Below are 144,179 nucleotides of genomic sequence, written 5' to 3'. Positions count from 1 at the left end.
TCTGGCGAATATGCTAAACTGAACATAATTTCTTTTTCTTTCAGATTCGCCCATAGCCAACATAACAAAATATGAAGAAGCTGGGAGTCACCGTAAAAAGTGGTCCGTATAGTACTGGAAGCCTAACCATAGAAAATGGGCATCATATGACAGTTTGGATACCCGAGGATAATCACGAGAACTCGATACGGATACAGAAGGAGTTGAGAGGAGGATGGAAGGTTGAACTGTCATACCCACGGCCAGGATTTGGCAAGCCTTACTTACTTAGCTTGACCAATCATGAAAAGGTATTTCAGCAGTTCTTTCCATTTGATCATTTGATCAGGTTGGAAAATCATTCATTTATTGTTAGCGATTTTCTAAACAGACAGGGTACCTTCTTGCAAATGTTACATCCCAATTCGAAAGAGCGAATTTCCCGGTACAAAATATGAAAAAGCTAGGAGTTACAACGCAATAACACTTACCTTGATAGCCTCCCGAGCAAGTAGTCCATGGTTCGATCCTCAAGATCTCCACTTTTGTTTTGACATTCCTCTAAGTCATGTAGCTTCAGCTTTAAATACTCTTAAAACAGAGCACTGATGGAGAGAGGGTTAAGGTGCGCACAATCGGTTTCGTCTTTTTCGACTTCTCTCTTATTCTTGTAGCTTCAGCTTTGAATACTCTTAAAATAGAGCACTGATGGAGAGAGGGGTAAAGTGCGCACCGTTGGTTTCGTCTTTTTCGACCTTTATCTTATTCGTGTAGTTTCAGGTTTAAATACTGTTAAAATAGAGCACTGATGGAGTGAGGGGGAAAAGTGCGCACCGTCGGTTTCGTCTTTTTCAACTTCTCTCTTATTCGTGTGGCTTCAGCTTTGAATACTCTTAAAACAGAGCACTGACGGAGAGAGGGGGAAAGTGCGCACCGTTTTTACCTTTTCCGTTTTACCTTCCCTTTTAAACGGATTTTCCTTACAAATGCCAAGAACTCCAGGTGCTTAGGTAAGCCCTGCTCGGCGCTCTCAGTATTAATTATAAATAATGGTAAGATTTGTTTCCTTCAGGACGACAAGATAAAGATATCGATTGAACCTCAACGGGACTTCATCAAGACCAGTCTGATGGAGTCTACTTTCAAGAGTCTAAAACACTTTACACTCACTGGACCAAACATCACAACTAACAAATCACAGTACGACAAAACTACAGGTGGGATGAAACTGGAGTTGGTATCCCATGGAACATCAAGGATATCATCACATCCTCTTGAGATCAGGGATGTTTCAGTGAGGGTCGTCCCTAAAGAAGGTAAGAAGTAATCAAAGATGGATAGATGGATGGATGGAGGGAGGGAGGGACGGAGGGAGGGAGGGAGAGGCGGAAGGAGGGAGGAAGGAAGAGAGGGAGGCAGGCAGGGAGGGTAGGAGGGGGGAGACTCGGAGAGAGAGAGGGAGGCAGGCAGGGAGGGAAAGAGGGATGGTATTCTATGGTACGTTTTGGAGTGCATGTTTTTATATGTTTTTGTTGAAACATGTTACCTGCTTAGTACACCATTTTTTACCTCGTACCCATACACCTTTTGTATTTTGTACTATGCACAGATCGTAGTGACATCTATGTTGACACCGGAGCTGTTTTAAGATGTACATCCTTCCGAACCAATACAGAAGATCAAGGTGATGTATTCATTAACGGTACAGTCACATGTGGACCATTTGATAAAGAAAAATGCCTGACTGTCAGGATAGGTACTGGGGATCTTCACGTCAATGTAGACGGGGTATTAGGCCAGGAGATCGATGCTGCAAGTACACCTACAAAGAATGCAAACCTGACAAAAAGACTAAATGTGGACATTGAGAATGGCAATTTAACAAACTTTGGTTCAATGTGTGCACAAGATTATCTCAAGTTAAAGTCCCAAAATCTAATGCTATGCTCAGATTCCAAACATGATACAGCGCAGAGGGGTTTCGACAGTTTCATCTCTTTACAGAAAGAGACGGGCAATCTAAACCATATTGAAGCACGACCAAAGAAAATCTCTTCTTTTAATGATTCACGAATGTTTCGAGCGGTTCAAAATCTGGAATGCGATGATTTCGTATCGATTGTAAACGAAGAAATAGATCCAGCCGTTAGAATTCATGGAAAAAGCATTCAAGAGGAATTCCGTGCAGTCTGTGGCAGAGGGGAGCACAAGCATGCCTATGCGGACAAAGAGCAACACAAGAAAGAAATCATACGAGGTTGCCTGGCCACGTTTGAGTGGAAGCATGGCGTCATTCGAGCAGCTTCTATCGAATGCATCGTGCATCATGATATATATGACTGCTCGCAGTTACAAGGAAACTACTTGCACTTTGACGTTGGAGGCTCAGTTAGTGTTGTTAAGCCTTGGACGTGGATCTCCGGAACTGTTAGTGGCCTCATCAGAGGAAATTTGCTGTTCTACGATAACGCAATGTTAAGAGGCTTTAAAGAACTTCAAGTTCGTGGAAACGTCCTAATCTCCAAAACATCCACTCTTGGGATCAAGGAAGGTGGACAACTGCACTGTGGTGAAGTCTGTGAAAACCAGAACTTTATTGTCAGCGAAGGCAATCTTGTCTTGGACGTTGGTGAGCTGAAGCAAGAAAGGGAAGGAGGGATCATCAGTAACGGTGATCTGTTGTTGGCCTTGCGCGATGGACAAGAAAATAGTTGGTTTGGTTATGTTCACGTGGACGAACATCTCTTCATTCAGCTAAAAAAGAAAGTTTCTTGTGACGCCATGTGTATTGCATCAGCATGTGATGTCGAGTTCTTTGGAAGCAGTGCTCAACTGGTTGTTAATCAAACACTGATCTTGGAAGAAGGGGACTTGAATCTAGAAGCCACAGAAACGAGCGAGATTTCCAATTTTGTTTTGTTTGGGGAGTTGCATGCCAAAGGTATCAATGGAATAACAGCGTCTGTTTGCACAATGCCTGGTTCAATCGCTGATCTTACTTGTGCTTGGAATGGAGAACTACAAGCACACACAGTGAATGTCATTTCGAGAACTTTGGAAATCAGTGCTGACTCGGTTATGACGTGCAGTGGTCCTCGAGACAAAGAAAATAACAACATCATCGATTCGCCTGTATCGGCAAGTGTTTCGTCTGAAGAGCAGATGTCAGTCTATGGAAAGTTGCAAGTGTTCGCAACAGATCTAGCTATCCAAGCCAAGTCGTTGAACAATAGCGGCAGGATAGAACTATTGCCTGCTGCCATGGACAAACCATCAACAGTGATAGAATCGTCAAACGGTCTTACTTTGGACCTTGCTGAGCTGAAGCAAGAGGAAGAAGGGAGAATCGTAAGCAACAGAGAGCTTTGCATCAACTGCAAAAAAACGGCCATGAACAGTGGAACCATCCGATGTGAAGGGGACCTGAAAATCAAATCAGAAATCCTGTCAAACGGGAAAGGAGTCATAAAATCTTCGCCAAATCTTCTCATAGATGTATCTGCGACTGACGAAACCATATTGTCTGGGCGAGTCTACGTTGACAAATATCTGTATATTCATTCCCAGTCACAAAGGGAATTTTCATTTTCAGCTCTCGGTGGAAAAGGTGAAATCAGCGAAACATTTGTTTCACCAGACAAGTTTGAAGTAACTTGCAAAAATGGTCACTTGTCGATTGACTCCGTCATTGTCAGTTCTGAAGGCGGCATCGAGCCTCAAGGCATTTTTAATGTCAGCAAACGCCTGAAGTTGAAAAAAGCATCCCATTTTGGAAAAGTCTTTGTTCAGTTCCACAAGAGTGAAGACACCAACAATGCAGGAAAAGCGTCAGCGTTTGAGGTCCAAGATTCCATTCATGCAAACCTTGTTGCGATTCGGAACGTCAGTGAAAATGTACCGAGTAAAGAAAACCTTGTTTTTGAAGGTCCAAGCAGGTTAATTGCCATTCAAGTTCTGCACATTGATCAGTCAATTGGAGAAGTTACATTCAACACTGGTGGTCTCTTCAAATGCTCTGAAGTATTTCTGTCATGCAAAATGGCCACCGTTGCATCTGAAATTGAGTGTGTGAGTCTCGAGGCAACTTCAATACATGTTCCAGGACGAATGAGGTGTGTCCAATCTCCTGGAGAAGAAAACCTATCTACCATCATTGTTGAAGACACATTTACCTTGAGTGGTGGTTTAGAATGTGTAGGCTGTGTGGAAGTCGATGTAGAAAGAGCGTTTGTGCAAAAGAAGACAGAAGCAGGAGGCATAGATGTTTTACAAAATGTGAAAATAACCGCTGGCGAGAACGGAATGGTTTCACTGGAAGGTTTGACCACAGGGAGGAAGAAGTCATCATTAGAAGCTGAAGCCAAGAACATAAAAGTGTCAGGAAGCATCGAGAATGTCTCAGATTTGAAATTAACCGCAGAAAAGGATTTGCATCTCACTGAAGAAGGCAGAATCTTATCATGCGAGGCAGTAGAAATCAAAGGAGAATGGATAACGATGGCGGGATCGATTGAAGAATTTCTAACTCTCCAAATAGAACCATGGGCACTACTCAACTCTGGAAAAATAGAATCAGCCCTGCAAGGGTCCAGTGTTTGCTTATCTTCCCATCTCGCTCTGGTCAACAGTGGCAGTTGCAAAGGCCAAGTAACTTCGTTGGAAGCACCATTTTTATTGAGTCTTCCTGGCAAAGAGATAACTGATGTCAATGATGTTACAAGCTGTGCACTGGCTGGAAGAGAAAGGATCAGATTAGAAAGCATCACGTGTTTCATTGGAGGGTCTACCCTCGAATCAAACAAGCTGGTTGAGAACAATACAGTCCTGCTCTTCAAGTTTCTAGCATATGTTTCCTGTACTCCTGACGCCAAGAGCCTTGAAGCCTGGTCCAAAGCTGCAGAATCACTGAAGCAAATTCAATCAGAATACACCGACAACAAAGCAAGAGATATGTCAAACTCATTGGAAGACTTGAAGAAAGGATGTATGGCAAGTGCTGAAATTGGGCTACGAATAGATCAGATGTACAGCATGGTCAACGTGTTTGTGGCAGATATTTTGAAGAACGGCATCGAATCATTTGACGTCCCAAGACTGGTCTTCATCATCACAAGTGAAAGTCAGAGATACACCCAAATCAACATATTGAAGGAAAAGCTGCTGGCAACACCACACAAGGCAAGGCAGCTACGTCAATGGATGAAGAAGAAAGGCATCAAGGGAGTTCAATCGATAATGAAAAGGTTTGGCTTCCCTGAATCGAAAAGAAAAAGCAACAAGACCGAAGGTATCCTGGAATCTGGATCATTCTGTTTTAGTGAGGGCGTTACCTTTACCGATTCAGAGTACGAAGCGTTGTTTGATGAGGTATTCTGTGACGAAGGTGTTCTATCTGCTGTAGGTGTTGCCGTTTCCTCCAAAGAAATTGCCATGACCAAAAGAGAGAAGAGAGCCATTGTAATGATGATGTTTGCAGATGAAGTGTGTCAAGCTGGTGACATTACCAGTGATACCTTGGTAGTACAATCTGAGGGAAAAACTAAACTCGTCGGAAAAATCGACTCAGATAAAACCACAATCGAAGGCAAATCTGGCGTTGACCTCGCTTATCATGACAAGTCAAAAGGAAGAATGACAGCCGATCACAGGTTCAAGGAACTGACATTAAGAAGCGACAAAATATATCAAGTTAACAACTTGCTAAAAGGCGAAGGAGTGTATCAAGATTTGCAGGTTGCTGATCAACTTGATTTAGCAGTGAAAGACCAGGACGTTGTTTTGTCAAGATGCAACATTGATAAGCCTTACAAGCTTAAGTTAGATGCAAAGTCTGTGAAAATTGACAATGCTCGAGTGCACTGTGAGAAGGGAGTGTCCCTAACTTCAAACCAATCTATGAATGTTAGTGGTTCCTCGATAAGTTCACGAGGTTCTACTTTTTTGCAGTCAACTGAAGGAAACGTCTCAATGGATTCGTCGAATGTTGAGGCTACCAATTTTGCAGCTGTACAATCTGACAAGGGGTCCATTTCGATGACTGCTGGCTCAGTTACTGGCGACCAAGGAGCGTTCTTGAAGGCTAAGAAGAATGTCACCATCGACCCAATTGAAACGCAGCACAGCAGTTCTTCTTCAGTTGGCGGGTTTTTCAGTTCGTCAAACGATTTATCTTCCTATTCCACTATTTCGAAAGCAAGTATCTCCTCTAAATGTGGTAGTGTTGGCATTGTTTCAGAAGAAGGAAGCGTTAAAGCGACCGCAACAGAAATCAGTGCAGCTGAAAACATTGCCATTTCAGCGAAAAAGGACGTGGTGATTCAAGATCAAGTCACCATTCGCACAGAAGAGCATGTGAAAAGAAATTGGTTTCGCAAGAAGAGGATAGTTAAGAGAACCGAGGAGCACCACTCCTCGACACTTGAGGCCGGTGGATCGCTAAGTATATCTTCTCAAATCTCAGATGTGTCCATTATTGGAACTGATTGTCAAGTTGGTGGTGACATGATGCTTCATGCCGCTGGTACTGTTCTATTCAAGGATCGGATATTGTCGAGCTCAGAACAAAGCCATTCTAGTGGAATTTCGCTTTCTTTGGACAAGGGCCTTTCTATTGAAGAAGAGAACAGGCAAAAAAATCAGCAGCGTTTAGCCGGGTGCAGAACTGATGTTGGTGGGAACTTTGTCGTATCGGCCCAAAATTTTGAAGTGAAAAATGCAATGGCTATGGATGTCGGAAACATGATCACTGATGTCAAAAATGTGAACTTTGAAGGGGCAGAGTTACATAACACAAGTTCCATGAAAAAATGGTCTGTAGATATTGGGATAAACCAACTGGGGATATCCGTGGAGGAATCCCGTTCAAGAGAAAAGAAGGTCGTCAATCAGAACTTGACAGTCCGAGGAAGGACTCATTTCACCAAATCAGAGAACGTCAATTTGACTGCATGTAATTTGGACACTGGTGCAATTTCTGGAAAAATTGACAAACTAAACGTTATTTCCAAGCAAAGCGAGATCGAAGCCTCCAACAGCTCGACAAGCATTGGATTTACCATGATGGAGGGATTTCCTGTGCCTAACAAGTTTGGAAGTAGTCAAAGTTCTGACATTGGCAAATTTGTTGAAAAGTCAAGTGGAATCCATTGCAGGGGACCAATAAACCAAGACGAGTTTCAAGTAGGTTCTCTGAAGCTAAAAGGATCTTCAGTAACAGCTGATGGCGATATTGGAGATTTTGCAAAGAATATGATCACAGAGAAAGTCCACAGTTATCGATCTCAGTCCTCGTTAGGATTCTCTATTTGTGTGGACAGGAAAGGGTTTGAACTAGGAAATCAGGCCAGCAACAAATATATGTCAATGGAACATCAAGCAACCATTGCATCGTCTTCAGGAGTAGTATCTGAGAACATAAAGAAATCTGTCAACACTGACTTCTCGAAACACTCTCGAATAACTGCTCAGCACAGCTCTGTCTTTGGCATGAGCCTCAAAGCAGCCAAAGATGGTATCGGGGCAGGAGTACAAGTAAATGATACAGGACTTGGATTTTCCGCATCAAAAGACAACGTCGGTGTTAATGCTCAGCATGGGGACAAAGGAATTTCACTGTCAGGTGGCAAGTCTGGATTTTCAGGATCATTGCAAGATGGTGAAAACAGCGTAGGCATTGGCCTTTCAAACAAAAACGTTAACCTATCTGTCAGAACAAAAGACACTGCAATTGGGACATCACTAGGAAAGGGAGGAGTTTCTGCATCAGTGGAACATAAAGACTTGTCGGTAGGTGTCTCGTCTTCAAAAGGAAGTAAGTCATTTCAAGCAAAGGCTGGAGAGCTTGAAGCTGGCCTATCGAGAGACAAAAACCGAGACACTGGAAAAAAATCAACATCAGGTTCCCTTAAGGTGGCAGACGTGGGTATTTCTGGATCAACATCCAAAGGTACGAAGGCGATTGATTTTCATGCAAAGGATTTTAAAACCGGAATCAGATCAGAAAGAGACTCTAAGACTGGCAAAAAGACATTTTCAGGCAACATGAGAGTAAACGATTTGGAACTTGAAGGCTCTAGATCCAAGCATTCTAAATCGGTACATTTTCAAAAAGGCGATTTTCAAACCAGTGTAAGCAGACAAAAAGAATCAAAAACTGGAAACAAGACAACATCAGCGCAGGTTAAAGCAGGAGAGTTTGAAGTTGGTGGCTCAACTTCAAAACGTTCCAAAGCTATAGACGTGAAAGCCGGCGATTTCCATACAGGATTGAAACAAGACAAGGACACCAGTACTGGAGAGAAGACAACATCAGGGCGGGTTAAAGCAGGAGAGTTTGAAGTTTGTGGCTCAACTTCAAAACATTCCAAAGCTATAGACGTGAAAGCTGGCGATTTCCATACAGGATTGAAACAAGACAGGGACGCCAGTACTGGAGAGAAGACAACATCAGGGCGGGTTAAAGCAGGAGAGTTTGAAGTTTGTGGCTCAACTTCAAAACATTCCAAAGCTATAGACGTGAAAGCCGGCGATTTCCATACAGGATTGAAACAAAACAAGGACGCCAATACTGGAGAGAAGACAACATCAGGGCGGGTTAAAGCAGGAGAGTTTGAAGTTTGTGGCTCAACTTCAAAACATTCCAAAGCTATAGACGTGAAAGCCGGCGATTTCCATACAGGATTGAAACAAGACAAGGACGCCAGCACTGGAGAGAAGACAACATCAGGGCGGGTTAAAGCAGGAGAGTTTGAAGTTTGTGGCTCAACTTCAAAACATTCCAAAGCTATAGACGTGAAAGCCGGCGATTTCCATACAGGATTGAAACAAGACAAGGACGCCAATACTGGAGAGAAGACAACATCAGGGCGGGTTAAAGCAGGAGAGTTTGAAGTTCGTGGCTCAACTTCAAAACATTCCAAAGCTATAGACGTGAAAGCCGGCGATTTCCAGACTAGAATCAGACAAGACAAGGACGCCAGTACTGGAGAGAAGACAACATCAGGGCGGGTTAAAGCAGGAGAGTTTGAAGTTTGTGGCTCAACTTCAAAACATTCCAAAGCTATAGACGTGAAAGCTGGCGATTTCCATACAGGATTGAAACAAGACGAGGACACCAGTACTGGAGAGAAGACAACATCAGGGCGGGTTAAAGCAGGAGAGTTTGAAGTTCGTGGCTCAACTTCAAAACATTCCAAAGCTATAGACATGACAGCTGGCGATTTCCATACAGGATTGACACAACACAAGGACGCCAGTACTGGAGAGAAGACAACATCAGGGCGGGTTAAAGCAGGAGAGTTTGAAGTTTGTGCCTCAACTTCAAAACATTCCAAAGCTATAGACGTTAAAGCTGGCGATTTCCGTACAGGATTGAAACAAGACAAGGACGCCAGTACTGGAGAGAAGACAACATCAGGGCGGGTTAAAGCAGGAGAGTTTGAAGTTTGTGGCTCAACTTCAAAACATTCCAAAGCTTTAGACGTGAAAGCTGGCGATTTCCATACAGGATTGAAACAAGACATGGACGCCAGTACTGGAGAGAAGACAACATCAGGGCGGGTTAAAGCAGGAGAGTTTGAAGTTCGGGGCTCAACTTCAAAACATTCCAAAGCTATAGACGTGAAAGCTGGCGATTTCCATACAGGATTGAAACAAGACAAGGACGCCAGTACTGGAGAGAAGACAACATCAGGGCGGGTTAAAGCAGGAGAGTTTGAAGTTCGTGGCTCAACTTCAAAACATTCCAAAGCTATAGACGTGAAAGCTGGCGATTTCCATACAGGATTGAAACAAGACATGGACGCCAGTACTGGAGAGAAGACAACATCAGGGCGGGTTAAAGCAGGAGAGTTTAAAGTTTGTGGCTCAACTTCAAAACATTCCAAAGCTATAGACGTGAAAGCCGGCGATTTCCATACAGGATTGAAACAAGACAGGGACGCCAGTACTGGAGAGAAGACAACATCAGGGCGGGTCAAAGCAGGAGAGTTTGAAGTTCGTGGCTCAACTTCAAAACATTCCAAAGCTATAGACGTGAAAGCCGGCGATTTCCATACAGGATTGAAACAAGACAAGGACGCCAGTACTGGAGAGAAGACAACATCAGGGCGGGTTAAAGCAGGAGAGTTTGAAGTTGGTGGCTCAACTTCAAAACATTCCAAAGCTATAGACGTGAAAGCTGGCGATTTCCATACAGGATTGAAACAAGACATGGACGCCAGTACTGGAGAGAAGACAACATCAGGGCGGGTTAAAGCAGGAGAGTTTGAAGTTCGGGGCTCAACTTCAAAACATTCCAAAGCTATAGACGTGAAAGCTGGCGATTTCCATACAGGATTGAAACAAGACAAGGACGCCAGTACTGGAGAGAAGACAACATCAGGGCGGGTTAAAGCAGGAGAGTTTAAAGTTTGTGGCTCAACTTCAAAACATTCCAAAGCTATAGACGTGAAAGCCGGCGATTTCCATACAGGATTGAAACAAGACAGGGACGCCAGTACTGGAGAGAAGACAACATCAGGGCGGGTCAAAGCAGGAGAGTTTGAAGTTCGTGGCTCAACTTCAAAACATTCCAAAGCTATAGACGTGAAAGCCGGCGATTTCCATACAGGATTGAAACAAGACAAGGACGCCAGCACTGGAGAGAAGACAACATCAGGGCGGGTTAAAGCAGGAGAGTTTGAAGTTGGTGGCTCAACTTCAAAACATTCCAATGCTATAGACGTGAAAGCTGGCGATTTCCATACAGGATTGAAACAAGACAAGGACACCAGTACTGGAGAGAAGACAACATCAGGGCGGGTTAAAGCAGGACAGTTTGAAGTTCGTGGCTCAACTTCAAAACATTCCAAAGCTATAGACGTGAAAGCTGGCGATTTCCATACAGGATTGAAACAAGACAAGGACGCCAGTACTGGAGAGAAGACAACATCAGGGCGGGTTAAAGCAGGAGAGTTTGAAGTTGGTGGCTCAACTTCAAAACATTCCAAAGCTATAGACGTGAAAGCTGGCGATTTCCATACAGGATTGAAACAAGACAAGGACGCCAGTACTGGAGAGAAGACAACATCAGGGCGGGTTAAAGCAGGAGAGTTTGAAGTTCGTGGCTCAACTTCAAAACATTCCAAAGCTATAGACGTGAAAGCTGGCGATTTCCATACAGGATTGAAACAAGACAAGGACGCCAGTACTGGAGAGAAGACAACATCGGGGCGGGTTAAAGCAGGAGAGTTTGAAGTTGGTGGCTCAACTTCAAAACATTCCAAAGCTATAGACGTGAAAGCTGGCGATTTCCATACAGGATTGAAACGAGACAAGGACGCCAGTACTGGAGAGAAGACAACATCAGGGCGGGTTAAAGCAGGAGAGTTTGAAGTTCGTGGCTCAACTTCAAAACATTCCAAAGCTATAGACGTGAAAGCTGGCGATTTCCATACAGGATTGAAACAAGACAGGGACGCCAGTACTGGAGAGAAGACAACATCAGGGCGGGTTAAAGCAGGAGAGTTTAAAGTTTGTGGCTCAACTTCAAAACATTCCAAAGCTATAGACGTGAAAGCCGGCGATTTCCATACAGGATTGAAACAAGACAGGGACGCCAGTACTGGAGAGAAGACAACATCAGGGCGGGTCAAAGCAGGAGAGTTTGAAGTTCGTGGCTCAACTTCAAAACATTCCAAAGCTATAGACGTGAAAGCCGGCGATTTCCATACAGGATTGAAACAAGACAAGGACGCCAGCACTGGAGAGAAGACAACATCAGGGCGGGTTAAAGCAGGAGAGTTTGAAGTTGGTGGCTCAACTTCAAAACATTCCAATGCTATAGACGTGAAAGCTGGCGATTTCCATACAGGATTGAAACAAGACAAGGACACCAGTACTGGAGAGAAGACAACATCAGGGCGGGTTAAAGCAGGACAGTTTGAAGTTCGTGGCTCAACTTCAAAACATTCCAAAGCTATAGACGTGAAAGCTGGCGATTTCCATACAGGATTGAAACAAGACAAGGACGCCAGTACTGGAGAGAAGACAACATCAGGGCGGGTTAAAGCAGGAGAGTTTGAAGTTGGTGGCTCAACTTCAAAACATTCCAAAGCTATAGACGTGAAAGCTGGCGATTTCCATACAGGATTGAAACAAGACAAGGACGCCAGTACTGGAGAGAAGACAACATCAGGGCGGGTTAAAGCAGGAGAGTTTGAAGTTCGTGGCTCAACTTCAAAACATTCCAAAGCTATAGACGTGAAAGCTGGCGATTTCCATACAGGATTGAAACAAGACAAGGACGCCAGTACTGGAGAGAAGACAACATCGGGGCGGGTTAAAGCAGGAGAGTTTGAAGTTGGTGGCTCAACTTCAAAACATTCCAAAGCTATAGACGTGAAAGCTGGCGATTTCCATACAGGATTGAAACAAGACAAGGACGCCAGTACTGGAGAGAAGACAACATCAGGGCGGGTTAAAGCAGGAGAGTTTGAAGTTCGTGGCTCAACTTCAAAACATTCCAAAGCTATAGACGTGAAAGCTGGCGATTTCCATACAGGATTGAAACAAGACATGGACGCCAGTACTGGAGAGAAGACAACATCGGGGCGGGTTAAAGCAGGAGAGTTTGAAATTCGTGGCTCAACTTCAAAACATTCCAAAGCTATAGACGTGAAAGCTGGCGATTTCCGTACAGGATTGAAACAAGACATGGACGCCAGTACTGGAGAGAAGACAACATCAGGGCGGGTTAAAGCAGGAGAGTTTGAAGTTAGTGGCTCAACTTCAAAACATTCCAAAGCTATAGACGTTAAAGCTGGCGATTTTCAGACTTGATTCAGACAAGACAAGGACGTACATACTGGAGAGAAGTCAACTATTGCAAGTGTAAAAGCAGGAGAGTTTGAAGTTGAGGGCTCATCATCCAAACATCCCAAAGCAATAAACATCAAAGCTGGTGATTTCCAGACTGGATTCAGATTTTATTCGAATCAGTCTGAGATAAAATGCGCGACATCTTCCAGTAGTATTAATTGGATATCTGCATTATCTTGACTTCCTTTTAATTTGAATATGATGTTCATAGTCAGGTGTTTAAATTTTTAGTTTTGTAGCTGTGGCAAAAAAAACCCCAAAATATGTAAAATTTACTGCAATCATCACGAAGAAGGAATCCTTTCCTCTTTAAATTAAGAATGAATGCAAGAGGTCTATCAAAATAGGACGTTTGCATGATTGCATCATTTGACTTCTAATACCAGAATATTTCAAGAATTTTCTTTCACGTTGAAATTTGTATTTTGTCATGAGAACAAGAAAGACAATATTTTAATAAACCAAACAAAGGAAAGTGCGGAAGGGATTCTGGTAGTGAAGGTTCATGACGCAATTATGCAAGTGTCCTATTTTGATTGTCTTTTATTTAGTTCATCACTTAAAATGGAAAGTTTGGCTTAGTTTGGCTTTTTTGTGCTCAGATTTAATCTGGAAGAAATTAACCAATATAGTCATTTAAAAAACTGATCTAACTAGGCGCGATTTTGTACGGTGATAAGGAGCTTTAACAAATGCAACATGTTTTGATATTGGACCACTTCAGCGTGTCCCGCAATACAGTTTTCGGCGAGTAAACGTAATATAAAGACAGAAATTCATAACATTTAAAACTGTTAAATTACGCAAAGTAAGTTAAGCCTAGGATTAGCTGAATCATCTTTAACTAAAAGACAGTCCTTAAGGGGAATTCTAATCCCATTTCTGAGCCCCAATTTTACCCAAATCTCAGTACAGCTTAAAAATCTCATTCCCGTTTGTCTATTGTTTATTATCATGAAACCCAGTCCCAGTGCATAAATTACCATTTCTCAGCCCCCCAGAAAGCGAGTCTCCGACGGACAAATGTAGGACCCTCTTTAAATTTTATATCGTAGCTGAAGATATAGAGAAGAACATTCCTAGGTGAATGCCTATTCTAATTAACGTTGACAATAGGAAATCTGAAATGGCCATATGAAACTGGTAGGGATTGTGGAAGGCGATGCTTACCTCAAAAATATTACAAATGTATATAGTGATAAATGCTAATAAACAGGTGTACATTTTTCTTTGCATAAGTTCGCCAAGAAATTACATTCACAATTTCTATTGGCCCACAGTTCAATCATGTCTGATTTCCCAATTTCAACCTTTCTTGAAGTATGGAATATATTGAAATATTTCTATATTTTTTGGTAACCATGCAGGCCTGCACGAAAAAAACCTCTAAACTTGTTAGTATTGAGCCCGTGCATATCTGCAATGCGGCGTTGTGCAAAAATATTAACTTACCACAGGGAAAACCCAAAGCTTGTATTTGGACGAAATGCGCTTGGCATAAGAATTTTTTAGAATGCTTTATCTAGTATAAATAGATAGTTTATATATGTTTTACTTTATCCCTTAAGTGCTTACTTAATATTATATTCACTGGGCAATGAGTAGAAATTCATGCTCGACTTTGCCGTATAATTATTCAAGTTTTAGTACTCGGTGGAAGACAAATAATACAAAGCACAGTAATTATTCCCTTCGATACCATCCCTTGGCCTTATTCATAAAAAAACTTTGACATTTACTTACTTTATCTTCGAAACGGAAAAGATATTTTTAAAGTGTTTCCACAGTCAAACATATTCGGCGAAAGCTAACCGAACTAGCCTGAATATTTAAAGTCCCGTCATTTCACTCTCTTATAAACTCAGAAGAGAGAAGTAGTCGCTGGTCAATAAACAACCTAAACTCATCCGAACAGCTTAAATTGCTTCATACCAAGAATCACCAGAAAATAAATTTAATAGTAATTGAATAAATAGCTTGGTTAGGGATCTGTTAATTTCCTCTGGAAAGCATTGGCAAAGTAATGAATATTTTGCAAACTATGAGACAAATTAGCTATACCTTTGTTGCATTTGTTATCACTGCTCCTTACTTTGGATATAGTGTGAGCTGCTGATTCACCATCCCAAATGCAATTGAAAATCGGATGATTAAGAATTATTTCTAAAAGCGCTCAAAGGGGCAATTTTCTTGCCTGGTGCTACTGAATTGGCCGAACACCGTTCAACATGACTTACTGAAATGGAAACCTTTATCTTCGTAAGAAGGGATTTCCCCGAGTAACTAGAACATGAGTGAGACGTGATTACTGGCTAGTAACAATTCCGAGAAACGCTATTTTTAGATACTTTGTATACCTCAGAAATTTTCAATTTTCCTAAGATATTTGCTGGAAATATAATTCAGTTCAATTCAATTCAATTTATTCACACACAAAATACTATAACCATGATCATTACAAAAGGAGTGGGGTGCATTATGATACAAATTACATATGGTTATAAATTCAAGTTAATAAAGAAAGGATTAAATATGTGTACATGGCTGTTGAAGTAGTTTAAACTATCGAGTCAACAGCCACTTGGTTACAGTACATGAGCTGGGCCGATAAGTTTTCTATTTGGCGATGGCTTTCAAGATAAAAGCATTGTGTTTAATCATTTAGTGTGGTATGGCTATCATCAGCGATTTCAGTCATTACACTATAGCGATAATTCGATAGATTAATGTATAATGAGCTATTACATAAATTATACGTGTAGATGTAATATTGTGTGTTTTAATTTTTGGATGTGTAAATATACGGGCTACATTAAAGTGAAAACAATAATCTTTTTTACAAGGAATTATAAGTAAAAGTAAAGCACGCAGGATGAGTTTATTAGGATATAAATGACATTGAGAATTACTGCTCGTCGACATGGAACAAACAAATCAATATCGAAGTATAGACAACGACAAGCAGAAAAGTAGTTTTGACAAGCTGCATTAAAGAAGTGTAATTAAAATGATAGTTAAAAATGCTGCTAACAAAAAATACTAAAAACCTACCAAAAACATTAAAATAAATTATATTGCAGCTCTTGAAGCAGCTATTAGTACTTTTTTCGTCGATATGAAAATGCAAAGCACATGTTAAGAATATGCACATGTTATTAATATGAATATGAATGTAATTGCCAGCGTCTTTAGTTTTGAACTAACCCGCGTTGTATTAAAGGCATGAGTTAATTCATTTAGGTATTAATGTATGTTTAAATGTATTAATGGAGTGTAAAACGACCTAATATCAATTTCTCTCGATAATTTTTTGGTTTTATGTGACACTTTTTAGTTTTGCGGCTTTGCCAAGGTTTCGCCCAGAATCTTTGGCAAAAGTGTCATTTTGACCAAGAATGCGTATTATTCAGATGGAATTCAGTATCGAAGTTTTTGAAACAGTCAGAAACGAGAGGCAATGTAGTCTGATGTCAAACTGCTTTAAAGTAATTTAATATTAAAATGATAGTTACAAAAAGGCTGTTTTATGAGCCGTTGTTTTGGGTGTTAAACTTTTCCCAAATGTTTATTTGAGTTAATGACTATAACTTTCAGGTATAGCCTATATTTAATGTAGAACGCGAAGACTCGTGCATGTTGATTCACAGGCTGAATTCATGTATATTAAATACATGTAGCTAGTTGTACAAGCTTGATAACAAATGGAGAGGGAAAACACATTTATATTTCGTTTTCCCCCTGAACATTAGTTATCACTCATTTAATAAGGCGTTTTGGAGTATGTCGTGACGTGTGGCAGTTTGATAAGCATCAAGAGTGTCTGTAGCACTGATTGTGTACAAAAACTAATTACCGAAAAAGGCCTAGATGTCGCCTATTAATATGAATAGAACAATAATTATAATGCATGAATGTAAAAGCAATAAGAAACAAATTCTTTACAATAATAGTACACTAGCAAGCGTTATCGCATTTAACTGAAGTAAAAAGGTGTGGGTGTCTATGTGTTGCAACACTACCGTTCCCGATTATTGCGAATAAGTGGTAAAATAGTTGTTGCTAAGTATGAACAGAACGGATGCAATTTGGTTTAACGTATCTAATAGCCTTTATGCATACTTCTCAAATTTCAATTTTGCTGTATAATGCATAGTATATAGATATTTAACGTTCAAGAAAAATATTGTGAAAGTAATTACTTGTATCACATAGTAGTTTAGTCCGCTGCTATATCAACTACGAACTTAAAATATATATGCCTTTTATCTTCATTCTTATGTTAGCATGCTTCATATATTAGCGTAAAAAAAAATTGAATACTGTAAACAAATATGAAATCATTTTGAAATATATTCAAAATGTGTTCAAATCTCATTTATACAATTGGTAGATTATACACAAGTTTGTTAATTCTGTTAATTTCAAAATCATTGTAAAGATAAAATGGGACTTCACAATGTACAAAGATTCGAATATAATTGAATGTTTTAAGTAATATAAAATAGAATGAAGTTGAAAAGATTGAGTGGAATATTGAGTAACGGCCAAACTAGAGGCACTGGTAGAGATAGCTTTACCTTAATTAAAAATGATGATTAAAAATGTAATTCTTGGTTTAATTCTTCAAATATCGTAGTCAAAGTAAAGCGGCTTCATTGTGAAAGCTGGTAATTAACATAATCAACTGTATCATAATCTGTTTCAGAGTACAATTTGGATATAAAATGTATTTAATTTTAACCCTAAAAGTGCCAATTTAAATAAACCTGAGAGCCGAAGGTGAGGGATATTGCGCACCTCGAATCTCAATTGATCAGTGCCGGTGTAGTGTGAGATTTGGGCTATCATACAAGCACTATTTGGATGCATTACGCATGCACTAGCTAAGATAATAAGGTCAGAAATACTACTTGTATGAGGTTACGTATGAGGTCAGTAACGTCGATCAACGACGATCAGAACGACGGTGCCTGGTAGCGCGTCTGACGTTGCACTCTTCCATGTAGGTTTGATGGGCAAGGCTGCTCCCCTGGTGTAATACACTACGCCAGCCCAACCTGTTGGCTGCAACGCTCTCCCAGTCAGTTAAGTATGAGGTCAATCATCTATATAATAATCTGTTTCAGAGTACAATTGGGATCTAACCGGTGTCTCATCCGACCCTAAAAGCGCCAATTTAAATTCACCTCAGAGCCGAAGGTGAGGGTTATTGCGCACCTCGAATCTCAATTGTTCAGTGCCGGTGTAGTGTGAGAATTTGGGCTCTATGATTTACGCACTGTTTGGATGAATTGCGCAATTAGGTCAGAGATAATAAGGTCACATTAGGTAAATGAGAGCAGATTTCATATGAGAGTCCGAATTTCATATAACACCGGATCGTTTTGAAATTTGGTGTGCATCCATATATACGCATTCATAACTAAAACATCCGCAAAGTTTTAATCAAATCAAACGAACAGTAATGTTTTTGTGTCTGAAAACATTTACAATTTACTCCACGTGCATGTAAAAAAACGTCACCAAACACGGTCAGCAGGTGTAAAAAGCAATCCAAATTTCGACACACTGCGTTCGACACTGAGAAATTTGACATTTCAGGCAAACGAAACATCTGATTTTCAGCATTTTGTTTAAATTTGCGTAAGACATGTCCGGCAGAAAACTCGTAAAACGCTCAACCTCGCCCCGTAATGCTCTGCGGTGAAATTGGAGAAATGTTCGCGGTGGTTGTTGGCTGTTTCTGTCCTGCACTTTTGGGGTCAAAATGGGATTTATGAATATTCAATGCCATTAAAATAAAGCTTGCGTGTTGCTTTACTTAAATGTATGCGCTTTGCTTTCGTGATCGTAGGCTTGTAGAGGAAGTAACTTCAATAAAATGATTTCGCAATCATTTTTTGGTGGTACTTTTTTTCTTCAGTTTAACATCGTCCAATAATCAAATATATGCATGCTATTCAAGTCAGTCTTACTAAAATGAAATATAAAAAATAGCACACAAAAATACACGATCACGTGGGAAGATTGCGGGCGGGTTTTAATGAGTTTCTTTGCATAGTACAGAAGTCTTACTACATTCTCTAAATAGGTGATTCCATTGAAGCGTACCATAACGGGATTAAGCAAATCATTATAAGCAATTAATAAACATACATGTCTTTCATAAAAAAATCGACCACCCATCCTAAAACTTAGTTAACAAGTCCTCAAATTTGAAAGAACCCCGTGTTTATGACATACATTCCAAAAGGAAATTGTACTTCTTTTCCTCCCAAAACTACGGAATTTTTTACATGTATTTTAATTTATGGATGAAAAAAAAGGAGTCCATATGTAATAAAAACTAATGACGCTTGATTTTAAAATAATGTGATTCAAGCTTAATATACTGTTGAAGTTATGCTGTATAATAGTGAAAAAAAACATTCTTACTCTGTTCCTAAAATAGGATTAAAAAAAATTAACCCCAAAGGGTCTTCCAACCATATAAAAGGTGACGCTTAATTCAGAGTTGCATTTTTAACATTCTACTGTCCCAGATGGAAACGTTGACCCATTTCAAGGAACTCTTCAAACTGCATCTTTTATGTAACAAACCAGATCAATGTTCGATCAAAACACACCAGCACCGTTTCAACAAAACTCTCCCCCAAAACAGCCCCTATTGAGATTTATCGAGTATTAAATTCTTGTCTTGCTTTAAGTTCCAGCGAGATGGTCTTTGAAGACCAGTCTCTAGGTACCTTTGCCACGACCTATAACAATGCCCATTAGAGTACCCTCTATAAACCGCGACATTTCAATTTCTCTTTAACTGAGGCTAGTTGCTCACTACTCAATTGTAAGTAATGTTTGGAAGAAACTAATTGTATCTTTAAGTAATTCCACAAGGATGACACAGAGTCGAGTTTAATAAGCCTCTGTACTAATGACGTCACACATTGTTTACGTGTGTGCTTTCCTATGATGCTCAGTGGACCGTGGGCCCCCACTGGCTCCATAGGAAAGTGCATAAGTAAACAAAGTGTGACGCATTAGTACAGAGGCTTATTGTGATCCTTGCCAAAGTCTGAGTTCATATTTACGCAAATTTAATATACAAAATAACGCCCTTTTTATTGAAAAAAAATGAACCAACCACTTGTTGCTGCAGTTGTATGTAATATCTTAAGCGGACACAATGGCGACAAGACCAATATCACAGCTACCATAAAATGATTTACTGTTTACAAAGTTTATATTTAATGATAGAAAGTGATCCTCAAATGAACAATTACTCTGAAAGAAGTGCAAGATTACATTTTGATTTAACTGTGAAAGAACAGGAACCGTTAACCTTTTTATTACAAATTTCTACTCGACATTGTAATGACTTTCTTCGAGTTTATGGTTCTTTTATTTACTTTGACATCTCTGGGGAAATTATCTAAATCCATCATAATTATGATCACTGAAATAAAAATTACATGTCAACTAAAATCAAATGGACATAACATTACAAAGACGGATTTAGTTTGAATGATGTACTTAAATGATCTTTCCCAACTTAGTGTGAAGAGAACTATGGCGATCATGCACACAGTTATACATAGTTATACATAGTTATACATAGTTATCCATATACATGGAAGAACAGTTTAGAGCACAACTACAAACTGGTTAATATAACCGCACTTACCATTTAATGTTCAAAAACAGCAAACAAAAATGTAATAATTTGTATACCGCCCCCCAACAAGGACAAAGTACATGTACAAACTTGTGACTTCAAATTGTTTTCAAAATCACTTTACAAAATATCACAATTCAGCCTTTGCATCCAACAACAAAATGCAATAAAAACTTCCGAGATTGTACATGTCTGAGTATTGACACTACGCAACTAGACATTAAAGTATTCGTTGTTCATTGACAGCTGCTAGGAACCAGACCTTGGTTTTCTGTTCAAAGTACAAACGATCATTCATACGAAGTTCTCAAGGCATACATATCAACCCAGCAACACATTATGTACTATTTTCAATGTTATATTTCAATCAAGTTTCTCTAATATTCTACGCAGCATCTATCAGACTACAACCAGCAAGCATTCAGCTACAGTTAGAGGATTACCCATAACCATATAAGGGTTGAATAAGGCACGTCTTTAATCCCGATTTTCACATTAATTAAACTTTTTTTAAAAACTTTATTTGGTATACTTACGATTCAATTACACATCTTCAATCCTTTACTTTGAGCTACACAACAAAATTATATTGAACAGTCACCATCATACGCAGTAAATAATAATCATTTTAGATTTCTTTGTTAATCTCGATTTTTTGACGCAAACAGAAATATATAACAAACTCATTACCAAAGCCAAACCATTGTAATTCGTCTTTTAACTTAAAAATCTAAACTAATCTTACACTACTTTCTATGGCTTGGTCTACCTATAATCCAGAGACACTACTTAACTAACCAGTTTCTCACGTCTTTTAACTAGGTTTATAAAAGCACTGTTTAAAGTGTTCAGGTTCTATGGACAGCTGTAAATGAAGCAACTTTGTCAATGTACAGCAAGAGCAAAGAAATAGCTGCCACAAAACTGCCATCCACAGCATCACAAAACATGCAAACATGGTCACTTAATAAAAGAAATCATGAGTGAAACATAACTTTTTCTGAAGTAATGGCACTATTTTTCAGTTATGTCAACACATGTGGATGTGTCTACCTACAGGATAACTCTTGGAGCTGCGATGAAACTACAAAACTTAATTGTGCTCTACACAGCGGTGACATCAATATGAAGGGTTCTCTGAGCTTTACATCTCTGAACACTTTACATTAAAAAAAAAAAGTTTATCTTTTGTGAGTATTACTTGAGTCTCATAATTTTGTCATAGGACCACTCCTCACACATTCTATTTATTCAATCTCTTTGATCTTCGGCATTGTTTGATTTCCTAAGTAATCACAAGCAAAACTAACAAAGAAAGCATAACCACGCATACAAACCTTTAACGGTAAAAATTACCACACAGTTTATGCTACGAGTTTACAATTTAAAAAAAATTGAGTACGTCTCAGGGCATATCTTGTTAATTACAACTTAATTACAGTCCTTGAAACAGTTCGCATTTGACTACAACTCAGACCAATCATTAGCATAAAAAAAGTAAGGTTTTAATAAAATATTTTACTCCTTGCACCATGTGAATGCCACGTTAAAAGAAGTCACTTAAAGAGGAAACAAAAAACATAAATATTTCTAAGACAGAAATAGTGATTGAATAAAAGTTCAGTGATTTTTTCATCCATCTGAGAAGACAAGATTCCAGGAGAAGACAGTCGCTGTACTAAGCACCAGCTCCATTCCTTGGTAGGATTTTTTGGTTCAGGAGAAAAAAAAACTCATAATGAATGCCCACCAGAAGAGAACAAAAAGAAAGAACCTAAAGGGAGGAAGGAATAAGCCTCGGCAATAGTTATATCAACGCATTTATGAAGATCACAGCAGGGAATTCACGCCACACCACCACCTCAGCTTGTATATATTTCAATATTTTTGTTTTGTTTTTTTAAGTTTTATCGGTTTCGCTTAAACTGTTCAACGAAAGGCTAAACCTACAATCACCTAGATTTAAGAACAGATTTGCTTGGTGCTATCATCAATGCATATATTCTGAATAAGAAAACCAATATACACTCTTTTGCTACAAGACTAGTTTTGTTGGTTACCAACTAAAAAGTACCATGAATTCACCTTTTTATCTCTCTGTTTTTAATGTTTTGTTTTTGTATGCTTAACAAATCTAAATAATCAACTGCTGGACTACATGATAGTTGGTATCCTGCTCACAGATCACTCTCGCCATACAAAGCTGTTGAGAAGGACAGGTAATCTAGGGCACCAGGGATAGCGTCGGGTCCTTGGTAGGGTGCCATTCTTGCAATGCAGTACTCAGCCTGGTCTGGAGGAAGCTCCCGCATCAAGTCTTCTTTCGTGATGTAGTTCTACGGGATGGAGAATGCAAACAAGATAATGTAACTCGTGGATTCATAAAGACAAGACATGCATAATCAAGCTGGACCAGCAAGTCTAAATACAACAGAATGGAAGTAAACTCTATAGGTCTTTGGACTGGTTACAGTAAGAAGGAACTTGCAACACCGAGAACTTGCGAGAAGTCACAAATAATGGAATTCAAAGCTGTGTTGAAAGGAACACAATTGCAGTACACAAAAATGAGGATCTAAAAGAGTGGTATAACTGAGTAACAAAATACTTGAATGTTGGTCAATATGTCATCACAGGCCAGGGGCGGCGGAACTGGGGGGGGGGGGGCATTTGGCCCCCTAGATTTTCCCAAGTGCCCCTTTAGCGGCCATAAATGTGCCCCTTCGAGCATTAAAGTGTCCCCTCGAGATAAATCAAAAATGCCCTTAAAGTATCTCACTATTTCTTAGAAGTAACCATTCCCCCCCCCCCCCCCCCCCCGGCACTATTTGATTTTACGGAGTCAAAGTGTCCGGTGAAAAAAAACGTGTCGACATTTCAGCACGGGTTTGCAAGTGCCCCTTTTGGTTTGCAAGTGCCCCTTTTGGTTTGCAAGTGCCCCTTTTGGGTGCTGCCCCCCCCCCCCCCCCCCCAGTTTCAAACCCGTTCCGCCGCCGCTGTCACAGGCTACTCAGGTCTTGCTCCTGCTGTGCATAACGTGCGCAGCTTCTGGTTACCAGCAATGCAACCAACCTAAATACACTGGTTCTGAAAAGTTTATTAGAATTGTCCAGCGATAACTGACTAGGATGAGTTTGAGTAAAGTTTTTGCAGAGCTTTTAAAAAGTAACTGACAAACTTATTGTTGAAAAGCTCACTTAGTACTGGCACTCAACACCCTGCAAAATCATTCTTTCTGGCATGCTGTCATTTTGAAGAAAACAATTTCCAAAGATGTGTCAAGTGACACATTTTTGCAATTTTTTGTTAGTAGTTGGGTTGTAAATCGGCGAATCTGTGAATGGGTGTACGTAAGCATTGACAGACGCACCAGCGTGAGCCGTCTCTATTATTAGTCAGTTCATTGTGTGACATTGTGAAGCTGCAATCGGCTGACTGAGAACATGTCCTGGACGCTGATTACGGGCATATTTCAAAACATAACTCTGCAACTTTAGAATTGAAACCAAGATCCTAAAATACTGTTTTCTCAGAAAATACAGCGTTCAGAGCTAAAAGTTCATCAAGTATAGTCTGTAATTGCGACATCATGATTGCAATCCAAATATGTTTTTGTTACACCCACCTTATTGCCAGCGAGCACTTTGAATGATCCCTTGACCTGCTCTGATGTGTCCGTGTCGGTAGCCTCACGTGACATGTAATCCAGGAAGGCCTCAAACGTGACGTGGCCGTCATGGTTGGGATCCACGCTCTGCATGATGCGATCAAACTCCGGGTTTCGTCCCGACTTGTCATCGGGCGGGGCCATACTGAGGGACACCAGGCAGGACTTGAACTCCATGGGATCCAGCTTGCCAGAGTGGTTCTGATAAAAGAGAAGATGTAAACCTCTCTAGCATAATCAAGGAGTAATAAAATAACACATAAAAGTCTGCGGGACCTCGCTGCATTGTGCCATCAAAACTTGTGCATCAACGGCCAATTCTCAAACAATGAAAGATAGTCCCATTGAACCCTCACTTTTATATCATGCGGCAGTTGGTGACCAGAGAAGTGTTTCTAGCTGAAATACCTAAGGTGTAAGGGTTGAGGTTTACAAGTGAAAGTAGCATCGTAAACCAGGTTGCGTTTTACATTCTAAAACCATCCCGTTTTCAAGACTACAATATGATGGGGAACATGGAATCAGGCTAATAATTCTAATCAATTTAAAATGCAATGCAGGTCAAGAAATAGTGTAACAACTTTGGGCAGTATATTTAGGTCCAATGGCTAGAATTATAAGAAAAGGACAAGGCTGACAATGAATTCCTTGCACAAGTACCGGGGTACCTCCTCAACCAGTATACATCTTGAGTGCTGTTGCCAGAGCAAGCCAAGTGTTATAGCGAAGATATTACAGAGTAGAATGCAAAATTAACAGGTGGTAACTTGAGGTTTTACTAGGTTTGACAGGGTAACTCAGGGTTCAACCTAAGGTAAACCACGTACTTAATAAGCCAGTTCAGTATTCCAACTACGCATGCACACAATGATATGGGTCTCAGGTCGTTCGAGATAATCCAACGTGCATCAAAGGCAAATGAATGCGCAGGGAGATGAGCGCACGACGCTTGCGTGTTAATTACGAGCAGAACGAGCGTTTGCGTAGAATCGCGTAACATCACGTCAGCGATTTTATTCCAAGTGACCTTTGATCTAGACTAATACCGATCTGGCTTATGCTGCATTCTTCCCTAACACTGGTTGTGCATAGCTTGCACCAGTGCACACATGCAGTGTGATCTGCACTTGGAGTTCCCACAAGTGGTCAAAGAGCATTGCAGTTTATGCAGGAACTTTTATTTTGGTTGCAAAAGTCCAACATAACCTTTTCGGGAAAAGAACCTATAGTGCAAAATTATATTGAAATTGGAGGATTCTGGACTGTTAGGGCTATAGGTAATTCGCAATATTTGCAAAATATTCAAAAACAAAACTGCCAAACTGTTATGAAATATCCTACTTTATTGTAAGCATATTTAACAATTGTTGACTGTTGTGATGTGGGATATGATGTTTTAAACACCAGAGGGGCGGATAGCACCTTCTGCTTTGCCTCGGATGCTATGCGCCCCTCGGGTGTTCAAAACGTCATATCCCACATCGTAACAGTCAACAATTGCTTTGTTACAACTCTGTCTTGGGTTCTTTTGATTTTGAAGTAAAAATCACGCAAAAACAAACAACAGTAAACACAACAATCATGACAATCGAACAGCAACCCACATGCATGCCGCGTGCTCAAAACAGCTGATCGTCTGCTAGTTCGCTGCTCCCTCTCATATATGTGAAAACATGGTGAAAATAGCGTGGGTACCAACGATACAAGCTTTTCACACCGTATGTACCGTACGTACAAAGTCATAGCACACTCCCTGTGGGATATCATGTACCCACAGGGAGTGTGCTATGACTTTTTATAAATTAACACGTGATCGGTGTATGCCAATGCAAATACAGTATTCAGAGGAATAACAACTTGTATTGTTCCTTGAATTGGCAACATTTCCATTGGTCAGATTTTGACAAACTACCATACCTTGTCAAATATATTGAAGGACTGCCTGAAAATCTCGAACTGCTCCTCTGTAATGCCCTTGGAATCCCTGGTCAAAATCTGGTTCTCCAACTCATTGATGAGACGTCTTGTTGTCGTCACCAGCTGCTCATAGCCAACGCGGATCGTCTGATTGGACAACAAAATAATGAATATTCATTACACAGGTGTTTGACAGTGAACATGATCAGTTCCTGCAGCCTGAGCAGTCAACACACAATACATATTCATTGATAATGAAACTGACTGGAGGCATCAGGTAATCATAGCCAACACGCACAATCTGGTTGAAAAAACAAACACTGAATATTCACTAATAAGGAGTCTGCCTTTTATTTGCTGCTCCTGGCCAAGGCCTATTACTGGAGAACAATGAATATTCAACATTAACTGCTCAAAACTTTGTCTGATTTGACAACACATCAATATCCAAATATATAACACATTCCGGTACATATATCGCCGTGTCCGTTCAACAAGGTCGTATCTTCTAAAATAGCGTGTGACGTCATGAACCTGAAACATGAGTTGTCAATGTTATACGGTCGTATCTCGCTTAAAGTCCGAGTCCATCATTTGCAGCTATCCGAAAAGTAACTGGCGTAATTATTGATGAAAAACATACTTGGTTGAAAGATAGTAAGGGGACTAAACTCCCTGTGAAATTATTCATTCTAGCAAGGTGTCTTTTTGAAGAAATCAACAAAAGAAGGCCTTTCCAACGCACTTAAGAAGCACCGTTGGAAATTTTCGTTAGTAGTTCGTTTTTTTATTTGGCGAAGCGCGCGCAAGCGTTGACATGACGCACACGCGCGCGCAGTTGCTATAATTCGTCGGATCGGTGCGCGACATTGCGTAGCTGCAATCGGCTCAGTGAGAACGTGTCTCGGACACTGAATTCAGGCCCAATTCAAAACATGATTCAGCAAATTTTGATTTGAAATTGAGATCCTAGAATGCTGTTTTTCTCGGAATATACAGTTGAAGCTGAGCTGAAACTTCATCAGGTTAGTTGTTCAGTACCCTTCTTTAGATTTTGAGCACTTGTGTTGCTTCAAACGAACAAAATGCACAAATTCCAAATGATGGACTATATCTTTAAAATAACCCAGATGTATGCACAAAGTCATTGGACGTAGCACGGAGCGTATTTGAGAGGGAGACAACTTTGTTGCAGAATCGAGTTACGACCTTGTCGCACTGACACAATGTATGTGTCATTCTATAAATCTGGGGTCCACTTTTCTCCTTTCCCTGTCACATCTGACATCTATGATTTCATACTTCTATGCAGTCATCCTCCAAGAGTGATTATGAATAGGAAACTGTACCTACCCAACAAATACAAAAAAATTGTTTGAACTTATACTTAATGATACAGGGATAGGAACAAATGTCACATTTGGACCCTCCATTTCTAGACTGACACGCATTTAAGTGCCTTTCGTCTGCTAACCTACGACCTGACACTCCTGACCTGCTGAACTCTGATCCTTACCTCCATAGTGTACTTGGTGTGTTCATTTTCAAAGATCATGGCTTCTTGAACCGATTGGTTGTACATCTCCAGCTCGTCCATGTGAGCCTTGTAATCCACAACCTGGGGAAGAGGATGACAACCCGTCAAAATCACTGCACAGAGGAGCATGTTTTATCAATAACCGAAACCTTACACGTACGTGATTGGGTGAAAGTGCAAATGAGCTGTAACCAAATGCCATCACAATGTTCAGGGTGACGAATCCCTGCTCAACTGTGCACTATGCTGTGGCTCTTGAAAACCCAGATGCAATATGAACCTCAGTCGCTCGTTTAGAATATTTGGCAGAACTAGTGAAACGACTGACCAGTGTGCATCTGATAAAATGTCATGAATGTACTTATACTGTGTTAATTATGCAAGCAACAGACATTGTTCTAGAATGTAATGTCAATGTTTTAAAAGGTAGTGCGTATAAAAAAATCTAACTTTAACTTGAGGGGCTGTTCTTCTAATACCAGAAGTTAAAATACATGCATTTCCCCTATTTTGTCAATTCAAGTTGACACTGAACGCCTGAGACTGACTACGATCTGTTTGAGCTCTGATACAAACGTCTGATACATCCTTGCATGCACATTTTATGTGACCCGCGCGCCAGCAAATTGGAGCCAACGTTTTGAAACTGGGACGCCATCGTAGACCACTGGTTTAATACAGGATAAGTATTATTGATCGGCTGCTTGAGCCTGCTAATGTCAAGGATAGTTCATCATGTTTACATCGCTTACATGTACATCTTCAGTTTACCGAAGGCACGATAATAGAAGCTCATTCAACAAGTCTGGAGATCATGAAGCAGTTGTCTTACGGATTTAATCACTCAATCTCCACAAATGACAGAGGCTCCCTGGGCGTGTGTATGTTTCAAAGAATAATCCTGTGCAAGTACATGTATGTCTTACAAATTTCACATTTTATTGAAGAAATTAAGTCTAAATATTTTGTTAACGACTTACATCCCTCTCGATCCTCTGGAGACTTGCAAGATGTTCTTCCAGTGCGCCGCGCTCCATGTGCAGATTGTTCACTTTCATGGTCTGCCCTTCGATCCATGGCCCGACCACGTTGGCCTTCTTGGCAAACTGGTAGCGTAGACGCTCGTTGGCTGTTTTAACAAGTGCTCAGGAAAAAATACAATAGCAGGAACGTTGTTTGAAATCTGTTGGTTTTCACCCTCATGCAAATTAATACTATGACAGTTATCACCGTTTGACTTCATCATCACATTGGTTATTCATTTCAATCAAATCTGAAGATACGGCAAAAGGGTTGCCTACAAGTCCTCAAATTCCAACTCAAAACTGCAAAAACTGACTAAAAAAAATTTCTTCTCAAAGATATACATCTGTGTCAACATCTTCAAAATGCAAGGTTATCCAAGATGTTCCATCCAAACGATAGTGGGTCAATTTATGGCAGAAATTGTGCCTTCTCCTACCACTAGAGGGCAACATTTCCTTTGAAGGGACATGTAATTCTTAGTTAAGGAGTCTTTCAAGGATACATTCCTGTTTCAGGAGTTCAGACTGCAGGGCCTGGTCTCTCTCTGGAACTAGTTTCAGTACTTCTTGCCATTTGGAGACAATATCCTGGAAAAAGGGGACAAACAAGAAATTATTACTTTTGGTAAAAAAAAGAAAGAAAAAAAATACAAGTATCCTGCTACTTCTACTCACAATAATATTTTTCTTTGTAAGTTAGAATTAAATATGAAACCCCCAAAAATCAAATTAGTATTTAGATAAAGTACAAATAATCTACGATTTACTGCAGCGTTCAATCTTGGTGGGTTCAATCAAGCTTTTTAGCAATAACGTAGGCAATATGAAACAGAAACATCAAGCCCCAGAGGTTGGAATTAATACGGTGTAATGCCAGACATTGAACGACCATTTGCCATATTTGACAGAAAAAACCTGAATGTTCTCAATCAAATTTTGCAATGTGATTACATTCTACATGTAAGTTTGCAAAAGAATTTTGTACTGTGTACTTAGACAAGTTGAAACTTATTGAGTAAGTTAATTTTGTCTGAGCAGTTTTGGGTATAGTTTCTCACCCTGAGCATAGAGTTGAAACATCCCAAAAGCAGAGAATCTCTTGCAAATTCAATATTTACGTATTTCTAAGTTAACCAAAACTAAATTCTCACAAAACCAAATTCCTTGCCACCGTGGGAGCTATACTAACCTGTACAGTGAGTGTAGTGTACGGGTTGGACTTGTCAATATCCAGGTTGTGTTCAGCAAACAGATTCTTGATCTTGTTGCCAATCTCCACAAGTTCATCAAAGGCACTCTGGGCATCGTTCAGCGTGGCCTTGAATTCTTCATGCGGTTGGATCAGACCCTGAGAGGAATGAAACAAAAGTTTTTTAAAAATCAAATAAAACCGATGGGCTTCCAAGCTACTGAAGTCATCAAGATATTGGTTGGTGGTTTATGCTGCAATGAAAATTTCACAATGTCACACAGTTTCATTGTTACATTTGCAGTTAACCTGATGTATCCTCTCATCATCAAAAGTCAGAATAAACTTGAGTAAGACAAAATCAAGTCAGCCTTAACCCTAAAGGGGCCGGGTTATTTTGACCATCTCTCAGCTGGGGGGGGGGGGGGGGGGGGGGGGGGGGGGGGGGGGGGGGGGGGGGGGGGGGGGATTCCCCCCCCCCCTAAGATCTCGGCCATCGAGCGACGAAAAATTTTGAAACTCGGCACATGCATAGAGCAACTCTTCCTAAACATACCCAAGAAATTTCATGACTATAGGTCAAAGGGTTTTGGAATTAAGGCTAATTAATTATTCATATGTACGAATGGCAATTCTGCTCTGTGTACATGACGTATATGCGAAAATTCAGTTTTCACGGCGCGTGTCTGGCTTGCAATAGTATGAGTATGAGGCAATCTCAATATCTTCTCTTAGATCATAATGACATGATATCTCCACAAGGCACCAAGACTTTGTGCACTACTTCTCTCCTAGACCCTTCAAAATCCACCAAAAGCGGGTGAAGGATTGAAAGAAAGGCGCAGGCCTGCCACTTCTACCGGTACAGAATTTACCAAAAGTACTGCACAGTGGCAGATTTGAAGGAGTCAGGAAACATCCCTGCGAATATGTCTAAAAATAGGAGAATAACTAAGGCACTATACATGTACTGTTTGTTCAAGAGGAGGAAACCCAAGTTCAAAGACGTGTTCCCCATGCTATTTTTTTGAGTTTCTTGTCAAAAAATTGATTTTGCAAACGGTTTTCCTAGCAGTATAAAGTTATTCACTCTTGAATGAGACATCAAACAAAACAAATCTATCAACATTTAAGTACTGACTTATTTCTTCCTAAAATTTGAATCATTGGCTGTCAGAGAGAAATTCTGCTCTCGTAGGGCGGGTTTATATTCGTGCGCAAAATGAAAGCCCTTTTTTAAAGGGTTGCAGAGGCTTAAAATCAGTTTAAAGTAGTTCTTTTTTGTTGAAACAAAAAAATACAAATGGAAAATTTGTTTGGGGGGGGGGGGGGATTTTTTTTGAAGAGCACAGGGGATGCAAGTTTAAAGCCCCCTTTGTTGGGATTTAAGCCCCCTCTGACGTTACAATGATAACTTACTCTGATCTCATCCACAGTATGCACACTGAAGACATCCACCAAGTCTTCGCTGGCTCCTTCCATCCAGTTGTTGAACGGCGCAGCTTTCTTGGCAAAGTCTAGGAACAGGCTGTCTACTCTCTGCAAAAGATCTTGTATAGTCTGGAGAAATAAAAGACAAAAAAAAAATGTTTGCATTTTCACTGACGTCCATCTGTAATTGATCTGTTGATGGGCCATGGACAAAAAGAAGAAAATTATGCATCAGATTGTTCAAAGTATTACCAAAGTATTAATCTGTATGAAATGATCAGAGGAAAATTACAGTCAAAATTTTGACAATTCTGTTTGACACATAACGGATTACAATTTTGAAAACAAAACAAAACTGAATCCCCTCCAAAAGACCCCCCCCCCCCCAAAAAAAACCAACATCCTTTCTTGGTCGATCCTCACTTTCAATCTCTGCCAGGAACCATACATGTAGCAAGATATGTGACAGAGGGTAACACCCCCCCCCCCCCTCCCCTTCTGTGTTGGTCAATGTGTTACCAGAATCTCAGGAATTCTTGTGAGATATCTAGGGGGATGTGTATTAGGTAACAATAGTCCAGGGCGTGTACAGGGTATAGGGAGATTTGAGGGGGGGGGGGGGTAACCCTCTGTCACATAGCGTGCTGATATACCCAGTTTTAACAGATCATATCACATAAACTGCACATCACACGCACAAAAGGTAAGACGCAAACAACAGCTTACTTCCAATGTCTGCCGGCGGGCTGAGGTGAGATTACCGAGTCGGTCCCACTGATCACAGATAGTCTGGCATCGTGAGTTGATGGGTCCTATGTCATGGTACTCCAGGAGACTGAGGATAAGCAATGATGAAAGTCAACTCAACTATGTACTTTATAAATACAGGCCTGTAAGTACCGCAGTTATTCTACAAATATACCATGACTTGTGGGTTGACAGTCGATACTAGCTCCACGAGGTATTGGAAGTTGACAAACTAGTTCCCGAAGCAAAGCCTTGAAATAAACGATGTTATCGTATCTAACCGAAATATTTACACCATATTACATGTTTCTTTGTTTCCACCTTATACATATTCACCATAATTTTGAGTTATGCATCAGTTATCCCGACTAAATGTTGCTGTACGTGTGCCACCATTTTTTTTCATGCAGCAAGGGAGGCGTTTGCACATGTGCACTACCACCTATGAAATAGTTCCAGGATTGCTTGAAAAAAAACAAGAAAAAAAACACATGTGTAGTATTAAAGACTATTGCCGGGGTAATCCATGCGATAGTCAATTCACATGCGTATTTAAAGGGAATATACATCATTTGCTTTTGCTGTAATTTTCAGAAATGGATGGAATTGGGGGGTTGGAAATATATAGCAAATATAGTTACACTGACTTTGTTGAGGTTTTGGGTTCGAAAATGCTATAAAAACCAAGAAAAACAATCATTTTCCTGTAGTCTGGTTCCCTGACTCCATATAAGAAGAAACAGAGCAGTTTACATACATTGGGGAATTGTAAGGTCAGGGAACCAGTCTAGCTGGCTTGTACCCGTTCAAAGGTGTGTAATCGATTGCAAACAAGTGCGATGGTCAATTGGGGCCAGTATTTGAAAAAAAGCCAGTTTTATCCAACGCTGATCGGCCGATCAGCGTTGGGAATTGACACAAAAATAGCACTTTTCTTGAAAATGACAGTATACCAGGTGCCATGATTTTAGAGGATGCTTTACACTGTCATTCACTAACAGTCCAGCAAGATATTTCAAAACGATTTGGTAGTTTTATTTTTTGATGTTTGCAAATGTTGTATTTTCCCTTTAACCTTTGCGTGATTCCTTGCATGTACGATAACAAAACTAGCAGTTGACACTGTATTTGATTTGATCAATTTTGCTATGTTCACAAGTGAAGAGGCTTACTTCATTTCTTGAGCAATAGCTGCGATCTGTTCCACACGATCTTGATGGGCTGCCAGGTCACTCTCAAATGCCTCATGTTTCTTCTTCAGGGCCTGTTCCAATTCATTCATGCAAACAGACAAGATAAGCAAATTGGCAAAGCTACAATATACAAATGAAATAAACGTTTTCAACAGATTCAGTGTCAGTTGCAACAATCAATTCTCTCTCCACTTACAATATAAATGCACCTCTGTGTAATAAAATCATCAATCTCAGCTGAACGCCACAGGAATTTTTGAGACAATATGCAGAGTCCTTATCACTGTTCTGCACATACTGAGCAAGCTGGCAATAGTTTGCAATTACCCGGTTACCAAGAAAAGTGAATGCCACTGCTTTCCCTCAAGTTGTTTATCTTAAAAAGTTTAGTAGGACATTGTAAAATATTAAGATGCCCTTATTATTTTCTACATTTTGTGACTGTGTTTGGTATTTAAATCGGTCCTTTATAAAAAAAAAAATCCCAACAAAAACCTGTTCTCAACTGACAGCAACTGAGTTCACCTGAACTCTGCTGAATTCCGAGTATGTTGAACAGATTGTATTTTTTGTTAGATGTCACAATTCTCAGGCGTGAAAAAAACACCTCTCTAGATGAATTTTTTTTATTCAGTAGACTTTCCAACATTAGTGTTGTTACACTGCTTGACTATGCAAGATATCAAGAATGAAGCGAGTCCCTCATCAACTCATTAGATTTCTCTCCTAGCAATTTGAAGGTTGTGTGGATTGGTCGTACCCAAGCAAGCCTTAACTCTTAAAACACAAAGACCTTTGAACAATAACATGTTGGTGAAGTGCAAATTGTTTATTCTAACGAGCCAGCCCAACTTACATAGATTTCGTTGAGCTTGATTCCAGAGTAGTCATTGTTCTCCAGATCAGGCTCCTTGCCTTCAGCCCATCCCTCGTGGATTTCACACTTATGACGGAACTTCCTGGCCAAGTGATCCAGACGCTCAAGTCTGAATTGAATCAAAATAAGATAAACACATTCAAAATAAGTTAATTACTTGTGTAATAACTGGGCCCCATTCCCTTACGAGTGAATATTGCTTTGCAAATTTATTGACCAAGTAACAGTAACAGGGTTTCACCTTCTCATTTCTGCTAGCAACCAGTCTTCAAAGCCACGCTCGGACTGCTCCAGACCCTTCCAAGCTTTGGCAATGTCCTGTTAAAAACGTAAGACACACAATATCAAGTTAGGACATACATGAGGATGACATCTACAAGGAGATATTTGACAACAAATGAGCATCAAACAATAAACAATACTATCCAACATGTTTTCATGGATGAGTAGACTTGTAAACTTGGAGAAAAAACTGAATATTGAAGTTCCGAAGACCCTTATGTGGCTGCTATCGTCCATACCGTATGTTGAATAATGAAGATTCTAAAAGCTATCCAATCTTGGTGCCTGTCATGGAATGAATGTTACACGCTATGAAGTTTTCGAATGAACATACATCTCTGAACTGATTCATGAACTTGCTCAAACGATAAATGTGATTCTGTTTACAAGTATTTGATTTCAGTAGTTTAAATTCATCACTGGGTTGCAGCTAATTCTAGTGACCGTTTTGCAAAATGCAACTGGACTGTTTTTTTAATAAGGGCTGAAAACTGGACTAATACTTCCAGCACATTTGTCAATAATCATAGCTTACATGAAGCTTGTAAGGGTCTCTGGTACACATGGAGGCGAATATTGGCACATTTTGTAAAGGTAGATTTTCCTTTCTTTTCTCATTTTCCTGACTCAATGATTCTTTTCAGAGATGTAACAAGCTTACTTTGTCACTGCCTGATCTATTATATCTTAATATCCACTGAACCTTATTTACTGTTTTATTTGACTGTGAATATATTGCGCCTAGTATGCCATCATTTTTGGAGAGAAAAAAAAACTACTGATACCTCGCGATGGTTAGGGCCCAACATCACCAGACAAAAAAAGGCATTTTGTTTCAAATACTACGGAAACCTTGTTTTGTATCGAGAAAAATGAAGATGCATCTTCATAGTTTTCTCAAAAAGTATATCTACTGAGCTGACATTTTGACAGGTAAGTTTATTAATACCCTGATTCAGATTTATTGTATTGATGCTTGAATCAGCAAAAAAACACACTACTTTTTTTTTGCGAATAGTGTCTATTACCTTTTAATGGGAATTTCTAACAATTTTCAAACTAGCATTTTTATCCTTTTTTTGTTTTCCAGTTTTGGCAAGACTGGCTGGCAACAACTCGTGGCAGATTATCTAGGTCATCCAGGGAGGGGGTTATCCTCCAGGGTTCAGCTTTACATGTGCAATAAAACTTAAGTTCTGTTAAGTGGACAACATCTGGCAATCAATCAGGAACTGAACTTCTCTTTATCAATTCAACAGTTCACTTCCTCATTAGAAACAATAAACATTACAAATGTAAACCAGGATATATTTCATGTTTTATGGGTGGAGTAAGCATCTTGCCGGAGTGATGTACAGACTAACCCTGTGTGTCTTATAAACAGCTTTACAAATAAAGCCATTCAAAAATGTTGCCAAATATTTTGTCTATATACAAATGAACCTTAACTCTCTAATCATTTCAGCTAAGAGATTTCCTGAAAAAACAATATGCAGGAATTAACCTAATGGAACTTTCTAGGGACATCAAATCTGAAGTAAACAGTGCCCGTGCTCTGCCTGTCTAAATCCAGAGAAATTCCACAAAAACCTCCTGGTGGCTGATGGAGGCTCTTTGATGATTTGGGTTAATTCTTTCACTTGACGTGATTTGCATTTTCATAACATCTGCATTATCAGAGAATGCCATAGTTTTGCCACATTGCCCACATGCCTCCATTAGGCTGATCCAGAGAGGCAGGGGCCAATAAAGGCAATACCCCTCAAAACACATTTTTTTTTTTTTTTTGTATTTTCAGGCTCCCTTGCAAGCCATCAGCAACACATACCTTTAATACCTCTTAGTACGTGTAGTAATATTACAATGTGGAAATAGCGCAAGATACTATACACCTAATCCCCTTACCCGTTTCGATTCTTTTTTTATATACAATGTATATTTGAGCCCTTGTGCCACCCCCCCCCCAATTTTGTTCTAGATCGCCGTTGCATGCCTTAAGTCTAAGAATGTGTGCAGCCCAAGTGAGTGTGGCAGTGTTGTAGGCGAAGCCCATCACACACCCAAAACATGTCCATGCCAAGCATGCCTAGTCATCCAGTCTCGAGCCACGTTACACCAGCTACACGTATTAAAATGAAATTTGACACAAGCAGTCTGTTGTAACTCTTCATTCACTGGTGCTTGTGATCACACTTGCTTATTAAGGACTTTCGATTTTAAGTTTGTGACTGGCCAAGTAATGCACTGAACTACAGTATTGGAGTGTGGTTCATGTGCAACCTGTCTTCTGACTCTATTTAGCAGATCAGTTTATGAAGAGCATTCCACAGAACCAAAATACCAGGTATAAAGTGATGTGTATTAACATACAGAGACAATACATGCATGTCTTCCTATTGGGGGTAGCTAGACAGGTCTGTTGTTCAAAAGCAGCTTGGTTTTGTAGTATCATTTGGCATGGTATAGTTTCTGCTTTTTACCAGAGCAAAGCATGACACCTACCGAGACCATTTTGCCTTCCTGTGGGATGTAGGCAGGTCTGTTGCTCAGACGCAGCTTGGTTTGCAGGGTGTTGTAGTTAGTCTCCAGTTGTCCTTTCTCCTCAGTTTTAGGAGGCTTCTCTTTGCCGCGATAATTACGGAACTCATCCAGTTTATCCTACATGAAGCAACATCAGAGTGGAAAATAAAAAAAAAAATTGACCTTTGAATGTTTGGGATACAAGTAGCATTTTCTCAGTAACTTTATTAAGTCAATACACAATTCTTCCTTTGTTTTCATCTGAATAAATAAAAAGAAAAGAAAGGAATGTCAGCAATGGAATGAAAAGTCGGGAATGAAACTTGGTCTTATATAAAGTGTTGGGTAATTCCCAAAAATAAAATTCTCATTCCCCCCCCAACTTTCTCTTTAGCAATATCTGAAAGCCCATCTTGTGTATTCTGTTAAAGGAAGTTTGCCTTGTAATGCAAACATACTGCAAGAAGCTTGCTCTAGTGTCTGCACAAAAACGTGGCAAATTTCCAGTATGCAGACTTCAAGTACAGCAGACATTGCATACAGTGAACATATTTGAACACAGTTTTTAGAAGCACCATCTCATTGAGTCTACACGTAGATGTCATACACCTCTTCATTAAAACAGGACAGAAATTAGAAGTGGACATGAAGTTGACTATACCTGTACAGCAGGCAGACTGTTTTCTGACAGAGTTCTATCCTCAAGCCATGGGCGCTTACGCTTGATCCACTCCAACAACTGAAGGAATTTATTAAAAAGGTACATGATTGTCAAATGAAAAACATTGAACCATTTGGATGCCAACTGCCAAGTACACAATGATTTCAAAAGTTAAGGGAATTAACCTTCATCATTTTGATTGGATAACTAGATTATGGGGTAATACATGTATGTCAACGAATTAAAAAAAATAAGTGACAACTTACGGTGTGAAATCAATTCTACCTTTAAAATCAGAAAAAAATTGTTGCAAGTTCTTTGTCTTTAAACTTTCACATAGTATCAAGTCCCACGTAAAGTAAAAAAACAAAAAAAAATCTTTAATCCTGTAAAATCCTCCCAATTCTCATGAGTTTTGAAGGATCTGGGAGGGCTAGTGTGGACAGTTATTTTAGGCTTCATGAGGAAAACGTCTAATTTAATTCCTTGAAAGCAATTTGAGGCCCTTATTGTAAAATACCAATTTACAGAAAACACCACTGGTTTTCTTAATCAGTAAAGACAGAATTGCGGTCCTCAAGTCTTCTACTCACATCACTGGCCAGTCGATCATACTCATCCATTAGTCGCTCATTGTCTTGGTTCATTCTCAGTACTTTGCACAGACGGTTGGCTGCATTCTCTGCCTGTAAAATTGAAAGAAAATCATCAAGGCATCAAAACGCACATGGGTTTGCAGGGCATCGCACCTTTAAACAATAAGGAGGGAATATGTCTAACAACTAGGGCCAGAGGTAACAGAGCATACTGTCCGAAATGTTGAGTTCCCTCCGGTTCTTTTCAGAACCACACATACTCACACAAGAGATTTACCACATGGTGCTACCGCAAACAACTTATCTTATTACCTTTTTACTTTGCAAACCTTCAAATCTCATCTAACAGCTATGTAGGATGTTGACTGAAAATTGTCCATCGGTGTTTTATGATTGGTAGTGCACTTTTTTGGCCCTATTGAACCAATTTGATTGGTCTTGCACACTGCTGAGTTTAATGTCACATCAACAAAGAATGCCGTGGTCTATTATGTGTGAACAGTTTCGCCTCTTGACCGCCTAAATTTTGACCAATCAGTGGGCGCTTTCTAAATCGGGTCTGCAGTCATTCACCTGTTGTGCGTCGATAGACAATGGATAAAAAAAAAATGTGTCACACACTCTGTATCATGTTACGCGATATCGCGCCCGGCTGTTTTAGTATTACAAAACACTGCATTCGAATTGACCAATCAAACCATTTAGTCCTAATTTGGGAATGTAATGACGTCACGATTCAGAAAAGTCGACTCCGATTGGCTGGCGTGCGGCTTGCATGTATATGCATGTCAAGACATATCAGACACTATACAGGAGATTGGCTCCGTGGATAACGAGTAATACTCAGACAACAAATTTCAAGGGTGCCCTATGCACAGACCCCGAGCGACGTACCTGTTGAGCTCCTGCAAATGCATGGTAGTAGCAGGAGACATAGGTCATGATGGAACGCTCATCAGGCTTAGCGGTGTTGATAATATCTGTCAAGTAGGACAAACAAGTATTCAAACAATCTGAAGCATCAAGATCTAGTCACTTGCACTGTGTAGAATTCACTAGACTCCTAACTGGTACCCACCATCATGACCAACCATCACTCAACAGATTCTTGTATGCTAACCAATATCCAAATCCAATTTCTTTTGTCTTGAGTGTTGAATTCTATATAACCCTCATGTGGTAACCGCCATCATGATCTGTTACCTAACCCAACAAGTTTGTGTTGCACTCTACATAACACTAACTGGTACCCCATCAAGATATGTTTTCTAAACCCTACATATGCGAGGAAATCAACTAACCTCAAACTGGTACCCACAATCAAGACATTTGTGAGTTAACTCAATAGAACCCTAACTGGTACCCACTATCAAGATATATTACATGTTTCTAACATGTCGAAATCAACCAACCCAAAACTGGTACCCACTGGTAGATCTGTTATCTAACCCTATGTTTGGATCTGATATCTGACCCTATTCATAGAACTCAACAGAACCCAAACTGGTACCCACCATCAGGATCTGATATCTGACCCTATTCATAAAACTCAACAGAACACAAACTGGTACCCACCCTCAGGATCTGATATCTGACCATATTCATAAAACTCAACAGAACCCAAACTGGTACCCACCATCAGGATATGATATTTGACCCTATTCATAGAACTCAACAGACCCCAAACTGGTACCCACCGTCAGGATCTGATATCTGACCCTATTCAAAGAACTCAACAGAACCCAAACTGGTACCCACCCTCAGGATCTGATATCTGACCCTATTCATAGAACTCAACAGAACCCAAACTGGTACCCACCCTCAGGATCCAACATTTTGGGAATGTCCAGGTACTTCTCTGCCACTTCAAAGGCAAGCTCCAGGTTCTTCTTGGGATCATCCTGAATGATTTAAAAACAAAAATATCAAACTTCAGATCTATTACATGTAGATCTTGGCATTTATGTATGTACAACGTACATGTACTGGTACATGTAAAGCCCCACTGTGATAAGGTACATGTATCTGTACATGTATGTATCTGCTGCTTGATCTAAACTTCACCATAAGGAAGGAAAGAGCCAGATAAATCTTGGTTTCCCCCTTTCAGTTTCACTTGAACAATAAATAAATAAATAATTGTTCTTTCACTTTGGGTATACATGTACATGTACCTTGTAACAAGCCTTTGGCTTCATATATTATTTTTCATAGACGTGTAAAATGTATGTTTTGTACGTTTTATGTTATTTTTTTAACATTATTCACAAATGAAGACAATTAACCCATGTTTATGTCTACTATTGCACGTGTATACACGTACCGGTATTCAGTGCCATTATGATTTTCCTCAAAAATCATTTCAGGTAGTGGCATCAATCTGACATGGTTACAAGCTTGCCATCACCAAGATGTTGTGTATTAACACGATTAATGTGTGTTTTTACAATGTAAGTGTACTAAAAGATATGTCAGTGGGAATCAAATTTCCATGTTGTTAATGTACACAATCAAATTAGGTTTTGCCCTTCACCGACGTTTAAACACTGTATACTCAGTGTGTTACCTCCCGAGTGAAAGTTGGAAAAAATCACTCGGGTGGGACTCGAACCCACGACCTCCTGCTTTCTAGTGCAGATGTCTTACAGTGTTATACCATGTATACTGTTTAAACATCGGTGAAGGGCAAAACCTAATTTGATTTATATCACCCCGACGCAAAATTGCATCTTATTAAATGTCCACACAAAAAAACCAAATTGAATTGAATTGAACTGAATATTACTCTGCTTTGTTTCTTTAATTTCACTGGATATGTTTTTTGTGTCTGTCAATCATTAGCCCGAGACTTAACGCTGTGTTTACCATGTTTACGTGAGCCCTTTGGAGCCACAACTTTGCTCAGTTTGGCTTCTCATAAGAAAATGAGACCGCACCGAGATTTCAGTTTCAATGATTTTCAAGAGGATTGAAATTTACGTTGTTAATGATTCTGCTATCATTGTTTAGTTGGAAAATTATTGAAAACAGTACTTGTGGTGCTTATTGTGTATCAAGACATGCATACAAAGCTTAGAAACAGCAGTTCAAGCATTACATGTACAATGTACGGTACCTTGCTGAGGCTGTTGTAATCAAGGAGGTCCGGGCGATGTCTGTGGATGAGGGCACAGAACGCCAGGCCGTCTTTCCAGCTGATGGAGGAAAACAATATGTAACACAATGAGTATGAACGATTCAAAATAGCAGAGGCGTGGTCAAATGCATCAAAAGTCAGATCACAAGTCGATCACAAGTAATTGAGAATGCTGTTGATTATAATTTGTAGCAACACATGTAACTGGACACTTGATTTGAGCCTTGCGACGGACTTGTGAAGACATGATTACTCCCGAAGCATTAACACTCAACATGGTGCAAAGGCCAAAATTCATCACAGTCAATGCTGTTATCATTGTGACATCACTATGCTCCTGCACAAAGAAAAACCCACCAAATTTCATGCGCATACTGAGATTGTGTCTAAAAATGTCATTTTTGCTGATGACAAGGCTTTTACCAAAAGTTTTTTAATAAAATTCCATCATCTATTGAATTTGAAACTCCATCACTTCTATACAATATTATGTACTTGATTAATTGCATTTGTTTGTACACATTTTTCATTTAACTCAATTACCAGTACATCTCGTATGCTTAACAAACCATGACCTGTAGTTAACCTTGCCTGCAGTTTTCATGTAAACTTACAATGTACGTACTGGTACGTGTACATGTACATGAATGTCAGGGGTACCATTTTCCTCTTCTAAGACAAGCAGGAAGTGCGAGTCTGAACTTTAGCAGCTTGAGGGTTTTTTGGCAGTATCGTTTCATAGGAAGAATTGGGTGAGGCCTACTAAAGATTCTGAACTCTCAGTATCTAAGTTTACCTCATACAAAAGTCACATGTTAACACCGCTACATGGGGTATGCCTTGTGCATTGATATTCAGAAAAGGGATAATATTGAAACTTTGAGACAATAAACAATTCACTACATGTACATGTAAATTAAAATTGAGATTTTACTCAAGGGAGAATATTTCACATCCGTCTAGAATTTTCAATGAAAGATGGAAGGCTGGTTTTTATTTTCCTTTAACATAATTTAGTAATCCATTAAGCAGGTTAGGTTAGAAAATGCAATTCATAAACCTACATGAATATTTGTAAGACAAACATTCTGGTATGGGTTGGTGAAGTGATGAAAGTTAAGAATGCAGTGAATGTTATCCCACAAGTTAGTGATAAGAATGATACAACAGCTTAGCTTTGTGTTGATATCTGAACCACGGGAAGTACTTGTGATCCCTTATAATTTGCCAACCTAAATGGTACAAGCATCATACAAATATAGAATGCACTAATTCCTTGTGGGAACCTAGGCCTGACTCTAATAATGGCTGAATTTCAAATTGAAACTTTTCAAAATTCACAAAAACTCTCTGTACGGTATCTTCCATTCCAACCTAGTGTTTTGACAGTACCAAGACCAGGGCCCAATTTCACGAAGCTGCCAGGCTTTAAATATTCCACAGCAATTTTAACTGCTAATCAAAAATGAACTGAGAGCCAGTCAAAGGCCGTATGGCATGTATGACAGTTTAGCTGGTAACCAGGATTGCTAAGCAAATGATATCTGTGCTTAGTAGCTCCCTGAAACTGGCCCCCTTGCCATCAAACAGTGTTGTAGTCAAGCACTTTGTCATTGTACGAGTACATTTTTGCACGTGAGTAAGGGTACGAGTTTGAAAGAAGGAAATTTGTTTCCATTTACAAGTACCAAAAAATGTACTCGAGTATGAGTACGAGTACAAATACTTTCCACAAGTTGGAGCACATTGTTTTGCCGTCAAACAATAAACGAATGTAAAAGTCCCAAAAACAGTAGAAAATGTGTTTCCGTACATTGTGACTGCATTTACCACTTAATTCTTTAAAAAAATTCTTGCGGGAGAATATTTGCAAAAGAACGAATATGAGTACTTTGTCATAAGTACAAGTACGAGTGTAGGTGATTTTTTTTCTTGCGAGTACGGGAGTACATTCTCACGAGTACGAGTACTACAACGCTCAATAAATATTACAACTGCATGAAACAAAATGCCAAGATCTGATAAAAATCCATGCAGAAACTTTACCTTTTAAGGCCTGCGTGGCAAGGGACAAGAAAATAGCCTTTGTTGTAATAAGAGTATCAGTTGGGTATTAGCATGCTTACTCAGTAAAAACATGTCAAATGGCTGAATAAACAGGCATGTTAATTTTCTTGTTACAACGGAAACACTGAAAAGTGGAGTACTGCAGAGCAGTTTGGGAGATGTTTCTTGTAAAAATCTCAACAGAGAGTGTTTCCACTGTCACCCACTCATTCTGTTTTCAGTTTCATGTATATCAGTTCCTCCACAACTATTTTAGCCCCAGGCAAAAGCAAGAGGCTGGAATATTATGCATACATGTAAAATGCCTTGTTGGTCTGCACTCTCAGTTTTGAACACAAAGAGAAAGAACAAAAAACCTCAAAATGCTTCCTTCCCAGATGTAGGATTTCCCAGGTTTCATTTTGAATATATCTGTATTTAATCTCCAGTTTCAGATATAATCTTTTCCCGTAAATTTTTTTTTTGGAAATGGTGTTTTGTCTCCAGTGAAGTGCTCAATGACATTTAGTGTACTGCTAAACCCATTAATGGTTTCTAGAAAAGAGTGCATTAATGAAAAGGAAGGGTGCAAGTTACAGATCTATCCAAAGGTCCCACATACATGGAAAGGTAGTCAGGTTGGTAGGAGAGGCCACCCTGGCCATAGGCTCAATGGAAGTGGGTGCAGGGTGGGAAGGTGAGGTGTGTACAATGTACAGGGTTGTGCATTCAATACTCTTCACAATTACCACTGGTACCACACAGACTCAGGAATACGGACGACCACGAGGTACATTGGATGGAAGGGTTGTTGGCTCGATGGCTCCCCTGAATTACATGCTACACTTACATGTATGTATAGTAGGAATGTTGCCTTGTTAAGCCATTAATCCCAGATGGCAGAGAGTTTGCGCGATAACATTCGTCATCATAATGTGTATTTGTTACTTTCCAGAAATTGTCCAGAGGTATTTAACTTTTCAGTCTGGGAAAAATAATCCTACATGTACATGAATGTATTATTAATCCTTTTTTTTTCGTATTTCCTTTTATCCTCCCCAGTCTTTATAATATCCAGGTACTTCTTTGTCACGATCTTGTCACAATTTCCTCTCAAATGTCTTTGTTGTGTTATAGGCACAATGAAGGAATCTGGGATCCCCTCAAGAATTGGAAATATTTCGCCTTCATAGTCTGCCATTCCCGACATGTACTGCATTCTTGTGGAAGGGATATAGCCCCTTGGCTTTAAACTGCTTGCTACGTGTACGTGTACATGTACGGTATGACAGCACAGTGTGGTATTATCATCAGTGATGTGCATTTATAACTCAGTCAAGGTACATCTACATGTACATGTACACAACCAATAGTCAGGAAAAAATACGAGGGTTCTGCCCATCCATGGAATATTAAATTCAAACCATGACTTCTACGCACACAGATTGCTCTTCCATTTCATTTGATCTTCAGAATTGTACAGGTCAATCAGATATAACCTTCAATGGACAGTGTTTAAATGTGAAGTTCAGAAAATGTCCATCTACACCAGCAGGATGTCTCCAAGTCTTGGAATTTGTGTCAGTCATTCGTTTATGATTAGTGATCAGATGCATCTTATGATATTTAAAGCCACATTTGTGACAGATTGAAGAATTAGAAAAGCAGGATGGTGGATGAATTTCTCCTCAATGGCAGAGTGTTTTTGACAGAGTGATGTCCAGTGCTGACAAGGTCAGTCAAGCTGCGGCTCGTTAATTGAGGTGAAAGGTGGGACTGAATATTCCATGGTGATATTAGTGGAATATGAACTGAAATAACTTGTGAGTTCATTCAAATGAGATGGTTATTAAATGTTATACTCAAAATGCATACATTGTACCAGTATGTATTAAAAATTGATGTTTCCATATTGGGAAATTAAAGGTGATTGCATCATATTCAGCAAATTGAAACTGTGACTTATTAACAGAGGCGTGGGAGGGTAGAAATATTTCATTTGTGAACTACATGTAACTAGAATACGAAGTGAAATAACCGAGTTGGTTATTAGATACATACATTGAAAACATACAATATGCATGTGTACATGTATGTATTAAAAAGGATGTTTCCACAAAGTACTCAGTGCATGTACATGTACACTTGTACATGTATGCTTTGCATCATATTTTGCAAAATAAAGAGCTATGATTTAACATTATGACTTTCCACATTTTTGTTCATACAAATTCATGTACGCACATATAGATGTGCATGTGCAAAAAAAATGTCAATATTTATTTTTAGTCTTTGAATCCTCAATTTAATAAAACCTACTTTGTTTGGAGAGATTTTTGTCAAATGTAAAATGAATCCAGGACATTCGATCTCAAAGACAACACATTGTTTTTTTTATAAATGAGTTCTCCAAAGTATGTGTATAATAATGAAAGTTGATGATTCAATATGTCTTCAATTAGTTCAGTGCGAGAAATGTCTCACTTAATTTAGGATGATGACAAACATGTTTCCAACAAAAATAAATTGCATGCATCCAAAATATTCCTCTGGCATTGGTTGAATACATTATTTAGGACCTAAGAAGTCAATGAGTTGGGCATGAAGTCGATTACATTAAATGTGACATAAGTCACAGGATAATGGATTACGTATGATTAATTGAGTTAATTTTGCAAAGATGCACACAGGATGTCATAACATAATTGATACACAATGCACATGTACAATGTATATATATTTGTAATACATTTTCGTTAGGTTGTGTTAGCTCATACAGAAAACATCAGCTATGTTTATGACCCGGAGCGATAATTGTTGAAGATGTTGAAAACAAATTGCATGCATCCAAAATATTCTTCTGACATTTGTTGAATATGCATATTGTAAATGAACATAGTGGTTAATTATAGTTAATTTATTCATGACCTCAGAAGTCAATGGGTTGAGGATGATGGCGATTACATTCAATGTGACATAAGTCACTGGTGAGCGTATGATGTTAAGTTTGCAAAGATGCACACCGGATGTTATATCATAATTCATACACAATGCACATGTATGTATGTAATAAATTTTCCTTAGGTTGTGTTAGCTCATACAGAAACATCAAATGCTATGTTTATGACCAGGTGTGATAATTGTTGAGGATGTTTATGTAAATGGCCCGCGTTTTCTTGGTAAAAGCAGGTGTATGAGTAAACATTACCGATGTGGTTATTATGAGTTGCTAGTTGGTCAGTTGAGTTAGTATGAAACTCTGTTACAAACCCAGGGGAGCCATAATGAATGAGCCAGGGTGAATAGAAAGACTGTCTTAAACTGACTGTTGGCCACATTTACCATTGAAAACTGTGACTTCTCCAGCTAATATGCAGCTATAAAACAGGAATCGATATGAAACTAATGTGTATTGTCCGTTTGCCAACGGTGAAACCTTCATGGGTATAGAGCTGTCTTTATATATCGAAAACTAGATTGCAGTATTGGAAATGAAAAAAAACATCCCCTCTTTTTCCTGGTTATCAGGAAGTCACTCGTTCAAGTTATTGCATTGATTTGCATTGAATGGTTTACATTCACAATGCAATCTTATCCATTTTCGTACAAATTGTCATCAATGAAAATTAAAGTAGCAGCACATTTGTACATTTCCTTCAAATTTCTTCTTTTGTAAAAAAATTGTTCTAACTTCTCCAAAACAAGAAGCTCTGCAGTTTATTTAAGTTGCTTGATCCATAAAGCAAGATTTTTATTTTTTTATTTTTTATTTATAGATAAAGCGACCCCAATACACTGTGACCCCAATAAAAAAGGAGGTTGTGTTACCTACAAATGTATGCTAGACTCTATACAGTTCTTGTAATTAAGTATGACTTACCACTACTGCTACTATCACATGCCATGCATGCTTGAACTGTGATACCTTCATGCATGTATCTTTAACTAACTGGCAGAAAAAAATGATACCGACCTAAATGCCCTCAGTGCCATTTATTTCCTTATGTACCCAATGAAAGCAAACTGTATTGGCCAATGTCATTTTAAGACAGTCTTGTTGGTAACACGGAAGTTAGAGAAGGATGGGATGGGGTTACGAGGATACTGTACGAATGTACAACTTGATATCACCTCGTGTGGAAGTTTTGGACTCGGACATTGTTGTAAGGGGCCGTCTTCCTCTGACACCACAAAAGTAAGCCTTCCTTAGCTGTAGACTCTGTGTTGGAGGAGATAACAAACCATAGCACATGCCAAGAGATTACATGCAGTCAACTACCAATCCCATGCGCGGCTCTTGGTTTGTATTGTACAGGTCTTTGGTTTTTGTGAATGACGCAGCATCGCTCAATGTTTTGATTGTATAAAATTGTGAAGGAATGTACTCCAGTACCAGGCCACCATCAATGGCATGTAATGGTGCATATCTGCATAGTAATAAGTGCACGTTTGACTGTGCGGGTATGGTCACAGTTACCGCCTGCAAGACATCATTCTTACCAAAGACCTGCACAGAACCAAGCCGTTGCTATCCCCTGACATATCCCACAATGCCAAGGGCTAATCCAAGCCTACGTGCGTACTGCCGTTTTGATCACGACAGACTGAGAGTTACCTTGTGTCAAAGTTGGACACCTTCACATTCTTGTACGGCTGTGTCTTGCGTTGACACCACAGCAAGAGACCTTCTTTAGCGGTCAATTCTGCAGATCAGATGCCGCACAACGTGACAGATGTAGGCAGGGGAGAAAATTCACTTCGTGCGTGAGTTAATGTCATGCAAGTAAGGTTCTAACCTAACAAAAGACTCTCATTAGAACAACAAATGAAGGCAAAACGGCTGTTTAGTTTTGTTACTCCCACGCTGGTTCCTACTGATGCTATTACATGTATTATATCGTCAGTCGGCACACTAGTAACACCATACAAACATTCTAGAAAGAAAACCAAACCAACAACATGAACAAATTATTTGATTAACGCAGAATGACAGGAAATCACACGGCCGGGTGCATGCTCTCTCACCGTTACCTAATGTGGAAGTTTGAGACGTTGACATTGCGATAGGGAGCAGTCTTGCGCTTGCACCACAAGAGAAGTCCGTCTTTGGCTGTGTGAGCTGAAATAAGCATGTTTAAATGTCATATAATGCAATGCATTATGTTGGCACAGCTGAAACAGAAGTGGTTAAACATCACAGTTTTTATGCCACGTTTGTACATTGAACTGTGTGTTAAACTGTTAAAAGGTTCAAGTGCATGCAAGAACATCACTCAGACAGTGTAGTTCATCTTCATCTAAAAAAGGAAAAAGATGTGTTTTACTACTTGTTAGAGGAGAGTATCGGTACAGTAACTGCACTTTTCAAGTACAGAACCCCTGTGACAAATAAAGAAAAGAAAACAAGACATCTTTCCTCAAAATCATGCACTACAATGTACATACATGTACCGGTAGGTGTATTCTTCAAAAGTGTTTATCCAATTGTTATGCAGAAAATAATGAACTGTTGCTACTAAACAAATGTTGCAGGAACTTTGTGTAGTGGTACACGATACAAGTATGCATTGTACTAGTTTTGACAAAACCACATCTGGTTGTGTTAGGAGGAGTCACAAGTGCTGGTGGAGAATTAAACACTTACATAACAGAAAGTTGTAAATGAAAAAGCCACAGAAAACACTGTGTTCATAGAAATGGAATAAACCCCATTTTTCCTGTCCTAACATGCACATTGTAAATAAAAGATAAAATGTATGTAATTCGTCAGTCGTACCACGAAGTGACGTACCGTGTGCGCAAAGTCCATAGACGATACATGTACCGGTACGTCACTTCGTGATTAGAATCACGATAAGATAGTTTTTTTGTTTTTTTTACAAACATGTTGTACTATAAGAAGGGAACAAAGTGAAAAGACCGATAGTAAGTTTGAGGAAAGTGAAATAGTTACTTTCAGGAAATCTACCAACTGGCAGTAAAGTTGGACTTCCTACTAAATTTTGGTTTCGTGATTAATAGTGCAGGTATACCGGTACGTGTACATTTTGCCCATTTCAAATTCAAAAGTCCCATTTTCATTGTACTCCTGCGAACGAACCACACCTGAAATATGATAGACATGACAGACAGACATTTAGACAAAATGTGTCAGCTGTATGATAAAGATGGGTACAAGTGAACATGATCCCAGAGGAATTGCTACAAGGAGTTCAACATCAAAACACATGAATATTGCAACTTCTACCCTGCTAAAAACAAAAACATACATGTAAGGTGACAGGGACATTTGGAAAACTGGAGCCATGCAAACCATGCATCGGGGAATAGTGTACCTGTGGGTAAATTATGAATGGTTAATGGTAAGTTCACATATAGACAAAACAAAACAAGATTAATTCTGAAGCCAAATCTTTATCAGATTCTTACACAGTTTAAACCTGTTCGTCAGGGAAATTCGCTTTGGTGACTTTTTTTCTTCTTTTTTTTAAATGTGACAACATTCTGTAATTAACACAAAAGGTTGAACGAAATCTTGTGATCCAAAAGAAATAATACATTTAAAAAAAAACACCTCATATGTATGTATAGGAACACATTCATAGTCCTGACATTATTGTTGTAAGTTGGAATCAATGCTTTGATATGCACATCAGATATGCACTGTACAGCTTTAAGAAAATAACCTAAAAATGAAAAATACATGACACTTGACTCAATTTACCTTCCACAGAAATATCCTGGATGGCAAATCGCAGAATGATAGTCCAGATCATACCCAGGGTCATCTTCAAGTTACAGTCCACGATTTCTGTCAATGAAACACAGAATCAGTTACATGTATCTCTCATTGTCTGATGGTTTCAGTTTCACAAGTTTCAACATGTTCAAAGATGAAACCACTTCATTGATTGCAGATTTGGAAGCCGTTCATCTTTGCAAGTGTTTGTTTTGGCATTGTTTTATGATCAGGTGCAGAGGAGAGAGAAGAATTTTTTGATAATCTGAATTATTTTGTTTCCTGAGCCAACTCTCATTTCACTGCACATACCTATAAGCCTTTGTACTAATGACGTCACTCTTTGTTTACATGTGCACTTTCCTATGGAGCCAGTGGGGTCCACGGTCCACTGAGCACCATAGGAAAGCACACACGTAAACAAAGTGTGATGTCATTAGTACAGAGGCTTATGCAAGCACTGCAGGTTAAGATTGATGCAAGCGATGCATGTGACTTTAGACAATTTGAACTTCTCCTGACTGATGTTGTCCACAACATCATTTTCTCAACAGACCCTCTGCAATCACTGCCAATCAGCAGCAGTCTTTGCGGAGTTTTTGGCTAGTTTAATTCAGTTACGGTAAATCCACAAGCCTGGTTTCCATTTTGAAAGTTTCCCAAAAATGGCATTCAAAACTTTGTCATTGTCTGAGAAGCTACTAAGTAATTTGTAAAGTTAATTACAGGTACCCGATCCCATAATCTGGAACCGGTTCCTGACATCAGTGGTCCGGTTCCCAAAAACACCCCTATGGATGCATGTGTGTGATCAAGTTGGGTTTGACAAGCCTAGCCAGACAAGCCTACCTTCCGCCCCAATGCTGACCAGCCTGACTCCTTTACTCATGATGTAATCCAGGGCCTTCTGCACGTTGGAGATCTTGTGCACCCTCATCTTGCCCTTTTCTGGCTTGGGCAGCCGCTCGCCCGAGATGACCTCCAGTAGATTGATCAGCTTCAGTCCGTTGCAGAAATCTTTGTCGATGTGCTCGATCTGCGTTCCTGACTTCCGAAGATGAGAGTTGCACCACGCTGTGAATGTCTAGAGAGAGAGAGAGAGAGACGACAGTGGGTTTGAAACATCAGGAATGAGAGGTTGTTCCATCTGATAGACCCTGAGCAGAAACAGTTCTACAGAATATTTGGAGTAAATGTATTTGAAAGGAGTACAACATGTACATGTACAACACATACATGTTTGCTACCGGCGTATCTTCAATTACAAAAAAAAATTAAAAATTACCTGTCAGTAACAACCTGAAATCCTGCAATTGCTGGAGGACATGTACATGTGTGTACATGTATGTGTCCACGTACATTGCACATGGTACATCCTTGAAAATGTCACCCAACTCATAAAAAGGACCTTTTACCAGAGATACTCGAACATACGTGTACACATGTACCGGTACATGTACATGTATAAACTTACACACAATGTACAATGTACCCTTTTGAATAATACGATTTGCCTAGGCCCCTTAACAAATTTTGTTTCATTACAAATTTGTTTAAATAAATTGACTCGCAGCCCATGCATGCCATGGTAACATCTACACAATTTACTGAAACAGCCGTTTTTATTTTAAACCACATACCGGTAGGCCTTACATTTGCAAATGTCAAACCATGGTCAAATTGAGGTAGAGCCAGCTCTACATGTACATGTAGGTCCTATACTGTACTGCATGCAGTATTTGTTCTAATACCATGAATACCGGTACATACATTTTTAAATGTCCTTGACATTAATTTTGTGGGATCCGGTCACAAATGTTGATCAAATTTGAATTAAATGTTCTTCTGTTTTAAGATTACTTAATGCTTCCGATACCACTTAAGTGGCAAATTTCACACATTTGGTACTCGATAGTATTACTTGCACAAATGTGTGCACCTTTACATTTACCTTACCATACCTTGTGTAATTACATAACTGGTAGTCAGTTGCACAGATTTAATGTTGCGCTCCTTGTCAAACAGATTTCGGCTATATCACTTGAATGGGTCAGAAAATCTATTATCAAAACGGATTAGTGCCAATTGTTTTCTTGTGTGCATTAAATTTAACTGGAAAGCAGGGTAGTCACATGCACACAGGTATATTACCAGTAGCTCATACATTAAATTACATGCAACCTGAACATTCAGAACATTCAAATTACATTGTACATGTATTTAAAAAAAAAATGTCTATGAAAATGAATATCAACATACATGTACATGTATATGTCCAAGGCATGCATAATGTAGAATGTCACGCTTCATTGCAATTAAGGTGAGGAATTCTTTACTGATTGTATTACTCATCATTCTGTTGTGCTGTTCAGTTTGGGGCTTGTGTGCAGGGCTTTTGGACATCATATTCCCACATGTACACATGTACGTATCGTACATGTACGGTACATGTACATTGTAATGCACATGCACGTGTACAACTTTATCAATATTCTGTATTTCAACACTTGTACTTGTAGTATGTGTTTACGCGGTGCACATGCATGTAATTTTTTTTTCACATACTTGTAAATTGCACTTTTCTGACTCGCATGCAAATCCTAATTATTGTTTGTATACCAACTCTTTCACAGGATGTGCCAGTGTCAAATAAAAAGTCATAGGCCCTAGATCCCAACAGCTTAATAAGATTGTTTTTTTTTTTTAGCTTTGGATATGCCACATGATTATAATTACACTGTCATACACATGTAAAATGCAAAAGTTTAAGCCTTAAACTAAAGTCTTAGGCAACTAAGATTTGTGCTAATTTTCAATTTGTTTTTAAAGCAACCCAATTTGCAAGAACATTTCAAAACAGAAACATCTCTGCTGATGCCACGAAATGATCTAAGCCATGGATTGCACATATCGGTTGATACTCAAGCAGAAGTGCATGTGGGTATATTTCAAATGGACAGATGACATTGATGACTAAGCATTAGTATCCATTTAATATTGGATTACATGTACATGTAAATGTATAGTGTACATGTGTACCATACATTGCATGCTGGATAAATAAATGTCAGAAGACAATGTGTAAACTAGAAATAACTTATTGAACACTGATGACAAACAGTTATTTCTTCAAATACATGTACATGTATGTACTGTACATGTACGGTATCTCCAAACAAATCTCTGTGGCAAAAATGTTGTTTGCTTTGAAACAAATCTGTCACTGTGAAAATGTCTTTTGAAATTTTAGAAATAAAGTGATCTTTACTTCTAAATTAAATTTTGTAAAACAAATGTTGCAAAGGTACATTCGAGTATCGGTACAATTCACATGTTGCACTTAATTACCGCATGTACATATCACACACACAATGTATCAATTATATGATCATACAAACATGTACGGAACTCATTTCTTAAACATGCAAAATTGATGCGTCACACAAGTAAACACAACAATTGATACATTTCAGCCCAAAATGTTCATGACATATTCCCATGTACCGTTATGCACTACATCTTGATCATACTAGGGAGGAAGGAAATAAGACACTAGTATGAGATGGATTACAATATACTACATACAGTTACCGTACATGGCATATATACATGTATTATACAAATATTGAATGCTTCGAGTGGTGTAGTAAAACTAGCCTCCCGAGGTGATCCATGGACATTCTATTTTCCTGAGGCGAAGCCGAGGGAAAATAGAATGCTCCATGGATCACCGAGGGAGGCTAGTTTTACTTCACCACAAGATAAAGCATTCAATATTTGTTTTCTATAACACTTCACCCACAGATTCTGCTTGGTGATAATATTTAAATTATTTAAATCTGAACACAGTTGAAATAAACTTCAATTTCAATACGAAAATGGAGGAAAATGTATTTCTCTCTTCCAAACTACCACAAAATGTTTGAACCCAACTCTCCGGCGCGCTCTCTTTGGAACAAAACGCGCTGCGTGCAACGCGCACACCAGCATGCATTTGCACACAAATACCGCGCCGTGGAAATGGTACCTTGGTTGCCAATGGTATAATACTTTGGTTGCTACGGGTATAGTACTTTTGGCCGTGCACAGAAAGATAGCAAAAATAGAAAGTATCATGTGACTCACTCTCGGCCAATCAAGACAAAGAATCTGTGGGTGAGGTAAATGTACCTATAGAGCCATGAAAGTGAATGTGAAAAGAAACACAACCAGAGATTTGTGTATACATGTGTATATATACTGGTACGTACCGTATATGTACAATGTACATTGTACATGTCTATCCTGAGTGAAACTAAAATTATTATTTGTATGAATATCTCAAAGCATACTGACTAGTGACTTGCATTTTGTTTCACACATGGCATAAAATGAAAAAATACATGTTGCATAAACCACTGTACAGTTTCAGTTTTCTTACACTACATTTGCAAATGCACATGTACCTTAATTGCAATTTGTTGATCTACATGTACACAGAACTAGCACATGGGAACTACATGTACAATGTATGTCCATGGAGAAATAAAAAGTATACCATGTCAAAGTTTGGCCAAAATGAAAACTACAGATAAAGCATGTGTGTGTTATCAGATTAGGCGTGTCAAAGAATACAGATCCGTGTCAAAGTGCAGAAAGCGTTTAAGAATCCATGCAAGTGCCACTGTTTTTCAGCTCAAATTGGGGGGGAGTGTTCACTCAGCTTGTTTGTAGATTTCTGAGATGGTTTCATTATGAAAGTGTAATCTTGACTGTCATTGTCAGCACAATGGTGTTATTCCACCAGGAATGAGAGGATTTTCAGGTGGCCTTTCACAACCCAAGAGGCTTTTAAATAGAAAGAACTGAATTAAGGGGGGGGGGTGTTTCATGGGGTGAGGCATTGTGAGTAGTGGAGTACACACACAATGGGGTCACTCCCACAGCAAAACCCTGTCATGCCTGTGGTACATGTACAATGTTCACTCAATGGGAGCTCTTGTGTCCTTTGGACTCCAAATCAAACACACTCTGTACCACTATCAAAATGCATGGTTTACAAGTGCAGGCAAGAAAGGGAATGAGGAAAGAATGAAAAGAAAAGGAAGCAGATTGAAATTGTTATCGCATAAATCAAACTTGTCCTTGTTTGAGAGTGTTGTTTTTTTTTCTTTTTCAAAATGTTTCAATTGCAATGCATACTACATGTACATGATGGTTTGCATAGGAAAGTGATGCACATACATGTTGTACATTCATTCATTCATTCATTCATTCATATTTATTTCCACTTAATCATTTTGAAGGGAAACGGTTTAAACAATAATTTAGATAACAGGATAAGATTAAGCGGTGGGCTTCTCCAAAAAGCAAGCTTGTCAAGTGGAGAAGTCCATTATGTGTAGAAAAAAATATATATTAAATACATTTGTACCTTTAACTTAACTACACAATGAAGTTTAAGTTACACAAACACACATATACAAGGGACCAACACAAACAGGACAAGACAAAACAAATCAAGTACAATCAGAACCTACATAGGAAATTATTAGAAGAATATGTTCACAGCAAATAATAAGTAAAACTAAAATTAAGCATTAAGCATTATTGTAACTTTCCATGTAGGCCTATGCTTTCATTTTAGTGGTACCGGGTACATGTAGTTGTACACATGATCTTCAATACTTAACAAACTCATTGCTGTAAAGTGTAATAAATTGCAGGGAACATTTGTATAAAATAATTATAATACATGTAGTCAAAGGTTTGAACTGTTACACAATGTAAACACTACAAGTGCTGTCAGTGACTATTATGGGAGCATGCTAAAGCGTCATTACACCATCTGTGCATGTAAACGATTTTATTACATGTGTAAACCAAGAGTTCATAGTACATATTAAATGTACTACCAAGCAAACTTGACTGATTGAGAGCAATGAATTTTGCATTGTATCCAGCGAGCACCCTGGCCCCTACATACCCAGTATACTATCAAATACCAATAAAAAGATTAAGTTTACAACCACAGGGCTGTTAAATGGTAAATGAAACGTTTAGGGGTCACTGGGGAATAGACAGACGCACTTTACTGGTAATTGCAAACTAAATATACAGGCAGTGGGCAGGATATACATGTACATGTACATGTAGGACATAGTGACTGTATTGTACCTGTTATTTGTGTGTACTGTATTTACCCTGTTAATTTCTGGTCTATGTTTTAGCTAAAAAATAAAGACCTGGCTAGATACAATGTATATGATCAATTAAGCCTGGCCCCATGGATGTTATGTTATCACAGACAAATCACAGCCATGACTGCAAAACCAAACTTTCTGACAAAACTCTGGCATATGTGCACTTACAAATGAGGGGAGACACATTGTCGTTGCCCACTATGTGAAATGGGCGGGGCTAATATGGCAAAATCTTGTCAACGGTTCAAAGAGAGCTGTGGTATCTAACACTGTGGCCATGGGCCCATGCCAGGACATGTTCAAGGAGAAATCTCCCAAATATGAGGAAATGACAAATCCGGCTGGCCTTTCAATTGTCACTCAGCAGAATAGTGATTGTTCTCACAGAAACCACAATGTAGCACACAATGCACATCCTCAGTGTTCTATAAATAACATTGTAGTAATAGTAATACTATGCATTCAAATTATAAAAAAAAAGGAGACAATGAAAGAGGTTGCTGGACTGCATTAAATCCATTCATGATAAAATTTCAATAAATTTAACTTGCATACATACATGTACATGTACACACCTGAACTCCCTCCACGGTCTGACAGAATGTTGAAACTGAATATAGATAGCTAACCCACCACAAAAAACATGTATGTTTACATGTATTGTATCATGCGATCAACACTGGGCATTTTTGCAAGAAACTCCCTGAATTTGTTAAAAATCAAAAATTGTGCAAAGTAAACCAACTCACATTCTACGTACAGTACATACATACATGTACATGTACATCTTTCAAATAATTTATGTAAATTTGAAATCAAGGACCACTTACACATGTACATACCGGTACATCTACGTACATCATGCACATTGTTCTGTGCATACATGTATGTTTGAATGACTTGCACTTAATAATCCTGAATCCATAAAAATGATGTACAACCAAGTTAAATTGTACAGGTATTTTTATATTGCCTTTGGGGTTGAATGGTTAACGCATCATGCAGCCTGTACATGAAGAGTGTACAGTGCAGCATACATATTTGGTTCAAGGCAGAGATATTCTGCCCATCAGTTCTGAAGTGTCTTTTCATCGCATGAAGATTCTTTGAAGGTTCTCCACAGCAACACACAGAGAGCATTTTATCTCTCAAGCATTCTTTGCATGCTATGCTGGCTGCCCTAAAAATAAACCGGTCTGCACTATGACCCTGGCAAAGAATGCCAAGCCAAGTCTAAAGTTATCGGGTTTAGAGAGCATGACGGTTAAGGGAATGAGAAGTGGGTCGACGGCATTTTTACATGAATATTCAATGACAGATCTGCATCAGAAGGAAAATGAGGTCACAAACATAATTGCTTAACAAATTGACCTCACAATCAATTGTGTCAATATCTTCAAACAGTACACACGAGTTCAAGTGTCCAGAATAATAAAGATTTTTGAAATGCAGAAAAAAAGCACACACGCAAAGATGAGTAAGCGGTCGAAGTCTGACTTTTCTTTTCAAATACGTATCTAATACTTCATTTTTTGTGTGGATAGGATACAGAGTCTCACATTTTTTCAATTGTCCATCCTCACACAGAACGTGTGTACATGAGGGTGTCGTGAAATTATGATAGGATACCTTTTCCCCCCATAAATCATACATGTACATGTACGTGTACGTATACATGTTTACTTGTTCGAATAAAAAGCGATGTGCTCATTCAAATGTTGTACTACCTGTAGTTCATTTTGTTCCAGTCGTTTTGTGTGTGTCTAAATATTGCACTCTCTGCACTGTACCTTTTCTCTCACCTGTCAGCCATACATGAGCTGGCAAATACACATGTACAGTACATGTAGTGTATGTATGTATTATACTTGATACATGTAATGTAGGTCATGATTATTTGTTTCCCCAAAGGAATACAAACTGCAGGCTAAACACATATTTCCAGAAATGTATGTATATGTACGGTATGTACATTGTACCTGCACACAATATCCCAATGTTTTCCCAACCTGAACAAGATATGAGACTTGTAATTTTCTGAAACTAATATCACATCAAAAGCTCCCTTGGTTCTTGATTTTTAAACCGCATTACCAGACTGTGCCAGAAACAGTACAGTAGATATGGAAATAAACATTCTTGCAAAATTTAGACTAAACCCCAGAGGGGGGTTTTGGGGGATCGAAACACCCCATAGAAACACCCCATAGAAATTCAATAAAAATATTGTGAACCCCCCCCCCCCCCTCCTCTGACACACCCCAAAAATTATATTAATAATATACGGCTGTGCACAAACATGACAAAATACAGACAGAATCAGCCGGGTTACGGCCCTACGGGGGTGTTTGTACACTATTCTGTTATAGTGCTTATCACCGTCAGATTTAAACAGCACCCCCATTGAAATACAAGCCCCCCCCCCCCCTACACACCTATTGATTTTGCGGAGGCCAAGTGTCCAGAGAAAAAAACCTGTCTACATTTGAGCATTGATTGCTGATGAAACACCCCCCCCCCCTGCAAAAATTCCTGGATCCACCCCTGGCGAGCTTCGCTTCACCTGTTTCGCGGGACGCAGCTTTGCTGCCTGTCGCCCACTTTGTGGGCAAGTCACCCACTTTTGTGGGCGATCGTGGATGATCGCGTGCTTCATGCGCGATTAGCCTGTGAACATACACACACATACAACATTATCGCTTTGTAGTGTTGTATAATATTTAATGAGTGATTGAACCGTACTACTAGTATCAGATGTACGGTATACACATGTACATGTGGCATGCCTTTAATGCTCAACTAGAATTAGCAGCCCTGCCCCATGCCTCAAATCAGGAAGTGAACCCACTAGGTGTCCTTGGTGCAACAAGCTGTGACTACAGGGCATGGTCATCTGCAATGGTGGGTCAAAGTCACTCCATAAATAGCCACACATGTAAACCTTACCCCCAATAAACCCTAACGGTTGTACATGTAATTTAATAAGAATGGGATGTGGTTTCTCTATTATTTTATTTGCGGAAGTGATACAAAACAGCATGAACATTAAGCACCCTACAAGGTCCCTGTGTAAGTGAAATAATAAACCACATGTTGCATACAAGTTCCTCTTTTTTCATAATTTCCTTTATCATTCAAACTGTTCAATGTTGGGTGAACAGTGCAGAGTTTTGGCAGTTCTAGTATTTTCTTTTTCTATTTTCCCCCTCTTCTTTGCCTGCTTAATGAGTGTTATTACACGCACGTGCATGAATGTGAAAATGTGCAAAAGTACCAAAAATGATGAATTTTTTTTTTTTTAATTAATAGCATTACTCAGAGCAATCACATTTTTTTTGGGGGGGGGAGAGAGATTTGATAGGCGCATTATGATGAGATGATAACCTTCAAACGTATCAACTCTAGATCTCAAAAGTTTTCGAGAAAATCTCACAACATCATTCAACTACATGTATACAATGTACACTAAAAAAAAGCTGCAACAAGTAATTAGGGTTAGGATCCCAACAACAAGTGGTACATGTAGTGCAGTATAAATTTGTAGGTGTGTTTTGTACATCAGCATTGATGAGACTGATCGCTTGAATGCGGCCATAATGGTATGCATTCCAGTCAGACCACATCAGGACATTTGCTGTTCAACCCTTTTGTGCCATCATGGAAGCATTTGTCACTGGCATTTTGCTTGTTGCTTTTTGTGATTCTCCATGGTCTAAAAAGCAAGCACTTGTACACAGTGTGTACATACAGGTAACATGTACTGCATAGTGCACATGTATACATGTAATTAAGTTTAATTCAACTTCAATGTTACAGCAAATGTATTTCACATGCATTGGTGCAGTATTTCAGTAATTGTTGAAAATGTCCAAGTCGTAGCTTGTACAAGTGTACCGGTACACGTACATGTACAGTACAAACACTTTGTCAATGTTGAACCAAATAGGACACTGTACACGTTTAAGTGCCCACAGGGTTTATTTGTTTAACACCATTTCTAACATGCTGTAATTTCACTGGCCCAGACTAGAACTGTCAACAAGGTACCTGTAGTACATCTACTATGTAGACAACATGAATACCGCATGTCATTGTCAATACAATAAAATCCATATCAATTGATTGAGGCTCACTTGACACACATTTCTAGGCTTAGGCCTAATTGTTGCAGTTAATATGCATAATTTTACTTTTTTTATGTTGGGCACAAAATTGGGCTATTGAAGCCACTTTTTTGATTGTGTAAAACCCTACATGTAGTTTGTAACAAAATTGGAAATGTTTCTCAGTCCTAAATGCATATTTTATATAGAGACTGACAACACCCTCGAAACTAGCTCTAGTCTATGGCCTGCACTGGAGTAAACTCTGTGGCTCGGAGTTTACTCCAATGGGGGCCATAGACTAGGTCTCAAGACCAAAGCATGCACATGCAATTCAACAGGTATGTGAACCATGTGAACCTTGGAGGGCTCGTGCCATTTTGCACGCAAAGGATTCAGGAGACCGCGCGTGACCTTTCAGAAATTTTGGATAAACCAAAATTCTACACCTTCGTATTGGTTTGCATATTTTCTTGAATTTCTTGGGAATGATCGCAGACGTGCTCTGCATGATCATGGTGCTCAATAAACTTCACAATTGTGGATGGAATGCCTTCATAATCCGGGCTTTTGAATGTCTAGACAAATAAAGATGGCAGCGACACATGGCGATGTATATTGTAGCCATGTTTACGGGTGTACAGTCTGGCCTTCTTCTAAACATGCTGGCTAAACCTAACTGTAGCCCATACTCCATAGCCTAGGGCCTACGCCAATCCTGAAATCAAATTTTCACTTATTCATTGTGAAAAATTATTAGGATTTGGCACAACAATGATAACAAAACAAAACAAATGATTGTAGCTAATGTAAGACAACACAGTTATTATTTAGAACATGTTTCAGAGCTTGAGATTCAAGAAATCCCTCCCCCCCCCCCAAAAAAAAACCCAGCATGGCCGGCCTGCTCTGCATGATCATGATATGATACATGTACGGCAGTAATTCCTTGATGTTAGAGATGTTGTAGGCGCAGGCCAGGCCAGTCATGCCATACCAGGCAGTACTGCCTGGACTGGTTATTACCGTACGATATATGCAACAGTCGTTACAGGAAAAATCGCGAGTGGAAATGTGACAGCTTTCGATACAATTAACAAAAATCTATGAAGCAATGTACATATTTTAAAGTATGTTTAAAAAAGGGGCAGGGCAGCTGTTTCTTCCGGGTCATTCGTTGTCAAGCCAGCATGCATGCATTGTACCATGATTGTACAGTTTAGTACCACACGTACCGGACCGTATACTCGCGATCGCATGCACAAATCGTATGGGGTACGGCCCACTGGCACTTCTCTTGTAAATTCAACATTTTCATTTTACCTTCGTCTGCTGGATCTCCCACATGGGATCGAGCACGGTGCTTCGATCCCAATCCTCCTCTTGCTCCATGTAGGTTTCCTCGTCCAGGCTCATTTTGGTAGCAGTTGTTGTCAACTTTCTGCTCGAAAGTTTTTGGATTACTCCGAGATTTTGGTCAAATCAAATAAAAGCCGCGAATTTGTCAGACGAAAGTGCGACCCGGCCACACTCGTAATCTCGTACCGTTCAATCGCAAAGGCCACGCCAGTGTGCCATGTGACCCGGAAGTAACTAAGGAGAATTTAGATTTGATCATCACTTGCACATTTTGTGTTTTTACGTGATTTACAATGTACCGTACATTATACATGTTCATAAGTTTTCAGACATTTTAATCTTTCCCCATAAAATTCAGAGTATTTTCTTGAACTGAGTTCTAAACATTACCTTTTCATTAAAAATTCCAATCCCACTCAAACTACAGCCAACTTGTGTTATATGAGTGCATATATATGCCTTCAAATTGTGTTCAATCCAATTCTTCTAGCTTAAATGGTCAAAGTAATTACGGAGAAATTTCCACAGCTGGCTATCAACTAACGATATTATTGTAAGAACGTATCTTTTTGAAACAAAATACAGCCACACGAAACTTATAATTGTCTACCATTTTAATGTTTCTATTCAAATTCTCCCTACCAAGTCGGGTTAAGATGTAATTTCAAGAGCCATATTAGGGCCCTGCAATTTTAATGACAGAGCATGCATTATTACGTTACAGTATGCATACCATTTCTTTTCAAAGTAATTCATGCGTAAAAATCCCCCAAAAGGACGAGTTTAATTTCTTGGGATATTGCCTTTTATTGGTGTTCACACGTCAGTTTTATATCAATATGTTCATGCACTGACAAAAGCTTTTTGGTTGTTAAAAACTTCAAAAATTAATTCAACAAATTATGGCGCACTGCCGGCTATACCTATCCAACCGCTTTGGCAACGGCTAATCGCTTTTATTTTAACATCGTGAAGAAAATACAGAGCATATCATGGGGATTGTGCTAGTTTGGGGCCGGGGGTGTGTCTTCGATTCACAAATGTATCCAATAAGCGCTGCCGTTAAATTAGCCGTAACCAAAACGCAGGCAGTGAGAACGAAAAAATCTGCTTCCCTGACCAAAATATTATTACTTTCCTTAAAACTGATTGTCAGGCATGCAAGTACGCTTAGTTAGGGAGCCAGACTAATGAGACTGATTCGACAGTAGGTAGCTGTGTGAGGGCGTTTTCCCCTTCTCTTCTTGCAGCATTTTGCAACGTCGGGGGCGCTCGCGGCGCACAGACTGACGTCTAGATCTGGCTAGCCAAGGGTGCATAGTACTGCACCAATTCAAGCCCGATTGAAAACAGTGTAAAATTAATTATAACAAAATACCGCGGGCCAAATAACATGCAAGCCGACATCACTGAGGTTTCTCAAACAAAAATTAAATTACTGTCTTGTCCCTCATCTTTCCATTTCTTTTCAAGTTTTGGTGGGTTAATTAGCCAACTTATTTTTAAATATTTACACCAAAACAAACTCACCCGTACCTCTCGATCTCCCAGGCCATTTTTCAAATGACATCCCTCCACTTTCTCAGGAAAATGGGAACCTTTTTTTCAATTGTAATGTTATCAAGTCTGCCCTCTGGAAGCTTCCAAAACCGAGTTGATCCTCGGCTATATTTACACAACTTCCCACCTTCTTTTTTCAAGCCAAACGGTCTCCCTTTTTCCAAAAAAAATTGTTGGGGGCACTTTTCATACCAATGAGCTCTCATAGAAATGTCTCACTTCAATTAGTACTGTGCACCTATATACAAGAAAGGTATTGCCCCAAACCACTTTTACGGCAAAACGAAGGATCATTAACTCGATTAACAAGCTTCTCCGAGTTGGATATCGGGCCTGAAAAAGGGCATTTAGCTATATGCTCCTGCTCTGCTATATAGGGCGCCCTATACCAGCTCCTTCCAAACCCCAGTCACCCCCCTCCTTTTTCTTTTCAAACTTTTTGCTGTAAATCGGATCATGGCCTATCGGCCCCCTTAACCATCTCTCGCACCCTCCCCCGGCCAAAATTATTAAAAAATAATCACAACTCTCCGAGGTGGTCAAGACACTCATCAAATTAAAGCTTGTTTCATCACCTTTCATTTTCTGTTCAAGGGTAGGCCTGCTTCAATGACTTTTGGGAGAAATTTCCATCCGATGATGATCCCCTAAAAATAGTCTAGGCCTGATCGAAGCCCATCGCCATCATTTTGAAAAAAGATGCCTACGCTCCGTTGCAAAATAGAGCGCATTTAGGGCCCAATTTCACCCAAGCTTTACAGAACTATAGCTTACATTGCGACCCTGTGCACGGCTTCCACACTTCTTTTTTTTTTTTCCTTTTAAGTTATTACAAACCCTCAAGTTCACGGCCCACAAAATGCTTACTGCAGTCGAGCACCTTTGTAACAAGGTCCATGGGACTTATACAAATTACCTTGTTATAAAGTTACCTTGTCATAACAGTTAGGGCCTACCTTGTATTATCAGTAATGAAAAACAAAGAAAAAGACAGACTTGGAACCTAGTGTGATGAGCATGATGTTGAACTAACAGTGCTCTTCTTATATCAGGGTTCGAGTGTATTCCGAAGAATTTGAGGGCACGCAAATCGTGATTTGTCCGGTGTAGGCAATTTTGGGACTATTCACTAGTCTGACCCCCTAACTATTAAGGCAAAATAAGTAAATGTCTATCCCCTAGGCTTTTATGAGCCAAGAAAGAGGAACCTTGCGATAGTGTATTCCTTCTGTTCCCCTGTCGTACGTGTGTTCCATTTTGGTTTCAGTGCCGTCATATGAAAAGTCAGACTTCAATCTCAAACAAACTTGGTGACAATAATCTTTGGGTAGGGAGACTTCATAATGATCTGAGACACTCGAAGTCAAAGCTCTATGTCATTTAGGGGTCAGTTGAGGTCATTGTTGATTTTGGTTAGGTCAACTGAAAAGTGTACTTACTGACTGCAGTCTGCATAATATTGCCAGCATGCCAGAGGGATCACGCAAGTTTAACTTGCAGTATTTTTGAAAATAAAATGAAAACCTAAACCAGTCTCCGAAAGACAAATATTTGACAATTTGGGAATGTTGGACCGGTGTAAGGGGCCTCATCAAAGCCGCGCCAATCAATCAGCTTCCTTTTACACACCATGCAATCATGAGCAAATTCACTTGCCAACTTGTGCGTGCCCGAGTTGGGGTTTGGGGGTTGGACGAGGGGGCGGGAAGTGGGGCAGCGGTAGTCAGCGTTGAGTCAGTGAGCCAAATTCATTTTGATATCGTTTGCCGGGCCCGGGGGCGCCCCATTAGAAGGGGTGACACCTGAAATTATTTTGGGAAGGGTGCCTTATTTGCATAAATCGTTAATACCTGCCGTGTAATATATTTGTTCCCATATTTGGGTATAATTTTATTTTATGAAAAGTATATTTTGGTGATTCTACTTACACATCCTTACTTCAATAACATTTTTTTTGGTCAAAGCATATAAATGACTGAATAATTAAAGAGGACTTAGTAACAAAATGGCTACTACATGTTTTATACCCTAAAGTTGCGCGCATTTACCTAATCTCTAGATATCATCATCAAGTCTTGCTAAACCTGCAGTATTGATGAGCTTCAAATTCACTAAGTTGCTTACTGGCACAGTTACCTTATTAAAACGTCATGGAAAATCATGTGAACAACAATAACATTGTGATATTTAGCTCCAAAAAACAAAACACTGGGAAAAACGAGGTGTCCGTAAATTGGGCTAAAAAGTAGGTGAAGTGTTGCCCAACGTGGGAGACTTGAACAAGTTCAAGGAAATCCCCCAAATCATTGGTAAGACAACGTTTTGACGTAGTAGACATAGTTATTGTAAACAACAAATAATCTCTTCTATTGCGGATTTCCTCCAACATGTCCAACGGGTAGGCAACCCTTCGCCTCATTTTTAGCCCAAAGACACCTCATTTTGTTCCCCCGGTTTTTGTTTCCTGGGCTAAATATCAAGATTCTATCATTACTCACACGACTTCCCATTTATTTTTGTAACTTTACCAGTAAGTAACTTTGTGAATGTGAAGCTCATCAATACTAACGTTTGGCGAGACTACTTCTGAGAAAAAGGTTAATGCGCGCAACTTTAGGGTATAAGGGTAGCCATTTTTGATCTTTATGTCCTCATAATCATCCGATCTCTGATATGCTTTAGAAATGTTATTTAAGTAAGGTTATGTAAGTACATGTAGTAGTAAAAAAAAATAAAAAAAATTATAATATACCCGAATATGGGAATAAATATATTACACGGCAGGTATTAACGATTTGTGCAAATAAGGCACCCTTCCCAAAAGAATTTCAGGTGTCACCCGTTCTAAATAACTTCTTTAGTCCTATATGAATCTATCCGACATGTTTGGTGCTTTGGACCATATGCCACCTGACTAATAAGATCCGCAACATTAACAGTGACGGTGCATGTATGGGGGGTTGAGGGGTTGTAATCATCGGCAATACATGTATACATTGTATCTTTATCTGTAATTATCTGTGATAATCTGTGCAGAGGTAAATCAATCTGACACGTTCAAAATTACCTTTAACTACATACAATCCGAAAAGGGGCTAATTTTCCCCCTTAAATCATGAACTGAACAAGAAATTTAAGAACCAAAGATAATTAATATCCACTTGGTTTTAATTCAACCAATTAAAGCTAGCATGTTGATCAGCTCATATCTGATTAAAGAACAAGGGACAGGGTAGATTTGGAAGCAATGAACATGCAATTTTTCTGGCACTACAAAGTTAATCACTTTTGAATGAGACATCGACTAAAACAAATTGACCGATGTTTAGTTATTGCATTATTACTTTACAATTTCAATTTATTGGCTGCCAGACAATTATTCTGTCCTAATTCTTTCCCTAAAAGAGAGAGGATTTTTTTGGTTTGAATAAAACGTACAAGTTAAAAATTTGTTAAATAGAAACAAAAATTTCAATCAATTTAAACAAAAGCACGTTATAAGGAAACATTTGATTTCTGTGTCTACAATATTGACCATGTCACTACATAATTGACCTGGTCTGATTTGAGATTTTAGAAAAAAATCATATCAAATATTGTTGGATACAAGGGAGTTCCCAACAGAAAAATTTCATAGCAGATATATCATGTAATGACATATTTCACAATTTATTGTATTGTATTTCATTTTTACATCTGTATGTGTAAAAACTAGTATTGCCTCTATGATATTCATGTACACGGATGGATGTTTGAATTTCCAATACACTTCCAACAGCCAAGTAGTCATGCAGTTGGGTGATATGCATTTAGACTTACTTGACGACAGCCATTTTCTGCGGTGGCACCAGGGCCCAATTTCACAGCACTGCTTAACAGTAAGCAGAAAAGTTGTGCTTACTATAGCAGCAAATCATGCTGCTGCTTAAAAGCACTATTTCATGCTAACGGTTGTGCGCGCATGGAGATTTCTATTGTTACGTCACTGATTTAAGCAAAGTTTTCTTCTGGGGTTAAGCGTGCTTTTGCTGTTCTTACTGCTTAACGGTCCCTATAAAATAGATGGACGCTTGGTAAGCACAAAGTCGGCTGTTAAGCAGCGCTATGAAATTGGGCCCAGGCTCGCACGAGTTGCGCTCAGGCAGTACGCACACACTCCGGGCTCCTTCAACCAATAGGGCTACCATAATGCACAGGCGCCTTGTCTTTAAAAACGAGTACGCTGTGCACGCGAATGTGGTTCCACTTTGGCTTCTCATTTTGTTTGCTGAATTAGTCTATAGTTCAAAACGTATCCCGACATGAACTGAATATGATATACAGTCGAATCTCGTTAGTACAAACTCTGTTAATACAAAATTCTGGTTATAACAAACAAATAGCCTCAGTCCCGACTGTGCATTTATGTGCACAATGAATGGGACTGATGTTCCTCTTAATACAAAATTCTGATATAACAAACAAGTTGGGTAGGTCCGAACGAGTTTGTATTAACGAGACTCAACTGTACATGTACATGCATGAGTTGAGCCCAAATGGTAGTCCATTACTTTTCATGTAATCCTAGTGAAAAATTGTCAAACAGCTAGAGCTGTGAGAGAAATGTGATCACGCTACAGTATTGTCTTGCTGCTAGTTCTACGTTCAACTTATAATCGCAAGGTCTTGTCAAATGCAGTGCATGATTCACAGTATTAAAAGACGCCATAAATAACCTGTGTCTTTTGTTCAAGGGTGCGATGTACAGAGATCATGGCTGAACGACGTATCCGGGCACGGATCACTGTACACACGAGGCCCCACTTCAATGAAGAAATCATTGTGCGAGCTACTGTGCCTCATGACGGATTATCTGAACAATAGCTAGCTTAATGTTTGCCATTGAAGGGGGCCTTCGTGATAGAAGTGACAGCATGCCAGGATTGGTCTACAGTATGTCCCAAAAAAGTGTCCATCTGACTACTTTTTAACCCCTTAAGCACGGGTTATAATGGGGACATTCCTCCACACATAGAGCAAGTGGCCCGCATGACTGCACAGCCTTTGTGTGGTAGCGGGACTGCACAAAAGCAGCAGCTGTGGAACTACCCACTAGCCGTGTGCCACGGCATACCACAGCTGGCAACTGCATTCCAATGAGGATTAGCGGCCGCGGCCATGACCGCTTCCCGTGCCCATGGGGTTAAAAATAACTACAAAACCACCAAGTAAATTTTGAAAATTTTTGATTGTGCAGATACTCTGTATCCTTGGCCTAAACCCCTATGAGTTTCATTTATTTTCCCTCACGCCTCACTGCACAATGGTCAATTGATCGCAACAACATTTTTGGACACTGTGACCATTCACCAAGATCATTGCCTTAATCAATTTCAGTGCCTTGTTATATACAGGGTAGCTGTGCAAAATCATTCATGTTGTGAAAAACAGAGCTGATGTGGTTGGGGATTGGAATCATTTGCCCTTGAGCATTAAACTGAGGTCTTGCCATGATGACTGATAGCCAGGCAAATGATTCCAATCTCAACCGCAGCCCTTTTTACAACATGAAGGACTTTACACAGCAATGAAATTGGTTAAGGCAAGGAACTTGGTCACAGTGTCCAAAAATGTTGTTGTGATCAGTTAACCGTTGTGTAGCGAGCGTGATGGAAAATAAATGAAACTCATAGGGGTTTAGGCCAATGATAAGGGGTATTAAACATTTTCAAAATTGACTTCATGGTTTTTATAGTACTTTCAAAAATATAGCAAACAATCAGCACACTTCATTGAGATACATGTATTCATCAAGCCATGGGAGGGGAAGGCTGAAAAGCTGTCAATGTTTACAAGTTGTTCTCTTTTTACTGGGATTTTTAACAATGTTTGGTTCAATCTTTCTTGCTTTGAGGGCTACCATTCTGAAACGGAGACAAATCTCTGTTTGGCTGACACATTCGAAACTTGTTACTTGCTAGACAAATTAACAAACAAGACCAAATGTGAAGCCATGTTGTTTATCCCGAATACTTCCTTGGAAACAGAGCATTTTGCCTGATCTATGAAAGTGAACATGCTGCGGGCTCACTGAATTCACACCAATATAAATTTACACACAGCAGATGTACATGCATTAAGCAATAGTGTCTGAATTTCAGACACTATCCAATACCAAGTGAAGAAGAACAACTCTACATGTGGGTGTTGGACATTCCACACACATCCTCATTCTCTCAGGCAATCACAAAGCATGTGCAAGCAGTCCGTGATTGTTTGATATGTGCCAACTCTAATCTGTGTCGGAATCTTCGTGGGCTTTTTTCTCTTTGTGGGATCTGTACCGCCGTTTGGCTCTCGCCGTCTGATTTTTAAATTTATGGAATTCATTCAGGTGATGATTGTCATACTGCTGTTCAGATTCGTTTGTCTCTTCTGGCACGATGTGATTTGAACTACTAAATGAGTGGTGGTTTGAACACGATGCTTCATTGCTACACCCAGCTAACATGGAGCTGTCTCCATTGGAGTTGAGACTCGCAGAATGGTTATTGGACACTTTAGTGTTCATATTGCTTCCACAAAACGAGGACGAACTTGGCATACATTCAGAGTTAAGTGCTGTTGATGAAGTAGTTGCAATGTTTAGCTGTGTCGATGGAACAGCTAAGGAACGGTCATTATTCGTTGTTCTTTGAGCTGTACTGCATGAAGCATGATTTAGCTCGAGGGAAGAAGGTAGGGGTAGGCTGTCATTTGTGACAGGCTCCAAGCCTGTATGGCTACTCTCGCCCAGTGAGTTGCCTATGCCAACGTCATTTTCTTGTTGGAGTCTACGTCTCATACGACTGATTGCCAATCGTTGATGGGTAGCCATACTCCTCTGTTGCAGGTGTTCAGTGATGCGAGTCAAGTCCTCTTCTCTAACGCCAGGACGACTAAGCCTGTCCCCTGGTCTGCCTATCTTCCCTTTGAGAACTCGAGAGATTGCCATGCGTTGCTTGAGGTTGATGAATCGGTCATTGTTAATCAGTTCTGAGCTCTGCTGATCATCATCCACATCTGTTCCGCTTTTCCTCTTTTTCTTCATCAGAAACCTCCGTAGAAGTCGGCTCTTTGCGCGTAATTCCTGAAAGTTGACATCCTCATCGCTGCTTGATGAATCCGGGGAGGTTGTGGAGCTGCTAGGTCTATGTCGGCTGCGCTTTCTTTTGGAGGAGGCAGTCTCACTTGCATCCGGATTATTCTGTGCATCACCATTTTCCATTGATTGGTCCTGTCTTGAAGGGCCTGCCACCTCACTCGTGGAAGCGCAATTCTGAGCCTGCTGTGCGGCTCTCTTTGGTAAGTTTGAGTCCTGGTCTGATGTGCTGTCACTATTGCTCTCATGATCATCAGCGACTTCATTTATAAAGCTGGCTGCAGGTTGGTCTCTGGAAGATGTGCTGAGATTCCACAAAGTTCTCAGCTGTGATGTGGGGCTAGTATCAGTGTTCTCCCCCATCAGTCGACTGATGACAGAGGCATGAATTGAGGAGACCGAGGACCCACTCTCTGTGTCTCTGCTGTTGTCGCTGTCATCTCCCTCACCGGCAAAGTGCAGATACAGGCTCTCTGGACTCATGTCACTGTCATCGGAGTCACTGAAGCTGCGGTTGATTTCACGCTGAACCAGAGAGTCGAAGAAAGCGATCATACGGGGATCTTCTTCAATGGATTGGTCCGTGTAATCATGGGATAGGGCTGTGCCGCTGTTGATGACAAGATCGATGTACTGCTGGTGGGAGAACATTTTCCTGGGCGAGTCTTCATCAGATCGGGCATTTGGAAAATTGAATGGACTCCACAACTGAAAGCAAAACAAAATGTGAAAATCAGCTTGACTATCACGTCATACATAAAACATCCGTTATACAAACATTTGATGACTAGATCTTTTCAAGGTCATTAACAGTAACCCTCCCAGATCCTTTACAATTCACCAGAGGTTTTACAGGCTTTTGCAGGATCAAGCAAGGCACAGCCCAGCAACTCGCAATTTAACATTGGGCTGAATACCTTCTTCAAGTACCAATAATGTGCCAACGAGTTTCTGCATTATATTCATTGATGTGCCAGATCTTGCCACTGCTTACTTAGGTGGGAATCAAACCCATGGACTCAAACCCATGACATCCTCCTTGCTAGTGCTCCCGGAAAATTCAATAAAAAACATAATCCCTTGAAATTACACGTTAAGTAAATGGTGTCACCTTGTGAGGTCCTTGCTCTGTTTCCACAATATATTTGGTTTCAAGTACATGACCTTTTCCAGTGAAACTATGGATATAGTGTTATTAAAAGCAAACTTAGCATTCATTACTTTATTTTCTATTCCTTGCCTATGATTACCGCGCCGACGGCCGACCATGTAGAATGATGCACTGCACCTGCGAACACGTTCGGAGCCAGGTAGTTGTACCTGTACCGGGATCCATCAGAGCCGATTCCAGCACTCGGAGCCCGTTCCAGCACTCAGAGCCGGTTCCAGCACTCGGAGCCGGTTCCAGCACTCAGAGCCGGTTCCAGCACTCGGAGCCGGTTCCAAGCACGCCCACAGTACAGTGGAGATCACATGTTTACTCATCCACTGGTCACAGGAGTCAAGCTTTTTCAGCCCACACACCCCGCAACAAGCGGGGTACTCACGCATGCCCATTCAGTGACATTATAACAACAGTCTGTGCACAATTATGTACACTGAACGCGGCGCATGCATGAGTGCCAGCTAGCTAGCTACAGTAGGCGGGCTGAGAAAGCTCGACTCTGGTGACCGGAGTGATGAGTAAACACATGATCTCCTCTACTGCAGGCATGCCCGGAACCGGCTCTGAGTGCTGGAAGGTCACTCAACTTGAGGAGATAAAAATGACAATAATCTCACCTTGATGATTTTTTCAACGCCCGAGGATACTATGTTGTGTGTGTAGGCATTGAATCGCACTTGATTCACAATGGAGCGATGACCTTGTAAAACTAGCTTGGCTTCGTCAACCCACATCACTAAAGAGATTGGAATGTAGAAAAGAGAGATCAATGTGTGGAATACCTGATAAATTTGCTAATAATAAACATGATAAAGCTCCTGCAGTCAATGTCGGTATTCCTTTACTGCACAAATAAGATGACTGATATACAAAGTTAATAAGATCGTCATTTTCCAACTGAATTGTGCACATTTTCTATAAAAAAACAAGTTAACAACCTTTGACAAATCAAGCAATAAAGTATTGCAAATTATCATAAAATGTGTGGCTTACTCAAATTTCCACTACAACAGTTTGGCTGTATACGTATAAGGGACATGGCGTATAGCCACACCCAACGACTTACCATCCTCACTGGGTTCAGGAACCTCCCACATGTACAGATTGAAGTCATCGGATCCAGACAAAACATACTGAAACAAGAAAAAGACACAATCAAACATCAATTCTGCTGAAACTGATGTACTTGGTACTTGGTTGGTTCTTCTCCTGTAGGACTTCCACAAAGGAGTATAACTAGGAGGCCAGAAACACCGGGCAAACCCCTTCTCTTAGCGATAAGTGTTACTGGGTTCTTTTACGTGCATTGCATTACACAACACACGGGACCTCCGGCTTTACGGCCCATCCGAAGGACGAAGCAATAATGGTTAAGTGCCTTGCTTAAAGGCACAAGTGTTCGCCGGCGGGCTCGAACCCACGCCACTGCTGTCTCTGAAACACCAGAGCATGAGTCCGGTGCTCTTAACCGCTAGGCCATGACACTGATGTCATATTTGATTGTTACAGGGAGGGTGGTATGCTGGGTATTCTGGGTATGTAGGGGATATCATATCATCTAAGGACATTTTGATGATTATGAGACTCATGAGCACATTTTCATGTCACAATTATTTTTTATGTTAATCATGACATAACAATTTTCTACTCCACAGCATGATTGCCAAAATCAGCCACACGCAACCCCCCTACCCTCATGCAGCAATACTAAACTGGCTTTTTTTCAAATACTGCCCCAATTTACCACATTTAGTTAGTCTGCATTCTGTTTTCAATCGGTTACGCACTTATGAACGGGTACAAGCCAGTCTAGTTACTTGACCTCAGCATTCCCTGATGTCTATAAATTGCTCTTAAGTGGGGTCGGGGAACCAGACTACAGGAACATGATTGTTTTTTTTCTTCTGGTTTTTCCCACATCTACGAACACATTTACTTCAAACAAGTCAGTGTAACAATATTTGCTATAAAATACTAACCCCCCAAATCCATCCATTTCTGAAAATAATAGCAAAAGCCAATGTTGTATAGACGAGGCCCTTTTCAATTCCTTAGATTTTGCAAACGAACCTGTAAAGTGTAAACCTTGAAATTTCAAATTATCCAGCTTGAAACGTTAATCCTGATTCATATTACCTGATCTTTATCACCAGCAAAGGTACAACTCTTCATGGTGCAGGAATTGTAATAACCGGAGTGGTTGAACTGCACGGCGGCAGCACTGCTATGAACGTCATAGACAACAGGAGGCAGGCGCCTGCGTAGTGCAACTAGTCTGGTTCCGAGCTGGTTGAAGCGTACACTCATGGCACTCTGTTGGGTGTACGTGCTGCCGTAGCGTACTAGACAGCTAAAAAAAATGTGTAAAACCAAAAATCAATAATACCATAGAGAAGTAAACAAAGTTTCATTGTTACAGGAATGTTAGGCCCGTTCTAGACGCCGTGCTAAATTGAAGTGAGTGCGGCAATAGCTTGTCTACAACACTACTCTAAACGCCGAACGTAGTTGTCGAACCTTAACCCTAATGTACCTGAATCCATCAAAATCCACACCCCTGTTTTGGGGGATTTCGGCTGATTCAGGATACCTACATATTGAAAAACTTTGGGGATTTTGATGGATTCAGGACATGAGGCCTAGCGGTACTGCAGGATTTTGATGGATTCAGGATACCTCCATCTTGAGCAGTTTGGGGACTTTGATGGATTCAGGATCTCAACTGATTTACTCCCAGCTAACTGGTGGATTCTGATGGACTCACTGGCCACAATTTTTTTTTTTGCATGGCAAAATTGATGGATTTTGGTGGATTCAGGATACTTTCTAGTAAATATACCCAAGGGGTTAGGGTTAATGCATCTGGAGTAATGGGCCAGGTCAAAGCAGTTCAATGAACTTTCAGCGCGATCAAACTATTCGCGCTAATTTCACTCCCCATGATGCAGACGCGAGAGAGGGTATTGTGAGCATGCGCATTCCTAAAGTCAGGCATGCAACTGGGAATTGGGGAAAAACAAGGAAATTCCAAACCACACAATTTGTAATGGCATTCATGAGAAGTAAGAAACGAGGAAATCAACGGATCCGAGGAAAAGTTGCATGCCTGTAAAATATATGTCCCAACTTCGAATTGAATTGAGTTCGGCACGGCATTCAGAACAGTGCCATGCCACTGCCATTCGGAACGACGATAGGGCGGCTGCCCTGTCGCCCTAAAGGATGGTGCCTTGTCAAACTCAATTCACCGAGCCAAAGGGTTCTGAATGCCATGCTATCGCCGTGCTATCGCCGTGCAATGGCTGTGCCCAATTCAAAAAGTCAGATTAATTGAGTTCGGCACGGCAGTAACACAGCGTCTAGAAGTGGCCTAAGTGGGCAAGGACATAAAATTGCCGGACTTTTGACGTACACACAAGATACAAGAAAAAAAAGTGGTGCTGGAAATGTTTAATGAAAGCAGGAAATCCTGTAATCCTGTAATCCAGTAATCCAGTGATACTGTAATCCTGAAAGGGCTTACGTCTTCCTTGTTTATGTGGTGAGCATGGTGACTAATCAGCGTTAAATAAAAACGTTTCCACGTACTCAAAATATCGAGGCTTACACAATTTAGTTAACTCGAGGGAGTAGATTGTGCCTTAAAATTGTTGACATTTGTGAGATATCCGAACAATTTCATCTCTGACTTCACACTATTTTAAGGCCTTCCAACAAAATGAAATAATCTAAACATTGGCCTTGAAAGATTGGATGTGTCTTGGCAAGAATTTCTCAATACTAAACTGGATTCAGTCAATGTAGGCCCCTAAAACCACAAAGCTGAATCTGAAGCTTAGGCCGACGTTTAGTACGGTACATAAAATCACTGTCTTTTTATATTACCTGCATTATTTTCAATCCAGAGTCTTGAATCTCATTGTCTAAAAATAACAACACTCCTTTTTTTTCATCAGGCCTGCAATCTTGCATAAAGAATCATATTTGTGGACTCTTTGCAAAATTTCCCCCTCTCAACGTGAACACAAATAAGATGAACAATGCCCTACTGCAACGTGCCTGACTGCCAAGCAAAAAAAGACATAGGTTTAGTGCACATACAAATTGGTCATGCACACTTTGTGAGTTGCCACACAGTGCCATCTACTAGGCCAAGTACAAAAACAAAAAACATTTTCTCTACCCGCGGCCGCCCACTTTTTTCCCTTTTTTAATTCATACATTTGCAATAATATTATGTTTTGCAAATATATTGTTAATATACTGTCTTCTTATTTGTTTCCAACCAAACTTTAGCTTTGTAGAAAGGGTTACGGCTCTTTTGGACACAATTTCGTATCAGCAAAAGAGTTGAGAGAATGGAAGAATCCTTCCGCCATCTTAGATTATCGGCCACATTGGGGGGGAAAAAAAAACCGCTCACCTCCTTCATTTTTTCAAAAACCCCGGATGAGAAACTAAATACCGAAAAAAAAAACAAGTCCACACTCATTGGAGGGGTCATAATTTTGAATCTGATCATCTTTAATATGAAGACATCATTTACGTGTATATAGCCACATTCTGATAGCCCGTTTGCTACCACAGACTATAAATCATCCAAGAGTGACAACGGTTTATGAAAAATGATGCAATTGGAAAAGTTGCAAATTAAAAAAATTACGCGATGAGAAATTGCTCAGCGTAACCAAACACACATGCCCATAATTGGCTCCTATCGATTGCACAGCGCCTGAACAAAGTGCGGGTCATTTGAATAGCCCGAGTGCTCCTATGCATGCAAGCACTGTGCGATCGATATTCCCTGGCATTCATTTTGGGCAGTGTAACATTGTCATGCTGCAATTTCCACTTGCGTAATCCTCTAAATTTGCAACTTTTCAACCTGCATCATTTTTCATATTAAACCGTTGTCAATATTGGACGATTTACAGTCTTCGATAGCAAATGGTGTATCAAAATGTACCTTACAAATTTCCCCAAAAGGTCTAAATGACGTCTTCAAAAGAGGATCAGATCAAACTTAAGACCCCTCCAATGAGTGTGGACTTTCTTTTTTGTGGTGTTAGGCCAAAAAAAAAAAAAAATATTCGGTCTCTGGTCAGACCAAAGTTCTGGAATTGATGCGGCCACGCGGCTTCTTTTTTTTTTTTTCTTCAAGCTTGGATTGTACAGACAAGGTGGGTACTATTTTGCTTTTTTGGTGTCCTCATGAACATTGGTGTCCTCCATAATTTGCCTTGGTGCTTTCGATCATTTGCCTTGGTGCAATTTCCCATTCCTGGTGCTCTTTGGTAAAAAAAAATTGAGGTGCGGAAATAGAGGGCGCTGTTGGAGCTACCGCGGAACATTTAAAAAAAAAAAAAAAAGATCGACGCGCATGATTAAAATCGACACACGCGCTAACCAGAGACCGACTTATTTTTTTTTTTGGCCTTAAGTTTGATTTTACACAGCCTTATTTCTGAATGGAGCCCACTGGCCTCACAAAATTAACCTTAAAATTTGTTATTATAACTGACCTCCCAGGCGCTCGGATATCCCATAATGCCACACCTTCTTTGGAATTGGCAGTGGCTATGAACTCAGGCTCCACAGGATGGTACACTACAGCATAGAAAGCTGTCTGGGAGGTTGCTATCACAATCGGCTCTGTCAAGAAGACAAATGAAAACAAAATTCTATTAAAACTCTCTCACAAAATTGCAAGAAGCTTTTGTACTGGTGACATCACACTTTGTTTACATGTGCACTTTCCTATGGAGCCAGTGGGGGCCCACGGTCCACTGAGCACCATAGGAAAGCACACACGTAAACAAAGTGTGACGTCATCAGTACAGAGGCTTATTAAAAATGTTTGTTGTAGAAAATGGTGTTTTTACACATGAGGGACACATAACACACAAACCAAAGATGAGGGCATCATACATACACATGTACATCCTTGAGGTCAAACAAAAATTGTACACTTCGTCAATTATGCATGGCTGAATATAAAAAATGCAGGGTACAGCATCTTATGCAATGCATCCTTCAAACTGAACAGACACTTTTTGCCATTCAGCCTTAATCCTCCAAAATCCTCCAAAAAAACCGCTTAGTTGATTTTAGAGGATTGAGGGTTAGGGTTAATGGAGTGGATGGGTAATGATATACAGTAAACTCCGGCTAAACCGACATCGTACAACTCGTCAAATCACTCATGTCGGCCGTCTGACTAAAGTTCCGATTTGTCCGTAATGCATTTCCATTGAATTTGTTATTTCTAAGTCGGCTTTTATAAGTCGCCATTTCGCTCAAGTCGTCGTGTTACTCTCGGTCCCCTTTCCATAAAAAGCATTACAAAATCCTTTGTGTAAGTTGGTATTCAACAAATCACGCATTGGGAATCGACTTCCTGTACTGCGGTTGGCAAAGTCTCAAGTGAAAAGTGGTTTCGCACGGCCTATGATCGCTCCATGCATCGGTGTCGAAAAAGGGTGTCCTACTGTATACATCGCATATGCATCGTGAGCATATCAATACCAGTACCCCCTCTAGGCTGTATTGCATGCGCTCTGTCGATTTTGGGGATCGTCTTATTGAATGACTAGTGCTGCAGTCAATGCGTGCGTGGTATATACCAGACCACGCACACATTTAAATAAGTTACTGTGCACGTACATATGTATCGTGATCTGGTCTCCACTATCCATACCCCAAACGTAATGTACAATTGGAGGATTAATTTGCTGGATTCAACTCAAGCATTAAGGAGATAATCCAGGGTAAATCAAAGCCAATTAGTGCAATGAATCATGCATGCAAAAGACCACTCATGTAAGTCGGCAAAATGACGACCTACAGCAGATATCGGCATTTGCGTAAGTCGTCACAAATTCTCGGATCCCGAGAGTGCCGGTTTAGCCGGAGTTTACTGTATGTTCATTGGTACAAACTTGACATGTTACTGGTCGAAACCAAAAAATAACACTAACCTTGACACATTACATACATGTATAACAATTTTGTGTAAGGCCAAAAAAAAAAAACCATTCGGTCTCTGGTCAGACCAAAGTTCCGGAATTGACGCGGCCACGGGGCTTTTTTTTTTTTTTTGGCTTTTTTTTTTTTTCTTCAAGCTTGGATTGTACAGACAAGGTGGGTACTATTTTTGCTTTTTTGGTGTCCTCATGTACATTGGTGTCCTCCATAATTTGCCTTAGTGCTTTCGATCCTTTGCCTTGGTGCAATTTCCCATTCCTTGGTGCTCTTTGGTAAAAAAAATTGAGGAGGTGCGGAAATAAAGGGCGCTGTTGGAAGCTACCGCGGAACATTTTGGAAAAAAAAAGATTGACGTGCATGATTAAAATCGACGCGCGCGCTGACCAGAGACCGACTTATTTTTGTTTTGGCCTAAGTACAGATTAAGCACAGATCAATATGCAGAACTGTTCTCAGCCTTGTAATGAGGGGACAGGGAACTGTTGTAAATCTGATTGACACTAACCTCAGAAATACTGTGTTTGTTTGTAATGTTACCTTGGTGACTAGGTACTCTGGTATCCCATAGTAAGACACGACCGTCAGCACACGCACTAGTGAAGATGTGGCTGTCTCTGGGATCAACCGCTAGGCCATATACAGCGTCTTCATGGAGAAATACATCAACAGTGTCCTTCCTGAGAAAATATAGAGTAACGGTTGTCTACATAATATTCTGCATTATTAATTCTGTGTGTATACATTTGTACATAAAAGAGTCTTCCTTTTTTAGTCTTCAGTTTTCATAGCCCAATTAGCATACTTGTGACTGGATCCCATGAAAGGAGTCTTTAGGGCTATTGTTTTACAACTTATTGGTTTTTGCAGAAACAAGTATTTAATTTGCATGCTATATATATCACTTACTGGGAAGTTTGACATCTTATATGAATACAGATACTTACGTGGTTGAAAATAATGACTATTCCTTTAGATTTTGTTCTTAAAGGCCCCTAATTACATTTGTTAAAGGCAAATTACTTGAAAACTACCCTTCGTGACTTGTCCCTCATTTTGATGGGTTGAGTCACAACTACCGGTAGGCTAATCAGCGTAATTAAGCGATGACAAAGTGACCCAATATCTGATTTGGCTCGTCACGTATCAAAGAATATCTGTGCTTGTTTTCACAACTATACCAATTAGCACACTGACTTGTCAAAGGCAGGAACTATGCATAAAGTTTCCACCTTACTCCCATGGCTTTCATCAAAACCCCTCTCTGAATATCCCCAAACATTCAGATGTCTAACAGTTTCTTCATTGCTCCTTTTGATTCCGAGTATTAACCCTAACCCCCTAGGCCCTTGTTGCTTACAACCATCCTCAATCCTCCAAAATTTTGCAACTCCGCCTAAATTTTTCAAAATTGTCAGACAGTCCTGCCTCAAATTCGGCATTCATCCTCAATCCTCCAATATCCTCCTCATCCCAAAACTTTGCACTCGTGTTTAAATGAAGGATAACCAACGCCAAATCCTTCAAAATCATCAGACAGTCCTGCCTCAAAATGCATTCATCCTCAATCCTCCAAAATCCTCTTGTGCTTCAATCACCATTCATCCTCAATCCTCCAAAATCCTCATGTGCTTCAATCACTATTCATCCTCAATCCTCCAGAATCATCATTTGATTCAATCACCATTCATCCTCAATCCTCTAGAATCCTCCAAAACTGCCAGGAGGATTTTGGAGGAGTGAGGTGGGTTAGGGTTAAAAGAAACTTAGTCCTTGAACCTAACTACCCAAAATCCACCAGGATCCATCCACTGGCTTTGCAGATCCAGGACTATAAAGCAACGGCCTTATTACTTTCTATCTGTCATTGGAGACTTTACAGTGTCTTAACCCCCAGAATTCCTTCCAAATTCAACAGGGGCGCGTTCAATAGCGCAAAACATATGCCATCCCTGCATACCATCAATGGTGAAGGTACATGTACAGGGTACATACTGGCATGCGAATTGCACTATTGAACGTGCCCTTTGTTACAGCCAAAGGTGAGTACCGGTACATTTTGCAGGTACAGCCGAGCAACAATTGCTTTTCAACATGATTCCCTTCGATACTTTCAGTACAATTTCTTTCAAAGAAGAACATGAAGAAAGAAGGTGCAATTAAATGCTACATGGCAGTACATTTTTAAAGCATTTAGGAAGCCTTCCTCAACTCTGGTGGCGTTTCATTGTATTCAGACCAACCTTTGCATATCATGAACCAGCACTTGGTCGTCATTTCCTCCCGAGTAGATCCTGCTGTTGTGACTGTCAAATGCTAACGAGAAGATGTTGGAATGATGCTCCCCAATCATCACCTCAAACTTCTTGTCCAATGACAAGGCCTCCTGGACATTCCAGAGTAAGACGCGTCGGTCATCTCCTCCTGTTGGGGTACAGTGTTACGTGGGATAAATATTTCTTAAGTCCGAAAATTTTGGACTCTCAGTACTGTGTATGAGAGTCCCAAAACTTTACGTATTGAAAACATGCAATACAAGAAAATAGACTGGCACCTGAAAAAACCAGTCCAACAACCCTTCAGTGCTGCATCAATCAACTGTGCCCAAAAGAAATATCTAGGATGTCAGGTACTGCTCTCTATTTCTACACATTTCTTTATTGTCAGCCACCAGACTAATGAAAATGAATGAAGAAGTCAGTTTTCAAACAGTTGGACCATGGTTGGACATGTACCAGTCTAGTCTTTCGCCTCATACCGGTAACTTGTTATGTGTAAAATATTGAAGAAAAGTCTTCCTCAAACTTGGTTGGTGAAATACTGAGGATCTTTTCTTTGGCAAATGACAATTTTGGAGAATTTGCTGGCTAAAGAGTGAGTCAAGTTGGCCTGATTTAGTTTTGAGTAAGACATAACAACTCCATCTGTGCGATGATGCGTAGCGATGCAGCTGTGATGAGTGCATTGTGAATTTAGGATTAGGACTATGAAATACTGACTCACGTCAGGTTGCAACTTCACGTCAGAATTAAGTTGCAAGCATGTCACCTGCAAAATTTGAGACCTTAAATCCAATTCTAAGGCAAGTTTTTGACAGTTCAAAAACCATCCACGTCATTCTCCATGCTTAAAAAATGGTGGTGTGATTCCCAAGGTATTCTGGGTAGGTGTAGGAAGAGCCTTGCAGCTTACTTGTTTTTTAATCAATGGCCAAATGAACATAGCGCCCTCTGTTAAAAAATGAACCATTCTGCATTCACTCAGATCAACAAGAGGGTGCTGTTTTATCTACACGATGAAAATGTTTTAGCTGAGGAGTCTTTTTGCACAATGCATTGCAGTACACATCAACGTGATGTTTCGCGTTTGGATTTCGATAACTCCTAGCCCCATAAATGTGGCCTATTTACTGGACTGCCTCCGTAAACATAGGCCACACATCCACATGTACAAAAACGTGTCGACTTTGCCAAATTTTGATTTTCACATTTAGGCTTACTTTGTAGGTTTTTTTTGCTTTAGAAGCATTCTCACCCTTAGCCCGACTGCGTCTGGCCGTACAGTACTATCGCAAGCTCTGTAGTACGGCCAGACGCTGAATGCTTCCAAAAAGACTGAATTTTTTGGGCCGCTGATGTAGCGATTTTGCTACATCTTTTGATCGAGATTATCTTTTCATCCAGGACAAAAATGTCCACAGTTAAGGTTCTTAGTCGTAGAGCAACTCATACCTTTTCGAAAAAACGTTCTTTGGTCTCAATATTTTCATCCATCTGGCCAAAAGACGACTTTCAGTCATCATCTTCCACAAATATCGTCCCGAAAATGCTCCCCCATGCGATTTCAAAATGGCGGCCGCGCTGTAACTCATGAATATGCATGAAAAGTCTGTGACGTATGACCTCATGTTTTTGGACGTGCGTGCGGCGGCGCCGTACGTACATGTACGTACATGTACATGTACGTACATGTACATTACAGCCCAGTACGTGCATGCACACGTACGTCCGCGCGGCGGTGTGCATATGCACGTACATGGGCTGTTGTCTACAAGTAATGTACATGTACTTACATGTATGTACGTACGGCGCCGCCGCACGCACGTCCAAAAACACGAGGTCATACGTCACAGACTTTTCATGCATATTCATGAGTTACAGCGCGGCCGCCATTTTGAAATCGCACGGGGGAGCATTTTCGGGACGATATTTGTGGAAGATGATGACTGAAAGTCGTCTTTTGGCCAGATGGATGAAAATATTGAGACCAAAGAACGTTTTTTCGAAAAGGTATGAGTTGCTCTACGACTAAGAACCTTAACTGTGGACATTTTTGTCCTGGATGAGAAGATAATCTCGATTAAAAGATGTAGCAAAATCGCTACATCAGCGGCCCAAAAAATTCAGTCTTTTTGGAAGCATTCAGCGTCTGGCCGTACTACAGAGCTTGCGATAGTACTGTACGGCCAGACGCAGTCGGGCTATCTCACCCTCTATATAGGCTAATCAGAAAGTGCTGCCTTTTTCAGATGTCCACTTTTCGTGAAATTTCCAGATACATTTGCACACGTTTGCGTATCAAAATTTCAACATGAAATTTCACAAAAATTTGACATCTGAAAAAGGCAGCACTTTCTGATTAGCCTATATAGAGGGTGAGAATGCTTCTAAAGCAAAAAAAACTACAAAGTAAGCCTAAATGTGAAAATCAAAATTTGGCAAAGTCGACACGTTTTTGTAAATGTGGATGTGTGGCCTATGTTTACGGAGGCAGTCCAGTAAATAGGCCACATTTATGGGGCTAGATAACTCCCTGCAAAATTAGAATTAAACGCTGAATTTTTGGTGATGCAAAGCTCACAACAGCAACTTTGCATGGCAGAAGTTTCGGGGATTATTGAAGAAACTGTAGTGAGTAAGAAGAAGCTTGCACATTTGATTCACACTGGTTTTATTATGCAGCACAAACTTTTGCACAATATGGATACCTTAAGTTTTGGGACTCTCATACACAGTATTGAGACTGAGAGTCCCAAATTTTCGGACTAGCCATATAGGCCTACCATTACCACAAAAAAAAAATAACATCACACAATAAATGACATAATTCCCAATGCACCGCCATTATGTCATATGTGTCGCAAATGCATTAAACTCACCCGAAGCAAGGAACTGCCCACCATTGTTACTGAATTCTATGGCGTTTACACAACCATAATGGCCCACAAGATTGCGACTGTGCAGTGTTTTGGCTTTGGTAAACCGCTGTCTGAACAGTCGTTTACAAAGTGATGGGTTGCCTGTAATTGCTCGGTCGCTGACGAATCTAGGAAGAGAAGAACCAGCCATAACTACAGTAAGAGTTTCGAAACAGTGTAAGGACGTAAAGTCAGCCTAATTGATCATGATCACGCCGGAGTGAAATGAAGAAAATACTCAGTGACAAGTCTTTCATGACGTCTGCCGTGTCAACGACGCCATTGCGGAGCTCTATTTCCTTCTACAGCATTTGCATGTAACCAAAGATCGTATAGTAATGCATACATGTAGATCGGACACTGGGTATCTTTTTGTACAGTGACCAATGAAACACGACCGCGTCATTATTAAAAAATATTAATGGCTATGAGGAAGGGCGCCCCTAGCGCTGAGTAGGTAAATGCGTACGCGTTCGAGTAGCTAAGCCGGATCGATTCGCGTGATGTTATGTCCGTAGCCGCGGCCGTGGCCACTGCGCCCGTTTCGTGCTGGGTCTAGGCCTAATATTAGTTGAAATTAACTGTTTTCAGTCAATTGCATAGCTCCACAAGAAGTTAGGTTGGAATTATAATAGCCTCTGAAGTCCCAAATATAATTGAATACCTTGAGACTTTAAATAAAGTTGATTTAAAAAAAATAAATAATACATTAAAGCCCATGTATAACTACCTGACCAAGTACCATAGACCTTAAGACAAAACAAAAGAATGTAAAGACAAATGGATTCAGAATCTATACAGAGATGTTAAGAAGGCGCACATCAGGCCTCCAAGTCCAAAGAAGTGGACGGAATCCATAAAAACCAGCCTGGGCAAGTAAGTTCTTACATATCAAAGTGAAGTAAAGGAGCGCTGGATGAGGAGCTTTACAATATGAAGGACATCCAGTCAACCTCCAGGAGACCACGGACGGTCTGCCACAAGCACAGAACCAGAAATAATACGTGATGGCTTCGGCCTTCAAACAACTGAAGGAAGGGAAAGCGCCAGGCATTGACTTAATATAAGAATTTGAAGCAGCCGGGAAAAGGGAGTAGACATTATTAGGCCATGAACGCTGCAATAAAATATGGACAACTGACTCTGACGTTCCCGGCAGACAAGGCAAACCAATGGTTATCATGGTTGTTTATTTTTGAATCGCTGACTATAGCACAGATGGACGGTGATTGAACACACGATTATAAAAAAAAAAAAAAAAAAAAAAAAATGCTTGTGTTACCACAAAAATACGGTACGCAAAATCGCCAGTGTCTCCATTACGGCAACTTTCAAGCATTTCAGCAGTCTAGGGGCTAGACGTCGTTATGGTTTGATACTGAAACCCAACGTCGCAATACCAGCCGCCGCGAGAGGGCGCTATCACGACCAACCAATATCAATCAACCAACCAACCACGGACTTGTCATGAACAACGTCTTCGCTCGTACCCCCGCCCGCGAATATTTTATTTACACAATTGTACAGGGTACCCATTTTTCAGGCGACTTGAATCACGGTTATAGGTTACAATCCTGTAACATTCTACCTCCATGCTTTTACCTACGCGCGCGTGTACTCTCTCCACATGTGTGAAAGTGAATTGCGGGTTTGGTCGAGCACCGCCGTTGCCTAGTGGTTAGTTAGGCATGCTGGCTACTGATCGGAGATCTCGAGTTCGATTCGTCGCTCTGCCCATTTAGATTTTGCTCTTTTTTTCAACTTGTGTAAAAAAATATCCGCACCCCCGGCGCCCTGCAAACACGGCGCTGGGAAGGCCCTTCACAGATTCTTGTGAAGGAAGTGGGGATGGCATTCTGGGTAATTTATCAGGACCTACGTCGGTTAGCCAATGCGCACAAATACTATCCGAAAAAGTTTGCCATAGAAATGCAAACACACCATACCGGATGTGATTTCTTTTTCATATCGCGGACCAATGTGGACAAATTTCGAGCGTCGAATGATATGCATTTCGACGCTTCGTGAATTTGCCAAACGGATCGAGTGGGCAACTGACGGGAGTTGAAAATTTACAAAACAGCTAAGTTTTACAGATTTTCCTACATTATTATGCTTTTCAACCAAAAAAGGGCGCCGCATTTATGAATGAGAAAAGAGTGATGAATGACTCAGTCTTAACGGCCGGTTCAAACCTTGCAGGGTCGTGGTCGTGATGACTTGCAGGTCACGCAAAATCTATCCAATCAGACCATTAATTCGTCAGCCCTTTCCAGCGTCCTGTTTGCAGGGCCGGCGGGGGGTACGAGCGAATAAAAGTAGTAGCACAATGAGATTTCAAAGTACAAGTATACACGTAGTTATTACGGAAAGCGGAGACGGCGGGCAGCAACCGGGCAATGCAACAAAAGATTCAAGCGGCGATTTATAGTCTTCAACTGTCCTGAAATTGTTCAAACGTTGAAACTGGATTCAAGTTTTTCGCTTTGAAAAAGAAATCTGCATTAGTTTAGCATTAATTATGAATGCAATCAGTTTACATGCAGAACCTCTTGCTCATAACAAGAATAGTTGTGCGTTGTTCATTGCATTCTTAGAAACGGGACAAAAACACGACCGGACAGCGGAAACCGCAAGTGGACTTGAAAGTTGACTTTATTTTGATGGTCTAAAAAAAGGAAGTCATTTATTGAGTTCATTGTAGCCATTCGCCAAGGCAATCGTGGCTTTGAGCGGCGGAGCTGCGAAAGCACTAAGCGACTGGAGCAAACATTAAGTCAGCACTCACGAGTGGCGTAGCCCTTTTCGAACTTGGTTTTGCGGTTTTGCGGTTTTTTGTTGAACGCTGACTCAGTCGTTTCCGATCGTTTGGAATTTTGCTACCCTTTTGGGGTAGCAAAAATCGAGATAATAAAGAAAAACATAAGAAATTCTTGACAAATTGGAAAAGACCCTCGTGGCTTCGCCACTCGTGTGTGTGGTCTCCCGCTCCAGTCGCTTCGCGGCTTCGCCGCTTTGTCAAATGATGGCAATTAAGTTAAGCCACGATGGCCTTGGCAAAAGGCTAAGTTCATTGCGACTTTTGAGACTACAATTTCACCCCAACGTTTTTGAGTTTTGCAATTGACTAAAATAAAAGGCAATAAATCTCAAACTAACACCCAATCCGAAATGGGCGTTTGTCAGTGGCTACGGCCACAGCTAGGCTAAGGCAAGGGCGTCACGTGAGGATCGTGATGGCCCGCGGGTGAGCGTTCGATCAGCCCCGCCGGCTGTCTGCTTTTACCCGTGTCGACACGGGTGAGCTAAACGAACGCACCCTGCACGTCGAGTGCATGGAGCAAATTCTGTTTTACCTACCTAACGCTAGTGGCGCCCTTCCGAGCACCTAACTTCCTGTATACGTGCTGCACTTTTTCGAATTTCAGCGGCAGCATGACATTGTACATGTTGTAGGCTAAGACAGTCTGAGTTGAGTATCATCTGTATCCACGGGGCCAAATCCCGTATGTTTAAAAGAGTGTAGGCCATAGCTACAGCGTATGCATCCATAAATCAAAGTAAAGGTTGTCGGTTTTCTTTCCACATGTTAACGATCACAACTGGGCCGGCTGACATCTGATGAGCACAGGTGCCACAGCTGTAGCCCCATAAATGTGGCCTATTTACTGGACTGCCTCCGTAAACATAGGCCACACATTAGCTGGAGTTACCCAGCCCTGAGTTTTATCATTGGGTTGTCTAATCATGGAGGAAGGAATTATAGACAACCCAATGATAAAACTCAGGGCTGGGTAACTCCAGCTAGCCACACATCCACATGTACTTTACATGTGTACATCCACATGTAAAGTGCTGCCTTTTTCAGATGTTTAATTTTTGTGAAATTTCATGTTGCAATTTTGATACGCAAACGTGTGCAAATGTATCCGGAAATTTCACGAAAAATGGACATCTGAAAAAGGCAGCACTTTCTGATTAGCCTATATAGAGGGTGAGAATGCTTCTAAAGCAAAAAAAACGTAAAAAGTAAGCCTAAATGTGAAAATCAAAATTTGGCAAAGTCGACACGTTTTTTGTACATGTGGATGTGCGGCCTATGTTTACGGAGGCAGTCCAGTAAATAGGCCACATTTATGGGGCTACCACAGCTGGAGTAGCTTGTCCCACTTACATGTAAACCAATAAACTGGGTCGCTAAAGTGCAACCCCTCTTTTGATATTTTGGGATGTATTCGTAGGTCTGCACTGTACGACCAACATCCCAAATGCCAAAAGAGGAGTTCTAGCGTCCCAGTTTATAGTGGGACCATGGAGCTATGGTTGGACTACAGCTGGAGTTACTCAAGCTCCATGGCTAATCAGCTGTCATGACTGTGTTGATTTTGTTAATTTTTAATGTTATATTTTTGATCATCAGAATGTATTTTTTTTTATTGAACACAGAAAGAGCTCAGAGACATTGGTTTTGGCTGCTTTGAATGGCCATGACTTCTGCTGATGCCTGCAGAGTTTGCAGTTTAGTAAGGCGAATGTACATTGGAGGCCAAGTCATACAGAAAAATGGTTTGTTAAGTAGGAAATTGTGTAGATTATTTGGTTTGATCATTATGAAAAAAGTAACATATACCATGTATACATGTACATTTAAAGGCCATGTAATGTAATATCTTTCAGTGCACAATTCATCGTCTTTGTATCCCCATTTAAAATTTATTTTCAAGTTTTGTTTTGCCATTTTCAAGGGTTATATAGGCCTATCTTATGGTACCTTTTTGGTTTTTATGCACATTTCCATATTCATGAGCAAAAGTGTGACGTCATTTCAGGCAGAAACCTCAATGTTACAGATATTTTCAGCACCAAAAGTTGCCAGAATTTGGGATATTTTGCTGTTGTAAATTTTACTTGTTGTTTCAGTACATGGCAGCAAGCCAGTGAGCAAACTTTTCTCACAGATGTTTTCTATGAGCAAATTGTTTGGGTTCACAAGTTGAACAGAAATCCCACAAAATGAATAGAGTCTTCCTGAAATGACATACTAGCAACAGCGCTCTCTGTTGTCTGGAAAAACATGGACAATTTGTAACATTTAATAAAGAAGTGCACTTGTCAATAAAATGAACCAAAACGGATGTTAAATGTAGTTTTCATACATTTAAGGAAAGTTGAACAATATATATGTTCCTGTAAGAAAAAAAAAAAATTTCATGGACCCTATAAAAGCAGGCACCTCTTTTAGTCGTTAACCTCAGCTTTCATCCATTTATTCTTTGAAACCGTATCAAATTAATAGGCCTATCTTCCATTCAAATGACTGTTTCCTTTTTAAATCTTACAATGTGATTCATTTGTGAGAAAAAAGATCATTGAATGACCGTTATCTTTGACTTGCCATTATTTCCTCACTATAGCTTCCAGCAAGCGATGGCTTAATACAAGCCAGGAGAGGTATGCTTCTACAAAGAGTGCTGAGACTGTGGGAGTGCAGCATCTTAGACGTTGTATTCAGACGACAGGACCCTTAACTGTCGCTGAGTACATGAGAGAAGTGCTTACGAACCCAGTCACTGTGAGTTGGTTTGCTGGAAGCCTTTGTACAATAATGGATGTGGGTTTTGTTCACTTAAAGAGGTTGTGGAATGCTCAAAGACATTTCCGTCATTTTTCGGGTATATGTAGCCTAAGGTGTGATGAAATAAAAACGACTATTGTTTCTGTCATAAAATGAGTACAAAAGGTACTTTTGAGAGCTGTTTATCAAGTCCTGTCATGCCTGTTTCGACCTGAACGTGCAATTTGTGTAAAAGTCTTTGTTGCGGGCAGCAAACAGAACACAGTAAATCGTGACGTAATAAACAGGACTCCCGATGCAGAGTAGCATAAACGAGTCCTGTTTATTACTTCACGATTTACTGTGTTTTGTTTGCTGCCCGCAACGATGACTTTTACTCAAATTGCACGTTCGGGTCGAAACAGGACATGAAAAATAGCTCTCAAATGTACCCTTTGTACTCATTTCATGACAGAAACAATAGTCCTTTTTATTTCATCACACCTAAGGCTACATATACCCCAAAATGACGGAAATGTCTTCGAGCATTCCACAACCTCTTTAATGTTAACCCCTAACTCCCTAGGCATTTTTGCTAGGATGCAGCCTCAATCCTCCAAAATCCTCCATTATTTCTTGAGTGCGGTCCTTGGAGGGGTGACCACTGCCTCAGTCCTGCAAAATCCTCCAGCAATCACTGTCGGTATATTGAGGCAGAGCCAGCGACATCCTAGAGCAGTGCGGAGGATTAAATGTATAGTCTGGGCCTAAATTTGTGCTCGGCTGAGCATTTATACAGCACAAGGTCCGGCCCAAGACCTTGACACGGTGCATCCTCCAAAATCAACCTCACCTTTTTGTCATATGGCCTCAATCCTGCGAAATCTTCCGTTTTGCAAAGAGCATTTTGGAGGATTCGGGAAGAATAGGGACAATGTAGCCGGCCTGTGGTCGGGGGGGGGGGGGGGGGGGGGATGTAAAGCCACTGCGATTGCAGAGGACACTATCAAAAAGATGAATCAACTTGAGACTTGGGAATTTTGGCACAGGTACCTCAAGCCTGTGTATTGGTTTGAATAAAACATCCGGGAAGTACATGTATGCTTAGAATTTCTCAGGTTGGAGTAATGTTCCAAGAATTGGACTCTGATAGTGACTGCTGCCATGGTGGCAGCTAGCTTGCCCATTCTTGCCAGGGATCAGGACTGGTTGCATTAGGAGAACTGTGGTCCAGTGGTTACGGTGTTCGACTCGTGTGCCGTGGTACACGGGTTCGAATCCTGACTGTGGGAACATGGTGCTTGCGCTCCTGAGCAAGGCGCTTTACCATTATTGCTTCGGCCTTCGGATGGGACGTGAAGCCTTAGGTCTCGTGTGTTGTGTAATGCACGTTAAAGAACCCAGTAAAACTTATCGCCAAGAGAAGGGGTTTGCCCCGGTGTTTCTGCCAGTGGCTGCTTAATGCGCCCCAGCACCTTGTAAACCATTATAAAGGTGCTACATAATGGGTCTCATATTTCTCATGTACTTCATTTACCTGTCTCTAATAATAGACATAATTTCCAGCGCCTTGAGTACTTAACTGTTGTTAGATACATGCGCTATATACATGTAAGACTTCGGTATTATTATTATTATTATAACTACAAATCTATGAACTATTCTTTTCAAATATTTTCCGATGTATTTTTTAAAAGCTGTGACAAAGAGGGTGCTTTGAGGGTTCAATTGTTATTATTTATTATTATTATTTTTAATTTTTTTTTTTTTTTGGGGGGGACACCCTGTAGATACCACTCTTTGCCATATATCGTGTTTTCTTGTGTACTAGTTCACACTCCTTTTACACGTATGTTGTTTGTCTCACACTTGATTTCCACAGGGTTATTACATGAGCCAAGATGTCTTTGGCACAAAAGGAGACTTTATCACGTCACCTGAGATAAGCCAAATGTTCGGAGAGGTAAATATGACTTTTTGTTGTTCGAATCATGGTCTAAAAAAGCAACCTCCTGCAATAAAATCTTCTGGATAGACATACAACTATAGTGCTGGACCAGAATTTAGTTGCATCATTATACACTGAAGATTGAAAAATTGTACAATTAATACTTTGTATAGCCTGTCAAATGGCTTTCCTCGGGCCTTCTTCACAAAACTTATTCTTTGTGGACTCCGTGCTAGGGGTGTGCATTACGGGTAGTATGAGAACCGGGTATCCGATTGAAAAAAAAAACACGGGTACCCAGTGGTCCGCACGATAGTACTATCACATTAGTGCGTCAGTACAGGATGGGACGTAAAGCCGTAGGTCCCGTGTGTTGTGTAATGCACGTTAAAGAACCCAGTAATACTTACATGTATCGCTAAGAGAAGGGTTTGCCCCGGTGTTTCTGGCAGTGGCTGCAATATGCGCCGCAGCATCTTGTTAACCCTTGTAAGGTGCTACATAATGGGTCTCATATTTCTCATAAACTTTATTTACCTTTCTTTAATAATAAACATTATTTCCAGCGCCTTGAGTACCTAATTGTTGGTTGATACGTGCGCTATATAAGACTCCGATATTATTATTTTTATTATTAAGATACAAGTGTGCACAGTGAGCTCAATACCTGTAGCTTCACGGTTTAAATTGCATTTGTCGCAAGCGTCATAATTGTGATTCACGAATCTGTTATGTTTTTCCATGAAGCCTGTTTTTAATTTTAAAAATCTCCACAAAAGACATTAAAAGCATTTCTTTTTCATTGTCTGAGAAGTTACAAAGTATATGTAAAGTTGGTTTCGGGGACTCGATTCTGTAGACCTTTGTCATGCTGTCACCGTTTCAGTCATGGTATAACAGTACTGAATGACAATGTTTTCTGTGCAAAAAGGAACTAGACTATTTTTCCTTCCAGCCTCGCTTTGGTTACGTTGTTGTGAATGGGAAAAAATCAAGATGGCCGCAACGTGATAATGGTCTATACGGCAAAAAAAAAATAATACTCAGTCTCTGGTCAGCGCGCGCGTCGATTTTAATCATGCGCGTCAACTTTTTTTTTCCTTCAAATTAACACGGAAGCTACAACAGTGCCCTCTATTGCCGCATCTCCTCAAATTTTTGTACCAAGGAGCACCAAGGAATGGGGAAATTGCACCAAGGCAAATGATAAAGGGCACCAAGGCAAATGATGGAGGACACCAATGTATAATGAGGACACAAAAAAGCAAATAGTACCCACCTTGTCTGTACAGTTGAAGCTTGAAAAAAACAAAAAAAGCCACCAAAAGAAAAAAAAAAACCCGTGTCGCCTCATCAATTCGGGAACTTCGGTCTGACCAGAGACCGATTATTATTATTTTTTTGCCTAGTCTGGAACCTGATTCTGACATCAGCGGTCACGTACTGGGGTACGTGGTTCAGATGCACTGCCCTACTCCATGCCAGCGACCAATACAGAGGCAGGCAACATCCAAATTACTTGTCTACAGCTTGAAATTACACATATGCACTATATGGAAGTAGCCAGAGCCTCGATCTACATATATTTTTTTTCCAGCTGTAGCCAAATAATTTAGATACAGCCTTAACTGAAGCCCTGGCCACTGTACGTGCCACCTGCCCATGTGAAGACACTCTGGGATTTTATGTAAATGAAAAATTAGTCACAAACCAGCGTGTGTATGCTGTGGTGAGTTACGCACACTGGAGCTTTCTTGGGTTGTCATTAGGCGTCATCGCTGTTCTTGCATGTATGCAAGAACAGCGATGTAGTCCACATTCTGACATTTCAACTTTCCTTAGGTTCACACATTCACCAGTTAAAGTCAGTGACATTGAAATCCAACACACGGCCTTTTAGTGATGTGAAAGTATTAATTTGTGTGTTTTATTTTTGTAGCTGATTGCACTATGGGTCATCCATGAGTGGACGCAGTGGGGTCAGAAGAGTCCGCTACAAATTGTGGAACTGGGTCCAGGCAGAGGAACATTAGCTGATGATATGTTAAGGGTAAGATTGTTAAAGGGAATAATCTTTGTATCAACTGGTGAGGAATGTTGTATTTAATATGTGATATCTCCCATATCTTGAGGGGCTGTAAATGTACACGTATAGTACACCAATGTAAAGAAGTTTGGCTTATTACATGTATCTCCATAAGTCTGCAACAGAATAGGCCATGTTGACAGTACCAGTGTTAACCAGCCTTTATGTAATTTTTGAGGGGTCGAAATGGGTTAGGATGTGCTGGGGTGAAATGGAGAATTGAGCTGCTCCATCTCCACTGAAGTATGTAGGCCCTTCTCTGTCATAAGCCTGGGTTGGCAGTCTGCCTAGGAGAAGGTCAGCAGGCCATTGAGGTTTGAGACTGCACTTACACAGGCTCGGGAGGTGCGCAGGCTTCTGTCAGGCATGAGCAGCAGCAGCAGCGTCCCCCTCCGCATGACAGTATCCCTTGCCAGGAGTGGTTGTGCCTCTAAGTTTGGTCTATGACGTCATATGAGAGTTCTAGTACCTAGACAATAAGTTTTTGTTCTATTGGAGAATTGTGAAGACGTTGTAGCGATTCCCATCTAATCGATGCATTGTAGCAAGTCTAATCCATGTATCCCAGCATGCATCACTCCTAACATGGCCGCTTACATGTTCGTATGTGAACTCGTGTTGTCGTCTAATAAACCTGGAATAGTTCCCAACATATCGGAGTCTATAACTTTCTTCATGGTGTCAGTAAGTACAGGATTCGTTTCTTAATACATCATGGCTACTTTCGGCAATATTGGAGAGTTTTGTGAAAAGAAAGAGACATGGGAAATGTACACTGATCGTCTCGGCGAATATTTCGCGGCGAACAATATCTCCGACGCAGCACGCAAAAGGGCCATACTCAACTCTGTCGTTGGTTCACAAACATATAAGCTGATTAGCGATCTTCTTGCCCCTAAGAAACCAAACGAAGCTACATATCAAGAACTAGTGGACAGACTTGAGAAGCATTTCAAACCCACAAAGTCTAGCATCATTGCTCGCTTTCAATTCAACAGCCGCTGTCGGGGATCTGGTGAATCAATCGCCGAATATTTAGCTGCACTACGTGCACTGGCCAGTGACTGCAAGTTTGGCCAAAACCTCGATGAAATGCTGAGAGACAGACTTGTGTGTGGCGTGCAGAATGAACGCATCCAGAAATCCCTGCTTGCCCAACCAGAGGACAAACTTGACCTCAAGCGCACAGTGGAACTTGCACAATCAATGCAGCTCGCAGGTGATCAGGCAAAGATGTTGTCAGCCTCTACCAGCACAATGGCTGAATCAAATACCACTGTCAACGCTTTCAAAAAGAAACAAGCTCAACGCCCAAACAGACCAACATGGTCAAATCAACGGCAGACATCTGCACGCAGTAGTTCTACACAGCAGCAAAAGCCCAGAAAACCTTGTGGAAATTGTGGAACTTTTCACAAGAGGCGCGAATGCCCAGCCTATGGCAAGACTTGCCACAAATGTAACAAAAAGAATCACTATGCTGATTACTGCAGAAGCAGCCGCCACGTCTACACAGTAAACCCCGATTCATACTCGGAGGAAGACGAACCTGCCGTAGATGAGCAAGAATTATTTTACGTTCGAGCCGTGGACAACACCAACTTGAACTTGAAACATGACATCCACGCTACGCTTGTGGTGAATAACACACACGTTCCTGTCCAACTTGACACTGGTGCACGTTGTAACGTCCTGCCCATGCATGTTTACAACGTCATCGCACCACCTAAGTCCATTGATAATTCAAAGTCAACCAAGCTCATCGCTTATGGAGGAACCGAGCTCCACACAGTTGGACTAGCTACACTGCCATGTCGCATTGACTCATCGCTGACTGACCACAATATTGACTTTCACATTGTTGACACACAAGTGAAAGCTATCCTCGGCTTAACCGATTGCTTCCGTCTAGGCCTGCTGTCTGTCAATAACTTGGTTTACCATGTCTCCAATGACACCACATCGCCTCAAGTCTTCAAAGACTACGAAGACCTGTTTGACAGCTCGCTCGGGTCACTACCAGTCATCTACACCATGACCATAGACCCCAATGCTACGCCGGTTGTCCGACCCCCACGTCGCATCCCTGCTGCAATGCAAGACAAGGTCAAGTCCGAACTGCAGCGGATGACTACCCTAGGCGTGATCACTCCAGTCTCCGAACCGACAGACTGGGTTTCCTCCATGGTCGCGACTCATAAGAAAAACAGCGAAGAAATCCGCTTATGCATCGACCCTCGCGACCTTAACGAAGCACTGAAACGCCCACACCACCCTACCCGAACAGTAGAGGAAGTCGCTGCCAAGATGGATGGTGCGACAGTTTTCTCAGTGCTTGATGCTAAATGCTCGTTCTGGCAGATCCCCTTGGACTACGAATCATCACTGCTGACTACATTCAGCACGCCATATGGCAGATACCGCTATCTTCGCATGCCCTACGGCCTCTGTTCTGCCTCCGATGTGTACCAGAGAACCATGGAGCAGATATTCGCCGATCTGCCATGCTCCATCATCGTAGATGACATACTAGTTGGTGGACGCACTAAAGAGGAACATGATCAAAACCTCAAAACTGTCCTTGATCGGATACGCAAAATCAACATGCGCCTCAACCCCACAAAGTGCCGCTTCGGTCTTGAACAAGTCTCATATGTCGGTCACGTCTTCACCGCCAGTGGTCTTAAGCCTGACCCAGCCAAAGTCAGTGCTATCACCGACATGCCTCCACCCAACGACGTTACTGCCGTACAACGCTTTCTTGGCATGGTGACATACCTGGCCAAGTTTGTACCCAACTTGAGCGACTTAACAGCCCCACTACGCGAGCTCACACATAGTGACATCCATTGGTGCTGGCTAGAGCAACACAATGCCGCATTTCTAGCAATCAAGGACAAGATTGCTAATGCGCCGACACTCACGTACTTTGATGTCCGCAAGCCAGTCACGTTGACCTGCGATGCCTCCAAGTTTGGCCTTGGCGCAGCCTGCCTACAAGAGGGTGCCCCTGTCGCGTATGCTTCACGTACCATGAGTGACACTGAACAACGCTACGCACAGATTGAAAAAGAACTGCTTGCAGTTGTGTTTGCCTGCACCAAGTTCCACGACTACATATACGGTAAAGACATCGTAGTCGAAACTGACCACCAACCATTGGTCACCATCGTCAAAAAGCCTCTGCTGAGTGCCCCTGCGCGGCTTCAACGCATGCTTCTCCGGTTACAGAGGTATAACATCACCCTCGTGTACAAGAAAGGAAAAGAATTGTTCCTTGCCGACACTTTGTCACGTGCACCCTTGACAACGACCGGTACTGAAACTGATGACCTGCAAGTCATGACCCTCCTGTCAATCTCTGACATGCGACTTGAACAGCTCAAGAAAGCAACTGCCTGTGACTCTGCCATGCAACAGCTCACTGATGTCATCAGTCGCGGATGGCCTTCGCATATCAACAATGCCCCACCAAAGGCCCACCCCTACTTCGCGTTCAGAGATGAACTGGTTCTCGACCGCGGTATCATCTTAAAGGGACATAAGGCCATCATTCCCAAGTCACTACGTGCAGAATACATCCAAATACTGCATGAAGGTCACCCAGGCATCGAGGCTACCAAACGCAGAGCCAGAGATGTAGTTTACTGGCCATCAATGTGCCTTGATATTGAGCAGTCCATCTCTGGATGCACAGTTTGCAACGCTACCAAAGCCCATCAACAGAAAGAACCACTGAAAAGCTACCCCCCACCCAGCCTACCATGGGAACACATTGGAGTTGACCTATTCCATTGGAACGGTATGGATTACCTAGCCCTTGGTGACTCATACTCCGGCTGGTTTGACTTCGCTTCACTCGACAACACCTGTGCCTCTACAGTCATTGAGGTACTCAAGAGACAATTTTCCATCCATGGAATCCCCCGCATCGTTATCAGTGACAACGCACGACAATTTGATTGCTTCGCCTTCAAACAATTCGCACAGTCATGGGGCTTCCAGCATACAACCAGCAGTCCCCATTTTCCCCAGTCCAATGGCCTTGCAGAAAGCTCTGTCAAGCGCGCCAAACAACTCCTCGAGAAGACAAAACGCGACGGTTCAGACCTCTACCGAAACCTGCTGAACATTCGCAATGTCCCAACCAACCCCCAGCTTGGCTCACCTTCCCAACGTCTCATGTCACGGCGTCTTCGCACAACCATCCCTACCCCGACGCCACTCCTTAAACCCGCCATTTACACACGCGTCACAGCACAGTTACGCAAGAGGCAACAGCAACAGAAGTCTTCATACGACAAATCTGCCAAGCCCCTCCGACCACTGACACCAGGGCAAGTTGTCCGTCTACAATCACCCAAAGGGCACGATCAGCTTGGAATTGTCCAAAAGCATTCCAGAAACCCCAGATCGTACATCGTCAATGCCCAAGGTACACTCTACCGCCGCAATCGGAGACACTTATTGCCAGTCCCTGAACCACCTCCACAGCAACAACACTCACCTGACTTCTACTTACCGCCACAGGATCCACTGCCTCAGCCTGCCATCCCCCACGCACCTCCACCACAGCCAGTTCTCACTCGTTCCGGTCGCATCTCGAAGCCAAATCCTAAATACACTTAACAGTTTTGTGTGACTGTTATTGCTTTGACCACACTGGATTTGTGTTGTTGATCCAAATTTCATGCTGATAACTTTGGACTGTCCTCGACTACTGGACTGTTAGTAACTACATTTGCCTACTCAACATGTGTTATGTGTTGTACACTCCAAAGATGAGGGCAGAATAATCCCTTGTACACACATCGAGTACTGAGACAGTCTATCTCAGTACTCAAGGCATTTGAGTTTTGTTTGTTGTTTTTTTACTATATTATTGGTTTAACCCTCTGTTTGTTTTTCAGAGGAAAGGATAGTAATTGTTTATCTTGGTACATTTACATAACCAGTGTGTTTTTTAAATATTCATTAAGTGTTTTCAAATCAGTGAAATACTCGGACTTTAAATTACCAGACTCCAGTTTACAAATTCACTGATCAAACAAATGTTTATTTCATAAAGCTGTTTTATTCAAAATGTTAAAACTAAACTTAGAAGAGAGGATGTAGCGATTCCCATCTAATCGATGCATTGTAGCAAGTCTAATCCATGTATCCCAGCATGCATCACTCCTAACATGGCCGCTTACATGTTCGTATGTGAACTCGTGTTGTCGTCTAATAAACCTGGAATAGTTCCCAACATATCGGAGTCTATAACTTTCTTCAGACGTCATCATCAATTCGACAGACTACCACTTCTACTAATTTTTGAGTACTTAATCTTTCTGAATTAAATCTTTTATGGTCACAGGTGTTCAAGCAGTTCCAGCATGTAACCGGCGACTCCCTGTCACTCCATCTAGTAGAGGTCAGTCCCAAGATGAGCCAACTTCAAGAGGATAAACTAACAGGTCGGCAGGGATCAAGGACAGACACAGAGGAACCAGAGGTAAACCATGATTCTCCTGCTGACAGATGCAGTCTAGATTCAGGTGCAGCTTACAAAACCAGCATCAGCAAGACTGGGGTGCCTGTGTCATGGTACAGGAGTCTCAAGGAGGTGCCAAAAGGTGAAGCAATGTTGTTGAAATCTCAAATGGATTATTCAAGGCCTGGTACAGACACATAATTGCCAATTGAAGAATTATAGCTTGTGTCAATCGATAGATGCAGAAAACATGTAAAAAGAATCCAAAACTTGATACAATAGTTGGCTTTTTAAGTTATGGAAGCAATGTAAGATATACATGTAATTAGTGACTAAGGATGTGACATTTACGCGTTTAAACGTTTAAACGAAAAACAATTCTAAATCCGCTTACAAATATTCCAAACGTTTAAACGAAACCCAAAATGGAAAAAAGGACCTACCTTTACGCAATCTTCCTTTACGCAATCTTCCTTCGAGTTTAACATACGCACCACAAATAATTAACATCCTAGTTACTAGGCTGGAGCTTCATAAGAAAATTGTTTTCTTGAGAAGTCCCCCATCGTTTGTCTGAACTTGATGTTTCTTAAGGGTTCCACTCGGTGATCCTATGAAGCTTTCGGATTTTGTTTGAGCTCTGACCTTTTATAGACAACGTTTTTTTGTCTAATCAGATATAACTGTATGCTTTCTTATAACTACCAGTACACATTTAAAAAAGTTTGTTTAATTTGTTACCTGTGTCTTGACCTGAGCTAACTCCTTTTATTTGCTTGCAAACTCCTAATAAATTCTGTTATTGTCTTTTTGTGCTAGGGATGTCCTGTTTCATTGCTCATGAGTTCTTTGATGCTCTGCCGATCCATAAATTTCAGGTAAAGATTTCCTTCCATCATTATCAGTTAATTTCATTCAGGTTTGCTTACCAAAAAGCCATATGAAATATAGAAGAAAAATATGAAATGATATCTGCGTTATATTTTGTTCAGAAAACAGAGAAGGGTTGGCGTGAGGTCCTAGTTGATGTGGACAGTGATGATAATGGGCCTCATCACCTACGATTTGTGTTGTCACCCGCACCAACACCAGCTTCAACGGTGTACCTTCAGGTGGGTGGAGCAACCCGATAGGTTATTAGGGGTGCAGAAATTGATGCATGTCAATGCAGCCATTGCAGTTTCAAATCTCATCAGGCCACATGGGTTCGGGGTGAAATGTAGTAGTAATTTGTCAGTCAGACTCTTAGACAATATTTTTTTTACTAGTATGAAACTTTTGCCTGATGCATCATTATGTACCTTGCACATGTTCCAGCTTGGACATTGTTGCATTGGTAAAAGCCCGCTGCACACCTTTCCAACTTTACCAGTTCACTGGATCAGCAGACCATGTGGAGACAGCAACATTAACCTGCACACATGTCCGATTCTGTTTCCGATCAGTCACATGATGATCAGTCACGTGATATGACCAGTCTCATGATGACAAAATGGCAGCCATCAGTTTTAAATCATGTGACTACCTTCGTGAATCTGAATTGTTAACATAATGTTCACGTCTGGTGAAGTCGGAGTGCTGCTCGCACACCTTTCCAGTGACATTGTATCTGGTGAAATCGGATGCGAAAAAGTCGACGTTTGATTTCATCCGGTTGGCTGGTGTACGGTAAGATCGGTCCGATTTGTCGGCGCACACCTCTGTACGATGGTCCGATGATCCAGTGTACTGGCAAAATCGGAAAGGTGTGCAGCGGGCTTTAGACCAAGTATGGTTATCTATCTCATTGGGTAAGGGGTGTATTATATGCATTTGTACGAGGATAAGCAGTGCCCTCAAGCATTTCTCTCAGGGGCATGGAATCGAAAGTGACAGCAGAGCTCACAAAGAAGTTTGTGTAGAGGGACAGGCCATTTTACAAGACATTTTTTAATTCTCACAGGCAATAGTTGTTTGACACAACACAAAAAAGTTATACATAGGAAGGGGACACGCATGGGTACATCTCTCGTGCATTTATTGTATTTAAAATGAAACAGATGAAGAATGCCTCAAAGATGGGTGCTGAATGCAATGGGTCTGTAGAATTATATGTCCTTGTTTTCTCTTAGTCTCTGACACAGGGCAATGACAGGAGAGATCACGTTGAAGTCTGTCCAGAGGGAGGGGCCATTGTACAGGAGATGGCTCACAGGGTATCCGAGCATGGTGGAATGAGTCTCATTGTAGACTATGGACATGATGGAACCAAGACTGACACACTTAGGGTGGGTTTTCAAAATGTCCTCTTTTTCCGTTGGTTGTAGTCAAGAAGCATGTTTAAAGTAATCAGTGTGCAATTGTAATTTACATTTGTATATTCAAAGAAGCATGGGCGTCTTGAGGAAGGCAAGGGGGGCCCCTGGACAAGCCAAAAAAAGAGCAGCGAAGTCATATTGTTGTTGATTTAATGGGGTGGGGGGGGGGGAATGTCCCTGCCCACCCTTGAAAAAATGATAAATCGGGAAAATGCTGGATATTGTAGGGATTTTGGGGGAAAATGTGCTTGCCCCCTCTAGCAAAAATCCTGGCGACGCCCGTGCAAAGAAGGACATCTTTTTGTATTGTTTGCGTCATTTTGGACTTGCACACATACATGTAGCTGAAACATGACTAAACCTTTTAGAAAAGGACTGGTGTTTCTGCTGTGACCACTGATCTCTGTTATATATAATGGAGATACTGCAGATCAATGGCTGTCACCAAGCATCTCAAAAGTGTCCCCTTGCAGAAGTGGCATGTATAAAAGCGCTATAATTGAAACCCAGATAGTCAAGATTTCAACTTGTTATTGCTTTAATTTCTTTAAGTGTTTATTATTCATATACCACGATTACTCACATATACCACGAAGACCTCTAGCAAGTGAATGCTGTTACAATTAGAGACCATGGAACAAATTGAGGATGTTCCAGTTGTTTTCTTTAGCCTGTGTCACAAAAAGGGAAGGCTTAATTTCTTTTAAAGGGAATATACATCATTTGCTTTTGCTGTAATTTTCAGAAATGGATGGAATTGGGGGGTTGGAAATATATAGCAAATATATTTACACTGACTTTTTTGAGGTTTTGGGTTCGAAAATGCTATAAAAACCAAGAAAAACAATCATTTTCCTGTAGTCTGGTTCCCTGACTCCATTTAAGAAGAAACAGAGCAGTTTACATATATTGGGGAATTGTAAGGTCAGGGAACCAGTCTAGCTGGCTTGTACCCGTTCATAGGTGTGTAATCGATTGCAAACAAGTGCGATGGTCAACTGGGGCCAGTATTTGAAAAAAAGCCAGTTTTTTCCAACGCTGATCGGCCGATCAGCGTTGGAAATTGATACAAAAATACCACTTGTCTTGAAAATGACAGTATACCAGGTGCCATGATTTTATAGGATGCTTTACACTGTCATTCACTAACAGTCCAGCAAGGTATTTCAAAATGATGTGGTAGTTTTATTTTTTGATGTTTGCAAATGTTGTATTTTCCCTTTAAGGTTGATCTCGATATCCAGTTCCAAAATCAGTGGTATTCAAACCAAATTATTAAAAATCCGGATTTAAACCCCACCACTGGTATCTGCTCTAGTGCAGTTTCAAAACTGATATGCCAGCTCACCATCAGCGAAGCGGGAAATATAAGAAAATTGATAATTACTTTTTTTTTGCATTCTGTTTTCAATTTTTATAAATTTTAAACTTCGACTTTGTTTAATCAAAACAGGGATTCAAGAAACACCGACTTCATGACGTACTTTGTGAACCGGGGACTGCGGATCTTACTGCTGATGTTGACTTTTCATATTTCCGTCAAATAGTTCAAGGCAAAGGTAATTTGTTAATTCTTTTATAGTACATGCATGGATGAAAAGTAATTAATATCAAGATCATAATTATTTAATTCAGAATAGCATTAGGCCAAAAAAAAAGTCTCCGGTTTCTGGTATGCGCGTGCGCGTCGCCGTAGCCATGCGCGTCGGCAAAATGAAAATTTTTTTTTCAATAAAAGACGATGTCTCAAAACCGCCAAACTCACTGGTTTGACTGGAATCCTGCTGCTGCACGATTTTAACATGTTTTTAGATGGGGTTATGATAGAGATTAAGTTTTATGTGGCCTCTCTGGACTCCCATATATTTGCACTAAGTTTAGTCGGGCACCATTTGCAGTCATCAGCCGACATTTGAAGCAAAAAAAAAACAGGTAAAAAAAAAAAGCCGCTTTGCTGCACCACATTTTTGGGGAAGCTCCATACCAGAAACCGGAGACTTTTTGTTTTTGGCCTTATACATGTTATATTTAGTGAGACTGGTTCAACTAGGCCCATTTGTGTGATTTGAAACTTTACACGATTTAATGATACGTGCACATGTATCATGCAATGTGGAAAACAGTTACTTCTGTGAAGAAGTGTTAGTTCTTTAAATGGATTGTGAGAATGTTTTCTTTCAGAATCAGTACTTCTTCGCAGAGATTTTCAAGATTTTCACATGGTGTCATCCACAAACCTCGTATTCTTAGACGTTCAATTACAGAGCATTGCCAATATGATACAAGGTTGTAGTCAAGTCACAGGTTCCGACTTATGTGCTAACATATTTCTGATATTATGCGATTTTCTTTGATTTCAGCGTCAACTTATGGCCCTATTACTCAAGAATCATTTCTCAAGGCAATGGGCATTGAGACAAGACTCAAGGTAATACTGTCACTTAATTGTTTTTGCAAGCAGGAAAAGGTTTCTGAAAGTGAGTGTTGCCATCAAAAGATTGTTTTTATTTAAATAATATTAGTAATATGTTTATACAGTCGAACACCTTTATAACAAAGTCCTTGGGACTTGACAAATTTCCTTGCTATAACAGGTACCATCAGTAATGGAAAACAAAGGAAAACAAAGAGAAACAAAGACTTGGGGCCTAATATTTTCCTTGACTGTATACAGTACACATGATCAACTTTTCGTTTTAAATAAAATGTTCACAATACATAGGTATCGTCCCTTTTGATCTCAGTTACATTAAGTGCACGATGATCTTGTTCCCCTTGCTTCAATGTATGCTCTGTTTAATGTTATTTATCATCTGGCATGTATGCATATATATGCAGAGTTGCAAAATGTCACCCACTTTTCCTTCACTTACTCAAACTCCAAGTCACCTTACAATTCCATGGGCAGTATACCCTTTTTCATGTTTATCTAAGTAACTTGTACATCTGATTATTGAACTGTGGTTTGAATTTGTATTTAAGTTGTGATGAACATGTGTTTTGACTCATGATGTACTCGACTACCACTTTGAATATCGCCCTCAATTATCACAAACTGGATAACTGAGATCTGGTTGCTAGCTTGACGCTGCAAATCACTTTTTCGCATAGATGCTGCTGAAGAGCGCCACAGCTGAGCAGAGTAAGGGTCTGCTTACTGGGTATAGGATGCTGACAGATCCTGCCCAGATGGGAGAAAGATTCAAGTGTTTTGCCATGATGCCACCGAATCGAGGGACACAAAGTGGACAGGCAAGACCCCCAGCTGCATTCCCTTCTTGATTCAATGTCCAGAGATGTGGAATGCTGCAAGTCTCCAGCCAAGTTAGAAGGGAGATTCAAGCTTTTTGCTTTGATGCCAATGAGTCAAGCAACACAAAGTTGGCAGACAAGAACCCCAGCTTGGTTTGCGCTGTGTAAAATCCTGGCAGTACTTAGCCATGACGAGAGAAAGATTCTCCGGGGCTATACAATGCTGGAATACCCAGACGGGGCTAAGATGGAACTGGAAGAGATATAGACCACATTGTTAGGTGCCATTAAGTGAGAACAAAGTTGGCATGCTAGAACCCCCTGCCCCATTTGTATTGCAGAGGGCTAAATGATAATGATGCACCTTTTGTCGCTGAATGGGTGTGGAGAGATTCAAGTTTTTTGCCATGATATAAATGAATTGAGAGACTCAAGTGAGAACCCAATATAGGTTTGTTCCTTGATTTCCTGCATGCGCACATGCAAAACTGTTTTCTCAAAGCTGTAACTCCAAAATCAAGATACCTGACCTGGTGAAATGACAGTCAATGATTAATGCACAAGTGCCCTGGTTGCATTGATTGCAGCACTTACGTACACATTGCATACACCATGCTTTAAGGTACATAAAATATTCATTTATAGAATCGCTCAAAATATTAAATAACTAACAACTATGCCTATAACCGAATCCAGCCGCTGGTCATATATTGTGTCCTTGGGCAAGGCACTTCACCCCACTTGTCCCTCTCCACCCAGAAGTATAAATGGGTACCGGCATTAGCTGGGGAGTAACCTGCGACGGACTAGCATCCCATCCAGGGGGAGTAGAAATATTCTCAGTCGTTTCATGCTACTGAAACCGGAGATAAACGTCGGCCTGATGAGCCACATTGGCTCAGGACAGACTTTACTTTTACTTTATGCCTATAACCTGTGGAATTTTGGTCTCGGTGGCTACTGCACAGTTTGAGAAACAGACAGGACATTACACACATTTTGGTCTGATGACTGGATTATGTTGCAAATACATGTACAAAAGTGTGCCTGCTGCCACACTTTTGTTTTTTAAACCAACTAGCTTCAACGGTTGTTTTCTTCCAAACAAGTGACATTTCCAGGCAGAAAACATTTAACTGGGTATTGGCTACCATCCCTGTCTTCAGTTTGAGCAAGGCTTTTCTCATTATATCGGTAGTTCCGTTTCCAGATAGTAACCAATATTCCCAGTGCCTTTAACAACCAGACATGGGCATAAACAATGTGTGTGTTTTCAGGAAATTGGCTGGCACTTAAACACGAAAGCATTATAACTCTTAAAGGGAATATACATCATTTGCTTTTGCTGTAATTTTCAGAAATGGATGGATTTGGGGGGTTGGAAATATATAGCAAATATAGTTACACTGACTTTTTTAAGGTTTTGGGTTCAAGAATGCTATAAAAACCAAGAAAAACAATCATTTTCCTGTAGTCTGGTTCCCTGACTCCATTTAAGAAGAAACAGAGCAGTTTACATACATTGGGGAATTGTAAGGTCAGGGAACCAGTCTAGCTGGCTTGTACCCGTTCATAGGTGGGTAATCGATTGCAAACAAGTGCGATGGTCAATTTGGGCCAGTATTTGAAAAAAAGCCAGTTTTTTCCAACGCTGATCGGCCGATCAGCGTTGGAAATTGATACAAAAATACCACTTTTCTTGAAAATGACAGTATACCAGGTGCCATGATTTTACAGGATGCTTTACACTGTCATTGACTAACAGTCCAGCAAGGTATTTCAAAATGATTTGGTAGTTTTATTTTTTGATGTTTGCAAATGTTGTATTTTCCCTTTAATTGAAATGTATAGGATTTGGGTAGCTGTTCCTTGGTGTGTCTATTAAAATGGCTTTACTTAAAGGGAATGTACAACATTTGCCTTTGCTTCAATTTTCAGAATTAAATGGATTTGGAGGATTAATATGGTATAGAAAATATTGGTAAACTGACTTGTTTCACGATTTGGGCTTGTAGATGCTGGAAAAACCAAGAAAACCTATCATGTTCTTGTGGTCTGGTTCCCTGATCCCACTTAAGATGAAACGGAGCAATTAATACACTTTGGGGAATTGTAAGGTCAGAGGCTTGTACCCCTTCAATTGCAAAGAAAAGTCAGAATAACTAAATATGAAAAATTAAAAACAATTTTTGAAAAAGGCAAAATACAGGTTTTCTTGAAAATGTCAGCACACCAGGAGCCACGATTTCAAAGGATGCTTTAGACTGTCAGTCCCTAACAATTCAGTAAGGTATTTCGTGATAATTTGATCATTTCGTTTTTTTATGTTTGCAAATGTTGCATTTCTTTAATGTCAGAATTTGCGTTTTCCACCACAAGGCCAAAAAAAAAGCTCGGGTTTCTGGTATGCGTGCGCTTAGCTGTAGCCATGCGCGTCGGCAAAATTTAAGGGTTTTTTTTTCAATGCAAGATGGTGTTTCAAAACCGCCAAACACACTGGTTTGACTAGAATCCTGCTGCTGCACAATTCTGATGTGTTTTTAGATGGGGTTACGATCGAGTAAAAGCGTTATGTGGCCTTTCTTGCACAGAAGTGTCGAGCACCATTTGCAGACGGTGTTGTTCAAACAAAAATGGGAAAAAAAGTCGCGTCGCCGCACCCTGGCACATGGGGACAAGCTCCATACCAGAAACCGAAGATTTTTTTTGGCCCAAGGGCTCTTGTATACCACTGATTCAATTTGTATAAGTGAAAACTTGTTTTCCGTAAAACAAATGCAACTAAATGACAAAGTATATCTGTACAGAAAGTTAAACTATTGTATTCATGGGCGTCGCGAGGGGGGGGCAAGGGGGGGCACTTGCCCCCCCCTGGAAAACCAAAAAAAAAAAAAAAAAAAAAAAAGGAAGAAAAAAAGAAAAAAAGAAAAAGAAAGAAAAAGAGGCGCGAAGACAAAGTGGTGTAAATTTAATGAGTTGGGGGGGGGGGGGGAATGTCCCTGCCCCCCTCTAAAACTAATCAATCGAGAATGTGTTGAGAAAAACAAGCATTTTTTGGCAAAAATTTTTTTTGCCCCCCTCTAGAAAAAATCCTGGCGACGCCCATGATTGTATTTTGTATTTTCGGCGATTTTCGATGAGCGGAATGCTTGCGTGATACTTATTGGCACCCGTCTGTCTCTTGGGTTGCGTCTATCATGTCCAGTCTGATATCAAAATGTATGTTGGTCAGTTGGTAATAACTTCTGGAAAACACGTAACGAGTTGATGACCTTGCTTTAAGTTAAGTTCATATATTCTCTGGCATATGGTCGGGATATTCCGCAGAAGTCTTTTGACTTATTTCCACCTTCAATTGTGGGAAGAGGAACGGAATTGCAGTTTTAGTGGTGGGAGGAAAACCCCGGTATGACCTTCCAGAGAAACCCATCAAATCCGGCAGGGGCTGAGAATTCGATCATCGATCCACGTTGTCGTATGTCCATGCATTATGATACGTTTTGTGAGGGACACCAACTACACGTTCCATGAGTTACAGTGTGTATTAAAATGGCGGCGCCCATGCCACGAGTTCCTGTGAAGACTCGGTGAGTTCGTTCCATTATTTACTGGTTTGAAAGGACCCATAAACACAACATAGTGGCAGCGGTGGTCCCAGTAAATGTTTGCGGACATAATCAGTGACATTTTGAGACTATATCACGTCAGGTAGTTGGACATTTTGTGGCAAAACAAACCGTTATTTTTCGTCCGATTCGCCACGTTCGTACGTGTGTCTAACGTACATCGATCATGTCGCAGTCACAGGGGGCGCCCTATAGTTCAGCTTTGATCGGACGGCTCGATCCATATGACCAAGTAGAGGAAATCACCAACTACCTCGAACGATTGGACCTGTATTTCAAGGCCAATGACATTTCTCCAGCCAAGCAGTCTGCTGTTCTGCTGAGTTGTATCGGAGCAAATGTGTACAAAACTGTGAAGAGCCTTTCTGAACCTGTGGCAGTCACTGAAAAGACTTACACTGAACTGTGTACTCTGCTCAAATCGCACTACGGACCCAAACGACTGGTGATTGCTGAACGATTCCGGTTTTATCAGCGCAATCAAAATGCTGGTGAGACTGTAGCACAGTATTCTGTGGAATTGCAAACCTTGGCTGGACCGTGTAAATTCGGTTCTTTTCTTGATGATGCCCTCCGCGACCGGCTAGTTTGCGGCATACGCAGTTTGTTCATCCAGAAACACTTGCTCACCAAAGATGGCCTGACATTCTCCAAAGCCATCGAACTTGCCAAAACGCTTGAAACAGCCACAAAGGATCAGCAGGACATTAAGGCCCGGGGAGATAGTAATACTACTACAGTCCAGGCAGTCCATCAGGTGCAGCAGCGCCAGAAGCAACGCTCCAACAAGCCTCCCATGAGAAGGGATCAGCGATCCTCGTACCCCAGACTGAGTGGTCCCCTTTGCCAGAATTGCGGCTACGCCTCTACCCATAGAACTTGTCCTGCCAAGGGACAACACTGTAAGAGCTGCAATAAGATCGGCCACTTTTCAAAAGTCTGCCGATCAAGGCCCAAACAGATGCGAGCAGTTCTCCAGACAGATCCAGAACAAGAGGATGAAACCTGTACTTTTGCAGAGAACGAGTTCTTTGTCGGTGCCATACGCCGACAGCAACTGCCCATCGATGACGTTTGGAGACAGGATCTCCATGTACATGGACAGACTGTGTCATTCCTACTTGACACGGGCTCTGAGGTCAATATCCTCCCGCTTGACATCTTCAACGCGCTGAATGTCCCCGATAAGACCCTACAGCCGTCCTCAACACGCCTTACAGGATTCTTCGGGGGAAAAGCCACACCAATCGGCCAGACCAGACTCATTTGCCAAGTCAAGGGCAAAACTCAAAGCTTGCTGTTCCTCATCTTGCCTCAGGGAGAACCAGTCATAGGCAAGCATGCCTGTGACTCGCTTGGATTGGTCCACAGAGTCTACACTCTACTCAGCAATGAGAGTGTTTTTGAAGGGGGTGGATGTCTGCATGGACAAGCAGTTAGCATCAAGGTAGACGAAGCCACCACCCCTTACTGCGTCATGACTCCTCGTCGTATCCCCATTCCTCTCATGCCCAAACTGAAAGAGGAGCTGGAGAGGATGGAGCAACAGAACATCATTCAGCGTATCACTGACCCCACAGATTGGTGCTCGCCTATTGTGATAGCGCCGAAAAAGAATGGTGACATTCGCCTATGCGTAGACCTCAGACGACTGAACAAAGCAGTTGTCAGGGAGAGGTTTACCATACCAACCGTCGAAGAAGTCCTCGGCAAAGTCGCTGGCGCCCAGATATTCTCCCTGCTAGATGCCAAGCATGGCTTCTGGCAAGTACCACTGACAGAGGAAAGCCAGAAGTTCACTACCTTCATTACACCATTCGGGCGTTACTGCTTTAAACGCCTTCCATTTGGCATCACATCGGCACCAGAAATATATCAACGCATCATGTGCGACCTTCTAACCGACATACCCGGGGTCGTGGTGTACATGGACGACGTACTGATCACCGGTCGCACAAAAGAAGAACACGATGAAAGACTCCAGCGCATTCTCGAAATTGTGCAGAACGCTGGACTACAGCTGAACAAGGACAAATGCAAAATCGCCCAAACAAAGGTCGACTTCCTCGGCATGAAGCTTGATAAAGACGGCATCCATGCCGACCCTGCAAAGATAGCAGCGATCATCCAAATGCCACCGCCAACCACCAAAACCGAAGTCAAACGACTAATGGGGATGATCAACTGGCTTGCGCGATTCATTCCCCATGTCTCTTCAGTCGCTGCACCAATTAATGACCTACTGAAGAGTGATGTCAGCTGGGTGTGGGGATCACCACAGCAGTCAGCTTTTCGCAGCATTAAGACACTCCTCACATCAGCTCCTGCACTCGCTTTCTATGATCCAAATAAGCCGACCATGGTTAGCGCTGATGCAAGCGAATACGGACTGGGTGGATGTATTCTGCAGCAACAAGATGACAAACAGTGGAAGCCAGTGGCGTACTGTTCAAGAAGCCTCACTCCATCTGAACGACGCTACGCGCAGATAGAGAAAGAGCTGTTGGCCTCGGTGTGGTCGTGCGAAAGGTTTTACGTATACCTTCGAGGCCTTCACGTCACCATACAGACTGACCATAAACCGCTGGTTCCACTCATCAACAATAAGGATCTGTGTGACGCTCCGCTGAGGTGTCAACGACTTCTTATGCGTCTCATGAAGTACCACTGCACTGCAGAGTACGTACCTGGCAAACTCCTCACTGTGGCCGATACCCTGTCTCGCGCACCCTTGAAGTCATCGGTCACTGAAAGCGACAACCTTCCAGACGAAGTTGAAGCACATGTCCATATGGTCACAAGCCACTGGCCAGTCTCCCAGGGGAAATTGGACGAGATCAAACGTGAAACTGCCCTCGATGAAGTGCTGGTGCAAGTCGCATCACACATTCGCAGTGGCTGGCCAAAGTACTCCCGCGACATTGAATCAACAACAGTGAAGCTCTACTGGGAGAACCAAGACAACCTCAGCTTCGTCCAGGGGATCCTCACCCATGGCGACCGCATCGTCATCCCGGCAAATATGCGCCAAGAGATGCTGTTGAGGATCCACGAAGGTCACCAGGGAATATCAAAGTCCAGAGCCCGAGCTGCTCAAGCCGTTTGGTGGCCAGGTATTGGGAGCGACATTGCCCAGTACATAGAGAAATGCTCCTTCTGTCAGACCAAGCAGTCAGCACAGCGAGCGGAACCTCTTATCTCGACTCCGCTTCCTGAACGACCTTGGCAACGTCTTGCCTGTGATCTGGCAGAGGTCAATGGGAGACACTACATAGTCCTAGTCGACTACTTTTCGCGATGGATGGAGGTCCATCATCTCCCGACAACAACGTCGTTGGCCGTCATTAACTTTTTGAAGGCCACTTTCGCCCGTTTTGGCATTCCTGAGGTTATCGTCACCGATAATGGGCCACAGTTCCTGACCGAGTTCAACCAATTTGCAAGTGAGTATGACATCCAACATCTCACATCTAGCCCAAACTACCCTCAGGCGAATGGAATGGCCGAGAAGGCAGTCCACATTGCTAAATCCATGCTCCGGCAGCCTGATCCTCTGCGAGCATTGCTGACCTACCGATCCACACCAATCCCAGGCCTCAACCTTAGTCCTGCACGCCTGCTGATGGGTCGCGAACTACGCACAACATTGCCAACACTCCCTCGCAATCTCCGTCCCAAGGTGATCAACACGCACCAGTTGAAGGCAGCCGACAAGCAACGTAAGGCCAAGAGCGAGTCTTACTTCAACGAGAAGCATGGCGTCCGTCATCTGTGTGAGCTGAAACCAGGTGACACGGTGCGGATCCGCAACAAAACACATCTGAGTCCGTTGGGTGAGGTGGTTCGAAAAGCAGGTCCCCCACGCTCCTACATTGTCAACGTTCAGGGCGTCGAGTATCGTCGTAACCGTCGCCACTTGCTGCTTATCCCAGAACCAGAACCAGTTCTTGAAGTCCAGACCCCACCTGACCCAATTCACCCACAGAATCCCAAGCCAACAACAACAGTCAGACCACGACGCACAGGAAAACCTCCACGCTGGCACCAGGATTATGTGGTGTACTAAACCTGGCACTAAACTGGAACATTGAACTCTACACTCCACAGAACTGAACTCTAGATTGCTCACAAATCTGGACAATTTCAGGATTTTGGCACTTGAATAATCTCACATAATTTCAGACCTAAACAACCTTAACTGAACACACTTTCACAGCAGCATTCACAACATATGTTTTAATGCCAGAAAGCATTGCCATTTATTTACTGTTAACTATTGTTCATTGTTAATGTGTTTAACCAGTTTTGTTTGTTGACAGCTTAAAGGGGGGAGATGTCGTATGTCCATGCATTATGATACGTTTTGTGAGGGACACCAACTACACGTTCCATGAGTTACAGTGTGTATTAAAATGGCGGCGCCCATGCCACGAGTTCCTGTGAAGACTCGGTGAGTTCGTTCCATTATTTACTGGTTTGAAAGGACCCATAAACACAACACACGTGTTGGCTTATAGGCGGGACTCAACCCGGATCACATCGCGGGAAGGGCAAGAGAATTAATCTGCCACTAGGCCTACGTGAACCTGAACTCCCGCACAGTGGTCATGCCGATTATATCACTGTCATATCCAAGGGTTTTAAGATGGGCTTTCCATTCAATTCAAGGAATTAATGATTAAGTTTCCCCAATGTTTGACACTGATGACATGATTATTTTCAGTGTGTCTAATTTTAGAGGGATGTGGAAAGCAATGCAGTTATTTGTATGCATTATCATGGGCGTCGCCAGGATTCTTTCCGGGGGGGGGGGGGGGGGGGCGGCAATGCAATTTTTCCCCAAAATTCCTTAACTTTTTCATTATATTTTTAATTTTTCATTTTTCCGAACGTGAGCAGGGGAGCATTTGCCCTACTCCCTCCCCCATCAAATTATAAGCAATATGGCTACGCACGGCTCTTTTTCCTCTTTTTTCTTCCTTTTCCCTTCCCACCCCCCTTTTTTCCGTTTTCCGGGGGGGGGGGTGTTACGCCCCCTTGCCCCCCCCCCCGCGACGCCCATGTGTATTCTACCGGAGAATATGTTAATTATTGAGTTCGATAGGAAGCATTCCAATACCCCCTATCAAAACTTGTTATCAAATTCGTAACAATAGTTTGTCATATATAACTTAAATTATCAATGCAAGATTGCGCCAATTAAAAACTCAAGTGATTTGGCATTGTGTTTAGTATTGTGAAAACAACCTATTGTTGCAGGTTAAACCACTGGTCTTGCAGGTTCAGACGTAAACAAAAATTCAACTAGAAAACGAGCGTATCAGTCATTTATTGAATCAATTAGGTCTCCTTACCCATGGAGGTAGAATATTAGATGTTTAAACCGAATTAGCGCAAGTAAAAAGAGAACTTTAATATAAGAGAAAATAAAAAATTATATAATATAATGGAAATAAATACATGTACATGTATTACATGAATGCATGCACAAATAAATTGTTGTTTTGGGGACCACCACTATTTTTCTAAAAGTTATTTATTTTTTAGTTATACATTCCTTCAATAGTTAACTTCCGGAGAAAAAAATAAACTGAGCAGGACAAAAGGACCCACGTGCAATGGAAATGCCGCAAAAATTACACAGAGTTTATGATCATCAGAGTAGAACCACCCACGGCATCCGCCGAAGGTTAACCTTCCCATTTATACAGGCTACATATCAGTCATCGCTAAATCCGATCATGTCAATAACGTTTCCCTCATCATAACCCGCACAGTACCAGTACGTATAGGACGTGGTGCGAATAGTTTGATGCGACTGCATGTACATGTACATCATTGCACCTGCATAGCTAAGTCGTGATCTTGAACGTACTCAACTACAGTTCTTGATTGAACTCCTTGGCAAAGACAATAAGCAACACGTGCTCATACCCTGCACCGAGTCAAGTTCACTGATAAACTACTCCACACACAAGAAAGATCAACATGCCTGACGTGTCCTTACCGAAGGTGAAAAAACCGAGCAAATGCAAGCTGTGTTTCCTCCGTTGTTTTGCTTGCTGTTGTCCGTGCATGAAGCCACGCCTACCAGGCCAGGTGAGAATTATGCTACGAATTTATTAAATTAAATATAAACGTCATAAAAGTTATCACTATCGTTATTGTGTAAGCCAGCCCAATCACTTTTCTTAATTCCCTAAAGTTGCATTATTTTTTTCCCCAATGATATCATGAACCACAAGAGGACCACAATGAATGGGACCACAATGGAAACATAATTAAAGCTGCTTTTAGCTTTTTTTGGTGCTATCATCGACCATATTAATTGGAACTCCTTTTTTGTAGCTCGATCCATGCTTCGACAATGCCTACACACATCCTCTGTATTTTTATCATTCCAGTCTTGATTTTAGTTTATTGATAATGTTACATGGTACGTTGTTCTTTGTAAAATATCCCTGGAGATTAAATGGAGATTATATTTATCATGCAGGCCACACAGTTTTGCGTTGCCGTACGCAGCGCAGTACGTGTACGTAATCCTATATAGCTCCCGCAACGCCCGACCCACATAAATCATGTGCCGTTTGCATACCAGCCAGTGAAAAAACAAACAACATTCTCCGGATTTACATAATATGCAACGTCTGCATATGCACAGCGTGTGATCAGATGCCAAGTTAAACTGCAAATCTAAAACCGTGGAATTCGTGATAATTATCAGTGTATTTTCCATATATTCCATGTAATTATTATCCGGGCTTTAAGATGTCCTATTTTTACCCTCTAATTCATCGTAAATTTTAAATATTGAAGATGGAAATAATACATTCCCTATGGGTTTTATCCCATGCAAGTATACCCGCATTGCTGTTTCAAGGTCATGTAGCCATAACGCATCATTATCATAATCGCAAGCGGCAATCCACCACAACGGAAATGCATGCAGTCATAGAGAAACGGCACTGGATGCAGGTAGTGTGGGTGGCATTGTTTCGCCGTGAACAAAAGCCATATTTCGTGATGATGAAAGTGCACTGACTTAGTGCACTGGTTGACTTGTTATGATGTAAATATTTACCGTTTTCGTTCTCTGTTGAGAAGTTAATTGAACCGAGACAGGAGCAGCCCAAGCTGACAAACAGCTCCCCTTCTCGTGTAAATTCAATTTGTAACACTCACTATATCCGCGCTTTTCAAAACGAATCATAAAATAGGCCTGTAGGCTCAGTACATGACCGGCAGACATCTTACCTTTGCATTTATCTCCTATACATAAATGACTAATTTATGTCAATCTGTATACTGCTTTTTGTATCATAATATTAATTTGTAATTTGGTTTTATCTTAGAAAAAGAAATGTTGTTGCTGCTGACAGCGCTAACACTTGATGGACGCCCTGATGGCATCCTTTAATGGTCTACACAATGTAAAAGTGAGTGCTATCGGTGGTGTTTTTTTTCTCTCAGCAATTGCCATTCTTTGTGAAAGATTAGCAATACAAATACAAAGCTTGGAATTTAGATCTTTAAGATATGAAAAAAAAGTCGTTGATTGATTTACTCGGTGTTTATCATGTATCAATCCTTCGTTTGAAAACGCCGGAATTCGTCAATATTTCCTTGCATCGATGCAGCATTATTTAAAAAAAAAATAGATGTAGGCCTGTAGTACGTACGTAACTGACCCACAAAATGCAACTACATCTAAAATATGGAGTTTTGTCTTAAGAAAGATATTTGGGCCATCCGTAGATTTGTCCTTCGAAAATTTTTAGGTAGAATAGTTAACAATTAAGCAATGGCAGCCATTTAGAACATTTTGAAAATTGCTTGTTATTCTGCATATTAATTTTTTCAAAGGACAAATCTGCGATGGGCCTATAGCCAAATATCTTTCTTAAGGCATACTCTGACTGTGTGCCAAATGCCATGCTTGTATCATCAAAGGCACAGTTCCCCCCAAATATTTCCCCTATCTGCCCCACTATAACAAGTTTTATATTTCATGTTCTTTTCTTTTTATTGGCAGTTCAGTCAGCGATCAAAATGCAGTGTTGCAGTATCTCAACCACCTGGAACAATGAGAATTGAGTTTTATCATTCAACAGCAAACGACTTGAACGGTGACGGGGGTTACGGCCTTGGATATTTTGTATTTTTTTAAAAAGAGTTTTGCCGGCGTTTCATGATGTTCATTAGTAAAGAACTTTAGTACTATTTACCAGTATTAAATAAAGACATGTCTCGTATAACGCCGTTAATTCTGTAGTGTTTTAAGTAAACATAATTCCGATAAAGAGATTGTGTGTGTAATTTTTTTATCGAATTTTTGTTTATGTCGTACATGGTTTACGAGGTAAAAGAATATACTTTGCAGAAACTGGTAACTATAGATACTCATCATAAAGGAGACCTTTAATGTTTTTTTGCTGACAACGTAACACGCTAGTTTACATAATTCGTCCTTACATGCCATAAAAAAAAACGACTTCGAGCGTACTACTTGTATGATTGTTAAAGTTGCTCTACCATACCCAACGCGTGACGGTGCTCTTCAACATTATCATTCAACATGTTCTCCCCTCAATGATTAAGATCCCATGCAATGTTATTTTTTTAATACACCTTTGTGTTCCATTTAACCCTATTTTCAATTTTCGTTTTGCTATTTTCAAGGGTATTTTGGTGCCGTCGTGGTTTTTATGCTAATGCGAATTCATGTTCATGAACAAAAGTGTGATGTTATTTTAGGCAGAAACCTCAATGCTATTTCAGCACCAACAGTTGCCAGAATTTTGGATATTTCGCTGTCGTAACTTTTCTTTTCGTTGGTGATAGGTTGTTGTATCTGTACATGGCAGTAAGCCAATGAGCAAACTTTTCTCACAAATATTTTCAATAAGCAATGTTCACAGTTTGAACAGAATATCCCGTAACTTTACAGTGTCCACCTGAAACGACATCACAGCAACAGTTGTCGGGAAAAGCATAGAATTAAAAAAAACACACAAATGTTTAAAGAAGTGCACTTTTCAATAGCATTAACCAAAAGGGATGTCAAATATTTTTCATAGATCCCTAAGAGGAGTAGGACAAATATGTTTCACCGAAAAATTCACTACATTGACACTTAAGCTATTTGTGTTCTATTTCGGACGTTTTCTCCTTGAAAATACGCTTTTATTTGGTGTTGCTTTTGCATCAACAATGAACAAAAGATATGCCTGAATTAATCCTGGGCCGCAACAAATTCCAAATGTGTACAGTAAAGTTATATTAATTACAAACGTTTGCCCGATTTTGATTCGATACCTCAGTGAATAACTTTTGTGTAAAGGCTAGAAAAAAATAACAATGAAAACCAAATCTACTGTAATGTTTGGGTTAAACTATAAATAGGACGGGAGAAAGCGTTAACGTTACATTCCCGATGGCACATGCTGATGGAAATTATCAGCTTCGACATCAAGCTGCCGGTTTCTGTAATTAATAATTGGATCGAATAACATTTGTTTGGTTCAAATTATGCTTTACATGACAAATATTATAAGTTAAACATTTTCGCCATCAGACATCAGTTGTATATGTAAAACATAGTCGTTTTTAAATGCCAGTTCACGTGATGGAATGTAGATTAAAGTACTATTGATTGAAACAACTTTGATAATATTTTCAATTTCAGTTGTAAGTTGCAGTGTGCATGTAATATTTGTTTTTAGCTCATCAGCAAAACAGATTTACATCCGTTTTTTGCTGATGAGCTATAGCGTGACGCTGTCTGCAAACAAGAGAGGGCGCTTTTTTTACCACTTGAGCGAGACCGCCAGTCGTGCGCGTAAAAACCGTGATTTGGAAAAGTTTGGGCAAAACGCAGAGATATGGAATGTCTCTTAGCCATTGGCATGACGTTATTTCTGGCGGGTCTGAGCTTGAATTCCCAACCTTTGTTTTAGCGGAATTCATTTCATATGCATGGGCGTCGCTAGGACTTTTCTAGAGGGGGCAAAACATTTGCCAAAAAATGCCTGTATTTCTCAACACAATCTCGCTTTATCAGTTTCAGAGGGGGGCAGGGACATTTTGCCCCCAACCCATTAAATTTACACCACTATGACTCTTTTTCTTTCCTTTTTTCTCTCTCTTTTTTTGCTTTTCCGGGGGGGGGGGGGGGGGGGGGCAAATGCCCCCCTTGCCCCCCCCCCCCCCCGCGACGTCCATGCAAAAGGGCACTCTTTACAAAATGTTGAGGAGCCCGGTGATGTAAACAGCCCCCTGTAATACCCCCGCTGGCTACGACATAGTCTTGGTCCAAGACGTCAGTAATCAAGAGCGATAGGTGCAAAGTTCTGCAGCGCCCTCTAATTCTCTCATAGTGGCTAACAATGAAATCTTCTGTTGAGAATAACCCGGGTGTGAGAATGAAAAATAGGCATCATGACACCCCTTAGGAAAATAGAAAATAGTTATCAGGAACCCTTAAATTGGTAGAAAATAGGTATAGTGGCAATTGGTACTCCCTATGAGGATAGAAAAAAAAAAGCTAGTGCTCAATAAGCTCTAGCCGCGTTGCAAGAAGTCTTTAAAATGCAACGCCGAAAAATGCGACGCCCATGGCACATATGGAGCACCATACTTTGGTTAATTTTCCGGAGACAGACAGACAGACGGACTGGCCAACCGACCGACCACCAAGTGACATGTAGAAGCTCCTGCCAGAGCTTAAAAAGGATTTTATCCAGGCATGGCGGAAGGAACCTTCGTCCATGATCCAGGACACAAGTCCTGTGTTCATTACACAATGCGTTACCACTAATGTCTTGGTCCAAGAAATAGGCGCACCATTCTAGAAGTTGCGAGGGCGCTATTCAATATTGACGGTTAGTCTGGCCCATGCCCCGTGCATTGTGAGTCAGTGCCTAAAATTACCAAAAGGCTCTGAAAGTGACATCACAACAACGTCTGCAGATCCATGGCATTGGAGATAATTGCGCTTTTGGATCATGCTACTGAGCGGATACAAAAATGGTTCGTTTGTGCAAAATTAAATGAGGGATTTCCTCTCCATATAGTTGCAACCTATGGTGAAAAACCACTAGTAAAAAAAAAAAAAAAGAGCCGGCCTGGTTACTGGTACTACGGCGCGAAATTGAACAGAAAGACAAAATTGACATCAGTGATTGCATTAAACAAAAATGGCCTTTCAAACAATTCGAACCGCTGAATCAATTACGATTTCAAGTTGGCTGAGAGTACAAGGCAACCTTACTCGTTGCAAAGGAATCCGAAATCAATTACGATTTCAAGTTGGCTGAGAGTACAAGGCAACCTTGCTCGTTGCAAATGAATCCGAAATCAATTACGATTTCAAGTTGGTGAAGGTGAAAAGCAACCTTAATTGTTGTAAAGGGATATGGAAAGTTATTAAATAGAAGCATGTATCATGACATTTACTTTTGATAACTTTAACAAATATTGGAAAATTATTTTTGCTGGTAATTTAAAAATGTAGTACCCTAATTAAAAAGAAAACATGTACATGAACTCTATTCTGGGGGCGCTGACGTGTAAGGCGAGACAAAGTATCACTGTAATCCTATCTTAAAAGGGTCTGATAATAATTGAGCAATTAATGAAAAGACTTTGTTGCTGGTAAATGCAGACGAAGCAAAATTGAACTTCAATCAAGGTCGATATCCTCCAGCAAGTTGTCGCAGAATGAGCAACCCCGCGTTTGCCTATAAAAAAGCCAATGTCTGATCAAAAAACTCACATCAATTGGTCTTTCGTCGGCCGGTTTAATTTTCAGTTTGCTGAATCCCCATCGACGAGGAAACACGATGTTGCCTATCTCCATGTGTCTGATGCTTCTGCTCGCTTCGGTGTTGGCAAATCCTGGGGTAATCTGTCTTCTACAAAATAATATTTGGCAAATAAGACTAACTGAAATCAATCGAAATGTATTTTCTGATTTAATTTTTTTCCACTGTTACGCAGGTAAACCTGAAGTTTTCAGAAGAGGAGCTACAGCGATACTTTGCTGTCGATAGCGAAGAGAAAGGTACATATAATGTTAGCAGGCATTAACTTTAGGTTTCCACGGCTATTATACAACTTTTTCCATTCTAATTCACATACCGACTTCACATGCTTTTAGCAAAATCAATTTAGTTATTTATCATTCAGTTTCACAGTTTGGTCGACACATTTAAGTACTAAGTCAAGAATATTTGTCAGGAGATCGAATTCGTCTAAGCTAATGCCGAATGACAGAGATCGAATTCGTCTCATATCACTGTAAAATTTCTGTTAGGTATGTTGGGCTGGTGTGTGTTAAGCATTTGCTTTGTGCCCCAAGCACATTCGGCACATTCTTTTGTACGAGGTGTTTTCAAACCAAAATCTGTACATACGATTAGGCACGTTTCATCGACATCCCATGCACTAATAACTGACTGTTTGATATGCTTGAACTGAAGGGCCTTTTATTTCGGGGTTTTCTACTGAAGGGCCTATTATTTGGGGGTTTTCTTCCTAACTGTAAGACATCATGGGAATTTCCTGTTAACCAGACCCGTGAAGTGTTACAAAACAATGTATATTGGCAATCTCTGTACAAATGTGTATCTTTCAGTAACAACTAGACAAGTTTCCAAAGACAGCACCATTTTGAGTGCGTCTAAATCAACACTGTTCTCGACTCCGCTGCATGTGATGCACATTGCAAAAACTATAAATTGGCTTTTATTGGGTTCGAAATAAGGAATGGCTGAAAGAAACTAAATGAAAAGTAATTAACAACACCACCATTTCAAAACCTCTTTTTTTCCCCAGCCCCTGAATATGAAATCATTTATCCGGAGTACGTGACCATGGAGCACAAACGCCATGTTGGTCGCAGTGCCGTTGCAACCTCCTACCTTGAAGTCCATGTCGACACGTTCGGTGAGACACTGCGTATGGCATTGGAGCACGACGACAGCGGCTTCATGCCTGGGCTTGAGGCTGAATATGTCAGTGACGAGGGAACCATCACGGTGCCTGTACGGACAGACTGTCTGTACACTGGTCAAGTCATCGGGGACTCCAACTCGTTGGTATCCGTCTCTGCATGTGCAGGTTTGGTGCGTTTTTAATATATTTTATTTGTCCTTGTCCTTTGTCATTATATTTGCTACACGGAATTTATGTTTAAGGCGGAATTAAAGGGCAATGGTTTTGTATCGCCAGGATTGCACGATTTGTGCATTCATTGTCTCTAAATTAAAATCACAAAGAACACCCTCTAATGTACATGCAACGCAAGGGCCTTTTCATTCTATTTGTCTGTTCAAACACAAGAGGTTGAGTCGAAGTAGTGCGCTTTACTCTATACCCATAAACGACAAAACATGTACTTATTTAGCTGGTCCTTATCAAATTTGTTCATGTCTATTCTAAAACACTTAGAAATTTGTGACGTCATATAGAGACCGCTTTAGGTACCCCCAAAAATCAGTTCAGTTCAGCAGTTCTTGCAATGGTTTAATCAGTGGCGTAAATCTGTGCCGGTGAGTGGGGTGGGGGGGAGGGGGATGGGGGATGACCAAAATCCAAAAAATTGTCCGGCCATGGAAATTCGAGGGGGGGAGGGCGGGGCTGGACACCACATTACACTAGGGGCGCTCTAAATGGCTGTATATCAATATGTACACACGCGCTTACATCAAAGCGGCGCATTTTAAAAGCTTTTGTACTTTGTTTCTCCACTTTTCAGTGCTATCGAATGAATTTTGGTTGTTGGGATGTTCGAAAAATACCTTGAAATCCACATTTTTTCTCATCACGAAAAATAGCCCATCCCCCTGCTCAAAAATTGGGGGATATTTACCCCAAATTCCCCTGGACTTACGCCCCTGGGTTTAATACAGTGCAAACAATAGTTTGGATGGAGATAAGTGGGCAAATTTGAACATAGACACCCTATGTCTTTTACGGACAGATGGCCGTTGTGAATCATGCCTCTGGACCGACATACATTGAGCCTCTGGATGACGAACATGCGCTCAAGAGAGATATTGGGCGTGGTCTTCCTCACTTTGCCTATAGAGTCAAGCCTAACCAGGATAGGGGACGCTGTGGAGTTAAAGGTAAACATTCATTCATTCATTGGTAAACATTCACAGATCGAGAACGAAATTGTGAACTTCGGTTAACCAATTGTTACTTTCCTAATGATTAACATTTAGCGGACCCTTTTGAATCTAGTTCAGAAATGTAATATATTTTTGGCGAGCGGTTTGTTAATACATAATCCAGATTAAAGATTTTTTAAATATCTGATTCAAACACGCAGTTCAAATTTTATGTCATTGATGGAAACGATTGAAGGGAAACTGGTGTGTTTTTTTTTACCTATATCAGATAAGGATTATACCATGAGATTTACAATTTCAAGTTTCCTTCCAAATTCAACAGACGATTTGACGCACTTTGATGTGATTAACGAGTCAGGACAAGAGGTGGATGATCAGGCAGGCGATTTTGACCCACAGGCGACCAAGTATCTTGAGCTTGGTCTCATCGGGGACCCCGTGTTGTACGATTTGCGTGGCGGTAACACGCATACTTGCATTACAGCGCTTTTCAATGCGGTCAGTGTTTTCCTTATTTGATTTCTGATGCCTGCAATTAAAAACGTAAAAGCAGTTAACAGCAAGTTAATCTGCTGAAATAGGAAGACTCATTACTACAAATAACTTTTACGTCGTAAAGATTGTAGCTGATGGAATTTACCCTTAACATGTTGTTCATAGTTGTATTAATGCTGGTTTTATTTCATAATACTATTTCCCAAACAGGCGAAAAATGTCCTACAGCTGGGCTCACTTTCCGGCGCTTCTCTGGTTCCTAAAGTGACACATATCAAGGTCATGACATCATCCCAGGTAATTTAAAATGATACCAATCCTGAAACGGGAAAGAGTATGATAGTGGTGACGATATTTATCATTTCGTTGTTCTACATGGATCTTCAAATCATCCTTTAATTAAGACATAAAACCATGCATCAGTGTTTGATTGTTAACTGCAAAATTATAGAAAGCGTGTGATGCCTACGTTTTGTACAGACCTTATGCTTCCAAAACGTCTCCTTCACTTCGCTTAATTGAAGAACTTGTTGCACATTAAAACTTAGAATTGTATTTTGGTGTATGGAAATCAGAAGCCAGTATTGACAGCATAATTTCACATTTTCTTCCAATCGATTGATTTGAACAGAGTGGTCTGAATACCTGTCCAGATTCTGAGCAGTCTCTGAATAAAGCAAGTGATTGGCAGGCCGCCAATAACTTTGGCGCATCCGACAGTCGTCGTTGGGACAATGCAGCAATTTTGACCGGGTATTAAAGTTACTGTCGACTACATTATCACTTTTATAATTTGATGAATATGTGTCTCCCACAGTTTTATTGTATATTCTTATCAGACTTTAAAACTACGACGTAAGGAGCATAACACTTTGACAGATAATGTGGACAAAGTGGTAAATATTCACCCATAAGGCCAAAAAAAAAAAGAAGTCTGTCTCTGGTCAGCGCGCGCGTCGATTTTAATCATACGCGTCAACCTTTTTGTTTCTTCAAACTGTCCGCGGTAGCTACAATAGCGCCCTCTATTTCCGCAACTTCTCAAATTTGTGTACCAAGGAATGGGGAAACTGCACCAAGGCAAATGATGGAGGGCACCAAGGCAAATTATGGAGGACACCAATGTATATGGGGACACAAAAAACCCAAAAATAGTACCCACCTTGTATGTACAATCCATGCTTTAAAAAAAAGCCGAAAAAAACAAAAAACAAAAACGCGTCGCCGCATCAATTCTGGAACTTTGGTCTGACCAGAGACCAACTATTTTTGTTTTGGCCTAAAGTAACATTTTTTTCTGCGAAACAATAATGTTCTCCAACCAACAACGAGAATCCCTTTGGTTATTTTGTAGCTGGGTGATGGATTCTGGGGACACGCTTGGCGTTGCGTGGAGGAGCAACACCCAAATTTTGTGCGATGAAAGAGATGCAACGTCCTTGTCCACGTTCCGGGATCTGAGAACTACCGACACCCTCGCTCATGAAATCGGACACAAGTAAGTATAAACAAACCATTATGTCCTACCATTTTGAAAATAAACTCTAACCCTATTCTCAAAAATATATACACGAATTTTGGGATGAAACATTTCACTGACTGATCGTGTAGAATGGGGAAGTCGTGCGAGTTTAATGTTCCACCATTTTCTTTATCTATAATCGTCTCTTTCGTAAACTAGACTTGTTCTATTCTTATTCTATCTTGTTTTTATTATCATAACATAAAATAATTCATCCCTAAAATTTTATAAGTACCTCTGAACGGATTTAAAATACTCACTAACAAATAGAATAAAAATCATATAGCCTAGTAAAACATAATATAATGTTAATTGGTAAAATATTGATTTGATTTTAAATATAATATTATTCTCGAAGTCTAAGCATGAGGCACGACGGCGTAGGTAATTCCTGCCCTACCAGCGGCTATATCATGGCAGCGAATGCCAATTCAGCCAAAAGCGATCCAGTCTGGTCAACTTGCAGTAGGAGCTACTATACCTCACACATCGGGTACGTATACTTACCCTCTATCGTGCACCGTCCAAAAAAATAACATTTCATAGAAATTGCTAATAAGCCCTCAACGATGAGCATAAACAACTTTATTGACCAAAAACAGGCTCACTTTTCTTGTTACGGAGCTCAGAGAATAGTCTGAATGTTCTTACTGAGAAATCCACTGTTCATAAACCGTCGTTGCTGTTAAAATGAAAAACTTAATGCAACAATTGGATTTGAAAATTGGCGTTTGCTGTAAACGCTACAACAATCATACTTCTGCTGACACGTTTTTAGCTCAGACAATTAATAGTCTGACTTTTCTTGCATAGCAGTACCAAGTACGTGTACCGGTGTTGGTGTTAAAATCAAAACATGATTAGCTTTTATAGAAATGATTTGATATGCAAATCGGTGTTTGCTGAAAAGTTGACAACAAAATTACAACTCTTCTGAAACGTTCAATAATATGGCTGTACAGGGTGAGTCAAAAAGAAGTGACAGAATTCGAAGAATATAGTTGAAAATAAGTGGCTCGCTTTATTAAAAACATACTAGCATAATGTTCATAATATTGCCTAGTATCTGTGAACATTTCACGTAATTTCCATATTCCATTCCTAATTTATGTATATTTTAATAAAAAGATCACAAATTCAGCTGCCCACCACCGATCATTTACCGTTCTACGAACTGATGAATACCCATTAAATACAATGAAACATGGACGTTTTCCAACCTCCATGGATGAACGAGAACTTGCAAAGGAAAAGGGAAAACATCCAAAATTGTTTAAGAAAAAAAAAGAGTTGACTTTAATTGTTCCTTATATTGAAAACACAAAAATCTGACAGCAAAAATAATGCTTCAGTCTTGATTGAAATGATTCAACTCTCTTTGTGGTATTTGAATGCCTGTGTGTAATTCTCACTTTGCTCAATAGCTTCCTACGGAATTCCATGGACAGCTATAAAAAAAGGTTCTTTTTAAAAGATGCATAACTTCTGACATCATGGATCAATTTCAGTAATTCTTTTTTTCCCCTCAGAGGAATTTACTCTTTTATTCAAGACATACTTCATTTGTGTATCAAATTTAATTGCTTTTAAGGAAAAATAATAATCCGGGTCACTTTCTTTTTGAATCACCCTATATAGAATAGTGTACGTATATTTACTTGCCAATTTGAATTCACTTGATTTTGACAAGATGCTATTGTTTTCAATTTCAGGGCCGCAACCTGCTACGATGACGCTTAATTCAGAGGAAAGCAATGGAAGGCATTTGCTTCTAGATCAGATGCATGGACAAGTTGCAAAAGATAAATATAAATGCAGTAACTATATCAGTTTAGTCGCAAGAATAACTTAGAAATATAAGGAAGAACACGAATTTATTCAGCCCGTTAGTAAGGCTCCTACTCGGGTCGGACAACAGCATGAATAACTGATGAAATGATTGGAAGCATCACAGAAAGCATGCATTTCATGTTGTGTTTCTAGAGAAATAATCAGGTCTGCAAAGCCAATGTTCTCGAGCAATAGATCGATCCATAGCCAAATAAGGTTACTGCTTCAAAATTTTGTGTAGGTCACTGAATTATTTATACCGAAATTTACCTTCTTTTTAACCATGGGCAATAACTCGTAATTTTTGCAGTTTGATTTCATTTTGTGGTGAAGGGAATTAAATAAAGTTTGCAAAGATAATCGCTCCACGTTTGGCGTGTGTTATACTTTTTTAATTTACTTGAAATGGTATATAAAGATTTAGGACAAGCATTGATGTGGGTAACACTAAAGGTCGTGTAAAGTAAGGGATAGTTTGGTTAACGACGTTTTCTTCTTCATTTCTGGGAGGATCGATTGAAAAGAAGAAAAACACACGAAGATCTTGGAGAAAGACTAGTAGGCCTAAGTAAAGGCTGTAGCATCAAGGAGTAGTTCGTTGTTGATCTGAGCAACTTTAATCTTTGTGCAGACAATTGGGATGAAAAGTGCCTCTATTTGGACATGCAAAGGTCCAAGATTACACTTGGGCACATGTAACTTGGGTCGAGTATGGTTAGGACCAGCGGCGTAACTCCGGGGGATGGGGGCGTGGCGGGGGGGGGCGCATGCGCCTCATTAAAAGTTCGCGCGCCCCCAGTCCCCCCCACCCCCACTGAAAATTTGGCATGCGGAGAAAAGTACAGACATATGAGTTACCATAATTAGCTGGAAGAACATAAAGTCCCCCTTTCCGCGATGTTATGCGTATTTTATACCAATTATTTTTTTCGCGAGTGGCCGTTAATTGTAACGTCCCTTGGAAAGTGAATAGCGGTAGTCATTGTCTAATGTAGCCATGATATACGTTTTGAACAGCGCCCCCATGTGAAGATGGTGTCCAGCGCCCCTCCCCCCCTCCGGTCCAGCCCTCACAGCTTCCCTAGGACAAGAACCCTGACTATATACGACGCTGTTTAGGACCAATCTGTTGATGGCTGGCAAACACTGAAAGCAGCGTACGTAATGGATGGCAGGACTCCCAACAACGGCTTCAATCCAGGAAGGGGGTTGGGAGGGGGTATGGAGGAGATGGATCATCCTCCATGGAAAAGCTTAACACAGAAATGGCGAATATGATATCCTATCCGCTTGATCAAACCAAAAAAAGAGAAGACGTGAAATCAGGAGAAAGCATCACGTTTCCAAATTTGCCGGGGCATTCCCCAGCACCCCCCCCCCTCACGGGGCTTGCCTTTGGCACCCTTTCACTCAGTTGTCCCTTCATATCAACTCCCCTACCCCCTTGTACCTAAAAACTAGAGCCACCCCTAATTATTGTATGGACCAACCCTCAGTTGTCGCACCAAACCAACCAATAACACTCCTGGAAGCAAAAGGCAGGATTTGTAGGCCTACTGGTGTGTTGCTGATGTGTGAACTGCAAAGGTTTTGCAATTTTCAGCGGATTCTAAGACAAATCATGGAAAACGTGAGGTTTGGGTTTGCTAAATATAGTCTGTCACGCAAGTAGGAGATCTTACGGTGCATTTCTCTTGTCCCTCACTGGAAACGCCGAGTGGGGAAACAGTTCTCCAAGCTACGTTTATTTAGGTAATATTAGGTTTTGTCCTTCACAGACATATAAACACTGTATACTCAGTGTGTTTACCTCCAAGGTGAAAGTTGGAATAACTTGAATCACTCGAGTGGGACTGGAACCCATGACCTCCCGAAGTTCCAGTGCAGGCGTCTCATCACTCGACCACCGAGCTTGCTGGATCGGTTGGCTGGTTCGAATCTGATGTACATAACAGCGGGTACCACATTTTACTATTCATAAGATGGAATATGCGTCGACGCAAATTCCATCTTATGAACGTTTATTACGCTTACGAGACAGAACAGTTTTCCTGGTCATATAACGCCGGCTGGCAGTTACACCATAGAACGCCGGAGCACAACTGAGTTCAATGCGAAGGAAATGGACGCCATCTGACACTAGATGAGGCGCTGTTCGTCACCGCGGGAGGGGGTTGAAGCAAGGACGGGGCTTCAGCCCTCTGGGTCCGCCACATCGATTAAGAAAACTTTCCAAGTGACCAAATTACTTACAATGATCAATAATTATCAACAATAATTCTATTTCAGGAAAGAGTTATCAGAAAATGAGTTAAGTGCATTACTTTACATACAGTTTCTGTTAGGCTTTTGCTAAGAAATTATTAGTGCAAATTATTTTGGTTCAACAAATTTCTGTGAATAGCATCGTTTTTAAAAAGGATTCCGTGTTATATAGCGCTTCCCCCCTAAGGATTCCAGGTCATAAATATATAGCGTACCAAATTTATAGAGCAATGACTGAAAACGACAAAAATTTAACTCGGACTTATTTATAACGTTCGTGTGAAAATTCGAGCCAGCAGTGTCATGGACCGACAGAAATTGACAGATTAAGAAAATGACATAATTTTAAAAGTTTACTTGTTTAACTTTTACTTCCGGTCAAGTTTCTCAATAACTCCCTCATCAATTAAAAATGATACTTCAGATCCATGGAATTCTACATAATGGCATGCTATTTCGAGTGGATTTTTTTCCGTAAGGATTTTCTGTCCTTCCTCACTCAGGCTAGATGAGGCTTAAGCAGGGCGAGTACGTGCTACACCAAGTTAAACAAACAAAAAATAAATCAAATTTTTATATAGGAAAAGTCAAATCGAAGAAATTAATGATATCGTTATTAACCGTTGATGTATTACCTTTGCCGTAATATAAAATTGCGTTTCAGTTGCTTCAGCAAAATGTGATGTTACGAGTTTTATTCTCACAAAAAGATGTTCATGTTTGACCTGTTTATTCTTCACAGTTTTCTCCGCCATATCCACGAGGACAGACGCAGGCATAAGAGTAGCCAAACGGGTAGCAGGTTCCACCATTCATACACGGATCACTGGCGCATCCATCTGTGTGGAAAGGAATTAAGTTCAAAGTTATTTGCCGAGCTATTAGATGTCCAACCACAATCGGTCATCGCAATGCATTTTGACACTGCGCTGTTGTAAATAATTAACTTTATTCTCATTTCCTCCAATTACTTCGTTGTTTGGTCATGTCGTCTGGGGTACACCATAAACAGCTTTGTTTTGTTGAAAGCAAAGTCCAAGGGGATGACTGACTAAATTTGCGTCCTTCATTTACACCCTTAATTGAACCCTTGGTTTTAATTTATCGGACTTATCATGTGCACCCGGATCATGATAAACACAGTAACTTTGCGTTTTCATCCCAGTTGAAAGGTATCAGCCATCAACAGTAGAGGGTAAGCACAAGCGAAATGTTTTCTCTTTACCTTGTCGGTCTATACAATCGTCGTCATGCTTTGTCAGATTTTGAAGCTGAAAGAGGTGCATACTGTTGTTTCATGAGTGCAACCGCGAACCAAATTACTACTGATGCCAAAAAGTATCCCCCAACAAAGAAATGTTCAATATAAAAAAAAAATAAGCGGCTTTTCGTACAATATTGGATTCACAAAATGCATTGTCGTTTTGTCAAGTCGCCATGAAGTTTAGCCTGAAGTGGTTACTTGATACGTTCGGGCAATGAAAACATGGGCAAAAAGAAATACATATTTCTTAAAGCAAAATCGAATTCGTCACAGGGCAAATTTGAGACAGTCCTTTTAGCCAAGTTTCACGCTTCTATCATCAAACAAACAATTTCACCAAATATTTTCACATGTGTGCAGTACTATAAACGCCAAGGCTCATTCAGCCAAAGCAGAGCTGTGTACGACTTCAATACAAAGCACTGGAGATACTATATTCAGAAAGTACGTACCCAATACAATCTTCTTTATCGGCCTTTAGCTCTTTGATTTCGAACCCGCTTGGATTATTCCAGTCATAATTTGAAATTTGTGAATGCTAATTGGTAAACTGCGCCTATAATTGAGAACTTGTACTTACTTGCTTGACAGTGATCTCCATAGATTCCGGATGGACACCTGCATTCGTATCTCTCATTGATGACAAGGCACGTTCCTCCAAACATACAAGGATTGTCATCACAAGCACTATTACCTGCAACATAACCAACATCATTATTAATAGACGGAATCAAATAGAGGACCTGGATAGAAATCCAACAACATCGTAACAAACGAATCGAAATCTACCTTAATTGACAGCCTGTCTCAGAGCTCGGAATTACACTTAAAAAAATGAATTTTGTGATGTGTAATATTTACGATGTTGGCATTTTAGTCCGTAGTAGGTGTAGGGACAAAGGCAGTAAAAGAAGTAGGAATCGGCGGCAGAGTCGAAGCAGGTTGCTCCGTTTATGCAGGGCTGCTGAGTTTCACACGGACCGGAAGAACCTGATGTAAATCAACACAGTTATCATAAAGGATTAAGTACATTACGATAAAATGAATGGACATCCCCCAATAGTATATATCATTCCTAATAACATGCATATATACATGTATTCACTTACCAGACTGGCTATTCTTTTTTCATTATCTAATTCTACTACAATACAGCGTTTATAAATGCAATATGAATCCACTTCATTGAATACAGAATGCAGTGACTTATGTGAGAACATTGATGTGCTGTTAACGAATGCAACCCTTTACCCAATAAATTGGCAAGTATATTAGCAAACCAGTAAGTTAAACTCCCAACCCGTATCACCAGTATTTGAGCAAGGCAACAAACAAGCCAACTCGTAAAAAAGATTCACGATTTCAAGGGAGTATATAAATTTCAACACCGAACCAATTCAGTTGCATATAATATAAGCTGGCAAAGGCTAATCGTCCTCAGAATGTTGTAAAGGCTGCAAAAAGCTGCAGCGCTGTATAAATACTTGCATGAATGCAGATAGAACATTACAGCGGTACAAATGATTTTAGTTACCTAATGCAACTGAATTAAGGGTTAAATGTAAGATACTTACATAGACCGAAGATGCCACAGAGGCAGAGAATAACGATGCTTACCGCCTTCATTGTTGATCCCTCGCAGACTGAAAAAAACTTCCGAAAAAATCGTTCTTTATATGCCCTTTTCTCTGAATGCGTGAGAAAATGAAAACCTAATCAAGCACAGGAAACAGGTGTGTTTTATTTTACAAACAAGGGTGTTGAGATGCGTACTGGTTTGTTGATTGTTGTCTGAAAATAAGAGGTGAGTGTTATCTTAATGTTGATAGCGTTGAGATACCTTTTTGTTTGTTTCAGCAATGTAATTATTTGCACATCTATTTTTTGCTTATCATTCTAGGGAAACAACTGTTCAATTCTTAGGGGGATAGCTTGAATCAAATTGTGATGAAACGTCCAATAGATAAACTGACAGATTGATAGATAATAATCTGTCAGTTTTGTTCGGTGCACGAATGCGTTTGAATTCAGCTTGCGATGGTCTCCCAGACTAATCCCCACCCCAATAATTTTGGATCATTCGGAATGCGCAGTAGATGGTCCGGGAACCAGTCTAGATCTCCCCCAATTCTCCTTTTTTTTGGCCGTTGAGAGGTACTTGTGCACGGAGCCCATCATACCGACGACAGAGTCAGGCAGTTGAAAACTACACGAGAATGACGTTAACGGGTGGAGTGGTTAGTGTATGCATCCGTAGAATACGTGCGAAATTTGGATAATGAAAAATATATATATCGTCTTCGGCACATAAAACGCACGTTGATATAAATGTGGCTGTGGCCAAGACACAAGATAACGATGCGCGACAAGTTATGGCAGATAGTTTGGAATTCAGGTACCTGAATCACCACTAGTGGGAGAGAGGGTGAGGGGTGCGAGTGCCTGCTCAAAGAGGCAAAGGGAGGCCGGTTGTGTGTGTTGAAAATCTGAGGACAAAACAGAGAACTCCTCTGGCCCGCGCTAAATTGAGTGAAAGATAATGGCTTATATAAATTGAAATATCGGTACCGAATCAACATAGTCAGTTTCGGTTAACAAATAATATAACTTGGGTTTCTCACGCGAGGGTGGGTTGTTCAGGCTTCGGGATGATCCACTGCACAATATTCTACATAAAAACATAAAGATAATGGTATCTGCGGCTCTCGCTTTCGCAACGAGCAATGTACACAAACTGGATCAAGGTTACATAAATATTACTGTCATAAGTTGTATTTAACAAAATCAGAGCCCTTTCGTGCTTGACACAATAGCATGAATACGTGGCCAACTGGTTATTCATCTCATTGTGCTGCTGCAGAGCCATTTCTCTAGGTTATTTATAACCTTTATCCTGGCCAAGTCACTCCAAAATAGTTTGCACCAAATTTCCTCAATTGTACTTCCTCCTTTGGTGAGAAAGGACGGCGTAAGCAGGCCTACACGTAGAAATAATCTTTTGTCAATCATTTACATGCGCTCCTCGGCTAACAATCCACCCGAAACAATAAGTGCTCCCGAGACCTGTAAAACGTTTTATTTCAATAAGCTACCATGATGGTGGACGGAATAAATAAACCAAGACATCTGTTACTGATGATCATCATTTCGCCATATCTCAATGTAGCACCGGCGCTGACAAAAGGTAAGATACATTCTTCTTTGAAGCAGACCGTACCCTTCCAATCCTTCGTATTATTGCACTCAAACATTCGTTTACATTTTTTTTTTATATTTTATTACATTCCGTTGAACTGAATATGCCAAGTTAAAAAAATGTTGAGGGCTGGCATATCAATAACAAGATTTGTGAATGCTATTTTTCCTTGATTTCGACTACCAAGGTGCAGATAATGGGATTTTCTATAGGACTACATCTGTGTATTTTGATCCTTCGTCAGGGCCAGAAGCATGGGCGTCGCCAGGATTTTTTTCAAGGGGGGGGGGGGAGGCAAACCAAATTTCCCCCAAACATTTCTGAACTTTTTCATTACATTCTCAATTTATCATTTTTCCGAGCGTGAGCAGGGGACCATTTGCCCTACCCCCCTTAAAATAAGCAGCAATATGGCCCCCTTGCCCTCACCCCCGCGACGCCCATGGCCAGAAGTTGCTACAATACTTGTACAACATTCACTAGCAGGGCCAAAATGTGCATTCAGGCGTCCACAGTTATTATCATTTCCAATGATTAACCAAATACCACTGACTTATACAACCTATAGAAAGTCTGCTTGACTCCTAACATGGCGCATTTGAAGTTTAAACCAAAATTTCATATGAAGACAAATCCCGGTAAGCGTCTTGTATTTACTTACCAGTTACAAAATAACAAGAGAAATGTCATTTCGAATCAATTTCTAGATTTTATTTTGAAGTGTGCAGAGAACTCCTTTAATATTGCGCCTTGAAATATAATCTGTGTCTCACTATGATGTTTGATATGCCAGTGGAGGAAAAATGACTTATATTTGTGTTCAGCTTTGACAAAGGAGACCTTAGGGAAATGATTTCCAGTTCAATTCAGAAATGTCGGAATCTGTGTCGTGAGGACTTCAGTTGACCGATGGCCTCCTAATAACGTGATCCACCCTTGCTCTTAATGTAAAAAAGTAATGATTTCTATCAGCGTATCTATTTTCTTGTTCACTGACAGCAAAGGAATACTTACAATAGTTTTGAGTTGATTTTTGTGTTCACACTTTGCATCCTTTTGGTGACACAACAGCCTTGTTTGATGCTACACAAATTCATTCCATGCACATTTTGGGCTTGTATAGAGCCGATTAAATACAATTATTGTGCCAACAAACAAAAAACGATCCCCAAACCCACCAAAACTAAAACAAAGCAAAACAAACAAATAAATGCAAGGAGAATTAAACATTCATTTCTTCAGTGTTTTCTGCAGTGACGTTTCCGGCGCTAAATCAAGAAGATTTTACAGAGATCCACAATGTGATGTGTATATTTGTATAGTCTTAATTGTTAACGTCGGTCATGTATACCGACGACAGAACGTCATTCTAAAACGGTGGTCTAAACATTAACAACGGTTGAGTCAGGCAGTTGAAAACTATCCCAGAATGACGTCAATGGATGGAGCGGTTAGTGCACCCGTAGAATACGTGCAAAATTCGGATATTAAAAAAAATATATATTACGTCTACGGCACATAACTAAAACGCCCGTTGGTGTTAATGTGGCTGCGGCCAAGGCATGATATCATGATGCGATACAAAGTAACACTTATTATGACAGGTAGTTTGGAGTTCAGGTACCTGAATCACCACTCGTGGGCATGAGGGTGAGGGAGGGGAGTGCCTGCTTGAAGAGGCAAATACAGGCCAATGAATACACAGTGTGTGTTGAAAATCTGAGGCCAAAAAAGTCCCCCGCTAAATTGATCGACAAAAATGGCGTTTATACAAATTGAAATATTTGTAGGGAATCAACAAAGTAAATTTCAGGCAACAGATAAAACAACTCGTGTTTCCCACGCGATTGTGGGTTCTTCGGGCTTCGGAGTTACACCGCACAATTCTACATAAAAAACACCTAAACAGATAATGGCATCTGCGGCTTTCGATTTCGCGACGAACAAGTACACAAACGGCATCAAGGTTACATAAATATTAATGTCGTAGTTGTTTTTATTAAAATTTTCGTGCTTGACGCTAGAAGAATGAATACACGGCCAACTGCTTATTCATATCATTGTGCTGCTTTGTAGAACCATTCTTTCAAGTTAATTAAAGCCTTTATCCTGGCCAAGTCACTCAAAACTAGTTGGCACCAAATTGTACTGTACGTACTTCCTCCTGTGGTGCAAAGGATGTGCGTGAACAAATCTACACATAGGAATATCTGTTTGTCGATCATTGATATGCATGTAAAACTGCCTTTTTTTTCATTAAAAAAGCTACCATCATGGCTGACGAAATCAATAAATCAAGACAGCTGCTACTGATGATCATTATTTTGTGATTTCTGAATTTTGCACCTACGCTGTCAACAGGTAAAGACATTTCTTATTCAAAATATCCTTCCAATCCTTAGTATAATTGCGTCAATGAGACAGATACGTTGATCGGTGGATTAAAAGTGCACTAGAAACACTCATTTTATTAGATGCACTGTGATACATTCTGTTGAAAAGGGTATGCCCATACAGTTTAAAAGATGTTGAGGTCTGGCATACATAGTTATCACACGATTTCTGAGTGCTATTTTCCCTTAACTTCGACTACCCGGGTAAGATAATGAGAATTTTTGCATTCAAATTGGGACAAATTTTCGATATGATTTCAATATTAAGGAATGGGCCCACAAGCCCTCTAATCAGTAGTGGATTAACGCACTTGCCTATATTGGGCCCGGGCCCAGACCGAAGGCTTCCAACATTTGGGGGCCTCCAACGAAATGAGGATCATATTTCATCCTTCCTCAGGGACAGGAAGTTGCTACAATTTCAGAACATTAGCTGGACCAAAATGTGAATTCATGTGTCCACAGTCATTAGAGTCTCCAATGTTTTACCAAATATTACTGTGGTTATACGCCCCGCAGAAAGTCTGCTTGACTCCGACAGCGTGGCGCATTTAAAGTTTAAACCCAAATTCCATATGAAGACGAATTCCGGTAAGCATCTTGTATTTGCTGACCCGTTACTATTACTGGATTTTATTTTGAAGTGTGCAATGAACCATTTTATTGCGCCGTGAAATTATAATTTTTGTACCACAATCATGATGTTGGATTATGCCAGCGGACTTAAATTTTTTCTTTTGAGCTTTGACCGATAAAAAAGCTTAGAGATATGTTTGCGGTTCATTTCAGAAAATTTGGGATTTGTTTTGTGGGGCCTTCTACATTTCGTGGGTCAGTGGCCTCCGATTCTGATAACGTGATACGGTCCAGATCATATTAAAATAAAGCAATGAGCACTATTACCCTCAATTTTTCAAACTTCAATGTTCCCTTAACCAATATTCCTTTGTCCTTTGTCCACGAATTTCGATATGTTTACTAATTAGACCACGAGCAACAAATATAATGTAATTGCAACAGCAAAATTTGGCCTCTAAAGGGGGGGGGGGGGCTGTGACATTAGGGAGACATGAACATGTCTCCCTAATGACTGATGTCTCCCATCTTGCGATAACGTGTCTCCTTTGCGATAACGTGTCTCCTTTAATAATGGTACCTTTACAATAATTACCGTAAGCGTATAAATTTCATGTTCACTGATAAATGTGTTGACGTTTGTGTTTACACTTTGAATCCTTTGGTGGTACATGTAGCTTTGTTTGATGCCTCACAAATGCATTTGATGAACACTTTAAATTGTCGAGGCTAATGATTACTTTTTTGTCAAAATTTTGTCGAAAAAATAATAGCCACGGAGCTACCGACCACCAGGGAGCCAACCACCACAGGGCCACCAACAACCACAGGGCCACCAACAACCACAGGGCCACCGACAACCACAAAACCACCAACCACCACAGGGCCATCAACAACCACGCGGCCAACAACGGGGCTACCGACCACCAGGGAGCCAACCACCACAGGGCCACCAACAACCACAGGGCCACCGACAACCACAAAACCACCAACCACCACAGGGCCATCAACAACCACGCGGCCAACAACGGGGCTACCAACCACCAGGGAGCCAACCACCACAGGGCCACCAACAACCACGGGGCCACCGACAACCACAAAACCACCAACCACCACAGGGCCACCAACAACCATGCGGCCAACAACGGGGCTACCAACCACCACGGGGCTACCAACCACCACGGAGTTAATACCGATGACCCCGTGGTGGTGGTGTGACTGTCCTTCAACCACCACGGGGATGCCGACCACTAGCGAGCTACCAACCACCACGGAGCCGCCAACCACCACGGAGCCGCCAACCACCACGGGGCTACCAACCACCACGGGTCTACCAACCACCACGGAGTTACCGATGACCCCGTGGTGGTGGTGTGACTGTCTTTCAACCACCACGGGGATAACGACTACTAGCGAGCATGCTGGTAAATCTCTAATCCATTATTCAGACCATTAATTAAGGTCTGGGTGTACATTGTGGCTCATAGATCAACTCAGGTAAAAATAAAAATATAAAGTATTTTCGGTCTCATTATACTTTCTGCTCGTTCCAATGAGGCGTTCGTGCCTCTAGTCATGCATTGCATGTCGGGCAATATGTTGTGATACGTGCTTTGTCAGGTGATACATTCGGAGTTGGCATATAGTCTGTGACATGGCTTTGTACAGCTGCAGCAGATTCTATCTCAAATGAAGGCATATACCAATTCACTTTGACATATTTAAGTAACAGATTTGTACGGCAATTAAAAAAACCAAACAATTTTCCTGTACATGTGAAGCCATAGTACATCAATTCTTTGGTTTCATGTCTCCAGTCGCGACTCGATCACCACTTCATGACAATGGTTTGTTATTTTACTTTTGTTGCTAGATAACGTGTCTCCAATTCTCATTTGCCCATCAAATGCTGAAGTAACTCTTGATGCTGGAGTAAGCAGTGCTAGAGTTGAATGGTCACCAGATCTACCGTCTGGTAGCGATAATGTTGACGGAATTATCGACATTATTGTGTGTAGGGATGAAGGCAACGCATTGGTGGTATCAGGTGGTGTTTACGCAGAGGGGGTAATGATAGTGACATGCACAGCCAGAGATTCATCTGGAAACGAAGGAACGTGCAGATTTACTGTCATAGTTCAAGGTAAATTGAAATTATGTTCTGATAATAACGGTCTCAACTACTTATGTCGATCTGGACCGGTTTACTAAAGTCTTCACTCTAATTTATCTCATTTGCATATCAGATGCCGATACAGGAAATGACACTGCTATTATTGCAGTGATTTGCGTTCTCAGCACGCTGTTACTCCTTGTGGTCACAGTTTTCATTGTGCGGCACATCAGGGCGAAGATTCAACAGAGAACACAGAATGCTGAGGGTGTCAACTCGTCAGATATTGAAATGGTACGTCTGTTCAATTCGCGCCTACATTTATTGTCATAGGGCATATACAGTTACGGCAGGCGCGGTTCTAGAACCAATATTTTTTTTGGGGGGGGGGGGCTAGCACGGTGGATCCAGAATTTTTTTTCAGGGAGACGTGCTATAATTTAGACCGGTTATTTTTTCCAGACACTTAGGCCTCCGAAAATCAATAGGTGGTTGGGGGGGGGGGGGGGCGGGCTCATGCCATATTTTTAGGGGGAGACCGTTCGCATGTACATCACAATCCTTCTTTTTGCTAATGCAATTTTTTTTTACGAAATTTATTTTTTTTTTTTGGGGGGGGGGCTAGACAAAATTTTTGGGGGGCTACAGCCCCCCCGGAGAACCGCGCCTGAGTTACGGCATATATAAGTTTTAGATCCAAGGTTTTAGAAGGTGTGTATGGTAGCGTGTACTTGTTTGCTTTGCGAAAGAGCGAAAGAAAAAACTCGTTGGATTGAATTATATATATTTTGTACAAGGAAGCAGTTGTTAGAAGCGGTAAAAAAGGTGAGCCCATTTTTATTCCAAAAATAAATGTTTCTTTTTGCTGGGGGCAATTTTCTTTTAAGGTGTCAAAGAAATGTAAAAAAAAATATGCAGTCCGCTTAACACCGAAATCTTCGACTGTGTGCATCTGTGCAAATAATCAACGTAGCTATACTGTCCTTTCAACAGAATTTAACCACTGTTTATGAAGACAAGATCACCCCAGAGGGTCAAACATCTACTGTTTATGAGGATGTCGGCCTCCCATCCTGGGCCGGTACGTGGGAAATCCTTTGGAGCAATCTAGGTGTCGGTGATCACGTCCTTGGCAGTGGTTACTTTGGAGAGGTCCGACTGGGGACTGTGTTTGTTCGTGGGAAGAAGACCCGATCTGCTATCAAGATACTCAAAGGTAAAATGAACCACACCTCCTCACATTGCTTCTATGTTATTAAAAATAATAATACCGGAGTCTTATATAGCGCACGTATCTACTAACAATTAGATACTCAAGGCGCTGGAAATTATGTCTAATATTAGAGATAGGTCAATAAAGTTCATGAGATTATGAGACCTATTATGTAGCACCTTATTGTATACGAGGTGCTGTGGCGCATATTGCAGCCAGCACTGCCAGAAACAGAGGGGTAAACCCCTTCTCTAAGCGATAAGTGTTACTGGGTTCTTTAACGTGCATTACACAACACACGGGACCTACGGCTTTACGTCCCATCCGAAGGACGAAGCAATAATGGTAAAGTGTTTTGTTCAAAAACACAAGAATCATGTTCCCACGGTCAGGATTCGAACCCATGTACCACGGCACACGAGTCGAACACCATATCCAATGGACCACAACACAAGGTCAACTGTCTTGGAATGTAACGAACTTAGAATGTTGTGTTTTCTTCATACATAAATGTTGATATAATTGATTCGCAAATCACGAACATAACACTGAATTTTCAAATCATAAGATCAGCTGTGCCCCTTTTAAGTGTAAATCTCGATCATTCATACAAGATGTGGTGTAGGCCAAGTGACATAATTATGTTTAAAATTTGATGTTTTGGAGTCACATGCTGACATCTTCCAGCCAATAGTTCCCTTCGGCAATGCATGCATATCTCTTGAAGTGTGAATAGTTCGAAAGTGTGTGCGAAATAACATGCAAAAAAAATGCTTAAAATAATGTTTTGGGTGCCCGCCGGTTGCCTGTCGGCATGACGCCACCTGACACATGGTTTATATTTGGTTGCGTTTTGGCAGTAGGGAAAGGTCACTGATGTTACAAAAATAATAAAGACACGCATCTTACTTATTTAGAAATGTTTAAGTGATACCTATCGATGATGACAGTGATGACATAATTCTTTGTACTTGTTTCAGGACAAGCCTCAGCTAGTGAACGTGCCGACTTCATGGACGAATTCCGTACCATGTCCTCCATCGGCCACCATGAAAATGTGGTCTCACTGCTCGGTGCTTGTCAGCATGAAGGTAATCCGAAAATATCGAAAAGTATTGATTATAATTGCAGTTTTTTTTAACATATGCCTGACAACTCCCCCCAATTTTACTGAAATTAAATTGGTTCCCTGATAACATCTAGAACCCAGAGACCCAGCCTGTGACATTATTCGAAATTGTATTATTGGTATAGGTTACTGGAAACATTTCATTGAAGCGTTTTCTACCCTTAAATTTCTAATCCAGGGATTTCCATCATTTTATAAAATAATGGTTTTGAAACACTGATTGACACATGTATTTGCTTTTATCTCAGACGTCCTGTATGTCGCTCTTGAGTATCTTCGAAACGGCGATCTGCGAAGCTATCTGCGAGCGAACTTTTCGACGTCCAGCTCTAAGGGTGCATTGACGTCACACCAGCTTGTCACATTTGCCTTGGATGTCGCCAAGGGAATGAAACATCTCGCTGAATCAGGGGTAGGCCTGCGCGTCCTCTCATGGTCTTAGATGAAAACACAAAAACAATTTGGAACTTCTGCGTCCGAATTCAGTCATGCTTTTATACTTGATACAGGTTATACATCGCGATTTGGCGGCGAGAAATGTTCTGCTTGGGGATGGTTTAATCGCAAAGGTTTCCGATTTTGGCCTGTCGCGCGGAGAGGATATCTATGTTCAGACGTCAACTGTGAGTTTCTTTTATTTATGGATCAAATTTGTTCTAGTATATTGCGCTGTTCAGCACAATTACGAGTTACGGATGTGGGGAACATTCGAATAAATTATAGTCCCGTTATCACGTTGGTCGACGGTCCTTTACATACGAAGCATGATTGTGTGTATGACCTCTATGATGGCCTGAGTTTGTTTCTGCATTCAATAGTGGACGTTGAGCAATAGAGGACAGTAGGATCCCCAAATCCCGAGAGGTCCTCAATTTGGATTCGTGTACAAAACATATGGAAGGACTTCCTAAAAAGTTAACCGTGTACATACAAAAGAGGGACGGGGCCCCCGATTGCAGGCATTAAATACTAAGTGTGTGCGTATGGGTGCGTGTGCAAACACTGCCTTTTGGGGTACCGGAACAATGGGAGGTACCCCACAAGGAATGCCCACCGACTTGCGGGGTACCATTTTGGTACCCCACAAGTTTTTCACGAAATAGATATACGGATTTTACTCAAAAACTAGGAATTTCCAAGGTGGGTTGATTTGTCGCAAATAGAAGAGTTTTAGAAAAGGGATATTACGTCCGAATTTCAGCCCAAGACATTAACTCTGGTTAGAATAAGAGCATTTTGACATTAGTGTGCGACGTTGTAAAATGTTAGTACACGAGAATAAAGGAAGTACCCCACTTCTATGCCTATGTAAGCGTGGGTGTGTGGGTGGGTCAGGAGGAGGGGGGGGGGGCTCGATGGATAATTTCAAAACCTTTTGTAAACAGCTTTGTTGTTTCTGTTGAATATACTCGTAGAGACGTGTTCCTACCCGCTGGCTGGCTATGGAATCTTTAAGACACCAGACCTACACTACTCAGAGCGATGTGTAAGTTGTTATCGGTTATGCCACAATCGAGCCTTGCAAATTTTCTTTACCCCAATTCGTCTGAGAGACATGGGTTGAAAAATTGTGGTTAAATCTGCGGAGGGCGACATGGCGTGGTTGTAAGGGAATGTTAAAGTAATTGCGCATGGACTGTTTGAAGGTTCGATAGATTCGCTTGTGATGACATGGGCAATTCTTCTTGCAATAATCTTGCCCATTGTGTTTGGGTCTTTCAATATATTCAACTTTAATTCATTTCAAAAGAAAATTTATGAAAATAGCCCCCGAAGTTTAAGTTACCAGGACCTTGACTGAGCGACACATTTTTAATTCTTCCACAGGTGGTCGTTTGGCATCCTGTTATGGGAAATAGCAACCCTCGGTAAGTTCCTTTTTGTCAATCCAATTTAAATAAGGATCTAGTGGCTACAAAGCTTTGTTGCTTGACAATGTCTCATTTGAGAGTTACAAACCATACTGAAATATACACACAAAAATAAATCATTGTAACGAGTGGCTTGGGTGTTACTTCCCTCCCTTTTTTAACTGAATACCAATGGCCAAAGGACAAATCTGCGATGGCACTATATCCGATCACATATCTGCGGTACTAATAAAGTCAGTTCGTTGTTTAAGTAACAGGGATGTCAAATTCGCATAATGTGACGTTTGTATTATATGTGTCTGAAGGTGGAACCCCGTATCCAGATGTCAAGAATGCACGATCTTTAGCAGACCTGTTGAAGGAAGGATATCGCATGTCTAAACCACGAAACTGTGACGATGAAATGTAATGCTATTGAAGTATTATTCATTTTGCTATATCAGTGAACTGCATATTATGACTGAGGACATTAAATTACACGTTTGGTACTGCACTTGCTCTGCATCTCTTCGAGTAAAATACACATATTGACTGCTTCGACTGGTATAGTTAAACTAGTTTCCCGAGGTTTTCCACGGGGCACTCTTTTTTTTCCCGAGGCGAAGGGGAGAAGTTAAAGTAGTCAATATTTGTTTTATAACACCTCACCCACAGATTCCGCTTGAATTAAAAGATAACTGTTTATTCTAATATGAATACAATTAAAATGTATTCCATATTTCTCCCAAACACAATGGCGTCAATTCTTCTATTGATGTCATAAATTCGATTTATCTTTTTTCGTTACATATACCCAACGATTGGAAGTTTGAAACATTCCTTTCTACAAATGACATGGTTCTAAAATAGGGTGCCCCTATAAACATAAAGCATGTTAAGAAATAATTAATTTGTGCCTTTGATTCTTTTGACATACAGATACAACGTGATGATCCTGTGCTGGAACGATGATCCGAACAAAAGACCTTCGTTTATTGACCTGGTATCCATCTTGAGTAAGATGGATGGAAATAAAATAGAACATGTGAGTCCAAAGTTAAAATAGTTTTCATCAGTATCAGCGAGCGTTGACAATAAATGAAGCATAAGGTGTTTTGCATTTTTCTCATGCAGTTTTGCAAACTTCTTGTGTTTTAAAAACTTGCCTAAGTTCTACTTTTTAAAGCCATATTTAACATCTCTAATTGATCGAAGAACCTGGTATCTTTGACCGCGGGGTATTTTTTTTTTTTTTAAATCTCCCCTCCCTTTTTTGCGACTCCGAGGGGGAGGGGAGTTAACCCACTACCACCACGATCCGCCACTGATACAGATGAGTTTTACGATAACTAGATGATATCATATCATGAATTTTACACATTATCATATTTCGAATTTTTCCCCAGACCTACATGGCCGTGGATCCAAAAATATATGAAAACATGGTTCGATTGGAGCTCGACGACAAATAAGCCAGACACCGTCACGTGAGCAAGGTGTGTTCACGTGAGTGATGATGAGAGGGCTAGCGCAAACTGTTCCAATGCTTTTTTTTTCCTCCTTGCGTTTGATAGTGGGCATGTCATACTTCGGAATACAAAGTCCAGATTGGATGTTGACTTCATTCGTAGTGTTTATTTTATTCTTTTTAATAATCTGAAACCGAGTGATACTTCCACACAAATAAGGTCATCCATGGTGTACATATTGTAATTGGCTATTTGTACTGATTTAATTCGGGCGATTCACAATGCAGTGCGCCACCAAGCGTTTGCCACGGAAAGTTCATGTTTCCAAGTGAAGCGTTGAGAGATGGTCGACAAATTCGCAGCGCTGGACGTCAATTGTTAGTTTTTCTGGTCAGTAGTTCCGTAAGGGTATGATCCGAGTAGGTCTATGTTTGCCCTTTTCTTTTCTTTTCAACAATGGGTTTTTTTTGGTATAGCGGCAGAACGCTATATCCCAATCTATAACAAATATGATCAAGTTGTCTACAGACACTGATTCAAATGGGCCACGTTTTGTCGACCGTGAATTTGAAAAGCAGACTTTCCAAGGCAAACTCTTGGTGGCGCACTGCATTAAGAATCGCCCGAATTGTCTGTCAGCCATTATATAAAGTTGTTGATGCATGACGTATTTTGGGTATATGACTCTTCTTTTAATTATAGTTCACGAGCAACTTTTCTCCCGGTGAATTCAATCTACAATAGTTAA

General features: G+C 40.7%; 7 protein-coding genes and 1 long non-coding RNA gene across 13 annotated transcripts; 5 read left to right on the top strand and 3 right to left on the bottom strand.

Moving 5' to 3' along the window:
* Window positions 1–22,383: 22,383 nt before the first annotated feature.
* LOC119743574 (alpha-actinin-4-like) lies at window positions 22,384–61,912 on the bottom strand. 3 transcript variants are annotated; one of them, XM_038219995.1, is made up of 22 exons: window positions 61,681–61,912; window positions 50,922–51,156; window positions 50,058–50,144; window positions 48,365–48,452; window positions 41,267–41,345; window positions 39,971–40,052; window positions 39,046–39,131; window positions 38,149–38,241; window positions 37,556–37,633; window positions 36,877–37,032; window positions 34,334–34,410; window positions 34,072–34,201; window positions 33,195–33,286; window positions 32,002–32,110; window positions 31,264–31,404; window positions 29,845–30,003; window positions 29,159–29,243; window positions 28,611–28,759; window positions 27,610–27,711; window positions 26,094–26,240; window positions 24,135–24,377; window positions 22,384–22,845 (listed from the first exon to the last, which is right to left on the bottom strand). In XM_038219995.1, the coding sequence occupies exons 1-22, from the start codon at window positions 61,771–61,773 to the stop codon at window positions 22,687–22,689; spliced, it is 2,670 nt and encodes an 889-aa protein (XP_038075923.1). In that variant the 5' UTR covers window positions 61,774–61,912; the 3' UTR covers window positions 22,384–22,686. The 3 variants fall into 3 exon arrangements, with proteins under 3 accessions (XP_038075923.1, XP_038075922.1, XP_038075921.1); XM_038219994.1 differs by lacking the exon at window positions 48,365–48,452 and adding an exon at window positions 47,949–48,036; XM_038219993.1 differs by lacking the exon at window positions 48,365–48,452 and adding an exon at window positions 47,465–47,552 and having other exon boundaries at window positions 61,681–61,911.
* Window positions 61,913–69,256: 7,344 nt separating this feature from the next.
* Window positions 69,257–84,065, bottom strand: LOC119742970 (DDB1- and CUL4-associated factor 5-like). Its single transcript, XM_038219258.1, has 8 exons — window positions 83,701–84,065; window positions 80,786–80,966; window positions 79,083–79,222; window positions 77,084–77,213; window positions 73,698–73,911; window positions 72,628–72,694; window positions 72,179–72,297; window positions 69,257–71,104 (listed from the first exon to the last, which is right to left on the bottom strand). The coding sequence occupies exons 1-8, from the start codon at window positions 83,888–83,890 to the stop codon at window positions 69,548–69,550; spliced, it is 2,598 nt and encodes an 865-aa protein (XP_038075186.1). The 5' UTR covers window positions 83,891–84,065; the 3' UTR covers window positions 69,257–69,547.
* A 3,128-nt stretch (window positions 84,066–87,193) lies between these two features.
* On the top strand, window positions 87,194–105,162 carry LOC119742565 (protein arginine methyltransferase NDUFAF7, mitochondrial-like). Of its 4 annotated transcripts, none has more exons than XM_038218644.1 (12): window positions 87,194–87,245; window positions 88,186–88,314; window positions 89,154–89,311; window positions 91,176–91,256; window positions 93,181–93,291; window positions 98,687–98,945; window positions 99,623–99,681; window positions 99,796–99,915; window positions 100,915–101,070; window positions 102,554–102,659; window positions 103,461–103,528; window positions 104,212–105,162. In XM_038218644.1, the coding sequence occupies exons 2-12, from the start codon at window positions 88,221–88,223 to the stop codon at window positions 104,380–104,382; spliced, it is 1,383 nt and encodes a 460-aa protein (XP_038074572.1). In that variant the 5' UTR covers window positions 87,194–87,245; window positions 88,186–88,220; the 3' UTR covers window positions 104,383–105,162. The 4 variants fall into 4 exon arrangements, with proteins under 4 accessions (XP_038074572.1, XP_038074574.1, XP_038074571.1 ...); XM_038218646.1 differs by having other exon boundaries at window positions 87,195–87,245; window positions 88,186–88,305; window positions 104,212–105,160; XM_038218643.1 differs by having other exon boundaries at window positions 87,196–87,299.
* Window positions 105,163–108,144: 2,982 nt separating this feature from the next.
* Window positions 108,145–112,044, top strand: LOC119742852 (uncharacterized protein K02A2.6-like). Its single transcript, XM_038219054.1, has one exon. The coding sequence runs from the start codon at window positions 108,145–108,147 to the stop codon at window positions 112,042–112,044; it is 3,900 nt and encodes a 1,299-aa protein (XP_038074982.1).
* Window positions 112,045–113,696: 1,652 nt separating this feature from the next.
* LOC119742564 lies at window positions 113,697–116,281 on the top strand. Its single transcript, XR_005272872.1, has 3 exons — window positions 113,697–114,077; window positions 115,334–115,417; window positions 116,014–116,281. It is a non-coding gene; the product is annotated as an uncharacterized LOC119742564 (long non-coding RNA).
* A 3,455-nt stretch (window positions 116,282–119,736) lies between these two features.
* On the top strand, window positions 119,737–126,331 carry LOC119742495 (zinc metalloproteinase-disintegrin jerdonitin-like). The gene is made up of 10 exons (XM_038218435.1): window positions 119,737–119,881; window positions 119,979–120,042; window positions 120,816–121,105; window positions 121,963–122,110; window positions 122,439–122,614; window positions 122,822–122,908; window positions 123,243–123,364; window positions 123,966–124,109; window positions 124,492–124,626; window positions 125,846–126,331. Exons 1-10 carry the CDS (start codon window positions 119,822–119,824, stop codon window positions 125,871–125,873), a joined length of 1,254 nt encoding a protein of 417 aa, XP_038074363.1. The 5' UTR covers window positions 119,737–119,821; the 3' UTR covers window positions 125,874–126,331.
* A 2,164-nt stretch (window positions 126,332–128,495) lies between these two features.
* LOC119743531 (delta-like protein C) lies at window positions 128,496–131,182 on the bottom strand. The gene is made up of 4 exons (XM_038219954.1): window positions 131,067–131,182; window positions 130,354–130,482; window positions 130,073–130,186; window positions 128,496–129,067 (listed from the first exon to the last, which is right to left on the bottom strand). The coding sequence occupies exons 1-4, from the start codon at window positions 131,116–131,118 to the stop codon at window positions 128,958–128,960; spliced, it is 405 nt and encodes a 134-aa protein (XP_038075882.1). The 5' UTR covers window positions 131,119–131,182; the 3' UTR covers window positions 128,496–128,957.
* A 1,403-nt stretch (window positions 131,183–132,585) lies between these two features.
* LOC119742850 (angiopoietin-1 receptor-like) lies at window positions 132,586–143,641 on the top strand. The gene is made up of 13 exons (XM_038219051.1): window positions 132,586–132,676; window positions 136,431–137,081; window positions 137,531–137,800; window positions 137,904–138,064; window positions 138,764–138,986; window positions 139,964–140,074; window positions 140,361–140,524; window positions 140,622–140,735; window positions 141,528–141,598; window positions 141,940–141,980; window positions 142,289–142,388; window positions 142,902–143,007; window positions 143,369–143,641. The coding sequence occupies exons 1-13, from the start codon at window positions 132,586–132,588 to the stop codon at window positions 143,432–143,434; spliced, it is 2,169 nt and encodes a 722-aa protein (XP_038074979.1). The 3' UTR covers window positions 143,435–143,641.
* Window positions 143,642–144,179: the final 538 nt, after the last annotated feature.

The sequence above is a fragment of the Patiria miniata genome, unplaced genomic scaffold (genome assembly GCF_015706575.1).
Source record: "Patiria miniata isolate m_02_andy unplaced genomic scaffold, ASM1570657v1 HiC_scaffold_6, whole genome shotgun sequence".
In the NCBI taxonomy this organism is placed as follows: Eukaryota; Metazoa; Echinodermata; class Asteroidea; order Valvatida; family Asterinidae; genus Patiria; species Patiria miniata.
Note: the sequence above shows the minus strand (reverse complement) of the source record. Positions and strands in the feature narration are given on the sequence as shown.

What these genes read in the sequence shown, in the direction of transcription:
- LOC119743574 (XM_038219995.1), bottom strand. Translation starts at nt 61,773, where the DNA reads ATGAGCCTGGACGAGGAAACCTACATGGAGCAAGAGGAGGATTGGGAT. An exon ending in CCAGGATATTTCTGTGGAAG is followed by an intron (nt 48,453 to 50,057) that starts GTAAATTGAGTC and finishes TGCTTATTTCAG; the next exon opens with CTCACACAGCCAAAGACGGA. An exon ending in ATGATCGACTGGCCAGTGAT is followed by an intron (nt 37,634 to 38,148) that starts GTGAGTAGAAGA and finishes AAATTCCTTCAG; the next exon opens with TTGTTGGAGTGGATCAAGCG.
- LOC119742970 (XM_038219258.1), bottom strand. Translation starts at nt 83,890, where the DNA reads ATGGCTGGTTCTTCTCTTCCTAGATTCGTCAGCGACCGAGCAATTACA. An exon ending in TGGGCAGTTCCTTGCTTCGG is followed by an intron (nt 80,967 to 83,700) that starts GTGAGTTTAATG and finishes GTACCCCAACAG; the next exon opens with GAGGAGATGACCGACGCGTC. An exon ending in CAGAGTACCTAGTCACCAAG is followed by an intron (nt 77,214 to 79,082) that starts GTAACATTACAA and finishes TCTTCTTGACAG; the next exon opens with AGCCGATTGTGATAGCAACC.
- LOC119742565 (XM_038218644.1), top strand. Translation starts at nt 88,221, where the DNA reads ATGGCCATGACTTCTGCTGATGCCTGCAGAGTTTGCAGTTTAGTAAGG. An exon ending in TCTCAAGGAGGTGCCAAAAG is followed by an intron (nt 98,946 to 99,622) that starts GTGAAGCAATGT and finishes TTTTTGTGCTAG; the next exon opens with GGATGTCCTGTTTCATTGCT. An exon ending in TGCCGATCCATAAATTTCAG is followed by an intron (nt 99,682 to 99,795) that starts GTAAAGATTTCC and finishes TATTTTGTTCAG; the next exon opens with AAAACAGAGAAGGGTTGGCG.
- LOC119742852 (XM_038219054.1), top strand. Translation starts at nt 108,145, where the DNA reads ATGTCGCAGTCACAGGGGGCGCCCTATAGTTCAGCTTTGATCGGACGG.
- LOC119742495 (XM_038218435.1), top strand. Translation starts at nt 119,822, where the DNA reads ATGTTGCCTATCTCCATGTGTCTGATGCTTCTGCTCGCTTCGGTGTTG. An exon ending in GGGACGCTGTGGAGTTAAAG is followed by an intron (nt 122,111 to 122,438) that starts GTAAACATTCAT and finishes CAAATTCAACAG; the next exon opens with ACGATTTGACGCACTTTGAT. An exon ending in AGGTCATGACATCATCCCAG is followed by an intron (nt 122,909 to 123,242) that starts GTAATTTAAAAT and finishes TGATTTGAACAG; the next exon opens with AGTGGTCTGAATACCTGTCC.
- LOC119743531 (XM_038219954.1), bottom strand. Translation starts at nt 131,118, where the DNA reads ATGAAGGCGGTAAGCATCGTTATTCTCTGCCTCTGTGGCATCTTCGGT. An exon ending in CTGTGGCATCTTCGGTCTAT is followed by an intron (nt 130,483 to 131,066) that starts GTAAGTATCTTA and finishes GATTTACATCAG; the next exon opens with GTTCTTCCGGTCCGTGTGAA. An exon ending in TGGAGATCACTGTCAAGCAA is followed by an intron (nt 129,068 to 130,072) that starts GTAAGTACAAGT and finishes CTTTCCACACAG; the next exon opens with ATGGATGCGCCAGTGATCCG.
- LOC119742850 (XM_038219051.1), top strand. Translation starts at nt 132,586, where the DNA reads ATGATGGTGGACGGAATAAATAAACCAAGACATCTGTTACTGATGATC. An exon ending in TCTATGTTCAGACGTCAACT is followed by an intron (nt 140,736 to 141,527) that starts GTGAGTTTCTTT and finishes ATATACTCGTAG; the next exon opens with AGACGTGTTCCTACCCGCTG. An exon ending in ATGGAAATAAAATAGAACAT is followed by an intron (nt 143,008 to 143,368) that starts GTGAGTCCAAAG and finishes ATTTTTCCCCAG; the next exon opens with ACCTACATGGCCGTGGATCC.